The 144,179-nt window shown below is 43.6% G+C and overlaps 2 protein-coding genes across 2 annotated transcripts in view; both read right to left on the bottom strand.

Moving 5' to 3' along the window:
* Window positions 1-15,526, bottom strand: part of syt9a (synaptotagmin IXa) — a gene marked incomplete at its 3' end in the record, with an annotated part of 18,981 nt that extends 3,455 nt beyond the window's left edge. Inside the window, exons 1-3 of the mRNA XM_079997025.1 lie at window positions 15,370-15,526; window positions 7,399-7,897; window positions 6,584-7,139 (exon numbers count right to left, since the gene is read on the bottom strand). Of these exons, the coding sequence (XP_079853151.1) occupies window positions 6,584-7,139; window positions 7,399-7,897; window positions 15,370-15,517 (1,203 nt within the window). The 5' untranslated portion in view covers window positions 15,518-15,526. The remainder of the gene's footprint in view (window positions 1-6,583; window positions 7,140-7,398; window positions 7,898-15,369) is intronic.
* A 30,641-nt stretch (window positions 15,527-46,167) lies between these two features.
* Window positions 46,168-125,777, bottom strand: spon1a (spondin 1a; the record flags this gene model as incomplete). Its single annotated transcript, XM_079997836.1, has 16 exons — window positions 46,168-46,331; window positions 47,870-48,136; window positions 50,729-50,893; window positions 51,467-51,634; window positions 52,388-52,558; window positions 54,053-54,235; window positions 54,380-54,455; window positions 56,012-56,152; window positions 58,591-58,792; window positions 62,844-62,908; window positions 105,608-105,756; window positions 108,100-108,222; window positions 108,736-108,809; window positions 116,829-116,962; window positions 124,734-124,840; window positions 125,546-125,777. The coding sequence occupies 16 exons, from the start codon at window positions 125,775-125,777 to the stop codon at window positions 46,168-46,170; spliced, it is 2,421 nt and encodes an 806-aa protein (XP_079853962.1).
* Window positions 125,778-144,179: the final 18,402 nt, after the last annotated feature.

The raw sequence follows: 144,179 nt of genomic DNA, 5'->3' as shown, positions 1-144,179 counted from the left end.
GCTAAAGGCACCACTGAGACAAACTTAATGGGAAGGCCTGCATGGCGGGGTCACACTCGTTCACATGATTTACACCTGCAGGCTCTTAAGGGGTCTCCAATTAGTCGTACAAACGGCGCTCTTCACGGCCCCACGCCGAACGGCATCAGGCTTTGTAATCATCTCTCCTATCTTAAAGGGTTAGAGACAATTATTTTGTGTCCGAGGAGATGGATGCCCTGCTTTAAAGCAAGGCAGTGGAGTAGATAGAGAGAGAAGGTTCGGTGAAGGGCGATGAATGGATAATGTGAAGGAAGACGAACAAAATCCACATTAGAGAATGGTAAAGCTGCAGGTAAAAAGCACCGGACTAAACTTGTTCAGTGGAAAACTAATTAGAGAAAAGAAAATATATAAAATTAGAAATAATACAAATACATTTGAAAAGGAAGAATAAAAATAAACAAAAATGTGGGGGTCTCTGCCCACAGGTTAGGGTTTAGGGAGGGAGACGGAGTCTTTCTGGCCGTGGCGCGCCAACATGGCGAGAGTTTTTATTGCCACCTTCAACAATAAGGAACGCTGGCCACAAGTATAAATAACAGAATGATGATTATTATAATAGCGAGGTTGCTAATGATCATCATGGGCGCAGGAGGAATGGCACTCCACTGCCGGATTGCTGACGACTCCGTGCACCGATCCCCTCTGCAAGACAGACAAAACACTGACTGGGCAGATTCAAGGCAGCTTGGCTGCTGCGGGAAAGGGCAGCGTGCTTTCGTCCGCAGTCGGTGCTTGACCACGCCCCTTTGTCTGCCACGAAAAAATTAAATATTAATGAATGATTTAATTATATTAACAATAATAATAATAATTATTATTATATATATAATTAAATCATTAATTGTTGTTATAAACGATAAAAAAGTATATATATATATATATATATATATATATATATATATATATATACACTTTTTTCATTTTACAATTCCTTCCAGTGTATAAAAAACAAATTCATGCAGTTTGCACCTATTACATCCAGGGGAATATAACAGCAAATTTATTGAGCCATTGTGTCAAAGTTGTTGGACTGTGAGATATACTCACTGAACACTTTATTAGGAACACTATTCATGCTGCGCTTCTATCACATCCCGAAGGTGCTCTATTGGATTCTGGGAAGGCACTGAGGAACATTAAACTCATTGTCATGTTCGTGAAACCAGTCTCAGACGACTTTTGCTTTGTGACACAGTGGATTATGATGCTGGAAGTAGCCATGAGAAGATGGGTAGATTGTGGCCATGAAGGGATGCACATTGTCAGCAACAATACTCAACTAGGCTGTGGCATTCAAGCGAAGATTGATTGGTATTAGCGGGCCCAAAGTGTGCCAAGAAAAAAATCCCCACACCATTACACCAGCGCCACCAGCTTGATGACAGAAGGCAGGTTGGGTCCATGCTGGTGGCGCCAAATTCTGACCCTACCATCTGTGTGCCTCAGCAGAAATCGAGGTTCATCAGACTCGGCTACGTTTTTGTCCAGGCTTCAACTGTCCAGGTTTGGTGAGCCTGCGCCCATTGCAGCTTCAACCTTCTGTTCTTGGAACAGAAGTGGAACCGGACGTGGTCTTCTGCTGTTGTAGCCTATCCGCCTCAAGCTCCGATCTGTTGTGCATTCTGAGATGTTTTTCCGCTCCCCACATTGGTACAGAGTGGTTAGCTGAGTTACCGTAGCCTTTCTGTCAGCTCCATCCAGTCTGGCCATTCTCCGTTGACCTCTCTCTTCAACAAGGCATTTCCGCCCGCAGAACTGCCGCCCACTGGATGATTTTGGTTTTTCGCACGATTCTAGAGCAAACTCTGGAGGCTGCTGAGCGTGACAATCCCGGGAGATCAGCCGTTAGAGGAAAAAACTCAAACCAGCCCGTCTGGCACCAACAATCACGCCACAGTCGAAAACACTGAGATCACACTTTTCCCCCATTCTCATGGTCGATGTGAACATTAACCAGAGCTGCTGACCACTGTCTGCATGATGTTATGTATTGCACTGGTGCCACATGTTTGACTGATTAGATAATTGCATGAATAAATAGGTGTACAGCTGTTACAAATAAAGTGCTCAGTGAGTATATACAGTAGTATATCTGTCTGTCTGTCTGTGTGTGTGTGTGTGTGTGTGTGTGTGTGTGTGTGTGTGTGTGTGTGCGCGTGTGTGTGCGCGTGTGTGTGTGCGTGTGTGTGTGTGTGTGTGTGTGTGTGTGTGTGTGTGTGTGTGCGCATCTGGACTTTCATTCACTTCCATTGAGACATTCCCTTGCAGAGAACCCGTCTTCTTCGCCTCCAGTGAATGGAAGCCTCAAGGGCACACAGTAATACTGAATGGATCAAATGGATGAGCAATTTAATCCCATTTTCTGAGCTACTTCTTGAAACAGCTTTTGTCTCATATTGGGAGAGCACAACGATGCAGGAAGAGAGGACTGGAGGAGGGAAAGGTTCTGGTTGTTTTCATTTTACATTTCTGTTTCTCAAGCTCAGTTGCCTGCACTGGCTCTCCTCCGCATTTGACCAAAATGCTGTGCGCTGGTTATTTTAGGTCACGCGCCAAAATTGCATTGCTGAACTACATGGCCAGCAAATTTATGTCTATTTATATTTGCTGGACATCTTTTGTGACTTTTGAATTTCTTTCTTTCTTTTCTTTCTTTCGACGTTCTTTCTTCATGAATGTCACTACAAATACGCGGGTGTGACAGATGTATGCCATTGGTAGCAACTGCATTCCCAGAAACATCCACAAGCAAATTGTCAAACCAAAATAGACCAAACATCTGATGGAGTAAACTACGCAAACTTTACAATGGTGTGATTCATCATGTGGCATCCTTGTAGTTTTACTTTTAAATACAATATCAAAGAGGTATCAATTAAAGAAGCAGGTTGTGTGTGTGTGTGTGTGTGTGTGTGTATGAGTGCGTGCGTGCATGCCTGCGTGTGTTTGTGCGTCTGATTTGTGTGTTACAAAGACAGTAAAATATAAAATGACAGGCGCATAAAGATGAGAGGGAGAGCCGTGGTTTCACAGGAAGTGAGAACTAAAACACTGCAGGTTGTTAAAGAAGCTCTGATGGAAACCCAGGTCTTACTGAGACGGTTTTTGTTGTTTTGCCAGTTCAGCTGTCACATTTCTTATTCCATTTTATTGCTTTTTTTGATTCATCATACGCCCTGCATGTCATGTTAATCAGATGCCTTCCCCGCCGTGGTCTTTTGGAGCAAAATATTCATTAATTTATGGCATTTTTTTTCAGTATAACCTGTGTAAAATCCCATCCAGAATCCAATCCAAGGTCCTCAGATTGTCGTAAATCGTAAATATTGTTGTAAATTCTAAAAACCTGTGTGTGTTTGTGTGTTTGTGTGTGTGTGTGTGTGTGTGTGTGTGTGTGTGTGTGTGTGTGTGTGTGTGTGTGCGTGCGTGTGTGTGTGTGTGTGTGTTCCCCAGAGTGGCTGGGACAAGCTCATAACAGTCTGTGTGTTGTTGTTGTTGTTGTATTATTATTATTATTATTACCGAGACAGAGAGAGAGAGCGTCGTCCCCCCCCCCCCCCCCCCCCTATCGTCTTGATGAATAATCTTTTAAATGCATGATGAATAATTGAGAATCACAAAGAGTAATGCCTGGTAATTAAGCAGCAGTAAAATTAGGAGGAAAACAACATGGCCGGGTGGAGCACTGTGCTCTGGTGAACTTACTTTCTTACTTATCCTGCTTATTCCTGCAACCAGGTCTGCAAAGCACAGGTAAACAGCATATAGAATTATCTTTCAAGATGTTGGCATGTCTTAATGCTGTGGGATGAATCCAGCACAGAGTCGGCTCTTTCAGTTAAATGTAGGATTTACTCTTGGCCAAAATAGCTTTTAATGTAGCTCTGGTGGTTAAATAAAAAAAAATAATTATATTGTTCCTTGCAGCACTTGAGACAAAATAAACTTTTAATTTGTTAAGCTTGTTTGACGTGATGGAACAAGATTAATACTGAAAAAAAAAAAAAAAAAAAAGACAAAACAGGAATATCGAACGAGGTAGTACAATAAAGGGTGACTGAATAAACAGATAAACACCAGGAGGAGACGATGAATGGAGAATGTGTGGCAGCTGAAATAGGAGCGATATGGAGGGGTATATGTTATCACAAAGATTCGATTATTTCCTGTTAAACAGCATTTTGCAATAATCCTTTGATCAGTGAATAATAATATTAACATGGACGCGAATGGTTAAAAGGAAACACTTTCCGGTGCAGAGGAGAACAAGCCGGTGGATTTAAACAGAATAATCCTTAAATGTCAGGTGGATTATTGAGCGTGAAAAAACCCAGGTCACGTGAGGTCAACTGGAAACCCGAAATACAGGGTGCATGTAATGTAAAGCTGTTAAACTGCGCTAAATAGTCCTTATTGTTGATCATCATTATTATACAGTTGGTACGTTATATATATCGACTACTTCATTGATCTCGCGTCCATAATTTCCCAGGACTGGAATGAACCAGCAGTTTCTGATCAATAATGATGGGAAAGTAATTTTTGACCATGTCAATGGTGATCAGTCGCGGCGAAATATCGTCCGCAAAGACGCACTGAAACAAACGATCGAATGCTCTCAACTGCATTCATAATAGCTTATCCCATATCCATTAGTCTATTTCCTTTATTTCTACTTCTACTTTTGAGTTATTTTATTTTATTTTATTCTATATTATTCTATTTACTTACTGCATTACGTTTTAGGAATCGATTGGTTTCAGTTAGTCAGTCAGGTAGAAATTAGGTAGCTTTTGTGTTCAGTCTAGAACATATTGTGCATAATCACCGGGTGCATTGCATTGACATTTCACTGCATATATGTATGGAAGTATGTATATGTACGTGACAAATAAACCTCTTGAATCTTGGATCTTGAATCTTGCAATGTTCTGACATTTGGCAAAAGAAAGAAAAAGACGTGGGCTCGGGGAGAGACAAAAAGTTGATGTGGACAATTTTACCAAGTGGCAGCCTTTAAACTAGGCATACACTTATCAAATCAAATCAACATTCCGTCTCAATGTCTTATTTTGTTTCGGAAGAAGATGTGTATTACTTTTCTATTTTTTTTTACTGTATTCTTGGCCTCATTACCGTAGATTGAACCTCGTCGTTTAATGGTTGGTCCCTGGAGAAAGTTGAGTAAATAGCTTATTTTCTGAGTCTCCAAAAGCTGGCATCAACCAGCAAATTTCACCGATTCTATCTTCTGCTCTCCCCCCCTAAACCACAGATAATCGTCCTGGGTCCTTATGAAGGCCATCAAAAAAAGAAGTGCCACCGAAGATGATTTATCATTTGATTGCACGGCGGTCTGTGCTGTAAAGTAGAAGTCATCGTCTGCCTGTTCCTCATCACTGTGACCCTCAAGAAAAACAACTACAGCAATGTCACATGATGAGCCTCATCCAGCCACGCAGATGTGTCTTGTATTTCTCTACCGGGCGGGCGGGTCGGTTGTAGTTTTCATCAGGGTTCCGCCGGCTTTATTGCAGACCAGAGGAGAAATCATGAAAAATCCCAACTTCTGAGTATTTTCCGAATAATATATATTAAAAAAACCGCTATGACGTATAAAAGCAGCAAAAATTGCCATAGTCTGTCAGAGATGTCGGAGAAGAGAATTTTCCCGTCTTCATCGGGAAAAACGTGATTATTTCTCAGGAGCGTCGGTAGCAATGTACGCCACAGGCCTGTCTAGATGGCAGCGGTGGGAAAAGAGCGAACTCTGTGAGCGCCGTCTGAGCAGATGGAAATACATATAAATGAACTTCCAAATGGTGGCTTCATGTTTCGTTGTACAAACAAGTCGTGCGCTCCCCCTGGCCGGCAAGCCACCGCGTTCATCAGGAGGCAATCTGGAACGGAGCTAGGCGGCTGTTTGTCTCCGCAAACAGATTGACAGCGGGAGATTTTTTTTTTTTCTCCGACAAGAGGGACGGCCCAAGGAATCATCCAATAATCGGCCAAACCCAACTCTTCTCAAAATAAGAAAAGCCATCGATACATGCTACAAACCTCTTCAAGGCGGGTTCGACGAAGTACGAATAAATCTCGGTTTATCGCGCTTCTTGCTATAAGTGCAATGTAATGAGTTTAGTTTGAGTTTGCCTGCAGAATATTTCTAGACTACGCAAGCCTAACTGCAGGGTAGCTGGAGTCCCCAGGCAGAATTATTGATCAGGGAGTACGCCAGGGCATCGATCAATGGTTCTTTGCTCCCGGCTAAAGGACCTTGGCGCTTGGCTGAGACGGAGCAAAGTCATCAGAAGTAAATCCCCCTTACAAAGTAAGAGCTGTCCAGCAAACGCACCAATTAATTCCTCCCTCATTCCCCAAGACGGCTCAACTCACTGAGCAGTCCGGCAATAAACTCTTTCTTCTCCTACCATAAAGAATTTAAGAAAACTCCTAGGTGCGTCAACTAAACCTTTAGAACCTAAACCACCGTTTTCAGTTACTCCGGCTTCGGAAATTCTGTTTGTGATTAACTCACCGTGGAAACGTACTGGATTTCCAGGCAGAGTTTTGTTTCCCTCGGGAAGTCCACCAGATCCAGGAAGTTGTCCACCACCACTTGGCCGATGATGTCGTGCCGGGAAAATCGGTCAAAGTCATAGACGCTGAAGTGCAGTTTACGTGTAGGCAATTCAGAATAGGCAACAGGAAACAGGAAGACCTCGTCGAACACGGGGTTCAGCGTCTTACGGTGCACCTTGGTCTGATGCTTTGTCATGCGATCGGGCAACAGGTAGATCTTCACGTAAGGGTCGGAGGTCCCGGAGAAGTCCTTGGCTGGGAGGTCCTCGGCCTTGTGGATCTTGACGATGAGCTGTTCAAGGTCACAGTCAAATCTGAGGATAAAATGGAGGCGGCCGCAGCCCCCTCCTCTCCGGCCGCCGTCGTCGCCCTCCAGTGAGCGCTGCTTGTAGAGCTCGGGTTTGAGGCGTCCAAGACCCAGCCCCATTCCAGTCAAAGAATCCTGCCTCTGGAACTGGGCCATGTTGAAATCTGGGTTGGAGAGGTTCATGTGTCTGCGGATGGAACCTTGCCTGTGTTGGCCAGAAGGAAAAAATATAAATATAAAAAACGTCAACATACAACATTAATGTGCTCTGTGAAACAAGACATGAATCTGCAGGAGATAATAGACCGGCGTGCAGTTTGTAAGTAATCACAATTGCAAAGAAAATGTTTGACAGAACACAGCAAGGCTGCAAATAACTGAGGATGAATGATAGCTGGGGGAAAAAAGCTGTTACCACAGCTGCAGAGAAATATAAATTTCTGTAACAACAATATGTTACTAACCCAATTTCAGACATTGAGCGCCCGGAGGGTGGCGGTTCGGTTGTCTGCCTCTGCATACGGGGATTACTTTGAACGCCATTCTCGCGGCTTTTGCTCTGGGCATCGAGGGGAATGTCTGGAGAAGTGTGACTGATCTTCATAGCTGCCTCCGGCGTTGGCATGACCACCGGCGGCGGCGAGACAGGTGTCACCGGCACTTCCACGGACACCACTGATGCCACGGGGGTGGGCTCTCTGGCAATGGGGCAGTGGGTTGGCTCAGGGTGGTTGTGTGCAGGGGGGTCCACGGCAGTGTAGACTGGCTGTCGCGGTGGATTCTGGGAGGGTAATGGCGGGGCCATGACGGGATTGATGTGCCCTTGGGGCTCCTTGGTGCCGGGAGAAAGTCCACGCTCCCGCCATGGTATCCAGCAGAGCTTCCAGGAGACAAACAGGGACACCCCAAACAATGCCAAGCCACAGGCTGTCACCACCAGCGACAAGAGGCTCACTGATACATCTGTTGGGGAGATAAAGAAGACAGGAAAACAGGATATAGTGGGATTAGTTTGCCTGTTTTCACGCTGTTGCAGTGCCAACCTACAGTGGGCTGTGCATCCTGCAGCCAACATTGGCTTTTGGCAAAAGCTGCAGCCTCCTTGTCATTGACAGCCAAGGAAAGTGATTTTTTTGTGTCATATTCTCGGCTGACAAAAATACCCTCTAAGATGCTACCCTGTGCCTTCCAAAGCGTCCATTAAATTGATGCTAGAGTGACATTCAGAACTGAGTATGTGGATTTGGATGTATTCCTGGAACCTCTTTCAGCCTAACCTGGGACACCTAAAGTAAGTGGCTCGTGCTAATATCTTTGTGCAGATATAAGTTTAGATCACTTCAAGTTCTGTTTTGATTCAAGATCAAGATTCAAGAGGTTTATTCGTCACATACATATCCATACGTTCATACATATATGCAGTGAAATGTCTTTACAACGCACCCGGAGATTATGCACAATTAAACATAATAGCTAACCCGATTCCTACCTAGCTAAGTAACTGAAACTAAGTGATTCCTAAAACGTCATGCAGTTAGTGAATAGAATAATATAAATAAAATTAAATAAAAATTAAAGACTCAAAAGCCTAATACAAAGTCGGGGTACAAAATAGAAGGAGATAGAGTTATGTATGTGGGATAGGCATCAACCATCAATCTAACGCATGATAAAGATAGAAATCTAAAAGAAGACAAATGCTTGGAGTTAATGATATTTAAATGTGCTTTCCTTACACCAGCACAGATGTCACTTTTTTACCGCCGTGGAAAGAGGTGTGAGATGGAAACCAGTCAAAAAAAGAGTTCTCTGAATCATCTCTCTCACTTTCGCACACAGTCACATAAGTGATTCCACGGAACAAGTGTTGGATTAATGATTCCAGCCAGAGAGTCGTCTTTAAAAAAGGGGGGCATTATAATTTATAGATTAGAATGCAACAACACAGCTATGCGTTATCCAAACTATTCACAATGGAAGTTCTATGGAAAATGAGAAACACAACTAATCCTTTGGTTGACATCAACTTCATACAATGAGCATATCCTATCATATTACTTTTGATGAAATTGCTATTTTTCCATCATTGGATGTTGGGAAAAATAATTAACAATCTTAAAAACTTGAATTGCTGAGCACTTCCACTAATTCCCAGAGTACACATTAGCATATACAGCAGTTCAGTGTGCGTGCTTGAATATATACTGTATGAATAAACTAGAAATTGCTTTGTAGCGGCAGATCTCCGCCAAGACAGTTCCCTTCCCTGATCCGTGCAATGGACAGATCAGTTGTGCTGACGCCCGTCATGTCGCCAATGAAGTCAATAAAAAGTTCAAACAGGTGAATTTCCAAAAGACCAACTTGACACATTTGTCCCACAGATCTTGCGGTGCCGTACTGTTGTTTACTATACTGTATATCTCCCTACTCACTTTTTCCACATGCACTTTACTGCACACATCTGTATATACAAATTGCCTATTCCATATACATAACTCTATTCCCTTCTATTTTGTACCTCCACATTGTATTATCTTTTTGAGTTTCATTTTATTTTATTTTATTTTATTTATATTATTATATTCACTAGCTGCATTACGTTTTAGGAATCACTTAGTTTCAGTTAGTTAGCGAGGTAGGAATTAGGTTAGCTATTGTGTTCCGTTTAGTAACTATTGTGCATAATCTCCCGCTGCATTGCAAAGACATTTCACTGCATATATGTATGAACTTATGTATATGTATGTGACAAATAAACCTCTTGGATCTTGAATCTTGAATCAGATCTTGATCATATTCCATATCTTGGTCAAAAAGGTACCTACATATAGACCTTGATGAGACATATTTCCCTGCTGTTGTCATTTAGACAAATCACCTCGAATAATTTTCCTGCCTAAATTAAGATTTAGGCAATGTTGGCAGCGTGTTCGTGAACTGGCATGAACACACCCCGCTAATCTACATTTCCTTTTTGCTCCTTCCAAATTTGTAAAGTGGAGCCTGCACGTTCCCAAAGCAAAGCGTAAATGCTTGTGCCCTGTAATGACATCACACGCAGAAAAACGAGCTTCACAAAGCTCTGGGCGACTTTTGGCCTCAATTACGTCAAATGATACACTTTAAAGAGCAGTTTCTACGCTTGTACTGATTTCCAGGTATCTTTGTTAAAGACAGTTCTGTTTTCTTTGGAGTATCTATGGGGAAAGACATGGTGTTGAGATGCAGTACCGGAGCTGGCCACCATACCAGGTGAAAAGCGGCCCACCTCCAGCTGGGGGCTGGCGTTTACCCGAAAGTCTGCCATCTTACAACATTTTTTATATAAAGGAAATAGCCCCTGTAAACAATGGTAGAGGGAGGCAAAAGCAGGACTGGGCTCGACTAACACAGAGAACAGATGCCGCAATAACAACCAACCTGCCAAGAGCTTCGCTATTTACACAGTGCAGGTAACTACGCCCCAAAACGGACTTGGCGCCTGTGATGTCATCCGTTGGTGTCTGAATTGGGTGACTAGGAGGGTCAGAGCACTGTCTGAAACCGAGCCAGAACTTTTTTTCAAACTTGGACGGCGGGGCGGAGCCTTGCTGTGCGCAGGTGGGGAGGGAAACCACCAGACAGTCACAAGAAGGAAAGGGGCACGCCCACCTTGCGCGACGGCAATTGTATGGCCTGTCGCTGAAGACAACCAAACCCTCAAATACGCCCCTCTATAAGCTTTCATGTCTTATTTATGGAACGATCATTTAACAATGCAGACACCCATGAGAAAAAGTAAACCTAAATATTGAGACCCTAACGTCTTGCAGGAAAAATAGTGATTTTATATTGATAGGGAGAAGTTTCTTATTTTCCATTGATTTCCATTCAGTTTGAGGCTTCCTGGACCCAAAATCTGCACTCTGGAGGCCGAAAAAAATAGAAAATACTCAGATCCCATCTCGCCATGATAAGCAGAGAGCCACAGTAAATGATATTGCCATATTCAGATGCCATATTTCCATATTCTCTTTTCCGTTCTCGCACAAGAAAGCGCTTCCTCGCTTCTTCTCCCCATCAATACCCGAGCGCGATGTATGGTGGGTAGGTATTCATTCATTCTGACGGCCCTCTATATTTGACAGCCCAACCAAATGCGCTAAGCTCGCGGAGTCGTCACAGAATTAGAATCAGAATTTATTTTCCACAAATGACTCTGTGATAATGCAAGAGGCTTGCTTGAGTCATGTTCGCGTCACATTAAGACTTTGAATGGAATTAGGTTTAATGGAACTCGGGATTACTGGATAGGGCACAATTTAGGAAGATATTCGGTTGCCCCAAAGAGTATGGAGGACTTCTCCCTATAAATATAAAATCACAATTTTTACGCATATCTTATTATATTATCCATTGCATAGTTCAGCGCTCGGTAAGTGCTATTTAAATTGTGTATGATGATCCATGGAAGGAGGATTTTTGCACGCTTGATAAAAGCTGTGTTATGATGGGAGAAACACATTCAGATAATACAGACCACTAACCCATTTTCCAAAGTTAGAACATGAATCTCAGTAGCTTCTGAAGTTGGGTAAGCTTCCTGCTCTCTGTTCGATGAAAGCAAATACCCAGAATTCAAAGGGTGATATCATTTGAAAAGTGTGTCGTGGTCGCTCAACGCCGTTGTTTTTTTCTCCATCCAACATGCGTACCACACATACGTGTCATACACACACAGCGTGGGGTGTCAGGCGAGGAGAAACAGCGTAATCCTTTGATTTAGCGAGGCAACGTTAAAAGTTCCTCTGAAAGCGCTACCTCCTTCTCCAGCCGGAGACGCTCTGCTCTTTCAAGTGCCGCTTTGATGATGCCATCGCCGTATGACTAACCCGATAAACACACGTTTCTTTAAAAAAAGATAAAGCAGAGGGAGTGCGCTTTCAGTGCTGTCATTGAAAATGTGAAACACGCCTTTCAACCCATCAAAACGAAGCCCTGTTGGTGGAATCTGAAATTATGTGCCGTGAATCTGGGAAGCGCCTGTGGACGCAATATGGATGGATCGCACATTAGGTCAAATATTTGGAGATGTCACAATCTATCCATCCACCACACATCCATGTATGTATGTATGTATGTATGTATGTATGTATGTATTTATGTATGTATTTATCTATCTATGTATCTATGTATGTATGTATGTATCTATCTATCTATTTATCTATCTATCTATCTATCTATCTATCTATCTATCTATCTATCTATCTATCTATCTATCTATCTATCTATCTATCTATCTATCTATCTATCTATCTATCTATCTATCTATTTATCTATCTATCTATCTATCTATCTATCTATCTATCTATCTATCTATCTATCTACCCATCCATCCACCTACCTTCCCATCCACCCTATCCACCCATCCATCTATATATCTATCAAAGGAATGTAGAAACTGTCCAATATACAATAAAAGATACATGAAAAATAACAATAAACCTGTGCATTTAGACATAGGGGGGCCGTGTATTATTACACTGTTCTGGGCTCTGACAGTGGCATAAAATCAACAAAAATGCCATGATTTGTGAGAAATAACCAGTACTTCCACACAAAAGAGGCGCTGGAGAAGTGAAAAAAACGGCGCGTTGTGGTCGGACCACGCCGGCTCTGGCGCTGGGACGCTGGAGGATTTCTCGCTGTGATTTTTGGAGAGTGATCTATCTGGACGGGCTGGGGGAGGAGGCCCCGGAGACGCAAGAACATCGATCGTGCTCCAGCACGTAGTTGGCCTGGCAGGTTGCCTCGCGCTGCCAGGAGGGGGAGAAAAAAAAGAAAATCTATAGACACCTGGTGGGACTGACAGAGACTGAAGCAGACTAAGTTTAGAGCCAGAGACCACAGAAGGTTCTGGAGAGTAGGAGGCGCCCCAAGCGCCGAGAGAAGAAATATTTAGGATCTGATGTTTCCATTTGCCAACGTCCTTCAGAGAAAAAAAAAAAAAAAAAACCCCACTGTGGGAACAAGACAGGAGCGGTTTTGAGACCGTGGACGCCTGTGGGGGGTCATATTACATGATGTAGGAGCGTGAGAAGATGGAGCGTTTATGGTAGTTTCTTAAATATTTATTGTGAGCAAATGCAAATATTTTATGAAAGAACCGGTAGCCTTCCCCCAAAATGTCATCCAAGTATGAGTTATGTAAGTATTCATCAACAAATATTGTGATTTTTGATTATGTCAATATCGCCCAGCCTCTGATTTCTCATTAACACCGATGGACATCATGTAATGTAATCGACACAAGAGTGAGCGGCATGAATATGAATCTCATGAAGGACGCTGCTGATGCCTGACCCACAGTGCAGGATTTTTCAAATATTAACAGATTTAAACACATTCATTCATTTTTAACGCCATTTAACAGTTTTGCTCCTATAGCGTGTGGAGAGCCCAAACAGCACACCACACACTAACAGAGTCCTTTCACCAACAACCAGAGTCCTAATCTTGCGAAGCCACGCGGGATTTGACACCAAGGTGTGGCAACGCGAGACAACTGGAGTCCCGGGACAACCAGAAATCTTGTGCAATCAAATGTGAACAACGATGGTAAACAAATACGGTAATAAAGAAAACAATTTTTTGACAGAGAATCCAAAAGGCAAAATGAAAAAAGCAATGGATGAAGTGATGGCGATGGCATGAACATGGACTGTGACCTCGGCACGATAATAATATAATTTATTAAAATATAATAATTTGCTCAGGATTGTTTGAAGGGGGAAACCGAGCCCAAAATCGGCTTTGATTATCTCGTCGTGCGTTCCCCCGCCTGAGTTCCAAGTCTTTCCGAAGAGTTTGAATTCCTTACCTGGTGCAGTGCCAGCACATGTGAGAAATGCACTTTATTATCTTATAACAACACGGACATCCAGGGTTTATTCCCACATTCTGTGATTAAAATGCAAGTAGAGTTCAGAGGCCTGCGGCACCAACTGACCCAGCAGCGTGAGGCTCCTGTTTGTACATACTGTAATGACACTCACTGCATTGCAACAAGTGGAAGAAATGAAAGAATAATGAAGCCGACGCAGAAGAAATAACGTTGCACGTGATTGATCTGAAGTCTGTGACTAATTATCCACCCCCCACACACACACACACACACACACACACACACACACAGACACACACAGACATGCACACACACTTCCACCTGCACAGTCCTGATCCTGTTTCCCTGGGTCACATCTGTGCCAGTGACCTACTGTTTGGAGTTGGACCCAGTCATATCTCTTCTAGAGTTCTTTTCTTTCTTTCTTTCTTTCTTTCTTTCTTTCTTTCTTTCTTTCTTTCATCTACTTTTTATTTTGTCAGCGCTGCAGGGTGACACTTCTTAGCTGCTCACATTTCCCTGATTGCTGATGGATAGATGGATGGATAGATAGACAATAGACAGATAGACAGTCAGACAGACTGGCAGACTGACAGACTGACAGAATGATAGAATGACAGACTGACAGACGGATAGACAGATAGACAGATAGATAGATAGATAGATGGATAGAAAGAGAAAGAGGTAAAAGAGATACCTGCATGATTTTAAGCTTCCTTATCTCTCTCTCTCTCTCTCTCTCTCTCTCTCTCTCTCTCTCTCTAGCCCCCCCCCCCCCCATCTCTCTCTCTCCCCACCCTCCCTCTCTCTGGGGTGTTGGTATTTAAAAATGTTCTCTTAGCGATGTAGACCACGTGGTGTTGGTGATAAGGAAATGGAAACTTCAAGGAAGACTGGTGCAGAGACACAAAGCTTGCATAAAAATGTAGTTTAAAGAGTATCATATATGCATCTTTGCACATGCATATGTGTTCTAAAAGGTAGGGGCCATTCCAAATATGAATTTGAAAGGTTGCACCATATTCCGTAATATATATATATTATTTTCATATGTATTTATTTGGATGTATTTTCACAATAATTTTTTTTAATTTTTTCATATTTGATCTCATTTTATTCTTTTTTTTGGGGGGTGGCGGGGGGGGGGGGGTTCACCATACCTACTGTATTTGAATTCCTTTTACACTATATTCTTTGGTTTTATTTTCCACAAAATCTCACCATATTCATTCAATATATGTATTTGGATTTATTTTCCGTTCGGATTTGTAATTCAGTTCCACCATATTCTTTTTCTTTTTTTTTTTCACCACTATTCACCACTTTTAACATGGGTAATTCGAATTTTTATTCGAATTTCCCACGTTTATCCGGATTTATTTTCACCGTCATTTTCTCACAGTACAGGCATCCAATGACGCCTATGAAGCGCTTCCATATCCAGTTATTCGAATTGCTGTCCCAAATTAGGAATATAATGAAGATAAGGTCCAACAGCCTCATAGTATGCTGAATGCATGTGTGTTGGAAAACGGTGCTCGTTCCTCACCTGAGTCGCTGGGTCTGGGTCTGGCCAGGTCCCTGAAGTAGTAGATGAAGTCCACGCAGTGCGTGTTCTGCACGTCACCCTTGGAGCACAGGTCCGACAGCAGCTCCAGAGCTGTCTTACAAATCTCATCATCTGCGTCTCCAGGCATCTCCCACCACCAGCATCCTCCTCACGGATGGAGGGGATGGGGGGGATTCCACCGCACCACACCACTCCCCAGTCCCAGTAAACCCACCGGTCCACTGGTCCACGGTGCGTGGAAAAAAAAACAAACAAAAAAAAAAAACCCCCCACTGACGCGCGGACCAAACGAGTCTAGTTCAGATGAAATCCAGATCGGGGCCGCGAGCTGCGATCACCCTTCGTGTTCCGGTTCCCCGGCCGGGCGAGCTCCTCGCACCCCGTCACCTCGGATCTGCCACCGGTTGAATCCTCCGCGCGTCGCCACCGCCACTGCAGCGCGCGGTGCCGTGCCCACGGTGCGCGGGCGCCGCTCCAGCCTCAGCGCCGCGCCGCACGGGCTCGCGTGCGTTTTGAATGAAGACCTCAACAATTCAACACGCTCCGCGCCGCCACCCGCGGGAAATGGCCATCAGAGGGGGTAAAAAAAAAATGAAAATAAAAAATACTACTGTACCACGAAGCATTTTTTGTAATAAATCCACAACATTCCGCATTTGCCACCAGTGTTATGTTACAGTATATAATGAGGTTTAGTCAGGATCGTTCTTCCCACCAGCTGCTGTCCAGAGTTACACTGGTGCTGCTTTCTCCTTTACACTGACTGGGTCTTGGTCTGCAGAGCATAGTAGGCACGATTTGTCTGAGAGAGAGAGAGAGAGAGAGAGAGAGAGAGAGAGGGAGAGGGAGAGAGGGAGAGAGAGAGAGGGAGAGAGAGAGAGGGAGAGAGGGAGAGAGAGAGAGGGAGAGAGGGGGGTGGAGGGAGAGAGAGAGAGAGGGAGAGAGGGGGGTGGAGGGAGAGAGAGAAGGTGGAGGGAGGGAAAGGGGAGAGAGAGAGAGAGAGAGAGAGAGGGAGAGGGAGAGGGAGAGAGGGAGAGACAGAGGGAGAGAGAGAGAGGGAGAGAGGGAGAGACAGAGGGAGAGAGAGAGAGAGAGAGGGAGAGAGGGGGGTGGAGGGAGAGAGAGAAGGTGGAGGGAGGGAAAGGGGAGAGAGAGAGAAAGAGAGAGAGAGAGAGGGAGAGGGAGAGAGGGAGAGACAGAGGGAGAGAGGGAGAGACAGAGGGAGAGAGAGAGAGGGAGAGAGAGAGAGAGAGATAGAGAGAGAGGGGGAGAGAGGGGGGTGGAGGGAGAGAGAGAAGGTGGAGGGAGGGAAAGGGGAGAGAGAGAGAAAGAGAGAGAGAGAGAAAGAGAGAGAAAGAGAGAGAGAGAGAGAGAGAGAGAGAGACAAGGCAATCACAGTATGTCCGCTTTCCTTTTCTTTTACAATGATCATTGCCTTTTCTAATTTGAGTAAAAAAGTGTAATTTACAATTCGTTTAATTTGTTTTATATGTATCTATTTATTCTTTTTTTAAATATTTTTATTAATTGATTAATTATTTATTGTATTTATAATGTTATATATTATATAATTATGCCACTCGTCAATATGCAGAATAAGTCTATTATAGGGCTTTCTCATGCATTATGTTTTGGATTTGCTCAACTGATAATTAAGCAACCTTTCTGGAAGTCTGTTCCTCTGATTGACAGTCTAATTATTGTGTTTACTGTCTGTGCGTATACGTGCGTGTACGCGCCTACGTGTTTGTGTGCGTGCGTGCGTGTGCGTGTGTGTCATTATAGTTGGATAAATGCGTAATAGTCCTTGACTGTTGGGGTTCACGCCTACCAATCAGGGAACCAGTGGTGAGGAATGCATAAACACATCTTTGATTCCGCTCATGTCATTTCTAGAACGTTTTCTTTTTATAGATGCAAACAAAAACGAAAAGAGAATCAAAGAAAATCAATTCGAGAATATGTCTGTAGAATGCCGGGAAGTCCAAACAAGGGTGTTAACAGTCGGTTTTTTGAATACTTTCAGACATTACATCATAAAAATAGAAAACAAATCTCAATATTGTGGGGTTTTGTTGTGTCCCTTCCACCAAGAACAAAGGCATCACTTAGCCATCAAAAATTATGGAGCGCATACATTCACTTTTTTAGTCCCCCCAGAAATTGATTGTGTTTGTGTGTTGTGTTCTGAAACACTTGTACTGTAAGTCAGTGTCCTTGGTCTCCATGGCAACCATGAAATGGTTGACGGGGCCCTCCCAACTGCCTTACAGCTCCTTCCATTGCCCCCTGCTCTTTAATTTCACAAAGTGGCATTTCCTTTCCCTCGATTTCATAATAATCTCTAGACAGCTGACCATTCCCCCGAGAATTCCTATCTCTCTTCACCTCTATCGGTCTCCTCTCTTTGGTATATTTACTTTATGTATTGTATATATACAGTATATAGTGTCTCATGGACATAGCAATGTGTGTATTATCAAAATCTATAAAGTACATTCCAACACATACACTGGGAGATGCAATAACTGTGCAATATACTGTGTAGTGCAATAACAGTGCAATGTCTTGTAACAATATTGTAATAATTTAGAGTTTATACATTATAATCATTCAGTAAAATCAGAAAAATGTAGACATACTCTTATCCATGCTGATATTTATATAATTTTATACATATTAATTCATCCTTTATATAACTATCCCATCTATATTCATATTTATACCCACAATACTTTTTTTTCGGTTAAGCTACAATACATCAATCCTTACCAAGACAAATTTCCTTTACATGAACAAGTACATGACCGAATAAACTTCATATGTTTATTAAGATAAAGTGCTATATTGTGTAAACAGTGTAATGTTGTAATAATAAGCTGTAGTTTCTTGTTATCGCAGGTTTTTATTTTTCCAGTACTTGCGAATTGAGACGGAAATAGTTGTTTGATTGATTTGGAGGCTGAATGTCAGTCACAACTCCTATAGTCTGAGCCGCCACTCCTCCCCTGCATCCACTCCTCCGCTGGATTCTTCTCATCCACCGTGGGCACAGACAGGACCAAACCAGCCACAGGGAAAGGTTTGTTAGCTCCCCTACAGCCTCCTGTACAGAGAGAGAGAGAGAGAGAGAGAGAGAGAGAGAGAGAGAGAGATGGAGAGAGAGAGATGGAGAGAGAGAGAGAGAGATGGAGAGAGAGAGAGAGAGATGGAGAGAGAGAGAGAGGGAGAGAGAGAGAATTCCAGCACTTTCATTATACTTTGTAGAAGAATGAAAAATGAGGAATCTGTGTGTGTGTGTGTGTGTGTGTGTGTGTGTGTGTGTGTGTGTGTGTGTGTGTGTGTGTGTGTGTGTGTGTGTCTGTGTGTGTGGGTGACTACAGCAAAAATACATCACAGAGTGGATGTAAAGAAAACAGTGCATCTAATTAAATGTAATGAAGTGTATGAGTTGAATTGTAATTAATGAATTAAGTGTGAGTGTCATTTATTCAAATGTCTAATTAAGATTTTGTGCACAAACAAGGAAACAAAGTGATGTTTTAACTCCTATCTTTGGCACTGAGGAATATAAAGTCTACGTGTGCAGTGTCACCACAACCTATTTGTTGCTTAATTAAGCTCTAAAATCTAATTATTAAATCCCAAACAAACATTTACTTCCAATCAAATATATCAAATATAACACAAAAGCTCCAGTCTTCATCATTTTCAGTCTGTTTCAATTGCAAATGGACTCAACGCCCATTGATATATTATGAATGTATGTACTCATTTATGTGTTACTGTACTAAGTGGTTTTTTTTTTCTCATTATTCAGTGATAATTATACAGTAAATAATTGATCTGCTTCATGCTTTACGCTTTATGGACTATTTGAGTTGCAGGGATTTAGTGTCTTATACAGTAAAGTAAACAGGAAGAGGAGGCTTCATCTAATCTGTTAGAATATTCATATAGTACTGTCTGGTGCTTACTCTTCTAAAGCCACATTTCCAAATGTAAAGTATATAATGGTGGACGGACATTTATTCACATTCACCATTAAATATTACACCATAAGAAATGTATGTGTGAAAAAATGTATGTCACTCAGTGGACCATGAAGAGGGAAATAGTTGTATTTGTTTAGTTAATTAGTTATTCATTGCTAGACTATTATTTACAATAATTATTACTATATATTTAAGAGCTTATATATTTTCCAGTGACTCTGAGCTCATTATGTTCCGGAGGTGACTGCCGCACAGATTAGGATAATTAAATAATCCCATTCTGCAAAGTGCTGCCAATGGACATATCAAAGGATTTATTTCCCTTATTGGATGTCATTTTCCTCAGCAAATAATTATTTGGCAAGAACGTCGGATAGAAACAGAAACTGAAACTTATTGAAACAACCTTACTACATCAACTTCAGCAACTTTCAGCTTTCACCGCCAGAAGATCCATTTTTCTTCTTTGCAGTTGATAGTTGGCTTTGGTCAAAATTAACAATAAGTGGAATTCAACGTAACCTGCTGGAACTCTTCACCCTGGAAGCCATGCATTGGTCATTGGCACCTTGTCCCCAAAGGAAAAAGGAAGAAACTCGCCACCTTTTTCCAAAAAGGGCCTCAATCTGGGCGGTGGCAATTGGCAAAAGTATTCCACCCATTTTTAGGCAAATGCTCTTTATGAACAATTTGTACTTTTTAGTTTACCCCCACCACCACCCCCACCCCACCCCCGGTCGTTCTCCGACGGAAAATAAGTGGTTGAACATTTTGCAAACGCTGTGGCAACCGGCGATGCACAAAGCTGATTCCCACCGACGCTGGGCTCCTAGTTAGCGTCACGTAGTAACCCCTCTGGAAGGTTTTGAGGCGGAGGATTTCTAAATGCGGAGCGGACTGGTTGGGTAAACGTGTCGTCGAAAGGGCTGCGGCGACATGGTTCCATTTCACGAAGGGGGGGGGGTTGCGAGCCTGGATAAGCCTGGATTGACGGGATCCTCCGGGTATCCACATCCCCAAAACAGATGGATTCACTGACGCTCCTTCACTTAACAGTACAGAGTAACGCCAGCCATTGTTCATCTGATATCGTACCCAGACGCCCCGTGGTGCTGCGCCTGGTGATGGTAACTCCTCCATATAAACCTCATTGTTGATTCAACGTCTTCTGGATCAGCAGATCTAATTGTTCTGCGGCACATTAGCGGGGGGCCCTGCATCCGCCAAGGTGAGACAACGCACAGTAATCTGCTCTCATTAATCCCGGGGCTGACCCTTTACCTCCAGTTTTTTTGAGCAGCTCTGAACTAGAATAGCACAATGCTCCATTTACACCGAATTGCATTACTCCAAACTAGGACATTTCAAAGGGGGGAAATTAGGCACTCATTATCTGATCCACGCAAGAAAGTGCTCGGAGGTTGAGAAGGGCTCCACGGGGGGGGGGGGGGGGGGGGGGGCGGAAATGCGCCCGATCCACTCATTAAAAAGTAAGCATACACCACGAGAAGGCAAATTGCTAAATGAGTGTGTGCCTTCACAGATGGTTCCCTCCGCAGACGTGAGCGCAGAGCACCATGTGAATGGAGCTAAAAATAGGAGGTGAGAGCGGCCGTCCAGTCCCCGCGAAACAAGCAAAGAAAATTAGATCAGATAGAATTAGATGGAACTTCACACTATCTCTCCCTCCAGCCCGCTCCTAAAATCCATTACAGACACGCATTATTCCCCCGTCAAGGTGAGTGCCGGTTCAACGATATCACGTTAGATGCGCTGGGCGGGAGCTGAATCAGCTGAAGCGTCGGATCTCCATTATACTTTCAATGCTTGAACCCGAGCGGCAATTCCAAAGGTTTCAAACACAATCTACAAATGAGTGAAAGGGTGCGGCTGTTTTTCTTTGTTTTTGTTTTTGTTTTGGACGAGCCACTCGGTAAAACAAAGAGTTGAGTTTGCGTTGGATTTTGGGACTCTTTTGTCGTTTCATGCGATTGGCGACTCACGCGCGGGTGAGCGAGGGAGGACTTCCGTTAGGCGATGAACGAGAGTCAGACGATGGTTTGGTTTAGAATGGACAACATTTTTTGGAATGGAATTCTCACAAAAAGAATTTGCCGAAATCACACCTTGGTCCTTTTTTTCCCCCGCGTGAATTTAGTCCTCAGTGATTATGTTCAGTTCACAACTCAAAGATTTGCCCGCTCCCTCACTGGATCAAAACTGGAGGAGCTTGTTGGGCACGACGCTGGGCGCTCTGAGGAGCATTTTGGGAATCGCAGCTATTTCCGTTCACAGAATTTGAGATTGGCCCCCGGGTGAAGGCCTGCGTTGCCTGGCTGCAGAGTCAACAGCCAAACAAAACCAAACCAGCGCCTCATTTTCCGGAGCTGCTCCTGAATTGCGATTCCTTCAAACGATTTCTTTGCACTGACGGCCCCTTTGACCCTGATTGTACACGGCGCCATTTTTTTTTTTTTTTTACCATTCCTTCCTCTATTATTTGTTTTAGAGCGTGAATGGGCATTAAAACTTCTTTGGGAACAGCTGTATACACAGTAAATATCGACTAAAAACGCGCCTGCATGCTGTCCCTGACAAAACCGCGAGGTTTCAGAGATCGCTAAATTGTCTCACACACACACACACACACACACACACACACAGACAGAGAGAGAGAACTGATTTTATTTAATTCTTTTTTTTTTTTCAAAATCGGAATTTCAATGGCCAATTTTCGGGTGAAATACAATAATATGAGCCAAAATAATAGCCCAATTTAAGAGGTTTGAGTGGGGGGAAAAAAAAGAACTCCTTTCCCCGACATTGTTTTTTATTATCAAAAAAAGTGTTTTAACGAGTCGCATGTTCCAGAATAAATTACTTTATTTAGCGTCGAGGAAGAAAGGAGAGGAGAAAGCCCTGATGAGCCAATCGCATGTTTATCTTCTCATCTCGCCGTCCTTGTGAGTCCAAACAAGTCTTAATTGGTGGAATTGGCTTTAGGAAGTCACTGTAGGGAAAAATAAACTGATGGAAAAAATAGGCCGGTAAACTATAAATACATTTATAAGCGCTTCAATAATAGGCCAAATAATGTATCTTTTTTAACTACGTACACCGTATATGGCCATGGATATTGCTAAAGCCAACTGTATGTCACAGTCAACCAAACCTCCCCGAGGAACAAGGAGCACTAGTAGAGAAGAGCTACAGTTTGTATTTATATTTCTTTTAACAGGAAAGTATTTTAGAAAGGAAAGGGGAAAGAGATCCAGGTGGAGTTTGAAGGGAGGGCTCTTCACACACAATAAATATTTGACAAGCAATCATTAGTAATTAAAAAATTATGGATATTTTGAATATTTAATTTGAAAATGTTGATATTAAACAGCTACATTATTCATTAGAACAGTCTATGAGGTTCATGAAATGACATGTCTTTACTCCAACGCAGACTTAAAGAGAACAATTAAATATATCACAATATAATGATAAAATCCCAGACACTATATACATATATATTGCCAATATACAGTATTGCCAATCAAGCAATAATATAAACCATAAACTATTCAAAGTATTCAATACAATCAAAACAGCTATTTTGATATAAATGGTGAACATAAATATTTGAGGTCATGTATGTCCCGTTTGGATGAGGCAGAAAACAAGTTTTGGGCTTTTGGGCTGTAAAAAGATGTAACTGAACTTTGCTTCGCTGTGGCCGATGGACGTACAGTAGACATGAGAGACAGTGAGAGAGGGACAGTGAGAGACAGACAGCGACATCGAGAGAGCGACAGAGCCCTCTGACAACTCTGACAAGATTTTGGAGGCACGACTGTAAAGAATTCCTCCAAAAAAAGTTCCTTTCTGGTCCATTCTCAGACAGCCGGGCTCCTTCCTCTCACCCGTGTCTCTGTCTATGTCCCTCACCCACAGGAAAGCGAAGCGGAACAACAAAAAGAAGTCTTTTAAAAGAGTGTTTTAAAAAAATGTCCAAATCTGGTTGAAATGTTCCCATCTTGCTGGGTGCGGCAGCTCAAGAGGTAGAGCGGCACGTCTAGTGGTCGGAAGATTGACGGTTCTGTCCCTGGCTCCTCCTGGTAGTCTGCTGAAGTGTCCTTTAGCAAGACACTTCACCCCCTAACCGGCCTCGTTGAGCTGGTGTGCAGCTTGCACGGCTGCCTGCTTTCAGGCACAATATGTCTATAGTCTATTGATCATGTAACCCAAATGTGCCATACACAATCTCAAATTATTTATTTTCAGTATTTGTATTCAAACTCGCTTATGTTTGTGATGTTTTGGTTTTAAACCGTTAGAATTAAACACTGTATATTCATAACATTAGTCATATTCTACTTTCGCTTTTATGTGAGTGACAGACTGTTATGAAAACACAGCTGCATGACAACTCACTGAAGGAAAAATGCAGATATATTTTATTCTTAACAATGTGAAGCTCTTGGGTACGTACATACATATGTATGTACCAAGAGCTTCTGACACATTGTTAAGAATGAAATATATCTGCATTTTTCAGAAATGCAGATATGCCTGATACATACCTACATACATATGTATGTAGGTATGTATCAGGCAAATACAGAAGACAGTCCTGTGTTTAATAAAAAAGATAAAAAATATAAAGAATCTCTTGACATAAAACAAAAAAGCTAGAACCACCTGAGCACCTGCCCCTCTTAAAGTCTTAAGAGTGTGGGCGTGTGTGTGTGTGTGTGTGTGTGTGTGTGTGTGTGTGTGTGTGTGTGTGTGTGTGTGTGTGTGTGTGTGTGTGTGTGTGTGTGTGTGTGCATGCGTGTGCGTACGTGTGCGTGCGTGTGTGTGCGTGTGGGTGCGTGTGCGTGCGTGTGTGCGCGTGTGTGTGTGTGTGTGTGTGTGTGTGAAACAGGAGAATGGACACAGCCCCTGGAAGGTCTGCTATGTGGTCGCTGACCTATACAGCACCAACACAGACCGCAGTAAATAATTGAGTGAAGAGGCCGGAGGACATGACAGGAAGTCAAATCTCCAAGAGGGAATGAATCAGATGCTGGATGGGCTCTAATTGGGTTTTTTCATTTGGGTTTAAAAGCCCTATAGTTGTGCTGGGTCCAATTAGAACAGGAATCAAGAATCATACTGGTGTCAAATAGTCTTCTGCCCTCACCACGTGGGGACGTACATGGCTATACAGCAAGCTAAACACTCTCCCAAAAAGTACCCATAGGCAGGAGATAATTTTTGGTATCTTCGGTATCTTTGAGTCGTGATCTGCTAGTCTGCGTGTGTTTCTGCTGGCTATCTTGTCTGCCAGTGTCCCGATGTCACACTGACATCACAATGCTATGATGTCACGGTACCCACCGGGGAATATCAAACCACCGGGAACCTGGAGTTGCTGGGCAGAAGAAGGACCGGCTTTGTTGCGCCGGTCCTGCTTATCTTAACACCGATCTTCCTCACCTTTCCGGCGTTACTAGGAAAGGTCTTTGTGACGAGGCCAAGGGGCCAGTCGCTCCTCTTGGCTCGGTTGTCTCGCATTAGAACAACGTCCCCTTCCTGCTTATTTGGCCTTTCGTTTCTCCATGCACTGCGTCCTTGCAGGTCGCCGATATATTCCTGTTTTAAGAAGGTGTCTGCACGGCCCCGGACTTGTCGCCATTGGCTTTTGAAGAGGTCCCTCTAATTGAACTGGCCCGGGGGTAATGGGGGTGCGCCAACCTTCTGGGCTAACAGAGTAGCTAGAGTGAGAACGATTGGGTGCTCTGCCTAAAGCTTAGCTCTTGTCTCCAGGTACTTTTTTGGAGAGCGTTTGGCTCACTGCAAAGCCACGCACGTCTCCACATGGTGAGGGCAGAAGAGTGAAAAGATTAACTACACCTTAAAGGCATCACGTGGCCTAACCATTACGTTCATCCCATTTGAAAAGGCAGTCGCGTTACTTTAGATTAAGAAAAAAACAACAGCATTCATATTAATACTTTTTATTTTTTATTATTTTATCTATTTGTAACACCTATAACATTGTTTATGTATACATTTTAATCTGTTCAGTCACACTTTAAAAAATATACTAGACTGTTATTTCAGGAAGTACTTATAGAAAGAAATAGAGGGAAAATAGAGACATGTTAAACTCACAAAGTAAGGTCCTTTATATCGATGTTTTAAAGCACCAACACATGCAGCGTAGATGCAGCAGCTCCAGCAGCAGCAGCAGGGGGGAGAAAGACAGAAAGAAGGACCCCCTCCTGTAGTCTTTCTCTCCCTCTGTTTGAATGGCAGGGTGCAATCTGCTCGGGGAACCAGAGATGTTGCTCCGCTAGACGCTGTTTTGCCAAAAGGCGACAGCGTCACAGAGTGGGGTCAGCACCTCCCTCCCCCGCCCACCGAGCCCACCAAGGGGTAATGGGAAAGAGCTTTGGGATAGAGCAGGAACCAAGTAGGAAGGTGAACAGAGGGAGTGGAAGGGTGTGTGTGTGTGTGTGTGTGTGTGTGTGTGTGTGTGTGTGTGTGTGTGTGTGTGTGTGTGTGTGTGTGTGTGTGTGTGTGTGTGTGTGTGTGTGTGTGTGTGTGTGTGTGTGTGTGTGTGTGTGCCTGGGTGTGTGTGTGCCTGGGTGTGTCTCGTTTGCTCATCTACGTGCCACCGTGAGACTAACGAGTCGTGGAAAGTTCATCATCTTAGTTAAACTATGAACACAAAGAGCTGGCTCTCCATTTATCATTTATTTAGGTTCTTTAATTAACTCGATTCCTCTCCAGTGTTGTGCAATAACTAGAAAGGATGTGACAGTCACAGAAAGTAGAAATAAATCCACATTTAATCTGTAGATCCCTTGGCCTGGAGTTTCGGGCCATGCGGTTTAAAATGTCTAGCATAACAACGCGTGAAGATCCCTCCCTCCCTCCCTCTCTCTCCCTCTCTCTCACTCTCTCACCCTCTCTCTCCTCGTTGACCTGCGAAAGTGAGTGATGGTTTTTTATCAGCTGCAGAGAAGCATTTCCTCTGTGTGTGACCTTTTCACCAAATGATAAATTCCCCTCGCTCTTCCCTTTTTTATTTGTATTCTTTTTAACATCTAACCTCCTTTGAATGCATGAATTCCTGTGATTCATGAGGAGTCATCATCATTCTATATTACATTTTTTAGTTGATGCAAGGAACTTGTGTGAACTTATGCTCCCAGTTTCTCTCTCTGTGTTTCATTTGGTCGCACACAGCATGAGGGATCATTGTTGTAGTTTTGTTGGAATTGGACCATTGAGACCATTGAGGAATTGTTCATGGAGATATAAGTGGGAAGCAGAGTGAGTCCCACATGTTATAATGGCGGTGGCACATCAAAGCGCTGTGCACAGGACGCGGCCAGACCCAGCCTGGCTCCGTGGAGACTGTGGGGAGGAATCAGGAGCTGGACGAGAAAGCACATTTTCCATAATAACTTTGCCTCTTGTGCTGTATTAAAAATTCATAAATCAGCTGAAACATTCAGAGAATGTACCACAAATTTATTGATAATTCACTAGGGCTGCAAATACACAGTCTGAATGCCTGTATGTACATATAAAGACCTGATATTTTCACACTGTTCTATAGGAGATGGGAGGAGTGTGCATCATTGATAGGAGACTTAAACACGATAGATGGATGGATGGATAGATAATAATAATAATAATAATAATAATAATAATAATAATAATGATAACAATAATAATAATAATGAATATGCCAAATATAGGTGCCAGCAGATATACACGGGGTCCAGTTTATTCACTTTTGGTTCCTGTTAGTTTTTTGGTTTCTGTGAAATGCATCACAATTTACTCAACTTACAAACATCCAACATCGTGGAGTGACGTCGTGGAGTTACGTCCATAGTGCTTTTTTTGGGGGGGTATTTTAGTACAATATTCTTTTCGTTTAAATCTGCTACGTATAGCTGTAGGAAACTGTTTATACATGATGTTCAAGATTCAAGATTAAAGAGGTTTATTTGTCACATACATACTTTCATACATATATGCAGTGAAATACCTTTGCAACTCAGCTGGAGATTATGCACAATGGTTACTAAACCGAACATAATAGCTAACCTAATTCCAACCTAGGTAACTAACTGAAACTAACTGATTCCTAAAACGTAATGCAGTTAGTGAATAAAATAATACAAATAAAATAAAATAAAAATAAAATAAGACTCAAAAAGATAAGACAATGTGGGGGTACAAAATAGAAGGGAATAGAGTTATGTATATGGGATATGCTATTTGTATATACACAATATGCCCATTAAAGTGCATGTGAATAAAGTGAGTATGGAGATATACAGTACAGTACAACAGTGCGACACAGCAATACAGTAACACCGAACAGAACAGCAATACAGAAAAGTATGCAGTTAACCAGAACAGTGATACAGTATGCTACATACAGAACAGTAAGGCAGTGGGGCCTGTGTGATGGACCCCTGGTGAGTTCAGCATTGACAGTCCTTATGGCTTGCGGGGAGAAACTAATCTCAGTCTCTCTGTCCTCGCTGTGTGACTGCGGAGGCGCTTGCCCGACCGCAGGAGCTGGAACAGTCCGTTGTTGGGGTGGTGAGGATCCTTCATGATCCTGCGGGCTCTGCTACTACACCTGCTGGTGTATAAGTCCTGCAGGGAGTGGAGGGTAGTTCCAGTGGTACGTTGGGCTGAACGCACCACCCTCTGCAGGGCCCGCTTGTCCTGAGCAGTACAGTTCCCAAACCAGGCAGTGATGTTGCCTGTCAGGATGCCATCCAGGTGCGTTAGCGTGGTGTGCAGTACCTAGGAGACCACATCGTCCGTGGATATGTTCGGCCGGTACGCAAACTGCAGCAGGTCCAAGGTGCAGGGAGGGTGACGCAGATGTAATCCTTAATCAGCCTCTCGAAGCACTTCATGACCACCGAGGTGAGGGCCACCGGACGGTAGTCATTCAGGCGGGCTGGAGAGGCGATCATCAGAACAGGAATGACGGTGGACGTCTCGAAGCAGGGAGGCATTGAATATCCTAGTGAACACCAGGGCTAGCTGGTGAGCCCCCAGATATGCCATCTGGGCAGCAGCTTTCCGGGTGTTCACCCGCATCAGAGCCCTCCTGACGTCATGCCTAGACACTGAGAGTGCACGCTCATCCCCAGCGGTGTAACTCCAATTAGCGGGCGAGCTAGCTGTGTTGTTGCCAGACTCAAACCGCGCAAAAAAGGAGTTCCGTTTGTTGGCTAGGGAGGCGTCCACACTCGTGGCTGGGGAGGAGCTGCTTTTGTAGTTCGTAATAGTCTGCAGCCCCTGCCACAAGTGTCTGGTGTTCTGTTGCTTCAGCTGTTGCTCCACTCTGTCCCTTGGCGTCCTTCACCGCCCTCCGCAGATTGTCTGACGCCGCTTTGTAATTGTCCATATTTCCCGATACAAGACCGTCATTGTAAGCGGCCGCGGATGGATTTATTGACCCACGGTTTCTGGTTTCGGAAATGTCCAAACTTTCGACGTGGGAATGATGCTATCCGCTAAAGTAGCTAACATGAGGCACGTAGCTACTTCCGTAAACCCGCTGACGTCACTGGAACTTGATTGGAATATGTCCCAGTCTACATCAGTAAGAGCGTCCTGGTCCGACCACCGCTTTACGTCCCTCGTCACTACTGTTCCACACACGATGCATGACTTGTAGACAGAAATTAAAGCAATGGCGGCGTGGTCCGATTTCCCGAAAGCAGGGAGCGAGACGGTCTTGTATCCATTCGTGTACGGTGTGTAACAGTGGTCCAAAGTTCTATCTCCCCTGGTGGCACACGTGATGTGTTGATATCTATTTTAAGGTTTGCCCTGTTAAAGTCTCCAGCCACCACCACAGCCGCGTCGGGATGTTTGTTTTAAAGTCCGCACAACACATCATATAAGTCCGATAGTGCTGTGTCGGTGTCCGCATGCGGTGGAATATAAACTGTAATGATGACCATGCTGAATTCCCGGGGGAGGTAGAATGGACGGCATAAGATGGTCAGCTGTTCCAGGCTCGGTGAGCAGGAGCAGGAGAGAGTCTTGATGTTGTTGGAGTTACACCAGCGGCTGTTTATCATGAGGCAGACGCCTCCACCCTTGGATTTCCCCGACTCTTCCGACCTGTCAGCGCCGAACACGGAGCAGGACTGGGCTGGACGGATATCTTCATCCGGCACCAGTGGGTTCAGCCATGTCTCCGTCAGGCAGAGGACGCAACAGTTTCTCGTATCCCATTGGAATGTAATCCTCGCTCGAAGGGCATCCATCTTGTTCTCCAGGGACTGGACATTAGCAAAAATGATGCTTAGCAGAGGTGGGCGGTGAGGTTGCGTCCTCATTCTGACCCGAATGCCGCCTCCTTGGTGCCGTGGAACAGCGGCTCCATTGTTGTTGTTGCTGTTATTAATGTTGTTGTTGAGAGCGTTGGTGCGTAAAATCTCCGGGGGCCGCTCTGGATCCGCAGATAAAAAGTCCCAAAGTTGATCTTCCAGGGAAATTTTTATATCCGCGAGTGCATCGCGGCCGTAGGAGATCACTGGCGATGAGTTTTTGGTGGACATAGTGATATAAAACGGATAAAAATACTAAAATGTGCATAATCAACGAGGAGCGCCTGTGCAGGCTGCCACTAACGGGCTGCGCCACGTCACAAATGATGTAATGTAATGATGATGATGTAATGTGTGATGGTGATGATGTAACAGATGTTGATAAAATACGTTTTTTTTACCAAATCTTGTCATTGTTCTAACTTATCTTGTTGTATGTAAGTACTTCTGGAGTCTCAATGATGGTAGGTGACGTTGGGTCTCGTGTGAGTCAATGCCGACTAATTTGTGTAGCTTTGCGTATTTACGGAGAGGATAGGATATTTGGAAAGGAGGAACTTACATAAATATATTGGTGACTTTTGACTTCTGAATCTTGAACGCATCAGTTTGTCGCACATTTCAGTGAATTTGACTCAAACTGGTGAAGAGTTTTTGTGGACTACTTTTTTTGTATTTCTCATTAATCCGGCAAAGTAATGGGGACCACGGTGATTATATATCAATCAGACAGATCTACTGATATGTACCAGATAAGAAAGTACATAAATATGCATGTAAACCCATAGTTAATAAAGAATAAAAACAAGAAAAAAAAACAGTCCATACAGCTCAGATTAATAGAAAGATAGATAGATAGATAGATAGATAGATAGATAGATAGATAGATAGATAGATAGATAGATAGATAGATAGATAGATAGATAGATAGATAGATAGATTAAAAAAAGAAAATCGCAATGTACAGTAAATTTCAAAGTTAACTAGAGGATGGAAACATTGGAAAATATACAATAAACCTTAAACAGTCAACAGTACACAATAAACAAAACAAAAAATAAAAACCTATTGACATTTTGGGTTCACAGCAGCTTTGAAATGGAGGCTGATGTCATAATCCCATTGATGGTTAGTGATGTGTGTTGTGCATTATCTACCCTTCTCTGCATTCTCTCCCTCTTTCCCTTTGACATATTCTCAAACCATCAGCGGGTTCACTGCATTTCACTGGAGGAGCGTTGTAAGTGGACCCCTGGGACCAGAGCAAAGAGGCAATCAGCCTGTGTGTGCGCATGTGTTTGCGTGTGTGCATGTGTGTGTGCGTGTATATGTGCGTATGTGTGTGCGTGTGTGAGAGAGAGAGAATTCATGGCTTTGACTTGGTGTGTCTCCTATATACATTAACCGTGCATCTGAGCTCATTATAGATTATACAGTTAACCTGTCCACTGATGGCTGTGCTGTGTGTATTTTACTGTACACATGAAAGACATTTCGGTTTAAAATCCTCACACAATGTATCTCCTGCAAGACAATTCACTATACATTACATTATTTACTGCCTATTGGTTAAAATATACAAAAAGAAAATCAACCAGATGCAGGAAGATGGCTCTTTGTGTGTTATTATTATTATCATTATTATTATTATTATTATTATTATTATTATTATTATTATTATTATTATTATTATTATTGTTATTATTATTATTATTGTTATTATTATTATTATTATTATTATTATTATTATTATTATTACTGTTATTATTATTATTGCTATTATTATTATTATTATCATTATTATTATTAGTATTGTTATTATTAGTAGTAGTATTATTGTTATTATTATTATAATTATTATAATAATAATAATTATTATTATTATTGCTATTATTAATACATTATTATTTACTTCATTATTATTTAATAATTTTTGACAGAATAACTCTCAGAGGTCTAGATCATTGAACTAAAACTACCAACAGTCAATTTGATCATATCACCAAATTAAAAAAAAACCTCTGCATCTTCACATGGACCCCCCACCTCAATACATAGAGATACATGGGGACACACGCATAGACACACATGCCTGTTGCCGTGGTAACAGCGCGCCAGCAGCACCTCCAGCTCTGGGCCTCTCTGGTTATGGCTGTCTGGTATTATTCTCAGACCCAGCGATTGATCACTGCGGCAGAAATCCTGGGAGCGAATACCTGAGAGGAAGAGGAGAGGATGCGACCACGCCAGCCCGGCAAACCAGGAAAGAAAACCTTTTCCCTCTTTGGATTAAACACTGTGTAGTTATTTAATCCAGCTCAGTGCCCTGCCCCACTCAGTCTGGGTTGGCAGCGGCAAATCAGAGAGGTTTTGACGTGCATGAATTTAAGGACAGCAAATGAAAAGCCAAATTGAAATGACTGGTGGCTAGGCAGCAGTGCATTATAAGAGAGAACAACAAAGGCTGCTATAGGCTCCTGCATCATCCAATATAGTCCATAGAAATGATGCAGCATAATTGCCCAACCACTCACAATTCACAGCGTTGGTCATAGAGTTATAGATACAGCAGCAAACTAAGTGAATACAAAGACATTATCCACAGCTAGAAGTCAAGATGCTGCTGTCGGTGCACCATGACACCCACAAAAAACATTGTTGTTGTTGGCGACCAAAAAAAACCCATGCAAACTTGACCATAAGGCAATGAGTTGTCTGGTTTCGAGGTCTTAACAGACCTCCACACGGTTCAGTCCACATTTTATTATCGCCTCGGACACATACCAGGTTGGTTCTGTAATATCTAGGGAAAATGGTTGGATCTGATCAGATCTTTGGGACAAATTTTGAACAGGAAATTAGAGAGTATTTCAACTGGGGTCCCCCAGGACTCAATCTTGGGCCCCGTTATTTCCTCTCTATTTCTGCTTGCACTATACCGCACAAGTATAAATGTCAATGTGGTATAAGCTCATCTGTTTTTTTTAATCCATCTATCTATTTGTAGCCGGTCAACACGGACGGTTGGTAGGAGTAGATGCCCCGTCCATTCCCGGCAAGCGGTAATATCATTTTAGCATATAAGGAGTGCTCTCCCCTTCTGGGCTACTGTGCGCCGTCCACTTCCGGGTTGACAATGATGTTTGTTTATTATATAAACTCCCGGCCTTCTACAGAGCGTTCAGCTGGGTACGTGCCGCTAACGGGGGGTTGAGTGGCGAGATGGAATGATGCGCAATTTAAGGACGACTTAAGATTTTACCACTGCTGCTTTGCATACGTGGATTTTGATTCCTTTTCTTGTGTCTTTTGGGTATCGACGCCCAGGCTGAGCTATTTCATATCATGTATGTTAAAACATGCTTTGTTATCCTTGTTGCCGGTTTTACGCGCTGTTCAGCATTCACCGATTACACAAGTTGCCCACCGCCCCCACCGCCCTTTCGCTTTTTTTTTTTTTTTTTTTTTTTTTTCATAGAAATGAAACCCATTTCGTTCATTTTTGCGCGTCAGCGCCGATGTCCATCAGATAAAATAAAATCTAATTTGTAAAATACGAAGCGTGTTATCAATTGTATTCATATTCAAATAAATTGCACAAAAGTGAAAGTGTCTGCTTGTGCGCCCACACCAGAGTCGCAGCACAGTCTGCTTATCACGGGGGGGGGAGCAGAGGAGGCTGCAGGAGACCTTAGATCAGGTATAGATCGGGACCTGTCTCCCTCCATCACTAATTAGCACCTGCGCATGAGGGGGACACTCCACACACTCGGCCCCCTCCCTCCCTCCACTCCCTTGTCATGAGTTTATTAACCGGTGGTAACGATTCCTCACCGTGGCATCCCTGTACTGCTGTGATTCTTCCAGGGTGTTATGAGAGAACCTGAGCGGGGCACCTGCTCGCTGCCGGAGGGGGGGGGGGGGGGGGGGGGTTCACGATAGGTCTCGCTCACCGTACTCCACTTCCCAAAAAGAGGTTTGTTATCTTTGGGAATGCGTGCGCCTCTTTCCACGGTACCGCCCCTTTATTTCTCCTTATGCTGTGCGTGTGTGTGTGTGTGTGTGTTTCTAGGCTCGGGTGTGCGTAAGGGTGAGTAGCCTACTCCTCAATTTAGCCCCCTCTGTAAATGGTGGTCGCCCGCTGGCCAGATCCTTGGTGCATGTGTGTTGTGGCTGTCATGAATTCTGCTTTTAGTACAAGTATTGAAACGCATCTGTGATTTTAATAAGAAACTTAATAAATATTGTCTTAGTCGACAAGACCTGCAGTGTAACAGGTTATAATATTAATGCTCTGAATACCTTCGTCTCCATCTCATTGTCTTAGCTGTGTATCTGGGGTAACCCCGTTCATGGGAACATTACAGGCCACTCTACTTTCCTTGACATAACATCTTCAAGGTGGCGTTGTCAGACATTACTATCATAAAAGTAAACTCCTTGCCACGCCCCGGTCTCATATCTATCAGGCGGGCCTGGTCTGGCCATCGGAGCACTGGGGGTTCGGGAGTGGCCTGGCCTGCCGAATGGCCCGCAGGCCGCCAAGTAAGGCGCGCTGGGCATGTCCCACAGTTCGACTGGCAGCTGTGTCGTATGCGCCGTCCGTTCGACATCCATGTGGAAAGGCACGGGGCTACACTCCTGTTCTGCGTAAATGCGCGTTATGCATGGAGACGACGCGTCCTTTCTTATGTATGTGCTTTGTGGACTGAACAAGTGCATCCGCTTCACTTTACGTCATCACATCAACTCAAAACTTTGAGCGCTCGCTGACAGGATGGCAGCATTTTAGCGTCCTCTGTGATGGGAGTCACTGGGCTTGGAAATCTTCACCAAGCGAAGGGGCGGAAGTTTTTCCACCGAGTGGAACTTTAAGAAGGACCGGCTGCTGTGGGTGACCGATAATAACCACAACGATGCAGTGTGCGTACACCGTGCATCGTTGTGGTTATTATCGGGACACGGGACACCAGACTAGAGGTCTTCACAGGTCCCAAAATTCAGACAACAACCTGTTTGGACCCGGGGCATTTGTCTTGAGATCCAATTGGAACCAGGCATGACGACGGATCATTTGGGACCCAGGAAGACCTTTAGTCTGGTGTCCATGTACCGATAATAACCACAACAATGCAATCCTTCGTCCGTCCGTCCATCTGCCTATCTGTCTGTCTATCTATCCGTCTATCTATCTATCTATCTATCTATCTATCTATCTATCTATCTATCTATCTATCTATCTATCTATCTATCTATCTATCTATCTATCTATCTATCTATCTATCTATCTATCTATCTATCTATCTATCTGTCTGTCTATTTGTCTGTCTGTCTGTCTATTTGTCTGTCTGTCTGTCTGTCTGTCTGTCTGACTGTCTGTCTACCTACCTACCTGTGTATTGACCGACTGACCGACCGACTCACCAACCTATCTATCTACAGACAGACGGATGGATGGACGGACGGATAAATAGACAGTTTTTGTTTGTCTGTTTTTTTACTTGGACTGGTCAGCTGCTTAATTTCCTTCTTCCCTGTTGAAGGTGGAATTCAGACCTGCGTCATGGAATCTGGAATCATGGAATCTGAGCGCAGAAATAGAGTGCTGCTTAAAGCTGCTATGCCACTAATGTTCAGCCTCGATGATGCCTGGTCTCCAATTAGAGGCAGGGGGTCGCAGGACTCAGGACTAATGACATGTACTTTTAGTTCTATGTGAGGTTCATAACGGTACATTGTACTAATCAGTTGTTGGCTCATTAGTGTGTGATTCACATGCACTAAAATTCACCAGAATGCAGGAAATTAAGCCTTTGTAACTACTTTGTAACTGATCCTGGTAGGGGTCTGGGGTCCCCTATTTTTTTGCTGATTGATCAGATGAAACGAGTATCCGTTGTGGATATTGTGTTTTGTCCGATTACCACTGCGTCCTATCATTTTGAGTTTAAATCCGTGATCGGAGCATCGTTGTAGCCATAAGTCCGATACGAAGAGAGGTCACGTGGTAACCAATAGCAGCAACGACATCCGAGTGTGGAACTACAGTATTTTAAGACCCAGTGCAGAGACCACACAGCAGAATGAAATCTATCTATCTATCTATCTATCTATCTATCTATCTATCTATCTATCTATCTATCTATCTATCTATCTATCTATCTATCTATCTATCTATCTATCTACCTTTCTATCTCATAAAAGGGATTTTTCATCGGGGTTAGTGGCAACATTTCGTTTTTTGGGGAGTAAAGACAGAGGTCTGAATGCGTGTTTGAGGTGTAGCAGAGCTGAAAGGTGTAGGAAGTCCCAGTGCATTTCCAATAAAGCAGATTAGGCCGCTCCATACCACTCTCCTCGTCTGGTTGCCTTTAACCAAATAATCACCCATGTTATGTTGCAAGAGAGAGAGAGAGAGAGAGAGAGAGAGAGAGAGAGAGAGAGAGAGAGAGAGAGAGGTGTCGGCTTTCTCTCTTCTTAAATTCAGCGTGACCACATCACACTTCCAATGTCAGCGGGAATCACAGTACAGTGTGTGTGTGTGTGTGTGTGTGTGTGTGTGTGTGTGTGTGTGTGTGTGTGTGTGTGTGTGTGTGTGTGTGTGTGTGTGTGTGTCTGTGTCGGTGTGTGTGTGTATGTGTGTGTGTGCGCACAGGAAGGTTTCAAATGTTTGCTCAATTATTATATTGTAATTCTCATATAAAACCAGTATAAAGCTCATTGCATGAAAAAAAAAATAAAGAAATTACATTTTCTTTGAAAGAATTATGTCTCCAAGGTCTGATCAAAACCTTATGGAATAGTGTAAATATACAATATCATCAGGTTCGGCCCCCTTCAAAGTGAAAAAAAAAATTGAATTTGTCCCAACTTTACGCTTTACATTATTATAGATGTATTACATTATTATTCAAATAATTATTATAATCTATAATTATTATTATTATTATTATGGTTGTTGTAATTATTATTATTGTTATTTTTTAGGGGCCCAGCCCTATTGATATTGTTCTGTATTTTGAAATCGAAAACTATTTCAAACAGAAGGACGGCAGAAGCTACGTACACGGTTACGTCTTGGCTAAACCTGTATGTTACAAACATCTCGTGTTTGAAGTTTCGTCCATATCGATCCACAAACAGAGCAGATATTCTGGAAAATCCATCCAAATATGACCAAAATCAAGGACGCGGTCCAATGAATTCAAAGGCAAAATATGTCCAACCTGGCTTAAAGTGCCGGGGACACAACAATGACATAAGCTCCCAACGTGGTTTGGGTGTCGTTTGACGCCGTATGTTACCTTGGTTTATATTCATCCGAATTGATCCATATTTGGAGGAGAAATTTGTGAAAAACTGAACAAATTTGACCCCAAGTATTCAGGTGCTCGTCCTTGACTGACACATCACTGTTCTTAAACAAAATGAACAGGATGAGATTTACAGTAAGAGGCTTTATGACGTCATCATACTATTTACTAAAAATGTACAGATTCACATTGAGTATGTACATTAGGACCCTGTCCAGTGTACGGTATAGACTCCATCGCTCTGTAGTGGTTCTAGAGTACAAACTATGCATTTACGTGTATATTTATGTACCTTCTTACCTGGTAGATGTCCGTGGATTTGTTCGATTGATACTTTATCTATTTGGTCCCCATTACTTTGCCGGATTAATGAGAAAAAAGAAAAATCATTAGTCCACAAAAACTTGTGATGCGTCTGAGTGACTGAGTGATGTGTTCAAGATCCAGCGAGGCGTCTGAGAAATAGAAGCCGTGTAATGGTAATTACTCACGGAAATACCACAACTTTTTTTTGTATTCCATGGAAACTAAACTTATAGAAAATGTCATCCAAGAAAAAAAGTCACCACTAAAATTACGTAAGTTCGACTGCTTTCGTAAATCACTGCAAATACGTAAACCTATGTAAATATTTCATACAGTAATTGATGCACAACCCAATGTCATCTACCGTCACTGAGACTGCACATGTACTTACGCACAACAATGTTAAAAGTTATAACAATATATATATATATATATAAAATATAAACGGTTGTTTTAAATAAACGTCATGTAAATACAGTTTCCTACAGCTAAACTTAGCAAACTCTAATGAAAGGCAGAAAGTGTTAAGTATTGACAAATTCTTCCTTAATAATTCTAATGCAAGGTTAATGTTAAAGTTTCATAAATGTTGTCTGCATTCAAATATAGACAAGTCATCTATTAAACTGAATTTTCCAATTGTAGATTAACAGAAAAAATACAATGAAGTACTAATTAAAACTAACATTTATTTATTATGTTTTTGAAATAACATGTATTTATTATTATTGTTCTGTCAATTAATAACAAAGTTTGCTTTGTTATTGAATTTATGACAATAGATTAAATAATGAATCTATGTGCATTGATAATATTGAAAATGCAGATTTGAGTTCAGAAGGTGAAAATAGTGATGAAACATTAACTGATAAACAACAGCATGGAATGTTCACGGACACTTGTTTCCAACCAGTTGATATTGTACAGGAAGTATAGTATTAGAGCAGCACCTTGATGACGTTGTGTCTGCACCACCAGCAGACGGGAACAACCCTGCACCGTTATTGGAGATGAAACCAATGAAGCAAAATGTTTCCCATCTTTTAGAATAGAAACGTTTGTCCAAGTTTGATTATTATTATTATTATTATTATTATTATTATTATTATTATTATTATTATTATTATTATTATTATTATTATTATTATATGTATTATTATTATTATTATTATTATTACTACTATACTTATTCTTTCTCTTATTCTTATTCTTATTCTCATTCTATTACTACTACTACTACTACTACTACTACTACTACTATGACTTCTACTATTACAACTACTACCAATAATAATAATAATAACAATAATAACAATTATACATAATAATTATACATTATAATACAATAATACATCATGTTTGCAAAGGGCTTTACACAGTTTTTTTGCGAATAGAAACAGAATGAGATGGGATGAGATTAGGCCTACAACAGGAACATTTATTCCACCCTAAATAATAAAATAATAATAATAAAATAATGAAAGTAAATCTTGCACAGAGAAACCATTGACCTTTTTCCAAATGATATAGATAGATATTTAGAAATAGAACGTACTGGTGATTGATGTTCAGCATTAGCATGGAGGTGCTACATACAGTAAGTGCATTGCTGTGTTAAAAGCCCTCCGTTTCCAAATCCAGCTTCTATCATTACCGGCGGTTTAAAGAAATGCCCATTAAACCAGACCTTAAAGATGGGCGAGACTTTGCTTCAAAGATCATTTGGCGACTTAAGTGTTGTGAGGACCCTGGCACTACAAGCTGCGTTGTCATGGTAACAATGGAGCACTAAAGCAGAATTTTAACACTCGCCCCTCTCTCTCTCTCTCTCTCTCTCGCTCTCATTCAGATAAACTGCTCCCAGCAGCTGAACAGAAAAGGGCCACGAAATAAATAAAATCTTCATGAATGTATTATGTAGTCGGTGCAATATGATAATATAACATCCATCTGTAGTGCTGATATGTTTAGTGAATGGAAACCATTGGAATCAAGGAATATATACTGTATATACAGATATACTGTATATCTATATATACATATACTGTATATTTATGTATATAAACATATGTTTTTTACATATAATATGTATATAGATATCAATCTCCACTGATCAGCCACAACATTAAAACAACCACTTATATTCTGTAGTTAGACGTTAGTACAGCAGCAGAACCTTTAAGTCCCGTAAATTGCGAGGTGGGGCCCCCATGGATCGGACTTGCTGTTCCAGCCCCAATCCAGGCCATCGGCATGATGTAGAGGAAAACGTGAATCATCGGACCAGGCCACCTTCTTCCATTGCTCCATGGTGCAGTTCTGACGCTCACGTGTCCGTTGTAGGCACTTTGAGTGGTTGACAGGGGTCAGCCTGGACACTCTGACCGGTCTGCGGCTACACAGCTCCATACACAGCAAACTGTGATGCACTGTGTGTTCTGACACCTTTCTATCATAGCAGCATCATGTTTTTCACCAATTTGTGCTGCAGTAGCTCTACTGTGGGATCTGACCAGACGAGCAAGACTTCACTCCCCACGCGCATCAACGAGCCCTTGTTGCCGGTTCACCGCTTGTCCTTCCTTGGCCCACTTTTGGTAGGTACCAACCACTGCCTACCGAGAACACCCCACAAGACCTGTCATATTGGGGATGCTCTGACCCAGTCGTCTAGCCATCACGACGTGGTCCCTGTCAAAGTCGCTCAGATCCTTGCGCTTGTCCATTTTTCCTGCTTCCAACACGTCAACTTCAAGAACTGACTGTTCACTTGCTGCCTACGTCAAAAGACCGATTTCTACTGTACCTCTCGTTTCAAAGGTTTAACCCTATCCTATCTGAATCCTCTTCCTCATCCGTAGCATCATCATTTGAGATTATAAATCCAATATTTGGGTTGATAATCTTGAGCTGGAAAGTCCATTTTTGCATCGTTTTTTAAGAAGAGGAGAAAACGTTTTGAATTATTTTGTTTTTATGCTCTCGCGAAAAAACCAAAACACCATGGCGTTCACATCGCCTGAGCCATTTTGATGAAGAGAAAACATATTTCTTTACTCTTTTGAAATCCAAATCACCGAAATTTGTCCATTTCAATTCTATTTTTTCAGTTATTTCTTTATTTTGCGACACTTCAAAAGAACATGTTGCAATGCATTTCCTTTGTTGGGATTTTCCAGTCCATTGTATAGTGTAGCATTTTTTTGGTGTCCATAATGACTTTTAGATATCTGTACTTACATGCATTATCATAAGTTTGCATTTTACATAGAGTTTACATGTATAAGGGTGTCATCTGCATATAAACGTAATCACCCCAAATCCACCCATTTCGCTGAGATTACAGCTTCTATTGTGAAACCATTTGAATGAATGTGAAAGAACAGAATCTTACTTTATTGCAGGTTGCTCTCTTTCTCTTTTTTTCCCCCCACCTTCACCCACTGGTGCTTTAATTAAACAGTGTCACTTGGGCTCCGCTCTGGAATGCCACAAGTCAATTTCAGATTAGCGCTCAGCGAATTCCCCCGGAAATGCGTTTCCACGGCAACGGAAGAGATAACGCCGCCTTCACTTTGCGCTATCGCCGGACGGGGGTTCTGCTCCTCATTCTTTCTTTCGGGGCAGAAGAAGAAGCGTCTGTCAACGGAGGAAGAAGAAAGGGGAGGAATGGAAGGAGGAAAACGACAATAAACACAAGAGTCATTTGAGATTAGAAAACAAAACGCGCCGAGAAACGGATTTTAAAGCGTGAGCCTGACCTGGAAACAGGGGCGGGCTCAGCGATTGGGGGGCCCCAGGCGGGACCAATGTGAGGCCCCTCTCCACCATGCTCAATGCGAGCATGGCGAGCAAGCAAGGACTATTCAGTGAGCCAAGCTACATGAGAGCTCCCAGTGGCTGCCCCTGCTACTGCCAGGTGTCAAACCCAGGGACCCGCCTGACTTGTTCTGGGGGCATGATTACGACAATGTACACTTGTGTTCCCGGATTTCAAAAGCTCCATTGGCGTCCAACCCTCAAGTCCTCCAGCACCGTAGCTCTCATCCAATGACTCATCTCTTTGAGCCACTGAGTCTAACGAAGAAAATCAGGACTTGAACCTGTGACTGTATGTATGTATGTATGTATGTATGTATGTATGTATGTATGTATGTATGTATGTATGTATGTATGTATGTATGTATGTATGTATGTATGTATGTATGTATGTATGTATGTGTGTGTGTGTGTGTATTTATTTATCATATGTTTCAGTAATTAATTATTTTGATATGTAATTTATTATTATATACTTCCCTCTCCTTGACTTAGACCATATAAAGTGTAGTCTGTATGACTGTTCAACTCACTGTCTAACTATATGTATAACTAAGTGATATCATCTCTAAATGATCACATGAAATAAATGTTATTAAATGATACGCTGCATCATCTTCACTACGTCTTCACACCGTGTTAACTCATGAATCTGTGCTGCCATGCTGCTGAGCTCCAGCTTTTCCTTCTGTTTTTTTTCGGTCTAGCCGTCACATCGATTTTTCACTTTAAGGATTATTACTTTATGAAATCCAATATTTCCTCTGACTCTTCCTCGGTTGACTGCCCCGCACGCCAATAAAAAAGTTAGCGAGCTGAGTTGGACACCCTGAAAGTAAAAGGAAAATCCTTTTAAAAGCCTCTGACAAACCTTTTTACTGCGCATTTTGTCAATGAACAGACTGAACCTGCGTCACATGGTCACATGGGCCAATGGTCACAGGGTCACATGGGCCAATGGTCACAGGGTCACAGGGTCACATGGTCCAATGGTCACAGGGTCACAGGGTCACAGGGTCACAGGGTCATTTGGTCTCTTGGTCACAGGGTCAAAGTGTCACAGGGTCACATTGGCTTCAGGACGCTGATGGAGGATGCTTCTTTGTTTTTCCTCCAAAATAAAGCGACAAAACAGCAGAAAGAGCGACATGGACCGGACTGATGGTGTTAGAGGTGGAGCCACCGTTTGATCAACCGTCCATCCTTTATCCAACTATTGTGCATTATTTCCAGGTGCGTTGCAAAGACATTTCACGACATATACTGTATGTATGAACGTACGTACTGTATATGTACAGTATGTGACAAATAAACTTCTTGAATCTTGAATCCGTCCATCCACCCATTCATCCATCCATCTATCTACCTATCCATCATTCATCCATCCATTCCTCCATTCATCCATCCACCTATCCACCTACCATTCATCTTTCTATCTATCCATCATCCACCCTTCCATCCATCCATCATCTATCTATCATCCATCCTTCCATTAATCCCTCCTTCCATTAATCCCTCCATCCATCCATCCATCCATCCATCCTTCCATTAATCCATCCTTCCATCCATCTATCTATCTATCTATCTATCTATCTATCTATCTATCTATCTATCTATCTATCTATCTATCTATCTATCTATCTATCTATCTATCTATCTATCTATCTATCTATCTGTCTATCTATCTATCTATCTATCTATCTATCTATCTATCCATCCACCCTTCCATCCATCTATCATCCATCCTTCCATCCATCCATCCGTCCGTCCGTCCGTCCGTCCGTCCATCCATCCATCTATCTATCTATCTATCTATCTATCTATCTATCCATCCACCCTTTTTCCACTGTTTGTTGCTCCGGTGTTGGAACCCACCTCTCACTTCCTGGAAAGAGACCATGAACCAACTGGAAGCAAAGTAACAGTACCAGTACCAGTATTGGTATCAGTATCAGTACCAGTCCCAAATTCAGCACCATTATCAGTATCAGAACCAGTACTATCAGAATCAGTACTAGTACCAGTATCAGTATCAGTACCAGTACGGGTACCAACATCAGTGCAATTATCAGAACCAGTACCAGTTCTCTCAGTATCAGTACTAGTACCAGTACCAGTATCAGTATCAGCACTTATACCAGTATCAGTACAAGTTTCCATACCAAGACCATTTTCAGCACCAGTACAAGTACTTTCATATAATTACCAGTACCAGTACTAGTACCAACATCAGCACAATTCTGAGTACAAGAACCCGTACCAGTACCAGTACCAGTACTAATACCGGTATCAGTATAAGTTCCCATATCAGTACCATTATTAGTACCATTACCAGGACTATCAGTGTCAGTTCCAGTGCCATTATCAGTACTAGTACTAGTACCAAAATCAGCACCATTATCAGTACAAGTACTGTACCTGTACCCTAACCAGTACCAGTACCAGTTCTTTATCAGTTCTAGTAATAATACCAGTATCAGTACCAGAACCTGTACCTGCACCATTATCAGTACTGGTATCACAACCAGTACATAATCAGTACCAGTATCAGTATCAGTACCAGTACATTATCAGTACCAGTACTAATACCAGTATCAGTACCAGTTCTAGTACCAGTACCAGGAAATAATTGTATTTTTTCTCACATTTTATCTTCCCTCTCCCCCCATTAAAACACGGTTTATTTTGTCAACAGGTTTTTATATTATATTAATAAACATTTATATTTATATTTGACTGGAATCATCATTCCACAGTTTAGCAGCTTCCTGGTGTGAGACGTGTGTGTGTGTGTGTGTGTGCGTGTAAGAAGTCCTTCATTCACCAGCCTTGAAAAGGACGAGTTTGTCTTTGAAGTCGCTCCATGTTCCCAATTTCTTTCCACCGACGTAAAAAAAAATAATAATAATTTTGTAGATCTACCAAGTGTCGAGCGGAGTTTTCTCGGAGCTGCAGGTAAAACAATAAAAAATAAAATCCTCCTCATTCACATAGCGCTCGCGGTGCTCCGTTCCCGGTGTTCCCGGCGTTAGGCAGGGGAGTGTGTGGTTGGCATGGAAACAGGAATGGTGTCGGTGATGCGCGGGAATTTAAAATGCGCTTTGACCCCCCCGTCCCAGGGGCCCGGTCCAACATCGACCTCCGGGGGCCACGCTGCACCTCCGCGGTGCCGCCGCTCCGGTCTTTACGACTCCACCTCAGTGAAAACAAACACGGTTGAGGTGCTCGGATTTTCTTTGGAGCGGAAAATCTGTCCCATTCAAATTTGTTTGTTTTTTGTTGTTGTTTTTTAGGAAAATATCACATTTGCCTTCAACTCTCCCAGACGGGACGGTGTGTTACATCAACACATAATCTACTGCATGATTCATTTCGGTCGGAGCATTTAGCAGATTGCACAAAATAATTCCCTGACTACTTGAATTTTCACCTTCGAATTTGCAGATTGAATCCGGCGCCTTGATCAAGGATTAGTAGTAGTATCTGCTGCCCCCCTGTGGTCATTATGTGGACGTGCAGGCCCCTTCTACTCATTCAGAAACCTAAATATAAAGGACATTCTATTATTATTTATTATATCATTTACCTATTCAATCATATTGATACCTAAAAGACCAAGGAAGAACATCCATATACATATATGCACACATTATTGCTGTTTTCAGATAGAGAACGCAGTTTTAAGCGTGTATATATTCAATGTAAGGGTGTCCGTCGCCACCTGGTGGCCGAAAACCTGCACTGCACCGACGCCTCACAAAACAAAGACACATCCCAGTGACAAGATGTCACGTTTACTTTTATTGTAAAGGTGATATTCCAAAATATTAATATGTTAGAGGAGCAGAGCAAAGAGAAAAAAGGGGTGGTGGGGGGGGGGGACATCTAAAAAACACCTACACACGACTTTGGTAAGAATCTTGGATGACAATTGTTATCAAAAAAAATCCACACAAGAGAGGAAAAAAAAAAAAGAAACAGAAAAAGGAAAAAGGAAATCTCTAATAATACATAAAGTCATGTATTATTATAGCTCCCATTGGTGGAACACCATCTACACCGACAGTAAAACAGCTAGATAAAAAGTCACGGGGGCATCGTTCGTCCTAGAAACAGCGTTATTCGAAGGCTTATAAAATACGGGAATGGCCGGGGCATCTGTGCTTTAAAGTTCTGGGATATAACGCACTACTGACGGATTAACCACAGGGTTTAACAGTTCTATATGTTATTAAATGATTTTAGATTTAATAACCATCTTTTTTTTTTATATATATATATCATACCACAACAATTTTACAGCGAGAAAAAAAGAAAAAGAAAAAAAAGAACCTTATACGTAAGAGAGCTTACTTTAAAAAGCACAAGGAAGAATCAGTACGATGTGAATGGAGTCGTCCAGGCCGCGCCCGCTGCCTTGCCCTCTTCCCGACTTTAATTCAAAACTCAAAACTGGACTTTACAGAAGTGCTCTGGCACCGCAACTGAGGGCCAGGATGGATCTTAGAAACTGGAAGGAATTTAGAGTTCCTTGCACACACTTAAGGGGTACTCCAGTTATTGGGTTGGGGGGGGGGGGTAATTCACTTTTTATAGTCGTTATAGTTTATGGAAGTTCCGAATGTGGCCGCATTTAAAACTACGATTGCGTTTTTATGTTTTATTCAAACGTGTCATAAAGACGCGAGATACATCGCTTCAATAACTCCGCTTTTTAGTTGTTTTTTTTCTAAGAAGATGGAAGGAGTATTTCCCAAGTTTCGCAGGAGCTAGGCTAGCCGATCCCCTCTGCGGCCATGCGTAGCGCTAGCGCGGTTAGCACGCAGCACCGCAGCCTCGTCTCTACTTTCGATTCAACCGCCGCCGATTCCGCTCTGCGCTGTTTCAGCCCGGACACAGAGCGCGCCGCGCCGCCGCCGCGACACTTCCGCTCCCCCGCCCCCGGTCCTTTTTGTCACCCCACGCCGCCCCCCACCCCCCCACCTAGCAGGGGTGCACGTTGCACGCCCGGATCTCCTTGCGATCCTTGCAGCTCGGCAGCTGGGCGCTCTTGAACCTCCGCTTGGCCGTCATGAGCCGCTCCTGGATCCCCCCGCCGCACGGCTTGGTGCAGTCCGTCCAGCTCGACCACGGCCTCATCCTGCAGCCTGCGGACACAGACACAGGGTGGCGGTCACTATGCCGTGCTCTGGGGAATGCCCGATTCCGATCGGTCAGCGGCGGCGGTCGGCCGTGGCTTATTTCTGAGTAGTGTCGTCACGGCCCTGAAATTCCGCCTCTCGCACTCCGCCTTCATGCTCCTGTAACGATCACACTAACTAGTGGCGCCATCTTGCGACGAAACAAAGAAACTACAATGGAAGACGTGAAGAGATGAACGCGGATTTGTCCAATTTCACATTAATAACAGTAAATAGGTTTGTCCTATGGATGACTCAGATAATACACAAAATCAGTTATTCACACCGTAGCCGTCTCATAACGAGGCTCACCCCGTATGGGAGATACTACGTCTAACTATATATACAAATCATGAGGCTATACCCCTTTAAATGCATCACCTCGTAAAGTTACCAAACATGTATGGTAACTTTGGTAGAGATGAGCCGATTGCAACTTCTGATTTTTTATTCTGAGTCTGACCTGCAGATTCCGGTTTCCGATCTGCTTTACGTCGATGACTAATACATCCCATGATCTGATCACGCTCACGTTATAAGACAGTTGCACATAAAGACTACGGCTGAAATGTTCAGTTACCACAATAGTGAGATTGATGATTTTGACACTGTGTTTAGTTTCATTATTCACTATGGTTCAATAATAGAACATGGAACGGTCACTGAGTCCCAATTAAATAGAATATGAGACTGTCACCAAGTTTTAGAATAATCAACCTGTAACTCTCACTGGGTTTTAGTAGAACACAACATATAACTAACATGGAAATGTCCAGTTCAAACTTCAAGTAAAAGTCCCAAAAGTCTTGAAGTACCTCCAAACAGCGACGTTTTCTTTCTTTCGCTCTCTTTCTTGAGCGTCAGCTAAGCAGCTACGTTACGTTACGCTGGTATCGGGTTGAGTATCGGCTCATTTTCACCAGTACAAGTACATGAGCACAGTATCGGGCTGTAACTTTGAATTGAAAAGTTAGTTCCGACTTTTTTCAAGGCAGGGGCATTCAACGGGGATCACGGGGAGGTTCCGACGTTTAATGTCGGAAAATCAAACAAATGAAATAAATACATGTACAATAAAACCACTATTATTATTGCTTTTTAATTTTGTTGGTTATTTTGTATTACCGCTGAGTGTACGTGGGCTGGTCGGCACCCCGAGCGATGCCCCTCGACCGCGTGGACTACGGTCGAGGGGCCGGCGAGGGACCGTGGATTTACGTCACTGAAGGTTCCTCTTGTGCCGGTTAGTCCCTGCACTGGAGCAGGAGCTGAAAGCCTTCCTCAAAGCTACGTTCTCACAACTACGATCATTTCTAGTTCCTGCAGTGCGGGCACGAAAAAGGAGAGGGCTCCTCCGAAAAGTTCCTAGAGCTACGTATGAGAAGGTTCCTGCGGTGCGAAAACGCTCATTATCCCAAAACTACCCCCTTCCGACCCGGGGTGTGTTATCCCCCTCGCTCCTACTGCTGCTACAGTGTCGTGTTGTAGTTCTGGGATGTCCAGACCTGGGTGCTCGGCACCGCCCTCCTCCCTGCCCTGTTTGCTCCTCCTCTTCTCCCGCTGCTCCTTGCGTCGCTTCTTCTCCTCCGTGTTGATCTGGCTGCGGTTGCACTTCCGGATCTTGCACTTCCGCCTCTGGATGGTCTCCGGGCAGGGGTCCCCCCCGAACTGGGGCTCCAGCTTCACCGTCCGGGTGCGGATCATGTGGCCCTTGCCGCACGACTTGTTGCACTCGGACCACTCGGTCCACTCGGTCACCAGGCAGTCCGTTGCTGTGGAAACAAGACGGTAGGAGGTGGGAAAAACATCCGACTTTGCCTCACGTCGTTTTTCAAAATATGAGTGACGAGGGGAAATGCTTAATCCATTTTGTTAATAAACCAGCACGAGATCAATACTGTTTTTTTTAATAATGGTCTTTAAAGTGGTAATCCGTAAGATACTTTTGTTCGCAATACATTAAGAGTTTTGGTGGAACAAACTGGGTCTGGCTCACTTAGGCTGACCTAAAAACCTATTGGTGAATTGACCTATAAAAAGACTCATCATTAAAGTGGTAATCCATGAGATTATTTTACTAACCTTTACTAAAATATTCAATACTTTCTATTTGATACTACTATTTAGCTGTAAGTTCATAAAAAAAAATAATTTAATATATTTGTGTTGTGCATTTCCTGCTCCACTGTATACGTGACCCGACACTTCCCAACCCGGTGGAATCCGCCGCGCTGTACTTCTGGCTGTGCGTGGAAAACATCGGAAATTCCCTTTCTGGTCCAAAATGAGATCACAACAGATTTATGTTCCTGATGTTGTTTTCTATCCCTCAATGTATTATCAAAACTGAGTTGGATTTCTAAATATTATATAAATATTACAAAGTTGGAGCTTCATGCTCCATCAGCATCAGTCGAGTTCCTCGCCAACAAGTTGTTGAACGAAAGGAGTTAAAGAAGCATTTTCACGCCTCAGTGAAAATGTCCGTGTTGTTATGGGTTATGAGAAGCGGGGGGCAGATGCTCTCCATTATGTTGCCGAAATCGGCCAATATCGCCGCTCCCGGGACAACGGCAATTGCATTCTGGGGATTGCTGTCCCCTGATTGGGCTTCATGCGCCCGATCTGAAACGTGCCACTTTCTTAAAACTGTTAATTGTTATAAAACAATAAATGCAGGAAATGGGCCGTTTATAAGTTACAGAATAATAGAGCAGTCATGCTAGCTAAGTGAGCATGAGCTTATAATAAAAAAATAAAAAATAAATCACTTAAATTTAAAATGAAGGGATTAACTCCGAATTATGCATTTTACAATATTTTTATGAATTAATCTTTCAAACATTGTTTCAGAAAAACAGATTAAACATTATCTCATCGAAGGAGTACAGCACTACCCAGATGTAACCATTTATAGCGCTGGTGGCGTTTCTAAATGTGTATTTTGTGCTGCCAAAGTCTGGAAATGCTACTAAAACTCAAAAGCCTGATTTCTCAGAACTTCCGTTTCCCAAACCTCAATCTTGAACGAATCATAGCGTCCAAAAAAATCTAATTTCGAAAAGTGACCCTAAAGTATGCGCTGGGTCACATATGCTGTTTCCATTGTTGGTGGCGGGGTCCGCCTTTCCCACCTCAAGTGACCAAGAAGAAAATCAAGCAATCAGAGGGAACTTTGTTGAGAAGAAAGTCACTGTTGTAGAGGGAAGACACGGAAAACCTGGACGGTGGGAAATAAAAAAAACTGCTGTTTTTTTAATGTAATTCTGGGATTTGAAGTCTAATCCACCCAACAGACAATGTTATGGATTACCACTTTAATGCTTCTTCTAATCAGGGCTCCTATTTTCCGGATATTAAAACAGGAATTTGAACGTTCCCTATAATGTCCATGCAGTCAAAGAAGATATATATATATATGTATATATATTTTTTTGAATTCAGAGAATGAAGTGAGGGAGAGGAATAAGAGGAATAAGTCTGTAAACATCTATTCGGTTTAGATTTGTTATCGCTCGAGACACCAGGTTCTGTTGTAGTGCTCGACCAAAGTACTCACTAAGTATTCCATCTGCTTCACTTCTGATTCCACAGATATCTGACATTTCTCATATATTCAAGAAATGGAGACTTGTGGGGGGGGGGGGGGGATTGTGATTCAGCACCGTATCCCTTTCCCCAAATATTGGGATCGCTTCAGTTATTTATTTGAAGTCACGCTGTGTTGGCAACAGAGTCCAAGGGGTGCCAACACTATTCATTTCAGACTGTTTTTGGACAAATTATAATCCTGTCGTTGAATTTTCGAGGTGTGGCGACGATCGGGGACGCCGCTGGGAGACGTTTCGCACTTGAACCCTTGAATTTGAGACGTGATGTCATCTCTCTTACATCCTGAGTACCTTCTACTTCCCTTCATCGGTATTAAGTCCTTTGAATTACATTTTTTTCATCCCAACCCCAAACCACATGCTCTGTTTTCCACATGTCTTCCGTGCAATTCCGGACGTCCTATTTATTAAATGTACACATTCAAAAAGGCGAACCTCACTATCGGATTGGATTTTGAGGTTTGCGTGCCGCGTATGCATGGCACAGTGAGCGATGATGTCATTATTACAAATATCGCAGCTCTTTGCGATGTGTATATTGCTTCCATATTGCAATGCTGATTAAAAAAAGATGTACAGTATACGTAGCTGTATGAAGCGGTCCATCACATACCTGCATCAATGAGGGGCACATGGATATTCAGCTCATCGTCTGTGTGTGTGTGTGTGTGTGTGTGTGTGTGTGTGTGTGCGTGTGCGTGTGCGTGTGTGCGCCTGTGCGTGTGTGCGTGTGCGCTGGTGCGTCTGACTCACGACATTCAGGGAGCATGCACTTCTCCACCTGCTCCAGCTCCTCCGTGCACTCCCCCAGCTCCACGGGGGATTTGAGCATGCGCTGGCGTGTGCGCAGGCCCTTCCCACACGTCACGCTGCAGTCACTCCAGTCCGACCAGGGGGTCAGCATGCAGGGGATGGTGTCTGGACAACAGGATCGGTAAGAGGCTTCAAATTCAGCGTCCAATGTAAGAAGGTGAGATGGGGGATATGGGAACGCGAGGATGACCCATTGCATTATTTATAAACCTGCATCGTGATTTTCGATCATTGAGAGTCATTGGGTTGACTCCCAACGATCGAGATTTAGTCCTCACAAGATTTCCTTACAAGATAGTCCTCATGAGACAGTCCTCAAGAAAAACTCCTGGTTAGACAGTCCTCATGAAAAAGTCCTCGCTAGATAGTCCTCATGAGGCAGTCCTCACAAGATAGTAGTCGTGAGACAGTCCTGAAGACACAGTCCTTGTGAGACACCCCTCACAAGATAGTCCCTCAAGAGACGGTCGTCCCAAGATAGTGCTCATGAAACAGTCCTCACAAGACAGTCCACACGAGACCATCCTCACCTTACCGCAGCCTGCCTTAATGCTGTGCCTTTCAACCAGAGTCATCATCTCATCATCTAGTTCCCCCTGCGCTCTCACTTGAACAGTTGACAAATCCCAGTTTTCCTTGAAACTGTCATTTTAGGAGGGGAGGCCTGGAAGTACTCACGGCATTCGGGCATCATGCATTTCTCCACCTCCAGGACCTCTGCTCCGCAGATGGAGCCGTCGGCGGGAGGCATCTTCACCATGCGCTCCCTCCTCTTCATCCCCAGGCCACACGTAGCACTGCAGGCGTCCCACTCGCCCCATTCCGTAACCAGGCAACTGCTGGGGGCTGGGAGCACAAAGAGATAAAACACGGGAATACCTGCGGTAACACCAGCCGTCCAGTAACCCAGGGTTTCACACACTTTCTTCTGCCATGGCGCACTTTTAACAATGAAATAATCTCCCGGCACACCACTGAAAACACCACAAACATGCATAACTGTGATTATTATTACGGCGACTTATAGTTAACGATGGGAATCCGGAGTTACTCCAGCAGCGTCGAAGGCATTCCACGTAATTCAATTTGAATGTGACTCAGTCGCACTTTGCATTCCTCCAAAATAGAATTTTTTTCGATATTAAATGAGCCGAACCCAGTCTTGTGACTCTCCTTCATCGTTCGGGAACGTGTCCCCTCTCGCTCATTTACACCGATCGGTTAATAATCAAGCGAACCACGAGTCCTCGAACCTTCCGTCACCACTTTTCGTATTCCCTTTCAATGTGAAGCTCGACGTTCTGATGTACGCAGAGCCGCTATTCTATCTTAAACCGAGGAATATGACGCTTCAGTGCGGCCTTGCAATTTTGATCTTGCAACACAAGAGCTAGCTTCCATTGTTTGTTTCTTTTTTAAGAGGAATTAAAAAAAAAAAATGTTCCACGGGCACGCACTGCGTCAACCTGATTGGCACCATCAGTAAACCATGTGAAGTTACTGTTATTGACTGACAAATAGTTGTCAAATGCACGGATCATTTCTGGGATGGAAGGAGGTCTGTGAGGAGGAGGAGGAGGAGGAGGAGGAGGAACTCACTGCACTCCTGGTTGACCACGCAGGCGTCGCTCTCCTGCGTGGGCAGCGTGCAGACCGAGCCGTCATCGGGGAACTGCTTGACGTAGCGCTCCCTGGAGCGAGCTCCCGTCCCACAGGTGGCGCTGCAGGGCGACCAGGAGATCCACTCCGACATCATGCAGGTGGAGGCGTCTGCGGGGCGGGGGTCAGAGGGCGGAGAGGGGAGTGTCTGAGCGATCCCAGTCCCAAAAGTGTAAACGAAGGAGCTTGGCCGCGTGGAGAAATGGATTTAGTCTCGTTTTATCAATGACAGTGTTAAATATAAAGTTGAAGACATGACTTTATAACTGCCACATCACTTGCGCTCACGATCATGACCTTTTAGTTGACCACTAATTTTCACACAGATAATTTATCCATTTAAATTGAGGGATTAATGATTATGTTATTTATTTTGTTTTAATTTCGATTTATTTATTTCATTGTTTACTCATTTTGAATCCATTCTTCATTTCATTACCCGCCATTCCATTTCATTCGTTATTTCGTCTTTTTTTAACGATGCCACTATTGAATTGTGTTTTCTCTTCATCTCGTGCCATTATCACAGTATAAGCCCATAGTGATAAAAGTATTATCACACACCCTTATGAAGAAGAGCCGTTTCTTGGTATTGAACATGGGAACATAACATTTTGGTTATTTGTTGCAACATCCCTCACATTGGCGTAGAATTCCCATGAAATGTCAACGGAACCCCATGATTATGACAGCTCTAATGTTGAGACATTGCATTTTAACGTCATCCTTTTTAGGCTTTTTAAATGTCCATTTAGTTCCCATGTTACCTTAAAACCACAGACACACACACACACACACACACACACACACACACACACACACACGGGAGTCATTCTCGTGTGCAGAACTTTCTTGTGTAAAGTGTCAATCATAACTTCCTCCTTCTCCACAAATTGCTGTCATTCTTAAAAAGCTCCTGACTCCATTTACCGGTCGCTGTAAAAATGAGCAGCGGGAGCCTTCAGCAGCGCAGAGGAAGAGGATAAAAAACAGCTCTGACCTTTGAGACAGTCAGCACTTCCATCAGAGCAATAGAGCTCACATACTAACAAACGGTGATAAAGGCCATGATGGCGTTCTGTGGTGAAAAAGAAACAGACGGTGGATCTCAGGACCGGAATGGAATACCACTATAAAATGATAAATGTTAAGAAATAGAACTTGTAATAATTTGGGTAGAAATTGAATTTTCGTCAACTCAACTGGTGGAAACTCACCGAATGCACATTTTATTTATAGCAACATTTCCGATATTGGTTTAAAATTGGCCTTAGATGAAAACATCTAATTGTGGAATCTGACCATTAATAACATGATTATCTAATTACAGATCCAACATTTGTTATTTTTTTCATCATTATTATTATCTTATTATTTTATACTATATATATTTTTTTTTTATATATAAATGTGTATTTATTTATAATAATTAGTATTTTATAATAATATATAATATAATATATAATATAATTATTTTTATAATAATAATAATAATAATAATAATAATAATTATAATTATTATTATTATTATTTTTTAAATAAATTATTACATTTAAACAGTTTTCATCTATACTGTTGCGCGTCTCGTTAACCCTTTCCTCTCACCCTCGTCGCTGCAGCCGGGCCCCATGCAGGGCTCAAAGTCCTGCGTGTGCGGGCAGGGCACACTGAGGTCCAACTGCGCCTTCAGCATGCGCTGCCTCATGCGCTTCCCCTTGTCGCACGTGGCCGAGCTGCACGCCGACCACGGGGACCAGTTGGAGTATATGCACGTCTCCGGGGTGTCGTCTGCAGGACCAGAGGTATAGTTCTTGTACGGTTTTAGACAAAGAGAAGGGGAGAGGGAGAGAGAGAGAGAGAGAGAGAGAGAGAGAGATGGGGACAGTGGGGAGATGGGGAGAGTGTAACAAATGAAGAGGGAGAAATTCATACCTTCCTCTTTCTCCTCCTGGGCGATATCTGCTACGATGTCATCCACGTTGTCTGGGACGATGTTGCACTGCTCGCCCTGCAGATACACACACACACACACACACGCCGCGCCGCCACACACACACGCACGCACACAAACCGTCTGATGCTGCAGCACTACAATCCCATGTTTCCATCCACATTTAACAGGAATTTTCAGCCAATTTGAGAAATAGATAGAATGCAACAGATAGAATGCAGCGTTTCATTTCATCAGTTGAGTTGAGGAAAACTGTCCAACTCAGTCTTTAGTTCCGAAGTTCAACTGATATATGTTATAATATATTATTACACGGCTCTGTGGGGCACAAAAGAAGAAGAAGAATAGATTTGTTGTACGTACTGCAGGAAAAGGTTTTTTTTTTTTTTTAGGATAGTCCGCTACGTTTTTGCAGTGTTAACTTTGCTGCTGTGGACTATTTTTCTTAGCTGAAGCTCTTAAACATAGGCATACGACTCAAAACAATTCCATATCAGTGTTGCGAGTTAGTGTTTAGATTTATTTTGCAAGCAGCCCTGTTATAAGCCAGAAAACACACGATTAGGACAAGATCACCGTAGCTGCGCTTATTTCGCGATAATGAGCCCCTGGCTGCGTAAAATGTCACGCCGGTGACATTAGATAGACGCGGCCCAGCCGCTTATGTGCGTTCGGCGAGGAGAAGGAGGTGGCGCGGGGGGTGAAGCGTCTTATTGTCTAGGCGTCGCTCCCTCGGACAGCGGGGCGGGGGAGGGGCCATTTCCAGAGGACGGCGGGACACGGTCCCTCAGCGTCGCACGACCCGCTTGATCCCCGTCCCCCTGTGTAAACACTGCTGTTCAGCCCGGGGGCCCGGCGGAGGGGAGGGGGGGCCCTCCCCAAACACTAATCTATCGCCGTATTGATCAGGCAGCACCGCTTCGATCACAGCAGCCGGGGCACGCGCGGTGGGGGGGGGGGGGGCTTTTAACGGCTCCTGTCCCCCGCCCCCCCGCCGTCCTGAAATATCGAACACACACTTCCCTTCTGATGTGAACCACAATTTGATGATATAGCGTTTAATCGATAGGTGCTCAGGGGGGGCGGTGATGAGGGGGAGGAGGAGAAGAGAGACAATGTGGCACATGGGAATATAAAGGAAGTTAGATATAAAAATAGAATATCATATAAAAACACGTTTTACACTGGTTTCCACTGTAATAATTTAGTATGTGCATCGTAATAATGTTTACCTTATACATATCTATCCTGTGCATCGAATCACACTTTGTATATTCAGTATATTAAATACAGACCAGAGATAGCCAAATATATAGGCTATCTCTGCTCTGTATTTTTGGTTATTTTCTTTCCTTTTTTGTCAGACTGTTAAGCTTTATTTTTTGCTAATCATCGGTGCAAGCAGCGCACCGATCATAATGTGAAAATGCACCCGGTGGAATAAGCAGATTCCAAAACTGCATTTTTTTCCCACGTTGTATTTTTGTCCAATTGCACGCACGGGAAAAGTGTGCAATTTAATCCCATTGTAGACTGTGAAGCCTTGAGTCATTAAGGATCCCGCAGCGCGTGTGTTCCCACGTAGACGCGTACGAGAACGGAACGGTGCAGACCTTGCGGGCGATGCGCTCCACCACCACCCGGGCCACGGGGGTGATAGCGCCCCCTTCAGGGTCGTAGAAAGGACTCTGCGGGTGGTCCAGGCTAGTCAGGGGGCGGATCTTCTCCTGCGGCAGCACGGGCTTGTTGGGCGACTGGGAGAACACACGCACACGCACGCACACACGCGCACACGCGCACACGCGCACACACGCACACACGCACACACACACGCGGGTATAAAACACTGAAATAACACTAATAAGTCTGTTACATAGGAACATATAAAAGTTGTTTTGAAATTCCAACTACTCCAAATAGTAAATGTTTTAGGATATATATATATATATATATATATATCCTAAAACATTTACTATTTGAAGTACAGAGGTTCAGACTCAAGAGATTCTGCCATAAGTCCACAGCAAAGGTCATGCAGTGGGGCCCCCCACGAAGGCCATGGGGATCCTGACAGCCAGGGATCACCGTGAGTGTGTGTGTGTGTGTGTGTGTGTGTGTGTGTGTGTGTGTGCATTTCATTTGCGTTTTTTTGCTGAGTTTATTTTTTCCATTGTTTATTTCTAATCTAGGGTCACTGCATATTTCTACCTATCTATCTATCTATCTATCTATCTATCTATCTATCTATCTATCTATCTATCTATCTATCTATCTATCTATCTATCTATCTATCTATCTATCTATCTATCTATCTGTCTGTCTATCTATCTATCTATCTATCTATCTATCTATCTATCTATCTATCTATCTATCTATCTATTTTTTTATCTATCTATCTATCTATCGATCTATCTATCTATCTATCTATCTGTCTATCAGTCTATCTATCTATCTATCTATCTATCTATCTATCCATCCATCCGTCTTTCTATCTATTTACAGAATCTATCCATCCATCCATCTATTATTAAAGAACATAACTACAGTATTTTCCGTGTGCATGCCTCTAAATGTTAAAATGAATGACATCCCTAATGACTTGTAAAGACTTGTTATAAAACGTTGTGTTCGAATCAGAATAAATAACTAAATTACACGACACTACACACTACAATTATATCACATCATTAATATCAACAACCTCGTCTCCTTGTCTTTCTCCATTTCACCGAAGTGAACTGAGAAATGTCTGAAGAAGCAAGAGCAGACACGAGAGAGAGAGAGGGGGTGACGGGGGAGAGCAAGAGAGAGAGAGAGCAAGTGAAAGAGAGAGAGAGAGAGAGAGAGAGAAAGAGAGACAGAGAGATAGAGAGCGAGAGAGAGAGCAAGAGAGAGAGAGTGAGAGAGAGCGACAAAGAGAGTGAGAGAAAGAGAGACAGGGAAAGAGAGAGAGAGAGAGAGGGGCCGAGAGAGAGAGAAAGAAAAAAAAAAAGAAAGAGAGAGAGAAAGAGAGAGAGAGAGAGAGAGATGGAGAGAGAGAGAGAGAGAGAGAGCCAGAACCATTTTTCAGAACCAGCTAAAACAAGCAAGAGGCAGCGGTTCATCAGGTTCATGTTCGGGATCAGCCAAAGGTTTCAAGTCGGCATACCGCACATGTTGAAACACACACACACGCACACACGCACACACACACACACACACACACACACACACACACACACACACACACACACACACACACACACACACACATTTATTATCTGCTGTGTGGAGGTTTGAAGCTGTTATCGTGCAAACAGGAGGTGGCGGTGGAGTGGGGGGGGTGGGCGGTGGGGTGAGGAGGAGGTAAATGTGAAGCAGGTGATGAGGTGAGGAGGTGAAGAGGAAGGTGTGTGTGATGACGAGGAGCGAGGGATCGGAGGGTCGTGAGCAAAGAGAGTGGAAGGTTAACACCAGACGACGCCACACGTATCACACTGTGTCTGTGTGTGTGGAGTGTAAAACTGGGAATGACACACGAGGCACATTTTTATTTCATCTGAGGAGAAGATTAATTCAGTTTGTTTCATTTAATATGTGATACTTTTTTTTCTAGGATTTTCGGTCGTTCATTTTAAAGTGCAATCTTGTGTTGACTCTATTACAGGCATTGGACCCAGAACAGCTTCTAACTAACGCTGTTGTTGTTTGGCTGCTTCAATATTCTACTTTTGTGTTGATCTTAATGCGATGTGTATTTTTCTGTTATTGTGTGCGACTATATAGATTGGCAATTTTCATTTTATTTTTACTTACTTACTATTTTATTTTATTATTATTTTATTTGTACTTTTTTCTCAGTCTGATACTGTCAATTATTTTCAATATTATGTTCATAATTATTATATATAATAATTATATATTATATTATAAAATAATAATAATAATATAACAGTATTAATGTCCTTATATAATAATAATGATGTTAACAACTATATTATGATCATTATAATTATGTTTAGTTAGCATAATTATTATTGTAAGTTTTAGTTGATAATGTGTATTTTTATACTGTGAGGTGTGTTGAGACACTAATTATGTAAAGTGTATATACAACCACCAAACGCCGACGATTCAATGAACAATCATCCAAAAAACACCACTTTTAACCACAGTTACAGTACACAGGAAACATGCGCCTTCCCCTGCCGACCTCGTAGGTGACCCCGCTGTCGGTGCCGGCGTCCCAGGGGATCAAGTCCTGCACCACCCGCTGGGACCAGCCGCACTCCTTGGTGCACAGGTCCTCGGCCGACAGCCCCACGTTCCAGTCCGGGCTGGGACCCAGCATGGTGAGGAAGGACATGAGGTGCCGGCTCCGGTCCACAGAGAACTCTGCCGACGGTGCCGCCCGCCTGGGACACACACACACAGACACACACACACACACACACAAAAACACACACACACACACACACACACACACACATCCTGCATGATGATTCAATATATCTTATTTCTTATCTCATTTTAATTTGTATCTCTTTATTGGCTGCACAGTCTTTGCTGCTGCAACACCTGAATTTCCCCCCGGGGATTAATAAAGTGTTATCTCACGTTATTATTCAAAATAATTTGTTAAACAGTTTTAATTAAATAACTACATTTAAAAAAAATCATATTCAAAGTTATTATTAAGCCCTTAGCGCAAAACCGGCTGTGACACAGCTTCTGATGAGGACAGAATTCACCTCCTACAGCTTCCGTTTACCCTGTGTCTCTGGGTGTTTTGTACCCATATTACATTCATTTTTTTAATAACATATTATTCGGACCTGACATTTCATAGTGTCACTGGTACACCGCCTTTAGAGGGACTGAAGTGATTTAAAAAAAATTATAAAAAAAAGCATTTTTAGTTCTCCTTCACCCTTTCTGAACAAGAGATCAGAGACCCCCCCCCACAACATTAAATGATGAATGTGTGACGGACATGGGCGGGACAGACAGAGTGCAGCAGAGAAGTCCAATAAAAACAGGAAGCTCCAAAAAAGACAAGGATGAAGATAAATGATCACATATTCACATGAAAAACATTAAGAAATAGAACAAAATAGGAAGCAAAATAAAGCATTTAATTTCTGGCTGTAAACGCCGGCGGGTCCACCACTTGTCCTCTTTCACCTCCAGGTTTGATTCCTGCCCACTCTTCCCACCCCCCCCCCACCGTCACTTACAAGTTTCCATTGTGCGGGTCCAAGGTGTCGGCAGGAGATAAACCCCCGACACCCAGCTGCACTCACTGAACGGGGCGGAGACAGGGGGGAGACAGGGGGGAGCCGAGGGGGAGCGGGAGTCAAGTTGTGTGTGTGTTCAGCAGAGAATTAGGGGCTGTTTCAAATCTTCACAGGCGGCCATTATTATTAGAAGAGCTCGGGAGGACGGAGAACCGAGGTGCATGAATTCACGTAGGGAGGACTCAGTTTCCGACTCCACACCGTCCTGTTAAACGATTTAGGTGATTTATTCAAAATGTCAAATTGCTGGATGGATGCCAACAGAATAAATACCAAATAAATTATTATTTTTTTTGACATTACAGCTTGGTGCGCCCTACAAACCAGTGCCAGCATTACCTTCCATAACTTAAAGTGGAGATCCCTGAGATTATTTTGTGAAAAAAAAACCATCTTTGACACTTTATTTAGCTGGCACTTCATCAGAAACAGCCATTCCATGTATTATGCATGGGCTTCCTCTATATGCTGTTTCCAGTTGTTGGTGGCGTGGTCTGCCTTTCCTGCCAAGAATGCATACACAAAAAATGTAAAAATGTAAAATGGGAAATTTGAAAATGGTCAATTTGAGGAACCACAGGTTTTATGAATTTCAAAGTTAAATTCACAACGATGAGCCCTCTGCATAACAACAATGTTATTAGTAAACATTCATGGATGCTTTGCATCCTTTAACCTTTAAATTCATGGAACTAAAGTCACAGTGAGCAGAGTTGTGGCATTATCCAGCCACTATTTTCATTTATTTTCAAACTAAAATAAAACCACCATATCAATCCACGACGTTGCATTTTTTATCTCTCCTGCTGCATCGAAAGCACACTGAACCCTAACCCGAAAAACCCAGATACGAGGTCCATAGTGTGATTTGTGTGCTTTATTATTCACCTATTGGCAGCCCCAGCAGTTACCATTTCCATGTATAGTGAAATTATACTGGTGCACCATGCAACAAAATACCACACAGACACACACACACACACACACACACACACACACACACACACACACACACACACACGCAGATCAAGTTTCCTCCACGGCAACACAAATGAACACAGCAATGGAACTGGAAATGCATAAACGCACACACACCCCCAGCGAGGAACAAACATGAAGCAGCAGGCTCATTAAAAGCCTCACACTCGTCATCAAAATGTCTTATTTCTCGCTGCTGACAACCACCTCATTTCCCCATTCCCTCCTGGCTGCCTGGCTGGGTGGTGTGTGTGTGTGTGTGTGTGTGTGTGTGTGTGTATGTGTGTATGTGTGTGTGTGTGTGTGTGTGTGTGTGTGTGTGTGTGTATGTGTGTATGTGTGTGTGTGTGTGTGTGTGTGTGTGTGTGTGGACCTAGCAAGTGAAACTGGCGGATAATCCAGTGACGCGGTGGAAAAAGGTTGTTCAATTCAGCCACTCCTTTTTTACCTCTTATGTACCAACTATTACGGATATGTTCCATGTCGTGTTTCACATTTAAAATGTTAAAATGTTAAATATCCAATTAAGATGGTAGTTGATAAGTGTTAAAACTGGAAATTGCAGCGCACAGCGATAGAAAGCAATTTAAATTAGAATTTAACATTTACCACAAATTCAATTTAAGCACAATTTGTTTTCCCAAATAAATGAATGACGAAGACCTGAGGTAGTTTGGTTTTCATCAGTCATTCGTCCTTGCCCAGTCTGCGTTGCTGCTGTTTATTTTTCTTTCATCTTTTTCAAAGCAAAGGCAATTGTAAAAACGAACTGAAAAGCGTGTGCACACAGATATTGACACAAAAGCATAACACACACACACACACACACACACACACACACAGACACACAGACACACAGACACACACACACACACACACACACGCACGCACAGAAACATACACATCATCACTGGCGCTTCACCAAATAAAAGTCATGCACACAAATATTACAGACGCTGAAACTCATAATTGTCACGCGGGCTCACATAGATAAATCAATTCCTCGGGTCTTTTTCTTCAAAGAAACCTTTGTATTTGTCAATCTGTTGAACATTTAACCCTTTGCGCTTCCTTCTGAGAGGCCCCCGACTCTCCTGTGGATAAATCTGAACGCGACTCTCCAAGAATCTCCTGCTTCAAGTATCGCCGCCTCTTTAAAATATTCCTCTTTGATTTTTTTAAATATCCCAAAGGAAACGCACAAACCCAGGCAGCACAGTGCAGCTCTTAGTTCCATGGCTCTGGCGGGGCCGAGCGGATCCTTGTTTTCCTCATAAATAACACATTAAATGGATGTTCATGAAAGGGACGATGAGGGACTAAAAGAGCTCGGGCCCTCGTTTGACTGGGAGCGTTGGCAGTTTCAGGGCAACTTTGAGCTGGATCATCACAGATTAAATTTTCAATTGGGGGAAAAAAGAAAAATCACAATTTGGGGGCCATTTCTGGTTTTAACAGCGGGCCACGCGTGTGGCCCTTGTGTTGCCCTGTGGCTCACAGAGAAATGAGTAGCGCAAAGAATTCTGAAATGGTATAAGACCATCATATTACATTGACCTTTCTGATCAGTAAGATGAAAGAAAATAATAAATAAAGGCGTAATTTACGCCTTTATTGTGTAATGAAATGTGGATACAATTATATTAATTTAATTAAAAAATAGAAATAAAATATTGATATAATATATATAAATGTATGATATAATAACATATAATAAAATATAATATAAGAAAATATATATATCATATCATATAATAAATACACAATAAATTCTTATTTTTTTATATTTTATATATTTTCAATCAATTCAATACATTTTGAGTACATCTTCATTTCTTCAACATCCATGGGCGGGATGCACCACGGGGGAATCTACATCCTGCAGGTTGGCCACCTCTGCTTTGCACTGTTAAGCTTAACTCACATTTTCATTCCTAAGCATGAATAAAATAAAATGACAAAGCCACATTTGTGTAAATCCATATGTTGACAACAGCAGGCAGGCTCGGCTCTAGGGACCACACGAGTGTGAATGTGAGCGAATGTCTGCTCTGCGATACGGGCTACAATGTGTGTGTTGGAAGCCTGAGGGCGATGGAAGGAAAGGGGGGGGGGGGGATTGAGCCGATGAGAATGGAAGATGGCCGCCCTGCAGGAGCCTCGGAGAAGCAGAGAAAACTGTAATACTTACACATTCAATGGCTGCCAAGCTGGCCACTGAGCCTTCATTTTGATGACAGTGAGGACATCATCTCCCTGAGAGAGAGAGAGAGAGAGAGAGAGAGAGAGAGAGAGAGAGTGAGGGAAAGAGAGACAGGGAAAGAGAGAGAGGGGCCGAGAGAGAGAGAGAGAGAAAGAGAGCGAGAGAGAGAGAGAGAGAGAGAGAGAACTGTCACCTGACCCATCCCACTCAAATCAAATGCATCTCATAGAAGAAAAAACAACAAAGCGATGATAGTCTTTCACTACCATCACCGTGACTGTTTTCCCTCTTTCATACACACAGGATATATATAATATATCATATATGTCTGTGCTGTATTTGTTGGATATTTGTGTATACTGTGCAATTATTTTTTTTTATTATTATTTCCAGTTCAGCATGTTCAAAGAAAATACTCCATATCTGTGGAGAAAGGCACCGATTCTGACCATGACAAATGCATTGTATATGAAAATGTAATTGGCCGAATGAACTCATTCTTTTGCTGATTCTGATAAATGGTTGGTGCACAGCCAAGACGTTTCCCGTACTTTTAACAGAATCAGCGCACACTGCAAAACAAAACACAAAGCTCTATTTCATTATGTCATTGTGTTAGTTACACACTCCGTACACACATTTAACACACAGACAGACATACAGGGCCTGGGAAAAAAGTATTCAGCCCCCAACTTTTCTTTCTTCGCATGAACGATTGTTCCGCACTTGGTTGAACCACCTCTCGAAGCCATAACAGTCAGCCATCCTTTTTTTTTGATAGTGATGGAGCAAGAGTTGCCCATTCCTAAAAGAGGAAAATGGCCCAAGCTGTGCCAGGTTAATTTGGGAGCGGCGTTGGAGAGCAGTCCTGAGGTCTTGCCACAGATGTTGATGATGTTGATGGCTTTTGGTTGTGATCCTGCAGGAAGACAAACGTCCTCCTCAGTTTAAGCTTTCTGGCAGAGGAGGGGGGGGACGAACCTGTCGCCCTCTCCGACGGCACAGGCGATGTGTGCGCCAGCAATGGGATGCCCGCGATTGCCGCGCCGGAACAGTGTGTTTTTTTTTTATTTAACGCCTCCTTATGGAACGAAACATGTGGGTATGGAAGCAAACCGTGCGTAACGGGGACACTTTCTCTGCGGCTTGCTCCCCGACCGCCCCCTCTCCATGCGTTACGCGCAGAAAAATAACCTAACAGTAAGTCCACGAGTCGTGCCCCTTCCTTGTGTTTTTCCGGCACGGCGATCGGGATGCAGGGAGAGCTGTGGTTCACACATATTTATGATATATATTTATAATTTATGATATTTCTGATTTCGCTCATTTATAAGAAATGCTGTCCCTGTGCATTTTATATGCTTGTATCTGTTTTATCCTGTTATTGTAACGCACACCGACTGACTGAAAAAAAAAGAAAACGACTGCTCGACTTGAAGAATCGGGTTTCCGACTGTTGATTAGACTCGTCGACTTTCAGGGGGCAGCCCTACTTATGGATAGAGTGAGGAGCCTTAGAGACAGGGTGAGGAGCCTTAGAGACACAGTGAGGAGCCTTAGAGACACAGTGAGGAGCCTTAGAGACACAATGAGGAGCCTTAGAGACAGGGTGAGGAGCCTTAGAGACAGTGAGGAGCCTTAGAGACACAATGAGGAGCCTTAGAGACAGGGTGAGGAGCCTTAGAGACACAGTGAGGAGCCTTAGAGACACAGTGAGGAGCCTTAGAGACACAATGAGGAGCCTTAGAGACAGGGTGAGGAGCCTTAGAGACAGTGAGGAGCCTTAGAGACAGTGAGGAGCCTTAGAGACAGGGTGAGGAGCCTTAGAGACACAATGAGGAGCCTTAGAGACAGGGTGAGGAGCCTTAGAGACAGTGAGGAGCCTTAGAGACAGGGTGAGGAGCCTTAGAGACAGGGTGAGGAGCCTTAGAGACACAGTGAGGAGCCTTAGAGACAGGGTGAGGAGCCTTAGAGACACAGTGAGGAGCCTTAGAGACACAATGAGGAGCCTTAGAGACAGGGTGAGGAGCCTTAGAGACACAGTGAGGAGCCTTAGAGACACAGTGAGGAGCCTTAGAGACACAATGAGGAGCCTTAGAGACAGGGTGAGGAGCCTTAAAGACACAGTGAGGAGCCTTAGAGACACAGTGAGGAGCCTTAGAGACAGGGTGAGGAGCCTTAGAGACAGGGTGAGGAGCCTTAGAGACAGGGTGAGGACCCTAAGAGGCAAGGTGAGGGGCCTCAGGCTACGTTCACACTGCAAGTTGTAGTGCTCAACTTGGATTTATTGCTCAGATCCAATTTCTTTATTTGGCTGTTGACATTGTTTTTTGAATTTGGCCAATATCAGGTTTCAGTGCGAACGCGTCACGGTCCTGAACTGACCCGCATGCACGGAGGTAACAAAGACGTCACAAGCAGCACGCTGTCGTACATAAGTGAACAGGGCAGGCAAGCGCACGGTGGGTGTCGGGCGGCTCGGGACCGTGAACCTGGGCTCAAGCTCGCGGATGAATTTTTAAATCCAGACTCACGGCGCTTTTCTTTTGTTTCGTTCAATAAGAAAATGTAGTCAAATAAAATACTTCTAAAATAAAAACGCAATGTGCGTAAATTGCGCCCCGATCGCTCCCTCAGAGGACACACACACACACACACACACACACACACACACCCACACACACACACACACATAAACACACACAGTATTTTACATCCAGTGCTATTCAAAAAATGCACAGAGCGTGGGTGCCCCCTCGCCAGGTCAGTCTATTTATCTATCTATTATTTATTTTCCCTCCCCGCGCTGGTTAACAGTGGCGGGCAGCCGCGGTGCTGGTGGGCGTGCCACGGTATGGGGCGGTCGTGGTGCACCTCGCTGTGCTTGCCGGTCCTGGAGTCGGGCGCAGAATTATGAGTTTTTTCTCGAAACACAGGGGTCCTTTTTTTTCTTGCAGCCCCGGTCCATGAACATTTTGTGCTCTGCGGTCCGATCCGTGATCATAAAGAGGTTGGGAATCCCTGCTCTAGAGTGTTCAGACTGAGGTCACATTGCAAAAAAAATCAGAGCTGTATTTGATTAAGGACCACATAATTAAAGTGGCCCAATTCAATTGGGCCCGATTCCATGTGATTTGTGCTGTTACCACTGTCATGAAAAAAAACCAGATCTGAGTCACTATAAGCAAAAAAATCGGATTTGGGCCACTAATTGTGAACGTAGCCCTAGAGACGGAGCCACCCGTTACGCGCTGAGGGCGAGCGAGCGAATTGGGGGCAAAATCACTTACAAAACTATCATGATAGTTAGCGTTGGTTTTACCGTGACAACCATTCGCCACTCACACGACAGACAATCAGAATTGCCTGTGAATACAGTGGAAAAGGAGCGTGCGGGGGTGAGAGGCAAATAGAGACGCAGCGAGCAATTTCCGTGGGCGCCATCCAGGAGAACCTCGGAGAAGAACCGCTGCTCCTCCGCATTGAGAGGAACCAGTTGAGGTGGTTCGATGCCCTGGTGGCCTACAGTTGGAGGTGTACGGGGCGCGGCCAACTGGGAGGAGACCCTGGGGGAGACCCGGGAGGGAGGGAGGGATTATATCTCCTCCCCGTCATGGGAACACCTCGGAAGGCTGGAGGATGGTTCCGGATTAAAAGGACGTGCGGGCTGCTCCGCTAAGCTGCTGCCTCTGCGACCCGGACCCGAATAAGCAGCAAGACAATGGATGGATGGATGGATGGATGGATGAATGGATGAATGGATGGATGGATGTCTGGATGGATGGATGTCTGGATGGATGGATGGATGTCTGGATGTCTGGATGGATGGATGGATTGATGGGGGGATGGATGGGGGGATGGATGGATGGATGGGGGGATGGATGGATGGATGAATGAATGGCTGGAGCAGCACAGATTTTCCAAACTCCAGACATATTTATTCCATTTATTCCATATCATCATTGCGGGTGTTATCTACACACAGCAGTCCGTCCATAAAAACCAAGACCAATTTTTTTCTGCGATTGAAGGCGAGAGTGGCGCACCATGAAGCAGGTCAGAACTTAGCCATGGCAGGTCCACAGCGCCAGTGCGTGCAAAGACACTTTCATTTCAGATAGAATTTATGATGCTGTATTCAGCTCGCAATGACGGTGACGATGGTGGACGGCAAACATAAATCCACCTAAATTGAATGAATAGAAAATGATCTTCTCGAGCAGAAAATGCTCGTGGATTACACCGCTTTGAGCAAATATTTATCATATCGCGCTGCGTGTGAAATGAGATAGAACTAAAAATGAAAGTTTTATTGAGCGGTAGAGAAAAATGGCAACGGCAGAATTAATAGGAAATTGTCTCTGATAAGAAGTGGTATAGTCGGTGACACAAAGATGGCCTGCAGGAGCCATTTATTCTGACTGACTTGAAGCAATAACATACAAGCACAGAGAACGTCACTTTTTCTACAAATGACATCTTGAAAAATACATTATAATACTTAATAGTACATAATAATATCAATAGTACTTCCACTTATTTGTTTAGGTTTGAATGACTGCAATTGAAATGATGATATTTAGAAAAAAAAAAAAAAAATTCTCACAGCAAGATAGCAAAGGCATTTAAATTAAATGACAATTAAAGAAATAATCAGATTGTCTCAGGCTCTCAGACTGTTCTTTTTTTTTTGGTTTTGTTTTCCCAAGTTCTTACTTGCTTCAAAGAACAAGAAGGAGAAGCATACGACTATGACAAGCTCTGTCTATTTTGGTGGTTCGAAAGTATTCACATCCAAACGCATGTTTAAATGGAGCTGGAAAAAAAAAGATAGCAAGTACACAAATATATGAAATCCTTAAATAATGGATGAATGGATGGATAGACAGACAGACAGACAGACAGACAGACAGACAGACAGATAGATAGATAGATAGATAGATAGATAGATAGATAGATAGATAGATAGATAGATAGATAGACAGATAGATAGATAGATAGATAGACAGACAGATAGATAGATAGATAGATAGATAGATAGATAGATAGATAGATAGATAGATAGATAGATAGATAGATAGATAGATAGATAGATAGATAGATGGATGGATGGATGCATGGATGCACGAATGAATTAATGAATGAAATCCCAGAAAAATAAGAACCGCTGACTCAGTGAGACCAGTGAGGGAGACCGGGCGGGGGGCGCTGAGGAAGGAACTTGAGCCCCGAGATGTTTGGGTGAACCGTGACCATGACTAACACCAATAGCAGCGCGGACACACACTGAAGCACCATTCAACGTCGTTATTATTGAAGCCTCCTCAGAAGCAAAGGAATGTGCACATAAGGAGAAAATCCCACCCTTGAACAGATTTCTGAATGGATTTCGCTGTAATTTGCGTGACGTGCGGTCGGCGCGTTTCGGCCGCGCAAGCGCTCCCTCGTCTGAGAGCGACGGAGGATCCCAGAGCACTGTGTCACAACGGTAAGGAAAATGTTAAGAAAGGGACGCTATTGTCTGAAAAAGGTACTTCTCACTGAAATAACGTCTAAATCATTTCACTAAGCCTGTTTTGCAAGATCAGTAGGGGGTCAATCCCCTCCTCCAATAAATAAATAAATAATTCCTCTGGCAGCCACCCACATCTTTCTCTGAAACGCTGCTGGAACAAATCTCACAGGATCCTAACGAGCGTGGAGGAATAATCCAGCTTCAGATGGCCAGAGCTTTGTAAGAGCTAATGACTGAGGGAGACGATTCCAAAATGCTGTAAAACACAGAAACAGTTTCATTTTCCAATGCCAAATGGAACCAATAACACTATCCCAGTGCGATAAAATGTGGTAAAGAATTGTAAAAAAATGTATAAATGTTTAATATAGACAATATATAGCACAGAGAATGTTGTAACGCTGTTTTATTTCATTTTAGTCATTTGTCGAGTGTTTTTCCACAAGAACGAAAATGCATATATGAATATATATATATATATATACTGTATATAGTTCTATTAAAATAAAGTGCTTCAGATAACAAGTTAGCCAAAAAATAGTTTTCTTTCTTTACAAAGTTTGATCGTTTTTTAAATTACCAGCAGTCAAACACTGAGATGGAATTGTAGATGTTGTGTTGCCTGCTTCGCTTCAACACTTCAATCACGGGACAAAGGCACAATAAAAAGATTGTTTTCTGCAGAACGTGTACAAAAGAAAAAAGAAAACTGAGAGAAAAATGATCGACGGACAGACAGACAGACAGACAGACAGACAGACAGACAGACAGACAGACAGATAGATAGATAGATAGATAGATAGATAGATAGATCTCGGCAATAACAGGCAATCAATAAGAATAAAATAAAAACAGAAAAATAAATAGCAATACAATAGGCAATGAACCGAAAAACTTTCCACCGTACATTTCCAACCCATCATTATTGGGTGAATTAGTTTGTAATTTCAGAAGATACAATTAGGAGTGTGGTGGAGCCACACCTGTCTTGGGTCTAGTTCATTGGGCCCGGGATCAGGGGTGGCTGCGCACCTGTTCGTCGAGCACGGGTTAAATCACCCATCCCCACACGCACATGGGAAGGACAATGTTCCATCTTCCCCCGGCTTCTTACAGCCTGCCACTACTCATCAATAAAATTGTTGGTCTTCAACATGGTCGCCTGTGTCTCTGGGTTGGCGAGCCCCTGGAAAAGCCACTTGGGCGGCGTATGGCAGCAGGACTGCCACAAGGAGACTTAGCAGGTCTTAAAATGTAAATACAACAACGTAATGTGATGAGCTCATCATCCAGATTACGAGTGACAATTTTCGTCCGTTGGTTGGGTTAGTTTATGTCTGACAGTCCAATCATTTTCCCTACCACGACCATAAGTTCAAAATTAAATTTGAATTCAATTGAAAAAAAAAAAATATTGTCCCACTGACTGTGCTTCCACAGAATGCTACCTTATTGTATCATGGAAAGACGGGCTTTAAAGAGAATAATCTGCAGCTCCCTGACAGTCTACAAAATGTGATTTAGTATCATAACATTTACATCCAGAAGCTTTTCAGCACCAACGTTGCACACGGTGTTTTGGTTTGGTGTTTTTGGAAAATTCCTTCTTTTATTTCATTTAACCTTTTTTTCCCCATTGTTGCGTAAATTTTAAATAGAAAGTCCATATTACTAAAATGAGCAGCCATTATCTGGCCAGTGTCAAATTACTGTTTTGCCACCATATTCCCTTTAGGTTGTCAATTGTCAATGAGAAAAGTATTTTTTGCCCTCAAAAAAATCTTATTTGATTTTGTTGTTTCCTCGCTAGGCAGTGACGTCGGTGGACTGATAGAAGTACTTATACTGCCGTCCATTATGTATAATGTACAAATTCAATAAGATAAAGCGACATATATTATGATTAATATTATGACCTCATCTACTGCAAAGAAAAAAAATGGATCCACGCTGCTCTGAAATTGTCTCTATTCAATAAAAAAATATATACCAAACTCTATAATATCAAACTTGGTCCATCTATTGGAGACAGATGGCCTTGTGCGCTGCCATAAATAAACCTCAACACCATTTTTTTATGTCTTTCACAACTTTTTCATTAGGCTTAATGAGCAGCGACACAGAGATTTATTGGCTTAATGACAGAACACGCCACAGATCATTACCTTGGAAACCACCCCACCCTCCTCGTCATCCTCCTCTTCTTCCTCTCATTTCTCAATTAACGCCGATGAAGAACAGCCCCACATCCGTCTCATCCAAACACCCGCTACGACTTTGAGTTAATGAACCGATTCAGGTCAGAAAATTAAAGGCTGACTTGTATTAACGGCGTTCCTGAAAAATGTTCAGTGAAATTAATGTACTCCCCCTTTTGCTTTTCAAAAATATTGAACATTTTGTTCAGTTCACAGAAACCACATTTTATAACAAAATATACAAAACATATATAAATCACTCCACAAGGGACGAAGAAACCAATTTTCAATTTGTATTTTTCCCCCTGTTCTACTAGTCTGTGACAATAATGGATTTAATCCCATCACCTGAATCACACAATCTACTCTGTCATTTACTATTTGGGGAATTGTGTGTGTGTATGTGTGTGTGTGTGTGTGTGTGTGTGTGTGTGTGTGTGTGTGTATGTGTGTGTGTGTGTGTGTGTGTGTGTGTGTGTGTCTTCCATTTTGCCAGTGGTGAATCAGCGCTGAGTGAGTTGGGCTCCGGTCCAAGCTCCTCTGGCACGTTCCTTCCGCCCGTGGTGATGGAGGTTCACGGATCCAGGCGGGAATTTAGAATTTAGGAAGACAAAATGCCGGTTCAGACTGGAGTCAGCAGCGACACTTTGATGACGCTCCCTAAACTAAAATGGATGGAAAGAATCAACGAAATGCTCTACGCAGCGATCCACTGTTCCAACAAAAAAAACAAAAAACGGAGGGTTTATTATGAACAACATCTCTGCACTAAACTCAACAATATTTAGACCTGCCTTGTTTTCACTTTTATATTAATTTGAATATAATAGAGAGAGAGAGAGAGAGAGAGAGAGAGAGAGAGAGAGAGAGAGAGCATGGAGACATAGCTGTGGCACCTTTGTAGAGGTTTACACCTTTGATTTAACTTTTTACTCAAGTAAAATGAGAAAAGTACCTGATAGTTATTGTACTCAAGCATCAAAAATAAAAATACTTCATCATCATCATCTATCATCCATCTATCCTCTAAAACCGCCTATCCAGCCGCGGTTGCTGTTTGGTTGCAGCCAGTTGGAATTAGTTATATTGCACAAAACAAAAGTCAAATTGTTAAATTGTGCAAGTTAAAATTAAAATAGCTAAATTGCACAAGTTAAAAGTTGATAGTTGAATTGCACAAGTTCATATTTTATGCCTTTACAACTGAGGGACATAACTGCATCAAAAAGAATTAAAGATGCTGTGTTTGCAGGAGTGCAAAAGTGTCTTAAAACACCCCAAGCAATTAAACACGACACGGTCCCACAGTTCCTCGACCAAATATATGCTCCAATTAGCTGTTGAGAGAGCTTTCACTGATCCCGTGCCACTAACCAGTCGGAAACAATGGAAAACCTATAATCCTGTGTTCCCCTAATCCTGCGCGATCCCCCGGAGAGGCAGCTGAGGGGCGCACCGTCAGGAAGCCAACTGCAATGGGCTTCAGAAGTGTCAATTTGTGTGCTTTAGTAAAGGACGCCCTAAGTTACCACCACAAACTGCCAAATTACACACAGCCCCTATGACCCAAACTTAGGTGTCTGTTTTACCATCATTTTTCATAATGCCCCACAAGTCCTTGTTGTCTGACTGCCGAAGGGCAGTAGCAGGGTGGTGGTCAGTCTGCTGGTCAGTCAGCTGGTTTCACAGCTATTTAGGAAGGTGAAGTACTGTGTTTAGGATTTGTTATTTAGTATTTATACAAAAAAACAAACAGTTTTTACTAAATAAGGTCTCATCCGTCTCCGCTGTGGAGCGGACAGGCAGGTAGTTATGTTCACGTAGGAAACTGGGAAATAAATCCTCAAGATTTTTAGGTGGGTGTGGATAATTGCATTGCAAAAATGAGTCCAGCAGTAATTCTAAGTAAAAGAAAAACAGCAAATTTATTAAATGGAAAAGCGACATCATTTCCCTCTATTAATTCACTGGGTATACGGTACCAACATGCAGGTTGCCCTTTAAAATTCATGATCTACAATAATATTGCAGATAATTGCAATAATGTGTCAGACTGGTTCAACAAAGAAAACTTACTTGAACTTTGCAATGAACTTGACTGCTCAGGGAAAAGTCTTCATTTGAATCTTTCTGGCATTTGGCAGTGTTGAGTTAAATTTATTTCAGGTTCTCAGGGGTGGAAGTCAACAGAATTATTTCACTAAAGTGCTGTACATGAACATAAAATACGTTATTTGCACTTTACTTGAACTACTTATTTTACTGTAATAATTCCATTTCCAATATCCTACTTATTTATTTTATACTAAAAGGGTTTTTACAGTTACATATGTGTAGCCACTAGAGGTTATTGCATTAGGATGGAATGTGCGTTTGATCCAAATATGGGGTCATGATGTTGGACAACAAAACTGTGACCCTGTGCCGGGTGGGCAGGTCTAGAAGATGGATGGATGATGTTGAACAAGTACTTTTATTCTTGATGTTTAAGTACAATCAATATCAAGTACTTTGCTCATTCCAATTGAGTAGAACGTTGAACTACACATCTACTTCCTAGTCTAGCTTGTGCATCCGGATGATATTCTTGTTTTTTTCCGTGCTCCGCCAGAAGCATGTTGCACCACGTCTGTTGGGTTCTCCAGTGGTTGCTGGAGAACCAACAATTGGTACAAAAGGGGGAGAAGCGTCTCCTTCCTGGAACACATCATGGTGGAAGAACAGGTCCAAACAGTCCCGCCACGGTTAAGGAAGTGGCGGGCTGAGGCCAGTCAGCCACCTAACCACCGTGGTCGGAGGGAGCAGAGCAACCTTTTTCACTCTAGACTGACCACAACAACTCAGTGTACATCCAAAGCCAGATGACTGAACTCTCCTGAAACTCTTTCCAACCAGTTTGACCACAATGACACCAATCATGAGCATCATACCGGCTTCCCGCATCGACACTGCCCTCACCGAGACCCAAGGAACTCATGGAGTACAAGGAAGCCAAACACTGGCGGTTGGTTTTAGGTGCCTTCCTGTGGCAGCGTTTCTGGTGGCCCACCATGGAGAAGGACACCCGCTAGCTAAAAACAGTTGTATTTGAACCAGTATGTGTTAAATTGAGACATTGTACTATAGTGCGATGTCTGCATCTTTCAGAAGCAGAACATCCAGCTACAGTATATGAACCGGTGTTCTGTCGAACAGGTGTGTCTGAATGAATCTGACTACGGAGGCAGGAAAAGGATCTTACAGCAAAGACGTTTTCGTTTCAAAGCTTGACATTTATCTGAATCAATGAATTAAAGCCTTAAAAGTATTGTGATTTAAGCCCCCACTGCTTTCTAAACTGCTCTTTATTGTATTTTCTTCACAAGATAAAAAAATGTGTTGACCTTTCATTTAATTTACAGTTCTGCTAAGTCATAAACTGATGTACTTCCTGTGGTCGCCACTGAACCCACAAGGACGTTCATGAATATTTATGCCGGCATTAATGCATGATTAGACTTCTCCCTAATGTGTGTTTGAGTTTGATCTTGACCCGTTAAACAGCGACGCTACGTGCTGGAAGCCAGCCCGACGTCCTCCGGGCCCCGGGGGCCGAGTCCATCCTGCTAGGGAGGAATTGGCCCGTCACAGCCTCTCACACCGAGGAGATCAGCCATGAAATTGGTTCAAGACCAGCTTAGGGTGTAGTCGGCTTTAAATACTGCCTCTCGGGTGGACAGGGTCAGAAAGAGAACAATGGGGCTGCCTTGTGTTCCTGGTAATGGAGGAAACGGAGAGGACGAGGGAGGGTGTCGAGGGTTTTTTAGGGGCCTTGAGGGAAATCATCCTGTGTGCGACGTTAGAGAGCTAATGTGTCAATGTTTGATTTATTATGAGGCTATTATGAGCCTCTGCTTAATTACGTCGCGCTGTTTTATTTATAAAATAAATAATAAACAAGTCAGCGGGTGGAAGGAAGCAGTCTTCCTTCCGCCCGCTGACTTGTTTATTGTTTCTGTTTTTATTTCCTGTCTTCTACCTCTGCTCGCCGAGTTGGAGAGAGACTGGGATCTTCTTGAGCTAATAGTGGAGCTCAAAGTGAGCTCTCTATCGCATACTGGATCTGTTTGCCTCATCACCAGTCAGCATAGCCGAGACAGGGGAGGCTTTCACTGAAACACTGAGACGTTGCTGAGCCCAGAGTGCAGGGTGCCCCAAAAGATTGGGGAGAAGTCTTTTCGATGTACAAAAAAAACCCCCGCGATGGCAGAATGTCTATGGATGTATATGCATCAATTGTTGCAAGACGATGTGGTTCAGGCTGTGTGACTTTGCCCGTTCATGCATTTATTGTCTTTCAAATGGGAAGCAAGTCAGGGTTTGTGTGACAGCATTGTGTGTGTGTGTGTGTGTGTGTGTGTGTGTGTGTGTGTGTGTGTGTGTGTGTGTGTGTGTGTGTGTGTGTTTGTGTGTGTTTGTGTGTGTGTGTGTGTGTGTGAGAGACAGCGAGAGAGAGCTGAAGAGAGAGAGAGAGAGAGAGAGAGAGCGAGAGATGTCTCTCTGGCATCAATTTGTTCGCATCAAGCTCTCAACAATTGCACAAACTGATCAGAAGGGCGACAGGCCATGGACCGTGTGCTAACAGTGCACTGCGCTCCGTGCGCGGGGTCTATATTTACACCTGAGGAGACGAGGCTGACGGCGGCTGTCAATGAACCATATGCTCGTGTGGTGCGTGTGCAATAGGCCAGTTTGCATCCCTCACAGATATCCAGCCCTGATACCCGATAGTTTAGTGTTAGTTATGTGAGATCTACAGTTATTGGGAAATTAATAGTGCGGAGAGGGTTATGAGACAGGCTGTTAATGGCGCTGACCTTTCCTTCAAGCATCACTAACAAGCGCCCGAGTTCATGTCTTCCGGACCGTTGCAAAGCAGGGCGGAGGTAAGGAGGAAGCATTATCCATCTATCCATCCATCCATCCATCCATCCATCCATCCATTCATCCATGCATCCATGCATCCCTTTTCTCCACCCATTTCTCCTTTTCTTGTAGTCCCTTCCCCGCAGGGGAGGTGTGAGGCGAGACGCTCATGCATCACAGGGTCACACGAATTCGCTCCCACACCATTCACACCTCAGGTAAATTTAGTGTCTCCAATTAAAGTCACCAGGCTGGGACCCGTCTATAACCACCGTACTATACTGAGATTGTTAGTTTCGATAGGGGTGCATAAAGTGCAGGAACTACATCTATAAGGATACATTAATCATATTTTATTAAAAGATATATATACACACACACACACACATATATATATATGTATATATATATATTTCTTTATTTATTTGACTGAGATATATTTGCTCTTCCCAGTTGTTTAATATAAAGCAGGTTGTATTCCACGTACCTGTGATTTCCCATCACAGGTACGTGGTTGTTCAAATCCCATAATGTATCACTCTTATAATTATTATAGTTTTTTATATGTAATTATGTTTGCCACAGTGTGCAGCACTAATTCTACTCAAATCAAATCAAATTGCATCTTGGTAAATATCTGTGTGGACTTTGCATTTGCAATTTTCAGGGTTTCATTCCAGTATAATCCTTTTTATATAATTTTTTTCAGTTCTTATACAAAAAGAGCTGTGAGAGTGCAAGCCAAAGCAACTAACTATATAATCTTGTTCATAAAAATAAGAAATAAAGGATATTTCCAATACATTGTGGAACCATGTTTGCAGAAATGACTCAAGTCCCTTTTAACCAGTGAGTTCGGCCAAGGTTTTTTTTTTTTTCTTCATTATCCAAGCAAAAATCCAATCGAGATTCATCCTTCACGCTATGAACTTTAAAAAGTAAAAATTTGAGCACTTAAGGAATAATCCATTCCGATGCCTGCGATTATTGAAAATTGATGCATGCCCGGGGGCCACAATTTACTGTGGAAAAGTCCATTACTTTTTTTTAATGTGCACATGTTAGAGGGAATTAATCCAGCTGTGCTGTGGGTATTGAAATTCAACCATTCGGTCTTAAACTTCAAATGTTATTCTGCTGCTTTTACCATTTATACATGGCCATCTACTATACAGCATGACTGGCCAAATAAACAATCTTCAGAGGATTTTGCACTGAAATGACTAAATACCTCTGTGAGGCTGTCTATTACCTGGTTACAATAAGTCAAAAACCAGTTAACATGACACTTTTATGCAATGGAAACATTACTTTACTACTCCATAGATAGATAGATAGATAGATAGATAGATAGATAGATAGATAGATAGATAGATAGATAGATAGATAGACTGATTGATTGATTGATTGATTGATTGATTGATTGATTGATTGATTTGGGGGTGATTGTCATTGCTACCCAGGCGTAACAGCGGGTGTGGCCCCTCCCCTGAGACTGCTATCGAATTAATCTACTCAGGCTAAAATGGTTAATCCAATTAAATCCTTTATAGGCGTTATGCATGCTCATGTGGCTTCATCCTGTTACATAAAATCCCTTTTCAAATAATGACAGAATGTATCACAAATCTAATCAAATCTCCGTATTCCCAGTCGAGACTTTCTGTTCTCCCGAACCCCTATAATTAGTCCTCAGGAGTTTCTATCAGGGCTGTAGCAAATGTAGTTTCCTCGAGGTGGTGGGTTTGATGGTGAGGGTGTTCATGTGCACGCAGGAGAGAGTAGGTGTAGTAAGGAGGCACCTGTCAAAGAAATTACAGCCTGAGGCTGGCAGTTTACTTCCATGCTATTTTTATGATGGGAATCATTACTACAAGATGGATTTTGACCTGGTTTAAATTATAGAAGTTATCTACTGTCACTGTTTACGCTATGAATGACTACTGTTGAAACCCTCTATATAAGGGAATTCTATATCCATCCAAACAGCCCCCATTCTGGGGTGTGAGGTTCCTCTATGCAAATGAGGCACGTCACACCGCCATCACCCTTCCTGCCATATGTCTCTCTGTTCTGGTAAACAGCCCACACATTTCACCAAGTAGATGGATGTCAACTAGACACGTCTCACATTGTTTCACCAGCAGTTGTGTTTTCAAAGTTTGTTGAGAAAACTTGTAAACACTCGTTTGACATACATGACATGAACACAGAATGAGTGACAGTATCACGAGTGAAAGGGCAATTAATAAAACATTAAACATAAAACAACACGCACTACAAAATGGGGAATTTACAAGTGAGGATGCGATATGGTTTATTTGATTGAATAATGTTTCTTTGGGACTTTGAATTTTAAAACTCAACCCTGTTGCTACAACAGGATGTTAATCATTTAATGTTACAGCAAACCTAGATTACCTTAGCAGACACACAGCCACACTTCAGGATGGTCTGAGGGTCCTGATTGATGCCACAATAAGATCATTCGTGAGCAAAGGAAACCCAGAGGAGAGGCTGGCGGTGGCACCAAGAATGGAGCGAAAAGCGCTCCAAAACCTGGGGGTGAACTGGGCTCCACAGTCCAACACAGTGCGCGTAAGGAGACCATGGAGATGTAAACCACGCTGAATGATAAGTGTGCAGTTTCATGAGCATGGGTGAAGGAGGCTGTTGACGATAAGTCCTTCTCTGGGCACCAGCAGAGTTGCTCTTCCAGCCTGACTAGGCCGAGGAGTACGAACACATGGGGTGACTCGAGAACAGACCGTGCTGAGACCAAAGAACCAATTACAGATGTCTCTGGATTCAGACGATGAGATTTGCACGGCTTCAGCACTGCCGAGCGGCACCACTGAGAGAGCTTTTTCTTTTGCCCAAAAAAAACAAAAAACACTAGCTGTAGTGTGTACCAACCACCACCAGGTGGCACATGTGAGCAGTCCAGACAAACAGCTGTGGCTGTACTGATGGCTGACGTTACTTCAGCGACACATCACTTAAACGTATTAGGCCCTATTATTGTTCTATTAATGTACACATTTAGTTTACATAATGACATAATTTGCACTGAAATGTGGCACAGAGAAGATCGTTTCCGCTGTGTCGGCGTCCCCTCATTAGGTACCACTCGTCGGGCGAATTTTCCGGGGCCGTCCCAGTCTGTAAATCCCGGCCTGTAAATCCCCGCTCCTCGCTCCCCGTTGAAAAGCCGGAGGCCATCGAGGATTCCTTTACAGTGGCCATCCGCCGCGACCTCGCTGCTTCCCAGGGCCGTGGACTCGCTCTCGCCTTCCCCACAGTAGCAGAGCCAGGCAAATATCAATGGAGTGGCCAGGATGGGACTAGTCGTCATTTTGGGTGGCAAAGAAAGCACGATTACATGAGATAAAAATGAATCTAACTAGAAAACAAGGGGCTATTTTAGGCACCAACAACACATAACTGTACATTCTTTGGAAATGGCAGTGGTGGAATAGATCAAATAATATTCAGTGTATCCAATATTTTTTTCTTATTCCTGCAGGTAAAGTAACACACAAGCTTACACTATAGGCACAGTTCTGAGAGCACATGTTCAGCTCAGCCTATGGTGCTCAGCAGCCCTATCAGCTCATTCTCTATGCACTTCTCTGTGCACTTACGTCTGAACCAATCACCGTGCACTTACGTGACTGAAGGTTCCCCTTGTGCCGGTAAGCCCCTGCACTGGAGTATGAGCGAAAAAAAGTTCCTCAAAATATAGTTCTAAGAACAATGATCCTTCCTAGTTCCTGCAGTGCAGAGACAAAAAAGGGAGGGTTCCTCCAAAAGGTTTTTAGAACTATGAAAAAATTCCTGCGGTGCAAAAACGTCTATTGTGTGTGTTGGTGTGGCCGTGGCTCCTGTCACCACTCTCCCAGCTCCACACCTGCAGGCAATCTCCACCTCATCATCGCTTCAGGATAAGTACACCGTTTTTTCACCCACTCATCACCAGATTGTTGTTTCACCCCCATGGTACTACACTCTAACCAAACCTAGATTCAAGATTCCTCTAAATCCTTGTGTCCTGTCTGTGCTCCGCTAAGCTGCATCTCCCTGCCCCCATGATCGCCCCTCCTGTCGACTGTCCTTTCTGTCGCAACTTTGCCACCACGCTACCTACCAGCTCCTTACCGCTGTCCCCCGTCTTTCCGTCTGCTAAACACGGATCCCTTTTCCCTTACTCTGCCTCGATGGCAGGATCCCATCCTGAAAATAAACTTTTCCCTTTTACGTACTCTGAGTCTGTGTCCTGCATTTGGATCCCATCCATGTTCATAACAAGACAATCTGGCCAGCATGGACCCAGTGGACACAGACCTTCTCCATCAGGTGCTTGCCAAGCAAGGCGTCCTGGTGGGTCAGCATGACCAGGTTCTCCGCGAGGTGGTGGAATCACTATGGAGCCTCCCGGTAGCGTTGCACAAATCAGAGTCCAATTCGACGCTGCCTCCGCTCAACCCGCTTCCTGGTTCCAGGTGCCCCACATTCCCTCACCGGAGCGTTACGCTTGGGTTTTAGGGACATGAGGGGCTTTCCTCATGCAGTGCGCCCTGGTTTTTGACTAGCAGCCCCTCACCTACAGGACAGATAAGTCGAAGATTGCTTACAAAATAGGGTTACTTAGAGGGAGAGTGTCCGCAGTAAGGAGCCAGGCCAGTCTCCCCAGTCTCTATGGTTCCTTCCAGCTCCAGAGTTCCCACTGCCTTGGGACAGGAACCCATGCAACTGGGTCGGGCTCGCCTTTCCCCAACCGAAGGTAGCCGGAGAATAGAGGCGGGGGAGTGCTTCTACTGCAGTCAAACCAGCCACTTCCTCGCCTCCTGTCCCCGTCCGCCAATGGACTGACTACAAGAACTTGACATACATCCAATCAGCTTAACGCCTCAACTCCCATCAGGCTTGCTCTGCCTTGTTCTTTGGGCACTTTGCCTTTACCCTCACTTATCGCCCTCGCTCCAGGAACCTCAAGCCCCACGCCCTATCTGGTCAGTTCACTGCAGAAGTGACTCCCTCCGTCCCAAACACCACCCTCCCATTGTCCTGTGTGGTGACCGCAGTGACCTGGGAGATTGAGTTGATGGTCAAGAAGGCCCAGCAGACCCAGCCGGGTCTCTTTGTATCCGACTCCGCCCGCTCTCAGGTCCTCCACTGGGCATATTCCTCCCGATTTGCCTGCCATCCGATTGTCAGTCGCATCTTGTCCCTCCTGAAGCGGCACTTCTGGTAGCCGGCCATAGGTACCGACAGCCGTGTCTATGTAACTGCCTGCTCTGTGTTGTGGTAAGGTCTCCCATTGGCCTCCCACTGGTCTACTCCGCCCCTTGCCGGTCCCAAGTCGGCCATGGCCACACAGGCCTCGACGTTGCCTGCGCTCTTTAACCCTCATGAGGTAACCCTATTGTTCTGACCATAGTGGACAGGTTTCCCCAATCTGTACGCTTTGTTGCTATTCCTAAGCTCCCCAGAGAGTCGGAATTAGCCGATCTACTCATGAACCACGTCTTCCGCCTCCATGGAATCCCCACAGACATTGTGTCCGACCAGCGTCCCCAGTTCATATCCCAAGTCTGGAGAGCCTTCTGTCAAGCCCTTGGAGCCACGGTGAGCCTCTCCTCTGGGTATCACCCACAGACCAACGGTCAAATGGAGTGGCCACCCAGGACCTGGGAGCGGCACTCTGTTGCTTGGCTGTCCAAAACCCCTCCTACTGGACCACTTATCTGTCGTGGGTTGAGTATGCCCACAACTCACTGTCTAGCACAGCCACAGTTATGTCACCTTTCAAGTGTGCTATTGATTTTCAACCAACCCTGTTCCCAGCTCAGGAGGAGGAGGTCTCAGTTTCCACGTTTGCTGCTGCTACAAGGTGTGAAAATATGCTCACTCCACTCTACTCTGCTCCGCTCACCACAACCGATGCCTTGTTGACCATTGTAGGACAATTCCCCCCAACTACCATCCAGGTCAGAAGATGTGGTTGTCCTCTCAGTCCCCTAAGTTCCCCTACAGTCTGTCTCCAACAAACTTGTTTACCTTAACATTGGTCCCTACATTATTGATTCCATCATTAACCCCTCTGCCGTTAGACTCAAGTTGCCCCCACACATGAGGATTTACCCCACATTTCACGTCTCCCAGTTAAAACCATCCAGCCCATTGTGCCCACCAGCCATTCCCCCTCCACCCACCTGGCTCATCGATGAGCCGTGTTCACGTGTCTTGACACGTGAACACGGCTCTCTGTGTGCCCTGATCGCGAAGAATAGTCGAATTTTGACATTGAACAGGCAAATCTGCTTCAACTGACAAAATTCTGAGTCGGGTACAGCCCCACTCCTTATTTTAATCTCGTTCAGGTTTGACGACTATAAGTGCAGCAGTGGGAATACTATAAGTACAGATGTAGACCTGGTTTTAAGTGATCTGCATGTACAAGAAAAAGTTTAATTCAGAGAACAACGCACCATGAAAAGAGACGCTGTGAATCGGCTGCTCAACCCAGCCTAAAGTCATTGTCACAGTCCATTTCAGATGGCGTTTGTTCATTACCCGATGGTGATGCAAATTTTTCATGTAAATGAACCTCTCTGGTCGCTCGGATCACAATGGGGGCTGATCTAATCCGACAGGCAAAACATTAACCGTGTGAACAGCCAGAAGTAGAAAAATAGAAGTCTCTTTATACGATTTTCCTCGATTGAAATTGGAAACCGCAATGGGGTTTTTTTTTCTGAAAATAAACAAATTATATTTTCACAAGTTAGCAAAACCTTTTGTGTGATTTCTTTATAAACAAATGAGGGCCAAATAGTATTGTTTGAAGTGCAAATACCGCAGATTTTAAAGAGAAACAAATAATTTGCAGTAATTTCATTCGTTATCGTCTCATATATCATCTCATCTCATCTCACATCCGTTTCCTTTTTAATTACTGTAAACTATACCAAGTGAACCAAGTTGATTTAGATAAAATGTAAACTTAATAAAAAAATAAACACATTTTTAATTTTTTTTAACAGGATATAACTTCCGTGACATAACATCAACCCCCTAGATGTTTGTGTATTGTGTAGGTGTTCTGCTCCTAAAAACACCTATATAGATACACATAGAAAAAACATAAATACACAGGGTTTTTGGGGGTTTTTTTCCTGATTTTTCTGTTTCTGTTTTTTTTTCACCTGGAAGCGGGTGAAGAAAAGGGCCAGGCAGGCTTGGCAGGAGATAAGTCAATTGGTCTCATGGATGTATGCCAGGATTTTATGGCCAGTTTAAATCAGTGGTTCTGAACTTGTGGGTTCCAAGACTGGTACCAGAGCAGAAGTGAAATATCGCTTGAGTGTGAGACAGATCTTCTCCGTCTTGGTAGACCAGGATTAGTGGGGGTAGGACCCCTTAATAAGAGCAATGAGCTGGGGCAGCCAAGGAGCTGTAGTTCCTGATAAAACGCTGATAGAAGTTGGCCAAGGGCCAGAAACATTGAAGCAGCTTATCAGATGTGGGTCGGAGCCAATTAAGGACTCCTTCAACTTTCTAAGGATCCATCTGAATAGAGCCCCTGGACACAGTGTAGCCAATGAAGGAGACTGTAGTGACCGGAGATCACACTTTTCAACCTTGACAGAGTTTGTGACTTGGTCTTTGTAGGACCTGCCAGACATGGTGCACATGCTCAGGGAGTATTTTGAGAAGATGAACATGCAAAGACACATGTGTCTTGGCCAAGAAACAACACATAACAGTCATAGCAGCAGGGAGGTGGTACTGTATATCTTGCAAACAATTTTGAAGATGTTGATATAAAGCCGTAAGAAATATCCCTTGAAACAAAGAACAGTTGACGCTTTACGAATTCAAGTTATCAGAGGTTATTGGATTACCCACACAGAGCTAAAGATTTATGACAAACTCAGAGTGCAATTAGGTGTCTATCTCTCAATACAAATGGTGCTCGTTTTGCTGACCGTATGCTCGAATCAAATGAAGAGACACACAGGGTTGTACACTGAAGTGCCCAATGTCAATGGTCTAGTTCCAAACTCCAGCTTAGCCCCTCCTCGAACTTTGCAGGTCCCTTAGTCCAATTACGACTTCTCATACCCAACAATATATATATACTGGATATACTGGATATACTGGAACACACCACTACTGTCAGAAGAGTGACATACTATTTGTTTAACTACTAGGGACAAACGTAGCTATTGATAATCTCTTGAAAACTGCTGAATGGATAAATATAGTGTAAATGTAGTGTTCATAAAAATGTAGTTGTTATTACTTATAAAATGTGCACAAGCTTGTGCAAAACATGCACAGGCTTAAGACATTCAAGATGGTATCAAGAGGTTTAATACCTCGGTCATTTGTTAAGGCCACATGACTGTTCCAAAGAGGCTGCACAGTCAACATGGCTTAGTCCCTTGAAAAATAACCTGATCTGCATATACTGTACAATGAATAACTTCAATAAAGAGCATCGATTCGTTTCTTGACTCACTGTAAAAACGGTTGTTCTGCTTTCAATTAGATATTTATTTAATTTCTTGACTTCATCACTACAGCAAAATTGTTTCTTTTCAAAGGTTCCCTGCAGAATAGTTTCAAGCGCCAAGACATTGAGTGTTGATGACACACACACACACGCATACACACTAACCGCGGAAGGAACAGATTCATACTCGATGAATAATTCCCTTCTAGTCTTGACAAGCGCATTGAACCTTAATTTGTGATGCTTGATTTAGCATTTCAAATTCCTGTTAGGCAAGAGACGACATTTAAATCAGCATCATTACAAATAAGAAGTGGTTAGGAATGAAGTCACTGTGTTAATATATTTTAATATTGCCTGCTTGCTCCACTGACTTCTGTAATGATTTATTATGGATATGAGTGGGAGGAAGTTGGAGTCTGTGTGCTTTCAAGGATGCGGTGAGGGCTGATGGATGGAGAATGGAGGCCAAGTCCGCCAAGATCAGCAGTCGATCGTGAATCAGCAGTAGTTATTTGGTAGTATCACAGTATAATCACATGCCCGTGTCAGTAAAATGGTTAAAAAAAAGTTTCGAATTTGGTTTGGCAGTATCCTTATAAAGGTCAGTGCACAAGTGTGCCGGTTAAGCAAATTGGTGACTCGGTGTGAATGTGTGTGACCCTGCGATGCAATGCCATTCCAGTCAGGGTGTCTTAGGCAGGGGCCTTAGGTCCATTGACATCTGGGACGGGCTCCAATAACCCCGACCAGGAAAAGTGGGTAAAAATAAAGGCATGGATGCGTGGAAAAAAGTTGTGATCTGGAGTCATGGTTTTCAACAAAAATGAATGCTTCAATTATATTTCATTGGTAAATATGTAGAGTAGATCCAACGTATATTCCAAGGGCCATATTAAGAGCAGACCACCATCCTATGATTTTACTAATAACTTACACGAGATCAGGATGTAACTGTCATATCAGAGAACAGTCCGAATAACCAATAGGCATGAAATGGAAAATGTCAAAGCTCTTCTCTGGCTGCGTACAATAGCTTGGTGGCAGATGTTCAGACTCAGAGATTTGACGCTCTCTCTGACACTCAACATCTATTTGAAAGAATGAAATGATAACCATGACAACAATTTCAATTTTGAAGAACGACTCGGCAATGAACCTGCTATTAGTGATCCATCTATTTCAACATAGATTCCTCTGGCTTAAGATTATTGAAAATGATGAAGAACGCCAGTTTCCCAAGACACTTCATCAGTTTCTCTTCTTTCAATGAAGGCGGTTTGACAGGGGCGTGATATTCAACAGGATCTTTTTTAAATAACTACAGCTCGGAGAGAAGGAAAATGTCTCGTCACAGCTCAACGCTGGCGTGGAAATGACTTGAGGGAGGAAACTCTCCCCCACAACAACAGGAGACATCTGTAGTTATTTCAGCATTCTGCTACTTCCAGCTGCAGCTGAGAGACTAACCACCACTAGATGCTAAAAAAGACCATTAGGGCCAATTAACATGGAAATACATTCAATATTTATTCAACCCATCAAGATTGAGGGAATTTATTTCGGAATTATGGAGAAGTGTGCAGAGTGTCCTGACACTGGATGTGACCTCGTTTCATTTTTATTTGATTTGCACCGCAAGGCTTGATTCGCCTGATGCCCAACGTTTTAACTTTTGTCACTAATGTTTACATTAGACCTGTATGTGAATGTGTATGTGGGGTGTGTGTTTACATGCTCATTCACCTCATATGGCACACGTCCAACAAGTTTACCTTCATTCATTCCCGTTGATGACGATCAGAATTGTGATGGAAATTCATATCTTGTATGAGGGAGGTACTGTATTCACCCTTTAGAGTCTCATCAAGTCCATCAAAAATGTGGCAGTTTGGAGGTGAAAAGGCATATATGAATACAAACATATAAACAAACATATACTGTACATATGGTAAAGCAATGCCAATTAATGTTTCATGGCCTGATTCGCTTTTGGGAAGCCTTCACTGCACTATTTGCATTCTGAACAGCCTGTAGAGATGATATAATAAGTCATTCTGCCTTACAGATTACAGTCAAAGTATTCCCCTGGATGGTAAAATCATTAAGAATAAAGAGGCCTTTTTCCCAGGCAGACGTTTTCTGCCTGGGAGGCAGAGACGCATCTAGAGGCTTTTTCCTTGTTGTAATGCTCTAATCAAAGCATTGCTTGTCGTCACATTTCAATGGGACTCAAGGAAGTGGTTGTCAGTGAGTAAAGAATCCTGTGTTCAAATTTTATCCTTTTCCCTGACATGAAGAATTTTAAGGTAAGGGTCCCACCGACGGAACAAGTGTGGCAGAAATCACCAATAAAAAAAGCAAAGCGATCTGAACATGAATCATACATTTAAATGCATGTTTAAAAGCGTTTTAAAGTTCCAAGTGCCAAAATCAAAACATATTAAAATATATTTTATCACATATAAATTATGCTATGTTTATGAGTAAAATGGTTTACATAACACAATGGAAGGAGGGAGATATTTGTTTCTCGGTTTTTGGCATTTAAAAATCTCAATGCAGATTTGTGGATTGTTGCATTTATTTCTGGATTTATATATATATATATATGCTTTCTTTGATTTTGCATTCAAAAACATTAATACAGATTAGTGTATTTCATTATATATTGGATTATTATTATTGTACCTTATTTTATTATCTTATTTTATATACTTTGTATATATATATGCATAAATATAAATGTATTAATAATAATCATAATAAATATAGCTGGAGGCAGCAATACACACGGTTCAGTTCAGTCATGTAAGGTACGTATTACAGGTTTCAGAGGTTCCGAGGTCCCGAATCTGCGCTCTGTGATTATATGTGGGGACGTTTGGAGCGAATCAAGGGATTCTTCCTTTAATCGCTCTCATTTTGTGGGGATGGGGGCCAGGCCGGCTCGGGTTGGGTGGAGAGTGAGTTTCAGTTCAAATTGGCATTTTAGAAAGACCCGCCGCGTCAGCTCTTGGGGGCCTCATCCCTGCTGCGCACTGCTGGCCCGAGAGTGCTGTGGAGAGCAAAGGAACAGTTGTTTCTCTGCTCTGTACCATTGGCTGCCACATGTTTGAAGTGATGTATTTACTGAGGTTTACAAAGGTAATCGAACTTACATCATTTTAGGGGTGCTTCTTTACTTGGACAAAATTTTCAATAGGTTGCATTTCCATGAAATACGAAAAACGTTGTGGAATTTCTGTGAGTAATAACCATATCGCAGCTTCTATTTTTCCGACGCCTCGCTAGATCTTGAATGCATCACTCACTCGCACAGTCAAGTGGACTTGACTCGATGTGGTCACAAGTTTTTGAAGAAAACATTATTCAAAGAGATCCACAGACATCTACTAGGTAAGAAGGTACATAAATATACACATACTGTACACCTAGTTTGTAATCTCTAACCACTACAAAGTCTACACTGTGCACTGGACATGGTGCAAATGGACATTCTGAACCTGAACCTGCACATTTATAGTCTGGGGTCTTGGTAGACCAGGATTAATGGGGGTAGGACCCCTTAATAAGAGCAAAGAGCTGGGGCAGCCAAGGAGCTGTAGTTCCTGATAAAACGCTGATAGAAGTTGGCCAAGGCCCAGAAACATTGAAGCAGCTTGCCAGATGTGGGTCGGAGCCAATTAAAGACTCCTTCAACTTCCTCAGGATCCATCTGAATAGAGCCGCTGGACACAGTTAAGCCAATAAAGGAGACTGTAGTGACCGGAGCTCACACTTTTCAACCTTGACAGAGTTTGTGCCTTAGAAGTCTTTGTAGGACCTGCCAAACATGGTGCACATGCTCAGGGAGATTTTGAGAATTCAGTCTTCTTAAGGCTATATACAAATTACATTCAAACAAGAAGCTCAGTTACATTACACCTGTAGGTCTTTAGCAAACCACCCCCAAGCCTATCCCCCGCCGCCGGGGGATCACATTTTTAATCAACATTACTACTGTGTGACAATTATTTAAGGTTTTATATTTATCGAAGCTAATTTGTAAAACAGATGTAACGGAAAATACTGAACTAACCCTATGCCCGCTTGTAACCCCATGTCTGCTTTACTAAGAAGAGCAACATTTTGTACTGCTGACCTTGCCATGTTGTAGGGCTGGTCACATTTGAAACAGTTGAAACTGTTGAAACCGCCTTGTGACCAAAGGAGAAGTTGCCTTTCACTTGTCTATCGCACCCCACCATACCATCTGGACCGGAAGCCAGGCTACACCCTCTGGTTTCTGTCTCTGTGATCTATATGCTATGATCTATGCAATGTTCCCTCTTCGAAATCACGGTCCATGTGACGTAGTTGATATAAGCCCCCCAACAAGTTGGTTCGGGGGAATTGATCTTTGTTACTCTGTGTGATATGTAAAGTGCTTCCCGCTGATCGATCTTCTATACAATTAACTTAGACTAAGTGACAGTTGTTGTGTTTTCTGTTTAACCTGAACTATCTCACCCAACTCTTCGACCACCACCTGAGTGGCTGTAATTTCCACGACAATTCTTTGGTGTCATAAACAGGATCTCTAACTCCAGATATCTGACCCAATCTCCTTTACAGGTTGAACCATACAGCCTTGGTCTGGGATCAGGGAAGCCTAAACTCGCCTGTGACGTAATCAAAATGGGAGGAGAAGCAGGTGGCTGAGTCAAGCCGATCGGACAGACTCTAGGTTACGAGATCCATGAACAAACTACGTGTGGAAAGGTGAGAGTACAACAATTGAATATACATCTGGGACTTAGTGAAGGTTTCTGTGTCTGGGACACGAAATGGCTAAAAGGTTTGGCTAAATGGATGGATAAAAAATTATGGAGATAAACATAGTGGGACAGTGGTATTACAATTGGGCTTCTGGGAAAAATTGACCAGTTGCGAACGAAGCTAGAGGAATATTATAAGGTTAAAGGGCGCAAGAAGCAACGCCCTAATTGGAGTATTTTTGGTATGTGGGAGAAAGAAGCGATAACAGAGAAGAAATGTGTGAATAAATCTGCAGAGTAAAATATCCCTGGCTCAGGCCAGTTATCCAAAGTTGACCTAAGTATAGATGCCCCCGCTGGGAGTATTGCCGACATGCTGCCCACTATACCCAACGCTCCGGTGCTGTATCCGCCATTGATGACAACACCGCCGTCCCCGGCCCCGTCCTACACCTGCGTCCACGAACCCGACCTGACTAGAAGCCATACAGGCCGGAGATACTAGATGACTGATGGATGGATGACCCAGGCGCCCGAATCACTGTCCAAATGCCCATGGTTGAGTTGCCGAGCTGCCCGTAATCACACTCTTGGTAATGGGAACAAAATTTAAAGTATGTGGTTGATTCCAGGGCAGGGCATTCTGTCATACGGCTGTCTGAACTGACGCCCGTCTTGGCCCTGAACAGGAAAACTACTTGCATCATCAGGGCCGGAGGGACCAAGACAGTGGAGCCTTTCACCGTCCCCGTTACCATGGAGGACAGGGAGGGAGAGGGTGAGGGCCGGCGAGTGAAACACTCGTCCATACAGTCTGTGGTTTGCCCCATAAATCCGTGTGGTTGAGACTTAATGTGTGCATTAGCTATTTTGGTTGTATGTAACGGGGCAGGGTTACATGTGCTGAGGGCCTCTTATCAGATGGCCAAATGTGGCTCGGGGCCTCCCTTATTGTATTCTTCCTGGGATTTAGAAATGGATGGTCCAATGTCTGGTCGACAGAGTTCGACATGCCCATAGGGTATGTCGTAATAAGATGCCGCAGAAGATTTACATGTGACAGCATTTTTAGCTTCCAAAGCAGACCCCAAGATGAAGCGTAAATGGTTTGAGGAAGGAAAAGAGACAACCCTGGATTGGGCTAAATATCTCTATTGGGATGCGACACGGGTAACGGCAAGTGTAGGATTGGATAAGGAAGAGTTAAAGTTTTTCGATGTACCAGGAAGCATGCGCACGTGTCGTTACGAAAAAGACCCTGATCAGAATTGGGAGAATCTGGGGAGGTGAACGGATTGGCTGGACAGAACGGGGAATTAGGAGGCCACGGCCCCGGGAGGACCCTCGTAGTCAACCAGGAGCCGGGCCTCCCGAGTACCTATAAACTGGGTGTTTCTCGCCCGCTGAACCATGCACCTTGTGCCAAGTAAACAGGATAATGCCTCCGCCACGGGGCCCCTACAGTGCGTGTTGACAGAGGTTCACGAGATGCTCCTGGCCTCGGTGCCAGAGCAGCTGTGGGCTCAGGACAAACACGATGCAGGCCTATTGGTTGGAGCTTCCTCACTACAGATACATCCAAAATCTTCATACAGGCCATGCAAACCACAATACCCATTGAAAAGGGAGGCGAGATTGGCATCGCACCCCTTTTTGACTCACTGTTAGAAGGAGGAATTGTGATAACATGCCCCACTTCTTCATGTAAGACCTAAAAGGGCTAAATGAGGCTGTTCATTGCCGCACGCTGGTGGTCCCGAATCTCTGTGATTGATTTGGCAAACGCGTTCTTTAGTATACCGGTGGAAGAGATGTCTCAGCAGTGGTTTGCGTTCTCATTTCAATGTAAACGTTACACCTGGGGTACGCAGAGTCCCCTGCAGTATTCAGTGTGGCATTAGGCCAAAACCTCGATGGTCTCACGTTCAAGCAAACAGCACACTAATCCAATATGTCAATGATTTATTAATATGCTCCACTAACCAAAAAGCCTGCAAGGCAGACACTGTATTATTGCTAAATTATCTTCCAAAAAATGGCAACAAAGTAAGCAAGTCAAAATTTCAAATAGCTGAACAGAGGTGACGGCCTCGGCCTCTCAGAGAACGCGAAGAAAATAGGCCCCGAGAGGGTATAGGCGATACTAAAAATACCTCACCCCCGCACTAAGAAACAGTTGGTGTAATTTTTAGGGTGCACAGGCTACTGCAGGAGCTGGAAAACTGACTATGCACGACTGACACAGCTCCTTCCGTACATGGCCCACAGTCATGACCTGAGGAGCCAGGACGAAGTAAAATGGACTGATAACGCGGGCGTGGCATTTGAGGACCTGAAAAAGGGTTTACCAAACCCAGGGCAACCATACACTATGACTGTGGATGTGAAGGGAGGGTTTATGTCAGCGGTCCATATGTAACCCCATGGAGGCAAATTAAGGCCGGTGGCCTATTACTCTCAACGATTGGATGCACTCACTCGGCAACCATGCACTCAGGCTCTACCTGAGTGCATGGTTGCCGCTACAGCAGCGTCAGTCACAGCATCTGCTAGCCTTGTGGCTTACAGCCCTCTGCGGCTATTAGTTCCGCATGCGGTAGCAACCATACTACTTCAGCAAAAAACAGCCCATCTGCATCCGGCCAGACAGCTTCACTATTCTTACATACAGTACTTTCACTTCTTTATATCACCCTAGAACCCTGAACTGAGTTAAATCCAGCCACTCTCCTGCCTACAGAGGAGGACGGAGAACCACATGACTGTGCGGCAGTGATATCAGAACAGACAACGCCCCGGACGGACTTACTGGAAACACCCCTCCTCAACAGAGATCACATCTGGTATGTGGATGGCTCGGCCTCCTGAAATCCAGACACGGGGAAGGCGGAAGCAGGCTATGCGATAGTCCATGATAACAGCCTGGTAGAATCAAACACACTCCCATCTCACTTCTCTGCCCAACAGGCAGAACTGTATGAGCTGACTCCAGCCTGCACCATGTCGGCAAGACACTCTCTTACTGTCTACACCATGGGTGCCCAATACATCGATCGCGATCGACTGGTAGATCGCAGAGGTAGTGCAGGTAGATGGCACGGCATTCAATTTATTTTCTTTTTTTTAACCCATCTGACCACCAAGTTGAATGGGCTAAATTTAGAGCTACAAGGAAAAGACAAAACCGTGGTCAACATGATCAGTTTAGTTAATGCTTTTAAACGAAAAAAATGCAACTTCTGTCCTCAAAGCTGCAGCGCCATGATTTGCGGAACTTTCAAAACCTTGCCTCAGAGCTCAAGGGAAGGCGTGTGTGCAACTTGACAGTGCGCACTACACAGAGCAGATTGAAAATTGTCTTTCAGACTTTGACAAAACAGTTTCAAGATTTTGCTATTCTCGAGCTAATCGCTACATGTATGTGCTACCCATTTAGGGAAGATATTGAGGTTGATTCACTCGCATCAAAAATTGCAACACTGTTTCACCTGGATTTGTCTGCAGTGGAGAATGAGATGTTGACACTACAAGCTGACATTCAGCTAAAGTCCAGGGCTCATGGACAGTTTTGGTACTTACTCCCAGAGGAAAAGTACCCAAACATGAGAAAATGTGCGACTTCCTTGACTGCATTATTCGGCTCTACTTATTTATGCGAGTCAGCCTTTTCCCACATGAAGATTATTAAGTCAAAAACCATTCCACCATGGCTGACGATCATTTGAAAGCCTGCTTGAGGCTGGCTACCAGCAGCTACTGTCCGGGTTATGCAACCCTGGCTTTCTCCATTCAGTGCAAGTCATCAGAGTAAGGCAATGACCATGAATGAATTTAATTGTATTGTGCCGTAAGGGTTCATACAGTGATGCAAGGTACGGCAACATATATTGTATTTATAAGTATACACAGTATATATATATAAATAAATATATTTAGCATTTTTTAAAGCAGGTAGATCATTTTGAGCTGGTCATTTTAAAAGTTACAACAAGCCAAAAAAGTGTGGGCACCCCTGATCTACACCGACAGCCAATACGCCTTCTGGGTCATTCACGACTTTGTTGCCCTGGGGAAGTTACGGGGCTTTTTGAAATCAGATGGTAACCCAATAGTAATCAAATAACAGGTCAAGCTCTCCTTGAAGCCATCGCTTTGCCGAACAATTGGCCATATGCAAATGCATGGTGCACACCAGGACAACTGATCCAATTGCCCAAAGGAATGACCAGGCCGACAGAGTGGCAAAAAATGCAGCACGTAAAAAACAACCACACACAGTGCAAGCGCAGGTTGTAGAAACTATCCCCTCGTGGTAAAACCAAGAATGAAAAGAATTCAAATAAAACGCAGGGACACAAGAGCAAGCCACATGGAAGAAAAATGGCACCCGGGTCAACGGGATATGGGAGGGGCAAAATGGTAAGCCCTTCCTCCCAAAATGTTTGTACCCTTATTATGCAAAATTGACACATGGGAAAGACCTCGTGTCAAACGGGGGGGAATGGTGAGTGAAATTCAGAAGCATTGGGCCATAACAGGAGGGGTACTTACAAATGACTAAAAATTTTTGTAAAAAATGTTTAATTTGTACCATTAAAAAAATTGCTCGCAATCAACGAACGGCGCCATCCACGACAACAGTCCCGGATGCACCATCCAACTGCCTAATGATGCCCTCAACCTATGCCGAGGTAAGCAACATTGCCTCGTAGTGATTGACTTATTTTCAAAATGGATGAAGTTTTCCTGACGGTAAGTAAGGCCGATGTGGCAGAAGTAGCTAAAGCACTGATTACAGAAATCATTCCCAGGTGGGGGATTCCCAGGAAAATCTCCTTAGATAATGGCCCACATTTCATGAATGGGGCCCTCAAACAATTAGCGGCCTACCTACATGTTAATCTCAAAACACACTGCGTCTACCACCCTGAGCAGAGGAATGGTAGAACGCGCTAATTGTACTTTAAAAAAGAAACTGGCTAAGGCAATGGAGGACACGGGCATGGACTGGGTGACGTGTCTACCATTACTGCTAACCGATATACGCAGCCGCACTAACCCCTCCACAGGATTGTCACCATATGAGATAGGGGAGATATCCAATAGGAACTCTGTCCCTGAACGCCCTTAGCGTACCAGCCTTATACAATACAGCCGTGGAGTCCACTACACTGAGCAGGAGGCATGCGGCCAGTGCTAACAGTCCTGACGATCGTGGCAGCCAAGGCCCTCAACAAGCTGGAAGCCCTGGCCATTGAGATGACGGGCAATGCAGGACACGGGCAGTTTGAAGGGACTGGGTGGTTGGAGAATCTGTTTGGTAGTTACGAAGCGATGATTCTCATAGTTTTCCAGTTAAAGTTTTTCTGTTTTATTTCTGTGTTGTGTAACCTCATCAGCTGGAATTTGGCAAATCCAATTGTCTGCCAAAATCAATCTATGCCATAGCACTTGAGTGGGTCCCTCTCTACGTAGACCACGACTGGGACGATGACGGGCCCATGCTGATATGAGTAGTGGCAGTTGTGTAAATGTTATTTTTCATTTATTTGTGTTAATTAAAAGATTAATCAAAGTGGGGAAATGTAATTAATAATTTACAGTAATTAATTATTTAAAGTAAATTAATTTGATGTATACATACTGTAGAGTATACAGTATGTGGGATATGTGAATTGTGTCACAGAATGCCTTCAGTTGTAGATCACAGTGCATTCTACACAGTGACAAAGGAATCACTTGTGCTTAAGGCTGATGAGTTTAGTAACAGCTCTCTTACTTCTCTGGCAGGGAGAGACGTCAATCGATTTGCTGACTGTGAATTGTCCGCAGTGGAAATATCTAAAAGCTTGTAGCGCAGCGTGGATGCTGCAGCAGCGTCTGGCACACTCATTTATCACGCCACCCCACTGGCCGCCGTGGTACAAGCCGCTCCGGCAGACCGGAGCCCGGGGTGCAGGATATTATTAGAGATGAATTGAGGTAACTGCCTTTGATGACCCAGTTCAAACTATCTAACCCACTCCAGGCCGCTTCATTTCCCCCTCTCTCTCATTCCAACTTCTGGATCCTTTGTTTCTTTAAGGAGGTCAGTGTTCATTAAGTCTGGATATACTGTGCTGGGGGCGTGTGCGGTGGTCTGGAGACTGCCCGCTGCAGGTATCCAAGGAACCATTTTTCCACTGAACTCGGGGATGAGCCCATAGTCTAATTAAAGCCAGACATGGAAGCTTACAGATTTCCGCTTATATTCTCATACATGTAATTTCAAAGAGAGACAGTAGATTGGATCCTTGCCAAAACATTGAATAAGGACATAGAGTGAGGTAACCCCTAACAAGAGCCTACAGAGGAGAAACTTCACTCAGGCTGATTTGATGAAGTGGAATATTCTGTACAAAGTATCGCCCAGTCTGTTTTTCCAATGGTCGTCCTTTGAAGAATTTTTTTGGCCTTCGTCTTGTTGTGGTGGGTAGACTTGCTGATGGGCCGGATTAGGGAATCACACGCTGCATCCTAGGACAAGGTTAAAATATGGAAAACACACGACTTCAAAGGCAATACCACAACGCCACATTTACAATAAAAGAGAAGCTCTTTTATTATCACAACAAAAAATGGAAAAATAAAGAACAGGAAAAAATAAGTTGTGCTGCTATTAGCTGCTGCCTGCTTTTAGCTGACACATTGAATATTTTACAAAAGAAATAGGAAAATCATCAATATAGGTCATACTCAAGAAAACAGTGATTGTACCACAAAAATTTAAACCTGTGTGTGGTGTGATTTGAGCAGCCGCACCTGATCTGGATCTATGTAATTGGTGGATGCAGGATCAGGGTAGCTCCATACCTGTTGCTAGTTGGTTGGTCTAACGAGCATCAGGTAAAACCCCCATCCCCACACTCACTCAAGAGAGGAGCCCGCGTCATGGCAAATCTCTATCTGCTCCTGGACTAATTCCTACTAGTCCTCTCTCTACAATAAACTGGTGTCTACAACCCCATCTTCTGAGGTCCCTGAAAACGCCACTTGGGTGGCGGGTGGTAGGCGAAACTACCACACAGTGTATGGTACCATTATAAGAACACAGTGAACACAATGGAGCTCTGAAATAAAGCTATTTCTATCTTCACTTTTCGTTTTTTGTTATCCGTTACTGCAGATGGGGGAAAAAACAAATAGGTCCACAGAGAAGTGATCATCATTAGTTGTTGGCATGGCATTGCACCCAAAAGTAATGAGCCTTTTAACACATTTCACAATAAGAAATGCAAGCATGTTGCAGCAAAAAACAATATGGAAACCGAAATGATTAGGACTAGAAAAGCCTGTTTCAGTACCAAAGTAAAATGTCAACGAGATAGATATCTGCAATAACTGTGTGTTCCCATCCGTCCTAGACTGATAGAAATGACACAAATAGTGATAACATGTGTTGGTTTAATCCGTTATACCACCCATCATGCAATACATCACATTCATACAAAACTTTACAGTTGGTCAGAGTATCATGAGTAACTATGTATGAATGTGTGTGTGTGTGTGTGTGTGTGTGTGTGTGTGTGTGTGTGTGTGTGTGTGTGTGTGTGTGTGTGTGTGGGGGATTTTAGTTAATTCCTTATTATGGTTTAATATGTTAATGGATTCCTACCGACTCTTTCTGTGCGAGCCGAGCCTTTCAGCCAAAATGATATGGAGATTGCAGTGAATGGGACCGAGGTCTCATTTACATACAGTAGGGAAAACATACCAGGCACGGCCGTCTCCGCCGACCGTTTCGATTTAGCAAGGTGACCTCATGAATAAAACATCACATTACTTCATCATTCAGGTGTATTGTATTTAGCGGGCCTTGATCTTATGAAATTTTACCAGAAAAAAAAAGGCAAAAGAAAAAGAGAACTGAATCCGGGCCCTGAATTTTAATCCCAGAGTGCGATGCTGATCTGCTGCTTGTTCAGTGCTCGCTCACCTCATAGGGTCTTAGCAGGAAATCTGTCAGTAAAGGTATTGCATAAGAGATAAGAGTTTATGTGTACACCTTTGGAAAAGTGCGCTTTTGGGAAGATATTAAGCTCATCTCTCGACTATAAGCACCAACCACTCATGACATCATAAATTATTTATAAATTGATATACAAGTACTAAAAAAATATGAATCCAAGCCAGTATTGGTTTGAATCCAAACAAAAAGAACAGGGGGTAGGATCGAGTAAATCATAACATATCTCTTTCACAAAGCCAATTCAAAGACTGTTGGTCCCTGTGGGCGAACGGAGCAAGAGCCCAGTAAATCGTGGTTAAAAGACACATATGGTATATGGTGCAACATAGAAGTCTCTGGATTAAAAACCTGCTCTTTGAGGCTCAGTTCCTTTGTTCGTAGTTTAAAGTCGGCACTCGCTGATCAACACAACATTCACAATTAGTTACGAGAGCCAATCAAATGTTTAGACGGAAAATGCCCCGAAGTAACCCTGTGAATTGAACAAGGGAAGAAAGATTCAGAGCTAGAATTACATTGTATATCTACAAGACAGGGTGAGCCGGGCCCCTCTGGTTCTGCTTTCTGCCCGCTACTGCTCCTGCATTCCACTTTAGCATCTTTGGACAGGGGAGTTGCTTTATTAAGGCTTTCTTTAGCCAAGATGTCTAAGATTCCAGAATAATCCACTTTTTTTTTAGTCCTATGTCTGCGTCTGTGGTTATTATTCTTGAGCCAACAAACTGCACCACAGATCCCCTACATGCTGGTCACACACACATGTAGAACAACCGCCCCCAAAACACACATCGGACTCGCACACACAAGGAAAACAGATTGACCGATTAGCACGTGCAAACATACTTTACAGGCATTGCAAACAAGAAGAGATTACAAAGCTATGTAGTATATTTTCAAAGAAAACTCTTTGAAACACCATATTTTGTACTTCTTAAAAAAACATCAATGCAAAAATCCAAGTCCAGAATCATAAAAATACAAAGCCTTCCGTAATTCTTTGGCGTTTTCATCATAGTCAGGAAAGAACTGGTGCATATGCTTACTACAAACATTGTTCATGTGCACATAACAATAGATACACACTTGGACACGTACAAAAAACTCAAAAACCAAAAACACACCAAAAGGAAATCGGCCCACAAAACTCCCTTGCATTTCCAAATGTGTTTGCTTAAAGCACCACTGGCCAATCATAATAATAATAATAATCCACGGCTCTGAGGGAGGCAGTGAGTTTTCTGAGTGCTATGTTTCCTACCGGGCATGTCTACCGGGCATTTGAACAGAAAACCCATAAAACTGCCAAGTGAGATTGAACAACTATCTCACCCATTATCTTCTCTTAAACAACCACTTTTCATGCAGATAGTTGCTCTGAAAAACAAAAGCCCCAGCGAGTTGAGAGCGCTACGGCAAAGAGAAGGTGACACAGGGCTGGCACGGACCTAGGAAATAGATTCTCTGTCCGCTAATCTGCGGTTTGGCACGGGGCATGGTTGTTTGGCCAGGTTGGGTGACGGGGCTGGGGTCAGAACCCCACCATCCGGGAAGCCCCTTCACAGTTAATTGCTATCCCACTGTGGCCAAGCTGACCCCAACCGTCCAACAAAAGGTCTACGCCAGGTGTCTGCAGTGTACGACCTGCGGGGCAGAGTGCATCCGGCCCCCAAGCCTCCATAATACCATTATATGTACCAAATATATATACCATATATATATACCAAACAAATATCAACAAACAAACAACAAAATATGTGGCATATTAACAATAAAGTACCACCCCAGCCGCTTTTAAAGCATCCAAGCTCTAAGCATCACAGTGGTGATTATCCAGTGCAGTCTAAATGTATTGATTGTGAAGCTATGAATCAAAAAGTCTGTGTGTAGAGTTATCAACATTTTGTACCACAAAAATGTGTGTTGATTTTTGTTTTTGTTATATATCCTAGCAATGCATGACCAGTGATTGCTTTTATGAAAGTTGTATTTGTTTGGACGGAAGGAGAATGCCAATCTGTGGTTTTAGATCAGAATCCCTCTATAGCTTCTACAGCCCTGCTGTAGAGGCTCCAGGCCACAGGAGAAAATTAGAGGAGGTCTAAGTATTTATTTGCTCATAAAACATGAGATACTATATAATACATTATACACTATAAAATAGAATAAAAAATTATTATTGATTGTGTTTTCCAGAACATTATTGATGATTGATGTGAGATGGCTAGAAGAACACAGCTTTGGTTCCTAAACCTCTTCTTGGGAAATTACATGTATTTGTTAAATTCCACCTAGCACACACAATTTAACTTCATGAGGTATTGATTAGTCAAACAGTCAGACAACTGCTTTCATGTTTATTTGTATTTATCCTAGTATTGTATTGCTGCACAGATAAATTGCTTCAAGGATCACTTATTAGTGACAGGGGTGGACAGAATGATGGAAATGGAAACACTTACTACACAATATATTCATATCAATGACCAAGAACAGGGCCAAAACAACTGCAATCCTTCTTGGAATGCTGTCAGAGAAGGCCTGAACTGTGTGTAGTGGGGTACTGCACCATTGCACCACTTCCAATTTCCTGCCTCCTGGTGTTCATGAAACTACTTGTGAATTTGTTTGGTATCGGAATCATCCCAGGATATGGGAACACCATGAGGGAACACTGTTATATGATCCACCTGGAGCAATTATCAGAACCAATGACTTCCAAAAGATGGCTGCCCATACCATTATGGATATCCAGACAATGGGGTTCAAGGTGTCAATTGGTTTTCTCCAAACATTAAACCCATCTGGATGTAGGAAATAAGGTGAAAGGTGACTATTCAGATGATTTCCATTTCAATTGTTCTCAGGGGTCCAACTTTAGTACCCCTTATACCAGGTAATGCTTCTTTGTGCGTTCCCCATGGAAACAAGCGCTTGCTGGATAGCAGTTCTGTCATAAACTCCAGCTTTGTGAAGCATAGGATTTGGCCCCTTTGAAACTCTGATAATTGTCTCACGTTGTGTGGAAAACTCACATATCAAAGTATGTAAAAATACAAACTACTGATCAATCCAGTTTCCATCTATAGCATGCATGAATACTGAAAACCATCCGGGCAAATAATCAGCACATGGCCTCATTTAGTGTCAGAAGGTAGAGAGCGGTATACCCTCTGTGTGCTTCATTATCTTCTATTGCAAGGAGGGGGTTTAGCTCTCGGGCACTCAAGAGGAAATCTACAAACCACTAGGCCTCCAAACCCTATTTAAACTACAACCTCCGTATAACCTGACCCAATTTCATGAGCCACTCCTCTCTAAATTCACTCGACTATATATTTCACTACACCTACTTAAACTTTGTTTTTCTCACTTCATAAATTCAAGGACACAACCTTATGAATCACTATTTTGAACACAGAATTGAACAGAATATCTTGTCAGCCGAACGGCAGTGGCATTAGCCTATATGGGGTTCATATTTTGGGGAGCCTTCTCCGATGGTGGAAAGACCAACCAGGGGAATGGAATGAAAACATATGAACCATTTGGTTGTATCTCTATTTTGTATGGGCCAACAGGTAACCGTAAGCAGGGGCATAGTGTTCAAAAACACATTGTGACTCTGAGATACTACATGAATAATGGACTCTGTGACTCTGTGTTGTGCAACAATGATCTACTTTCATTTCATTTTGCAATGCACTGTGTGGTTCCTGTCACTGCTCTACAGCTCCGCTGTGGGGCGAACCATAATAGTGTATTCTAGAAGCGTCAAATCCTGCGCAGTAATGAAAAACACCCCATGCTGTGAGAGGAAATATGGGATTTCATAATCTGTCTGAGGCTTTGGCCTTGGTCTCTGGTCCATGGAGAGAGTCTCATTAAACTTCTCATTAGGGACACACTGAGCTTCTGTAATGGTTGACTGCATATACAAATCACCTTAGACGGGGAGGGGGTACCGCAATGGACCCAGGCTGCTTCCCTACGCGGACAAATCCCAAGATAAGTACATTTCTATTTACAAATGAAACAGAGACACCGGTTTCCCACTACCTCAACATTCACCTTACTAAGCTGCCCTGACCACAAACACCTGTTGCGCATCACATGTAGGGCAGGGGATCATGGACGCCTGCAGCGATGACTTTCCTAGTACTAATGCGTTGGGAAATCTGATCAATTTCTAATCTCATCGACAACATTTTCACTGCTCAGTGGCATTGTGGCAGTAGTCACTTGTCATTCTCAGTCAGTGCCTTTAAATTTGACAAGCGCTAGAACATCATGACTGTTTTTCATGAGGAGCGAAGGCGCCGATTTCACTCTTGGATGTAATCATAGTTTTATTTCCTCCAGGACAGCACCGCAATGAGCGGGCCATGCAGAGGCCTGCCTCTGCTTCAGTCGCAGCATACTTCAGTAGGATTAAAGGAAAACACTGACTCTCTTTTAATACTAAACTTCATTTTTTGATCATTCAGAATCAACCCGGGTGCTGGGCATCAGAATCTTTTAAACTGATCCAGTATTGAGAGAACAGCTCCAGCCTAGGGCTGTGAAGGTATGATGTTTTTTCTTACAGCGGTGAAAAGCAACATACAACCACGGCACTGCGGTCTACTGATGGGGGGTGGTGAACCGCAGTCAGTGTGCATTACAATAACAGGATAAAACAGATAGAAGCTTACAGAAATGTGCGGGGATAACATTTCAATGAGGAATTATAAATAAGGGGGATCATAGAGATATATTTTTGTGTGTGAATCGACGCGGACACAGCTCTCCGTGCGCTCCGATCGTCGAGAAATGTGCCCCGCTCTTATTCGCATTGAACAGCGAATCCGATTTGACTGACAAAATTCTGCGTCCGGTACAGCCCTAGAAATAATAACAATCGGACACACACAAAATAAATTCCCCATATGTTTTATGGACTGTTCCTCCCCTTCACGCGCGGCGCGTTAAAGCTCAAGTGACGAGCAGGAGCGGTTTCTCCAGGAGTCCTTGAACAAAGAATGGAAGACAGTCAATGATGATAACAATGGTTATTGTTTTTATATTTCATATCCTCCTGTTAGTTTCCCCAGAAAAAAAAATGAAATACAAAAAAAATATATGTATATATTATTTGTGGTGATGACAGTAATGAGCTCATTACCACTGTGGTAATGCAGTTATTGTCACAGCCCTACTTCAGCCGAATCATGCTCGGCGGAGAAGACAGCCGCAACCGGCCCATTGTATAACATATTTGCAGCTCGGTGAAAAGAAAGCAGAAAAGGTGTGTGAAAATAATGTTAAAGGTAAAAATTAAATGAAGCTAGTAAAATAAATATCTGCATGTTCAATTAGCAATCACTCAACAAGATAATCGACCGAAATGAGCGTTCGATTCCGAACTTTGAAATCACTATCAGGTTTGAGATTCTGCTCATATTTTTGTGTGTAATATTGTCCAACATGGTGGACGGATCTGCGATATACAGTACTCCGCAGCAGCAGGAAACTGAGTAAATTAAATACATCTACAGTTTGTATTTGCTTTGTTTGGAGAAAAGATCGGTCTGATCGGCGCTGCATGTAGTAATTTGCCTTTTAGTACCAGCGTTCCCCTCTGGCTAAAATAGCATCCGTTTTTCTGTGATAATTTGGGGAGTAACTTAGAAGTAGTGAAATAAGTAACTTATTGTTTATTATTCTAAAGTCTAGTTTTTCTAAAGCTCTTAACTGTTTAGGTGTGCTGTTTAAATATTCCCATAATTTTGGAATTATTTATCATTTTTAATATTCAAATAAAAGTTACTTATTTGGAAACAAGTTTTTTTTTGAAAAAAAAAAAAAAAAAAAAAAAATCAAGACTCGATAGTCTAACAATGGCATCGCCGTTGAAATCTGAAAGTTGAAAGTTGAAATCTAAAATCGAATCGTGACATGGACATAGAAAGTCAAATTGAATCGTGGATTTGGAGATTTGTGACGCCCCTAAATATTACAACGTTTTTGTTTCCTACAAACAAGCCACAGTAAGCAGTTTTCACTCGGACATTAGTGGCATAATTAGTGGCAAAGTCAGTAAGACAGATGGCACGCTCTTTCCCCGCGCTGAGGGCGGGGGGCAAATTCCGATAGGAAATGAAGCCATCACGCTCTGCAACGGCGTCGCAGGGTGCGGACGCTGTGTGAGTGGGCTTGCATGTGCGCACGGCCCACATGCCTGTGTCCTGCGCGCCTGCTTTGCTCAGCAAATCAAACTTTATATGAACACTGAGATCAGTGCGCGGCTTGGCTGGAGAGGAGCCCGGCTATGAATATCAATTTTGCATTCATCGCCAGTCGTTCCCCCCCACTGATGCTGCACCTGACACAAAAGCAAATCAGTTTTCTGTTTGTGTCAGCATTTACCACAAAGTGCTCCGCTGCTCAAAAGAGAGAGGCTCCTTCACAGATGGGCTCACTTACCTCCAAGGACGGGGCAAGAGTGTGTGTTGTGCTCGGTGTGATGGGTGTAAAAGAGAATACAATGGATGGCTGTCAGCCCGGGCGAGACAGAATCCATGTTTGTGATTCACAGCTCCTATAAAGGCCAGCCACAGGGTGCCCATCGGTCTTGAAGAGATCACAACGTTGGTTATAGCTAAACACACACAGAAACGTACTTGCACAAATACAAACATACACTTAGTACGTTCCTGTGGTATTTATCGAAAGAGCAGCTCGTCCAAGACGGACCACTTAGGGTTTGTATTCATCAGCTGTATGATTATTATTTTCCTGGGCCACTGTGTCAGCCTATCTTTACAATTTAACCAAGCGGTCTTTATCTCCACTGCATTCGACACATTTGTCTATTTTGGGCCGCGTTTCAGGCGCCGCACTTTCGAGGTTAAGAGTCCGACATGGCCGACGGCTCAGATTTACGGGACCTCTCTCCAGAATCACAAAGGATCAACACCGGCGTCACCCAGGGCTCTCATGGTCCTTCTCCCCGCAGTCCAACAACACACGACGGTAGCTCACCTCAACCCATCCAGGCTATACCATCCCATCCCTACTCAAGTACTTGTACCGCGGCAGTGCACGGAACCTGCCCCTCTGTATCTAAGAACAACGGTCCATCACTCAGTAGTTCGACCTTTTCTATGCCGTCTAGCAGCAAAGCCATGATGAAGAGTCAATGGTTATTTTTCCGATTCGTTTCCTCTCATCCCGAGCACTCCAGCTGGTGGAATGAGCTTCCCACTACAGTCAGGATGACTCGACCTCCATACCAGATTCACTATCCATCTGTTTTAAGTTGAAAGGTCCATCTCTTCAGGATACACTTAGGCTATATTCACACTGCCACCGAAGTGGCAGTTTTTTTTGTTTTTTTTTTGCTCATATATGACTCAGATCTGTTTATTTTCATGACAGTGTGAACAGCACAAATCCCATGGAATCTGATCTTTTCGATTTGGAATTGGGCCACTCTCATTTATGGTCCTAAATGGGATTCAGGTCCAATTTTTTTGCAACGCGACCTCAGTCTGAACTGCCAAATCGGAATTCATGCAACTTTTACGTCACTCTCGAGTACGGACCGGGCCGCAGTGCACAAAATCTTCATGGGCCGGGTACGCAAAAAAAGATAAGTACCCCTGTGTTTCCAGAATAAACCGGCTGCCCGCACCGTGGCACCCCCATGGCGGCACCCGCAACGCAGTCGCCCGCAGAGCAGGGAGGGAAAATAAATAATAGATAGATAAAAGCATAAGTATACCAACAATATAACAATTGTATATGTGTGTGTGTGTGTGTGTGTGTGTCTGTGTGTGCGTGTGTGTGTGTGTGTGTGTGTGTGTGTGTGTGTGTGTGTGTGTGTGTGTGTGTGTGTGTGTGTGTGTGTGTGTGTGTCCTCTGAGGGAGCTATCGGCCGCAATTTGCCCAGATGCTGAGGTACACAATTCACAAATGTCGATACGTGTTTTTATTTCTTCCATGCTGTCTTCCTTGTCTCCGCCTTCCTTGTTTATTCTGCGAAGGCTTTACCGGTTATCGCATTCCAGTAAGCTCTGGATATGGCTACAGCCGATGCTTTTGCGATTGTAAATGTGTGTGTAGAGGCAGGAAAGGAAACCATGTAAATGCTTCGAAGCACTGATAAATTCAGACACTGTCACTTTATATCAAAGCCATTCCCTCTGCTGTCTACACCATGGAGGAACATCTTTCATGGTGCTAAATGCTTGGCAGCTTCCTCGGACCCATGCGGTGTGATGCAGCCCGATTCCTCCCCTATTCTCACTACTGCAGAGAAGGCAGACCTGGGGGATCTGGACACATTTTCAGGTATACCAGTATGGTTTTCACCGTACAGTCATTGTTTTAACACCTTGGTCTTGATATGTCATTGTTTCCTCACTACATTTTAAGAATTGTCTACCGCAGCAGGGTCAAAATATTACCCAGTGCCACCTCTTGAGTGGTGCTAAACATGCTATTTAGTAAGTCAAATTAGTGTTGAGTATGTTCAAAACCAACCAAGTACCAGGACATAGTACATCCGATGAAATATTGTAGTATTCAAACACTGCACACTACCCTGGGAAGCCTATGGGCAGGACTACACCATGCAATACGCTATATGACGATATGATATGAGGTAGTACGCCCGAAAAAACGTTCTTTTTACTCACATGCTCATACGTACACTCGCCGAACGTACGCACATGTAGCGCGTAGTCTGCTGTTCCGGACGAGGCCCATATCATTCAGGAAGGTTTTCATTCAAAAGATTGTCGAGAATATATCTAGAATGCTCCATATCCATTCTTTCAATTTTCTCCCGGTACGTGCACCCTACCTTCTGCCGGATCTCCTCCTCCATCTTGACGGGGGAGCCCAACTCGGCCACCTGTTTGACCCCTTCACTGGCGTAGCCGCCGTACTCCCACAGCACGTAGTTTTTAGAATGGGACGATCCGATGATAGCGGACCAGTGGTTTGCACGACCTGTGGGGGGTTAGACAACACAACATAGTATCTAGCAAACCCACCCTCCTTATTTTGGGTTTGCAGTTGCCTAAATCAAACAAGGATTAATAAGGACATGCAATGAGCTTCAGACTAAGTCTCAATTGTAGAACTGCCCGGCGGTTGATGCGATACAATGGGGCGTGAGAGATTAGATGGTGGATTTCAGCCACTTTCTATCAAAAAAATCAAGAAAATGCATCCGTTGCATTGGCTCCATGTTCCATTTATTGCTGCGTTCGCTCATCAATATCAATTGCTATTTTGAAAATATCGATTTAAACCACGTGGATCGCTGCGCTGCTCCCTCAGCAGGTCTACGGTGCGACAGTCAGGAAATATCAGAATGAGTTTTTACTACCGACAGGACCCTTTTCCAGGAAGCGCTGTCTCGTTTCATTAACTTCCCAAGGTCAAGGAGGTCTATAAGGATACATTGCTTTTTTATTGGAACATTATATTGCAATCCCCATTCCTCCCCTAGGCTCCGTTACGTCGCCACAGATTATATGAGACTCTTTGTTCAATGACAAGAGGCTGTTTTTGAGCAGTTGAGGTGAAAAAGAGCCAAAAAATTTTTTTTTGGTGTGAAGGGTACTGTGGAAAACTGTCCCTCTCTCTCTCTCTTTTACTCTGTTGTTTTCCTCTCCTCCCCTTTGTCTCTCTCGCTCAATCTGTATTCATGACTAGATAGTGTTGCAAAGTACACCAATCTCTACCTCTATTTTTTTCTGCCTTTTTACCAGGAAATGGGAAGACTGAAGATCTATCCTCTGATGACAGACTTATAATGTGGAAAATAAGGGATTAGGGAAGAAAATAAAAACGGTCAAGGTCTTCGTGTCATGAGTAAAACCACGTCTGTTTTTATCATGAACCCCTGGTCAATGAATGTGTGCCACAACAGCCTGCATGTTCTGTCCCTGGGCTGGAAGGACATGCTGTAAAAATAGAAGGTGTGGCACGTGACTCTGGGATATTTCCAGCCACTAAGAACTGAAAACTTTCAGTTGTTACACAGGAGCATTATACATTCTGTGCATACGGCCAAATGTTAAAGTTCCTCAGCAACACTTTCGTCCGGGTATAATCACTGCGGAAATAAAACTAACCAAAGATCAGCAAAGGCTACATACAGTATACTGATCGGTATTATACAAATAACATCAACTGCGGTCTATTCAAGTGTGAATCCATCAGATTGTCTGTGTTGGGTTTGACGACCCTACAAGGCTACCCGACAGAATTTGGAACTGCAACGGCACTCTGTTCTTTGCACTGGTCCTGGCTCTCAAATGGTCAAATTCTTTCCTCCAACGTTTGCTTTCTTCTGATTAATTGATTTGTTTAGTCTTTCTGGGTCCATTGAGGCGGTGGGATTTTTTTTTTTTTTCATCCGAGGCTGCTTTTTTGTTCTTTTTTTGGGGTGGCGGGGTATTCATCCATATGGCCAGTTTACTGACCACAACTCTCGATGCTGGTTTGTTAAGGAAAAGCTAAAAAGGCTGCCTTTCACTTTCTTCTGACCCCGCCACCAACAATGGAAACAGCATATAGAGGAGCACATGCAGAATGCAAATACATTGAATGGCTGTTCCTTAGAAAGTGGCAACTAAAAATATGAAAAAAATGATAAAAATGATGATAATAATAAAAATATGACTAAATATGATTTTTTTTTTTTAAGCAAAACAACTAGAATTGGTTAAATTACTGACTGGAAATATTGTACACGAGGAGAATCCCTATCCCTATAGCCTATTAAACCTGTGTGTGTGTGTGTGTGTGTGTGTGTGTGTGTGTGTGTGTGTGTGTGTGTGTGTGTGTGTGTGTGTGTGTGTGTGTGTGTGTGTGTGTGTGTGTGTGTGTGTGTGTGTGTGTGTGTGTGTGTACGTGAATGTGATTGTAAGTGAGACACATACCAACTACTCCATTTCAATAAGCCAGTAATTTAGGGCTCTTCTCAATCTGTGGGGTTATCTCACTTGGCTCTAATGAGTATATTGATCTTGCCAGTGCGGGCGAGGGGAGCCAGGGTACAACCCTCAAGGTTGTACATACATCACACACACACACACACACACACACACACTCACAATGACACGCGAGCAGGCACGCACGCACGCACGCACACACGCACGCATACACACACACACACACACACACACTCACACATACACACACACACACACAGGCAGGTAGGTCCCATACTCGGTTTGAACACATATCCCAAATGCTTTATTTTGTGGCCTGAGCAATACAATCAAGATTGAAAGGGCGCTACAGCTAAACAGTGTGGTGAAAGAGGGAGCTTTCGCTTACGGGGGTAATCTTTGGGATGAATCTTCTCCGACCAGTTTCCAAAGAAGGTGACTCTGTACTTGGCCGTTCCACAGGCGCAACAGTCGAGCAGAGGCTTATCTGTGCTGTCCCCGTACAGGGACTCTGTATGGAAGAAGAGATACGATGAGAGAGAGAGAGAGAGAGGAGAGAGAGAGAGAGAGAGAGAGAGGGGAGGAAGAGAGAGAGAGAGAGAGAGAGGGGAGGAAGAGAGTCAATCGGTCATTAGTCTCCGGAGTGCGTATCGAAGCCGCACTAAGTGACGCTGAGGAGCGTCGTTAAAAATGAAAGGAAGCCGGATATGAGAGTAAGGGGATGGGAGATGAAACACACGGGATGTTCAGAACTGTTTGTTTGATCAGTCACTCAGCGAGGTCTCCAACAGCGCGCGCGCACACACACACACACACACACACACACACACACACACACACACACATTGCTGGGGGGGGGGGGGGGGGGGCACTCACTTAAGATCATTCACATGACAGAGTGAAACACCGCAGATGATGTTCCCACATCAGAATCAAAGGACAGACGCTGAGAGTAAACCACGGATGACAAGAATGAAGTAATGTGTGTGTGTTAATGTGGCTGTAGGAATAGTATTGATCCCACCTTTCTCACACATGCGTTTGGTGAGTGAGCCCTCATCCTGGAAGTAGATGATTCTCTTCTGCACGATGCTTGCCCTGCGAAGCGAATAAGGGGGAAAAAAAAACTGAAGTGGCAGAAGACAAACGATTCGGGTGAAGGATATTATGATTGTTGGAACGTAAAGTGCAAGGGAATCAAGCAAGGACATTGAGAATTTTGATGAGAAACTCTGGCAAAAGGCGTGGGATTGCAAGGAACGGCAAACAATGAGACTGAAGCGGCGTTGGATTATTTGTTCAACAGACTGTGGAAAGTGGATGGTGAGGAGCTATTCACGACTTTAGTCATAACCATCTTTTCTGGGCCTCAAAACACTCCAAAAAGCAGTTAATAAAAATGTATTGTTTACTTTGTGTACTTCTGCGCTAAAAAACTAATTTGCCTATGCACGCTCTATAATATTTTTAGGTATAATGTATACCAGAGGAACTTGAATGATGTCAACGAGAGTCGGGAGCTGACCAAGAAGTAGTTTCCGAGCCAAGGGAGTAATTCCATTAGACCGGGGCACTTATAGCACAGCCCATAGTGTGAGGGGCACTGTGTGACAGATAAGACTGATTGACAAGCCACCGATTCCCAAAATGAGAGGCCAAGCAGGAGTCCGCTTTAGATTAAGACGCCGGAGGCTCAATCTGCTGAATGGTGGCCCACACAGGTCTGAGAGGTCCCTGACATGTAAATCAGCTACTAACAAACCCCCCGAGCCAAAATAGTTCCGAACACAAGACTCCAGGCACCCTTGTTCCCTGTTCACGTTTTTACAAAGATACCATCGGCGCAGAAAGGTTCCTATGGTGATTAAATAGAAACCTCTGAGGTATCTGATGAGAGCACTGGTCTGAAGTCCGCCAAGTTCGCCTTGAGATTGATGATTTGTGACAATTTATTCTGATTTATTTATTTATTCTGGGATGTACTGTTGTACTTTGAACTTTCAGTTTTACAGAGTAGCAACATCCCTCCTTTTACCAGCATTCCCCCTGTTGCACACTACCACTAGACAAGAAAAGCAGAATATTCTAAACAAACCGAAACATTCGTGCATTTTGCTGAAGATAAAAGAATTCAAGGCAATAATAATAATTATGGTGTTTACCATCCTAGGTGATATTAGGCATTGTGAAGGAGTGAAATAATGGAGACGTATAACAAAGAGGAAAAAGGCCTTTCGGACAGGTCAGATAGCACACCTCAAATTGTTCGCGGTTTAATTCAATTGCAAACACCCCCACTCACTAGCTGCCTCGCTGCCTTCCCACTTTCCTGGACTGGTCAGACAATCAGGCAGAGTAATGCTTATTTAACATCCAATTTAAATTCTATCAATGAGATGCTATTAAAGGCCAACCCACTTTGCTGGCTCCACACCACCGATCCCAATCATGCCAAAGACAGTCTGATGTGCATGTGTGGGTGTATGTCTGTGTCTGTATGAGCGTGTGTGTGCGTGTGTGTATGTGTGTGTGTGTGTGTGTGTGTGTGTGTATGTGTGTGTGTGTGTGTGTGTGTGTGTGTGTGCGTGCGTGCGTGCGGGCGTGCGTGTTTTTTCCAGGGCCATCGAAACAGAGGACGGAGAGAGAGAGAGAGGCATTATGGGAGAACAAAGAGCAAGAGAAATTTTGCATCTTTCCCTGGATGTTTCCGTTTGCATGGTCAATGGTTTTGTAAGAGGACATATGGATTTTGCATTTGGGAGTGCGCCTTCAGTCAAGCCATAAATTACAGGGAAAACAGGGCAAATGTACAAATTGTTTCTCATTCCCTTTCTGTAGCATTGCTTGGTACTGGCGTACCCTGCCTAGTGTGAGCTGACCTATCAGTGCGTTTCAAGGAGACAAACAGATTCTGACAGCTGCTTGTGGGTGTGCCTCAATCAGGCCGTCCATCAGAAACACATTGTAAAACCTTCTTTATCACACTGATGAGGGACATCTGATCGGCTCCCAGTCACTGAAAAGAATTGCAACCAAGGATGGCATCTCACAGAGACTGACGAAGATTGACGAGATATGCGCGGAACGTCTCAAGTTGTCCAGGATTCATCTCCATGGCAGACCCACACAGCTGCTTCAAAAGGCTTTGGGGCAGAATATACTCCCCTCAAGGTGATAATGTATTAATGCTGCTGATTATGTTTTACATAGCTTGCCATGTGCACTTCCTTTGCCCTAGGGAAGCTACGGAGAGCAGGGTGCTCTGGGTAGACCGAAGCAGGGCAGTGGCATGACTCCTCTCCATTCTTGAGCACTGGGGATGGGCCCTCCGATAAATTCACAGCAATGTCACAGTTTACTGCCTTGCTGCCAACCTCTGGGGTGCTATGAAACCCGAACAGCTCTTTCAAGGAAACCTCAAGGGAGCAACTGGAGGGTTCGTTGAATCGATTTGACTGTGCTTGTGAGGAGGAATCAGTCATGTAAACTGTCATTCTCCTTCTGCGTCCTGTAAGCCTTCAGGATTATGTGCCATTTTCTGACCAGCTGTGGCTCTCGATTACAAAACTCCATTGGAAAAGGTGGCAATGATGTTTTGTTTGGTTGCAGCCTTATTCTGGCTGCCTGGGGGTTACAAACAGGCCCGGCTCCTCTCGCAACCACTAACTCACAGCTTAGCAACTGCATAAACCAGATTCATAGCAACAATGTAGGAGGCTTGACCATTCCATAGCGAGCGACTAGAGATTGATCTGAAAGACCACTGCCAGTTGAGCATTGATACTGTTCGTACACCAATCCTAATCTGTCAGTTGTAGTGTAAATGAAGACAGCCACTCCAAATGAGAACATTAGTGTATTTAAACTGAAGAAATCACTGCCATTTCTTATAGTGATAGTTAATTTATGATAAAAGTGTTTTCCAAAGGCAACTACACAGGCTCTACCATTCAGAGATCAGAGAACCAGCATATAAAGCTCTAAGAAGTATGTATGGGAAATATGTCCTTCTGGTACTTAGATAGTTCACCTCAATGTAAAGTGTGGGTTTATTAATGGACAGTCAAGGAGGTATGGTTCGGGGCTCACTGGAAAGCTGCAGTCATTGAAGGTCTTGTACAGTGAACACTTCCTCACATCAAGGGGAGGTCCTGACAACAGGGAATGGTGCTTACATCCAGACATATCACACTAGATGTGGAGTCTATTCTGGGAGGCCTTATTTATTTGTTGGCCATCAAACACAGTACACATTGCCCCAGAGCAGCAACACTCTCATTAATCAACGTGACATATTGACACCTACTGTATAAAAAAATACATACACGTCAAATAATGGATGAAAATGTATATTAGATTCTATACTTATATAAAAGAACTAAAGAATCAAACCATATTGTATATTTCTAAAATATGTGGATTCACCTTTCAAAGGGAAACCAAAATCAAACATGTATTGCACAACAGGCAAAGCTGTATTTTTAGCAACATTTCAATGGCATTTTGCTGTGGGAGGGTCTGTTGCTATTCAAAACCAGGGACGCTTTGAGGGGTGCATTGTAGCCAAGTCACTTATTTCCTAATTTTCTTCCTTCCACTCTGGCTATAGTCAGGATTGCTGCCTTCGAGGCATGGCAAGAGGGGCAATTGAGATTCTATTCTTTTCCTTTTTTAGGGCCGATCAGGGTAGGCTCCCGGTGCTTGGTTCGCTCCAACATCATCATTAGTTCTGCCTTTAAGTCAATAGAGTCTTAACATTAGCTCCATCCTGTAACTTATGCTGTGTCTTTATAACTAATGCTAATTTGGCCACAAGCAGAGTGTTTTAAGCACTGTAGGAGTGTAAGAATTTAACTAATTGTCGCAGACGAGAGGACGTGGTTAAGCCACGTCTGCAAGGGACAGGGCTGGCTTGGCTCCGTGGCGGCGCAGCTTTACCGGGTCTGCCCAATCAGCCTCTTTAGCGCTGATTGGTCGGACCCAGCTGGGAGAGTTTTAATATATGTTGTTCTGTCTTTCAGTGAGGAAGCTGAGGAGCATGACGTGGAAATGCCTGCGATCCGCAGCCTCGACCACGAGAAACAAACTCTGTTAATCCCTTTTATATAATCTTCCTGTTGTATCAGCGGGCCTTTGTATTACCGCTATGAATAAAATCCTCGCCATGTTGGTGCTCCACTGCCCTCCCTAAACCCATACATGTCAGTAGAGACTCCTACAAGCGCTGGAGGAAAGGTGCCCAGGAGCTGATCCGCTGGCTGCAGGAACGCCTCGCGGACCTGGAGAACTAGTGGGACTTCCTCCGCTGCCAGCTGCAGCGTGTTCTCGCCAGCGTGCATCCCCAAAGGGACGACACCAACACCTACACCAACTGCACCGTTGAGGCACTCCCTTTGGGCTGCTTTTCGGCAGGAGAGCCGGGGCAAATTATACCTAATGAAAGAAAACTGGGAGGTGTGTCCCAGTCCCTAGCACCAGTAAGAACGAGATACAGTACGTTATGGACCTGAGAGCAAAGCTACATGCGCTGGAACAGCATTGACGGGAGAATTTGCTCCAGGCCCAGGAATGGCAGCGCCACTTACAGTATATGACAGAGAGGCCAAACTCAGACAATTTGCACTGGGAGACAAGGTGTTAGTGTTGCTCCCTACGTCCAGCTCACTCATCAAGTGGCATGGGCCCTTCGTGGCCACAAGGTGGCTTGGGGAGGTCGATTATAAGGTTGCACGGTCAGACGGGGGCGGCGTGGTGCAGATCTATCACCTGAACCTCCTAAGGCAGTGGAAGGAGACAGCGTCTCCGCACGTCCCTCATGCACCATGCAGGACTGGTCGGGCCCCAGATGAATAAAACCGAGGCAGTCGCGAACAGTCTGAGACCCAAGACCAAGAAGGAGGTAAAGCGGTTCTTACAGCTGGCAGGTTACTACAGAAGGTTTGTAGCTGACTTTTCGGCACTGACCAGCCCTTTGTCTGATTTAACTCAAAAGGGTGTGCCAGATCGGGCCAATGGAGGTGTGTCAGCAGGCGTTTGAGAAGGTAAAATTAGTGGGAAGCCGTGCTGGGTATGCCTAACTTTTCTCTCCCTTTCTGCTTGTAGACTGACGCGTAAGACAGAGGGCTGGGGGCTGTCCCCGCAGGTGGGGGGCGTTGACCGACCGGTGCGGGCAGCCGGACGGCTCCCCGGCCTAAGTCGGGCGGTGGGGGTATGTAGCAGTATGTAGCAGGGGGCGTGGTTAAGCCACATCTGCAAGGGACAGGGCTGGCTTGGCTCCGTGGCGCCCAGCTTAACCGGGTCTGCCTAATTAGCCTCTTTAGTGCTGATTGGTCGGACCTGGCTGGGAGAGTTTTCATATACGTTGCTTTGTCTTTCAGTGGAGAAGCGCATGATGTGGAAACGCCTGCGGTCCGGAGCGCAACCACGAGACACAAACTCTGTTAATCCCTTTTAGTTTAGCTTCTTGTTGTGCCAGCAAGCATTTGTGTTACTGTTGTGAGTGAAATCCTCGCCGTGTCGGCGCTCCACCGCCCGAACGACTCTGTCTCCTTCCCAAAACCCGTACATGTGGGTAGAGACTCCCACAATAATGTTCATATGTATAATGACATATACTGCACAGTGTAGGCACATTAGAACAAGTACCCTGCTGCTCCAAGTGTATCACATGGCTAGAATTTAAGATTTATAGCATATGGACATGGTGAAGAGGTAATTGCTGTTGGCCCAAACATTACAATTGGCAAGAGGTGTGATGTTAGTGGATTTGACCATGATGCCATTGTTGGTGCCAGGCATGTTGGTTCTGGTTGGGTTGGATTTTCCCCAATTATAGTTTCTAGAGTTTAGAGAGAATAGTGTAATAAACAGTGAGCAACAGTTATGTGGGGGGAAATACCTTGAGGTCAGAGGACAATGGCCAGATGCATTAAGAACACAGAGTCCATGAAGGCTCAAATAACATCGGTTTACAACAGTTGTGTGCAGAAGGGTATCTCTGAAAGCATAACAGAGCGGGCCTGGCGTAGCAGTAGAAGACCACACAGTTCCATTTCTGCCAACTAACAGAAAGATGACATTATAGTGGATACATGATCAGCAAAACTAAACAATTTAATATTTCAAAAAGCAATGGTCTGGTCTGACGGATCTCTGACAGATCTCCATTTCTGCTGTGACATACACATGGCAGCTTCACACTCAACAAACCAACATGAATATATGGATCCATCCTGCATCCAGTGCCAATAGTGCAGACAAGAGGGAGAATTTAATTTTTAATTCAGTGAATGGGCAGCAGATGATGCCGGAATGTAATCTAGATCAAGTTTTTGTGTTTTCAAGATCACTCCCAATTCCCTATGAATGGCTAATAGGTCCACAACTGATGTATTAAGGTAAAGTTGTGTCCCTCTAGCTGGTTTCAGTTGTCACAACACACGAGTATGGACACCAACTGCTCTGGTCAGAAGCCAACTGTTACAGCACAGGTTGCAGAAAAATAAAATACCAATACTTATACCAACCCTACTTTGCCCCTACTATAATGATCTATATCAGCCCAGTGTGTGCTTTAGGCACATTGAATCAACATCAGAGGTGAGCAGATTTATATGTTCCTGTTGAATATTTACATTTTAAGAAATCGAATGAAAGTTCTTAGCTAAATCAAAATCATTTCATCTGCAGTAGAAGTCCAAATTATAAGCCACCAATTTTTAAGTATTACAGGGGCAAAAGCCACATTACTCAGATGTAAAGGAACATTCATTTGTGTAGATGTAATGGTAAGAACCTCCAACCAAACTCCAGAGCTCTGAGTTCAAACCTCAGAGTTTTCTTCCTAGCCTGACCCCATGATCAGCAGCCAACCTTAGCCAAAAGCAAACCACCAAACACAGCCTTTCCATCCAAAAGGAGATAGTGACTGCTCCTCAATTATACTGCTGCGAAACCACGTGGGAGGAGCGGACTCACCAGGACAACTTGTGAGTCAGATAAACATATACACAGGCAGACAAGAGGACATACACACACACACACACACGCGCGCCCACACACACACACACAGACACACACACACACACACACGCACGCGCCCACACACGCACACACACACAAGCACGCACCCACACACACACACACACACACACACACAGAGTCATGCGCGCCCACAAACACACACACGCGCACACACACACACACACAAACACACACACGCCCACACACCGTTTCACGAAGTTTGTGACCAGTGGTTGGCCTTTTCGCTGGGCATGGTGTCCCTTAGGGTCAGCGAAACGGTGACAGTGCTCGTCCAGGATATTAAATGGAATTAAAAGCAAACATGGCCCTGGTAGTAATACCATTTTCTCATGATGTTGTCAATCATTCCGTTTTGTGTGTCCGCCTGTCTATGTCTATCTCTCTATGTATGTCTGTATTTGTTGTAGTTTGTGCTTGTATGGCCCTTGTGGCAAAAAGTGCAGCAGAATCATAACGCGCGAACCAAACTCCTTGTGTTTGTTCGAGCCACGGCCTCCCTCTACTAATGGAACCGTAAAAAGACTCTCAATATGCTGCAACACAGAGACGGACAAGTTATCATACGTTAAGTAAGGGAGAGAAACAACAACTATTCCCCGCAGGCATTCCAGTGTTTCTATGCTAATGATTGTATATGTTCCAAACAAAAAACACAGTTGAATATTGGCATAACTTGGCGCAGAAGGCTGCAAAACAAACCTCCAGGGGTGCATTTATTTTTACCGTCAGCTCATCCTTCGTTGGTCAACTGACGGCTTTGATCCAGATTCAGCTTTTCCTACGGCATGCTGTATACGGAACATTCCTAGAAGTGTTCCCTTGAAATCTATATTTAAAAACATTACTCTTGTGTTTATTTTGACACAATGGCAGAACCCCACCACTTTACTTGTGATTTGAAACTTTCCGGACAGATTTGCGTTGGAAGTTGTGAAGTCATTTACCAAAGCCCTGATGGGAAAGCTTCAAGGCAGTTTTCCAACCGGTGTCCGATTTACAAGCATTTTACAAGCAAATACATGTAGTTCCATAAAGACACTGGCTCTGCTGTACGAGAAAACGTTGTATACATACTTGAGGATGACACAGCCGGAGCCACTAGGGGGCGCCGTCCAGAACACTTGGATGCTCGTGCGCCGACGGGGCGTGCTTTCCGTCACGGCAGGGGGGCAGTTGGTCATGAACTGCGTGTCGTCCTCGTCTATGATCTGCGTAGACACACAGATACACAGTTAAAACCGGGATCTTTTTTTCGACAGGCACCCACGTTTCAAATGCCTTCCTCAAGGCGCTTTTCCACCGAATGGAACCGGCTCAACTCAACCGGACTCAACTAGACTCCACTCAATGTGGAACCAGGTACTTGTTTTTTTCCGCTGCAGATAGTACCCATAGCGACGCCGCGTGACAGTGCCACACAGGAACAATGGAGGCTGTCGACGGGACGGTGTTCTTGAATCTCAATGTCTGGCTGGATAAGCTTTTTTGGTTCTCTGGGCATCCTTTTTTATGAAGACCCCGAGGACGATCACCCCCAGGACTTAATTTTAACCTTTCTAAAACCAAAAAATCTCCCCTCTCTCGATCTCTCTGCTCAGCGCTGTCTCTGAGCGATCCCGCACATCCCCTTTGCCCATTTCTCCAAACAAACCAAAATAAAGTCATAACAGTGTGTTTTTTTTTTCGTTTGTTGTTGTTTTTTTTTATCATAGTTGTATTTATTTTCCAAATGAGGTGAAAAGCCCCGTGTGGGGCGACGTTCTCAGCCCTGTTCTCAGTCACCCGTCCCGCACAGTGATGATGCAGACGCAGTGACCATTCTATCTGACTAATCAGTAGGCTGCAGTTTTTTCACGTGACATTTTAGAACCTTGAGCGAGGGGGTACCAAAATAACTACCCGGTACCAGGTCCTATCCACAACTTTTGCCCGATGGAGAACCAAAAAGGCGAGTAGAGTCCAGTCGAGCCAATTCCATGCGATGGAAAAGCGCCATAAATGTTTTCCCAGTGGCTTTAAGAATTTGTCTCATTAAATTCAAGCCATCCTTATGTGATACTCCCTGACTAAATATTAGATCGGTAGCAGATTAATACCGTTTTAATTTCCTTTATTCAAATACCCACACACATTATTATTATTACCTCCTACTGGTGTTAATTAAAAATGCTCAAAGAATTTTTAGGTAATAAAACAATTAAATATTCCAGAAATCACTCCAAAATGAATATTGGCTTCTGCAGTTATCTGCAGATGCACAATTTAACAACGGTAAAAACAGCCTTATCACTCCAACGGAAATTACAGTCATGCATTTACTTTGTTAGATTTGTTTAAAAACTGTTTTATGTGCCAAAAAAAGCTATTGGAAACAACAACGATTTCATACACACACAGGCATCTATCTGAAAAGCACACAACGTTTTACAGCCAACAGTGGCTAAATTAGATTGTGTGTGTGCGTGCTTGCGTGTGTGTGTGTGTGCGCGTGTGTGTGTGTGTGTGTGTGTGTGTGTGTGTGTGTGTGTGTGTGTGTGTGTGTGTGTGTGTGTTTTCGTGTGTGGCTGCAAGTTGAGACCCCCCGACCCCCCCCTACTGTGATTGCCAGAGAAAATCTGTCACTCCCATTGTATTTGAAACGTAGGCCACAGGCCGGGGAAGACGGGACAATGGACCCAGATTGGAGTTTGACCCCAAACAACCAAGTGATCAATCCAGTGGAGTGAATGGGTGGCACAGCGTTGTGCCTGTGCACGGCTCGTTTCGACTGAGTCCTAAACTGCATGTTTCCTGCTGTTACCACCTTCAAACCGAGCACCAAGCATCCAATTCATACTGTAGTTACTAGTTACTGTAGTCACAGCACTGTATAGTTTTGGGAGAAATACCGTTGGCTGACAACCAAAATCAAGGCACCTAGAAGTCAGCCATCTTCCTCTGGTGGTATTGGGACCACCCCTGAGCTGCAACAAAGGGGGCCGCACTAGAAAAGCATAGAGTAGAAGAGCCTTGAGTTCCCACGTGGTGGGGTCCAGCATTCACACTCTGTCCAGACACCGAGGATCCGTTGTGTATGACAGGAAGTCACATCAGGGCAATAAAACCCCAAGGAACGTTCTCACTCCATAAAGATGTCAACGGAGATTTTCCCTTTGTCATGCCGTGTTATGAATGGCTGAAGTCGGTGGTGGACGTGTGTGCGTGTGTGCGTGCGCGCGCGTGCGTGTGTGTGTGTGTGCGCGCGTGTGCGTGTGTGTGTGTGTGTGTGTGCGTCAAGCCGGGACCCAAGGAGAATGAGGGATTGGGGCTTGTTGACGTACACAGAGGAAGAGATGGATGGAGGAAGAATTTGTGTGAGAGAGGGGGGGGTGGAGGTGGAGGGCAGGCAGAAAGAGGGAGAGAGAGAGAGAGAGAGAGAGAGAGAGAGAGAGAGAAAGAGCACAAGTGTAAGAAAGTGTAACCAAAAAGATGCAGGGAGAAAGCGAAAGAGGAGAGATTTTGAGCGGAAGTAAAGAGAGAGGGAAGGAGAGCGAGATAGAGGGAAAAAACGCAATTAGGTCTTTTCCTAAATTTTTGACCGTGTGGTGTTGCTGATCGCAGCCTGAGAGATTATAACCCCCCCACCACCACCCCTCGACCCTCCACCCTCCGGGGTTCCCATGGTTTCTTACAGGCATCCCTGGACCGGCCCGTTCGGCCTGCGACACGTCTTAAGACAACAACGCTCCATGGGAAGGAGCTGAACGCCGTCAGTGGAAGGGAGCAAAGTTTGGTTTATCTTATCGTCCAAAATGTTTTGTTATTGATCCTGGTTGACATTTGGGATGTCACGATAAGAGAAATGTGGTAACATATACCCAGGCCAGTGAAATTCCACAACTCACAATTCTCAATTTCATATCCGGGTATCAGGGAAAAATAAAAAGAGGAAAAGGCTCTTCCAGCCACTTCTGGTTTGGCGTCGTTTTGAGATATTTAAGTTCCGACTCAAAGCAGACGGTAAATATTGATTGAGTAAAATATGTCGATGCACATCCCGACAAAGACGCACAAATCCACAAACATTATTATTTATTTAGAACCTAGTTGCCACATTTATTTTCTTTTTGATTTGATCAAAATTGTATTTAAGTGAAATGATAATTAAAGTATCTGCACTTGTTACTAATTGTTCACGAACGGAAATGATTCGATTTCCAGGAGTAACATTCATCATTTTTATTTTTTAAATACTATTAACTGACGGGAATTATTTTATTTTTAATATTCAATAAAAAACGACTATACGTATACATGTCTTGATGATTTCATTCTCTATAGAGCCTACTAAGCATTTGTTTTTAAGCTCAATAAACACAGATAATATTTGACCGGAATCCGGGGAGTTGAAATCGCCCAGGACACGTTGACCGGCACCAATCCGCCTCTGTTACAGTACACCTGGGATTTGGATAGGACAAGTACTTTTACATTTAATACTTAAAGTACATTTAAGAGAAAGTACTTGTCTACTTTCCTTGAGGTAGAAATGTCAATGTGCATTCAGCACTTCTTCCATTAAAGATTGAATAGAATGGAAGGTATGTGATGTGAGGGACTGAAACAACTTCTTCACAATATCCTATTTTGGACTCGGAAGCAGGTCCTGCACTGCGATCATTCCCTTGGCAGGCGTGATCTCACGGATGATTCCAGCCCTCGAGCCTGTTTTTTCGCCACAAAACGCGCGTCCCGCTTCTCGGGGTGGGGGTGGGTGGGGGTGGGGGGGCGGGGCGTCGTATTCGGTTGGTATTGTGTCGCTATGGGCTGGGACGGGCTCGCTGAACGCTGCGCCGATTACACGCAGAGCACGCCGATACACTCAGACGCATTCTGTCCTGCCGTCCCGCCCCAGCGAGAGGTGACGGCCGGTCAAACAGCGCCGAGCGCGGGCGCACACACACACGCACGCACGCAAGCACGCACACACACACACACACACACACACACACACACACACACACACACAAGCACACGCACTCACACACGCACACGCACAGAGGCAACTGACCTCCCCAGAGAGCTTAATAGAAGGGCTGTCCAGAGAGCGCTGAGATGGGGCACACCAGCAGATTTCAAATGAGCTGCATGTTAAATACAGCCTGACCGTTGAGTTGCTACTTCTTTTCTCTTTTTTCTTTTCCTCTCAGTGTCTGGAGGACAGCCCACCCAGAGCTCTTTCAGATAGGACGAAGGGATTTGTGCGTGTGTGTGTGTGTGTGTGTGTGTGTGTGTGTGTGTGTGTGTGTGTGTGTGTGAGAGAGAGCAAGAGAGAGAGGAGAAAGAAAGAGAGAGAGAGAGAGAGAGAGAGAGAGAGAGAGAGAGAGAGAGAGAGCATGTGAACATACGTGTTTTTGAGATTGTGATTATACGGTATACTCTATATATACATATGAGTGCACATTTTTCGAATTACGGGGGGAAGTCTGACCCCCTAATTAAGTATTGAACCCCCCCCCCCCAAAAAGAGGTAAAAACAACAGGTCAGGGGGTCAAACATTTCTTTATCCTTCTTACCTGTTCTTGTAAACAATGCAATATTTTTCCCATATTCATGCCTGGAAGAATCTTGTTATACGATTTCAGACACCTCTCAAGTGGACCGTACCAAGACGCTGAGCACCGTGCTCAGCGGTGGACCAAGGCAAGCTGGAGCACCTCCAGCGGGAGCAGCTCCACAGCGGAGGGCATGAACCACAGCTCAGATCTGAGTGATCTGAGCTGTGATCCCCCCACTCTGTGCGTGTGTGTGTGTGTGTGTGTGTGTGTGTGTGTGTGTGTGCGTGCGTACGTACGTGCGTACGTGCGTGCGTACGTGCGTACGTGCGTGCGTACGTGCGTGCGTGTGCACATGAAAAAGAAGCATAATTGATAGAGATAGAGGATTGCTTGAATAAACAGAGGAAGATACATTTTGGATACCTGTTTTTTTTTACAGAAAAGGTACAAAGTGAGCGTGCGTGCAGGTGAAAGTGAGGACATTTCTTTGGACAATGAGGTTTATTTATACCTGCTTGGCTGAAGCTCTCTGTGACGAGACGAGCCATCCTGCAGCAGCTGCACAAGCCCAAACCCATTAAGGTACTGTAACTCACATTTTAAAATTAAAGACTACAGAGGCTTCCTTGTACTTAGTCGAGAAAACGCTCAAACGAGTGTATCCTGTATCCTTGTCGCAGGAACATCGAGGTACAGTGCATCACTCACAGGGTGAGACACAAGCAGAGCCCTTGATTCTACCTCAGTGTGCGGACCAGTGAGATTGAATACGATTGCGATTATGGTGTCCCCCACTCTGACGCCACGATGTAATATCCATACCTCTATATCCCCCATATTGAGGAAGAAATAACTGCATGAAATCAGTCGCAAGGGCGAATTATATTGGACAAAAGCAAGAAAAAAACACACGTGTAGGAAATATTGTATGTGACTAATGTGAGGTTAGTGAGTTGCTCTCATAACCCAAGATGCTTATAACCCTGCTGTGAATAACCCAGGATGCTTATAACCCTGCTGTGAATAACCCAGGATGCTTATAACCCTGCTGTGAATAACCCAGGATGCTTATAACCCTGCTGTATACAACCCATGATTCTGATAAAGGATGCTTAGAACTCAAGATGCTTATAACCAAAGATGCTGACTACCCAAGGTGCATATAACCTTAGATGCTAAGATGCTTATAACTCAAGATGCTTATAACCTGAGATGCTTATAATCAAAGATTTGTATCACCCAAGATGCTAATAACCCATGATGCTAAGATGCCTATAACCCAAGATGTTTAAAACCAAAGATGCTTATTACCCAAGATGCTTATAACCCAAGATGCTAAGATGCCTCTGACCCAAGATGTTTAAAACCAAAGATGCTTATTACCCAAGATGCTTATAACCCAAGATGCTAAGATGTTTATAACCCAAGATGCTTATAACCCAAAATGCTTATAACCCAAGATGCTTATAACCCAAGATTCTTATAACCCAAAATGCTTATAACCCAAGATGCTTATAACCCAAGATTCTTATAACCCAAGATGATTATAACCCAAGATTCTTATAACCCAAAATGCTTATAACCCAAGATGCTTATAACCCAAGATTCTTATAACCCAAGATGCTTATAACCCAAGATTCTTACAACCCAAAATGCTTATAACCCAAGATGCTTATAACCCAAGATTCTTATAACCCAAGATGATTATAACCCAAGATTCTTATAACCCAAAATGCTTATAACCCAAGATGTTTATAACCCAAGATTCTTATAACCCAAGATGCTTTTAACCCAAGATTCTTACAACCCAAAATTCTTATAACCCAAGATGTCTATAACACTGCTGTGTATAACCCAACATGCTTTAAAATGAAGGTTTTTATGTGAAATTGTTATGTGAACAACAATTAAGATAGAGTTGGATCAGAAAAACTACAGTTCACTCGACATTAAAGTACCCTCTTTAAACACACACACACACACACACACACACACACACACACACTCACACACACATACGCACACAAACACACACACACACACACACACACACACACACACACACACACACAAACACACACACACTTCTATTTAACAAGGTTTTGCTAAATTAACCAATTTTAATAGGTTCAGCAACTCTGTATCGCAAGAGATTTGTCAAATTCATGTGTCTATGGGGATACTATGTATTCCCTAAATTTAAAGGAGAATCTATTTATCACTATTTCTGTCACTCTATCCCTGTATATGTCTGCCAAACACAAAACCAAAACTACTCTCCACTGACTAGGATGACATACAAAATACACAACAGCCCTGATGTTTTGAATCTCAAAATATCCTTCCAGAAACAATGAAATTGCCTCACATAAATTATACAGTCATAAAAATGTGTATGAATTGCACCTTCATTTTCCACCATTTCACTCTTTCGTTCACTCTTTCTTTCTGGTTCCTTACCCCGTTCCCCGGTTTCCCTTTATCCTCCCCATTTCGGCAGGAATCCAGACATTAAAAACAGCCCGGCTGCCATGCCAACCATGTGCTTTCTGCAAAACTACTTCCCTTAATTTTACACACCTGTACTTTCACGACCTGGCACGCGCGGCACGGCTGCATGGACCTCCAGAGCCCATTTCATATCTAATTCCTCTCATAAATGCAAGACAACATATAACCGCTGCACTTGGGTCTCCTAAAGATGGCTATTAGCGGAGGTGAGGTGAGAATTATGGCACTTTTTTTGGACTGGGCTGAAACAACAACAAAATGACGAACAAGAGCGTGTGGTGTGAAAGGAAGTCTGTCACAAGGTCTTTCTATCGTATCTGTGTGTGTGTGTGTGTGTGTGTGTGTGTGTGTGTGCGTGTGTGTGTGTGTGTGTGTGTGTGTGTATCTGTGCTTATCCCTCTCTTTTTAGACTAATTTCCATCTGTGTGTGTTGTCTCTGTCTAATTTTGTTGTGCTTCTTTACTCACACAGAATCCATACACACCTGCACAATCACACACAAACCCAAAGAAACACAGACTTACACACATAATAAATTAGGCTAGTGTGTGTGTGTGTGTGTGTGTGTGTGTGTGTGTGTGTGTGTGTGTGTGTGTGTGTGTGTGTCTATAAACAGCTTATGCTGTTAATATGAGTGTTGTGCAGGTGCAGTTTACTGAGTTGGCTCGGTCTGACACACTGATAGAAAGAGGATTTCAGCACACCTGGCCAAAACAAGAGTATTTGGCAAACTACGCCCTACAAACGACGGCTGTAGTCCAACACAAGGTTTTTCTCCTCAAATTGAAATTCATTAACGTCGGATGGATTAAGAACTTAATTTAATTTACCACAAAAAACATTCTGACCAAAGTGACGGTTCAGCTTGTTCATTTAAAACCCATGCATTGAAAGCGATGACACAATTCATCTCCGCTTTTGGGAGCTGACCTGAAACTTCCCAGCGTAGTCCTCATCCCTGTCCCCTTCCAGGCCCTGCTTCAGGGCGATGAGGGTGAAGCCACGGAAATAGGCCGGACTGGATGCAATCAGCATGACTGAAGACAAGCAAACAAGGGTCAGAGCTGACTAGAGGAAAATGGATGGCAAGAAAAAAAACACAGAAGAACAAAACCTAGAGGACAAAGACAAAGGAACCGTGGAGACTTTGTATTTAAGAGAATAAAATATATATACAAATAGCGCTGCTTCTAATTTGGTTTCAATTAAAAAGTGTATGTAGTTGTATGTCGTTTGTAGCTCCGATAAATTGACACTTTTATTGCATAATCGCAAATTAGTGCAAAGAAATTAAACGTGCAGAATTGTGCCAAGATACAATTTGACCACTAAGACAGTGGTTTGCTTTGTGGTAATGATGAGGGATTCAATGTTCAGAAGACTGTGAAGTTATTATTGTCTGACTTATCATCTTAAATTGGGATGGAAAATATCACTGTTGTGTTCGTTAACCTGACATCCATGCCAGTGGGCATGATAATGAACAATCACAATGCACTGAGAGAATATTGATTATTGGATCTGAGGCCATCTGATTATTTGGATAGTTAACAGCTGTAATGGCTTTTTACTTAGATCACCGTATATCCTTAATGGGTCACCTTCAGGCGTTAATAGCGCACTACAATAAAAACCAAGGTGCGTGTGCACACTTTCTTGAAACTTCCTACAAGTTTTAAGGTGATCGAATGCCACCCTTACCCCACAGCCTCCACACAACCTGAGCGCCCCGCGTCACCCACCTCTGTAGGTGCTTCCCGGGCGGTAGCTCTCCGGGTCCCCTTCCACCCGGAGCCGAAACTCGTTGTATCCCTCCTTGCGGGCGCCCTGCGCCCGCAGGATGCGGCTGCAGTGTCCGTCCCCCCTGCCCGCTCGGTCCGACGGCTCCTCGGTGAAGGCGAACGAGTTGCACGTCGCGGTGGAGACGAAGCAGAGCGGCAGCAAGATGCGCAGACAGAGCCCGGCGCCCCGCATGGTGCACGGCGGAGGAAGAGGAGGAGGAGGAGGAGGAGGAGGAGGAGGAGGAGGAGGAGTAAGAGGAGGAGGATCAAAAACGAACAAGTTGAGGGGAAATAGAATTAAAAGTGGTCTTCACCCCCCCCCCACCCCCACCCCCCCCCTCCCCTCCAAACTCCGCAGGTGACGCAAAGTTGTCAAGTTGTGCTGCTCGAGCTTACGACGACGGATCCATCCCGGTCGGAAGCGGCTGGACAGTGCACTGTGCTGCGCGCTCCGCTCCGCTGCGCTCCCTTCTGCGCCCGCGCTCCGCCTGGTCTGGTGCGAACCGGGGGTCCGGGGAGCGGCGCGCGTCGCTCGGCTGTCTCCAAGGTGACAACCCGGCGCTGGATCCCCTGAGCCAACACGCCGAGGACGAAAACAAACAGATCCCCGCGATGTGCGCGCCCCTCCCGCCGGGATCCTCCCTCCTCGTGTGGACTTTAGGAGCCGTCTGGTGGCCCCTCGGAAGAAGAATAAAAAGTCATTAATAATGCGTGACGGAGGGCTGGAAACTCTGAAGTGTCTCTCCCTCTCCCTCTCTCTCTCTCTCTCTCTCTCTCTCTCTCTCTCTCTCTCTCCCTCTCCCTCTCTCTCTCCCTCTCTCTCTCTCTCTCTCTGTCTCTCTCTGTCTCTCTCTCTCTCTCTCTCTCTCTCTGTCTCCCTCTCCCTCTCTCTCTCTCTCTCTCTCTCTCTGTCTCTCTCTCTCTCTCTCTCGCTCCCCCCCCCCCTCTCTCATTTGAGGGGAAAAAGTAAAAAAAAAAAAAAAAAAAAAAACATTTTTTTTTTCCACGATAATTTATTTATGTTTTTTTTTTTCAATTGAAATATTCACATTAGGTTTTCTACGTGTGCACTATTAGCATTGATACTGCTAAATCAATTGCAATTTTGTTGAGGTCCCTAAGATATTAGAGTCAATCTTGTTCCTAGAATGAAACACTTCGTAGTTATAGCAGAGCTGCTTGGGGGAGCGGGGTTAATATGCTTGATTCCAACTTTATAAGCTCGAAAGAACACCTAAGCGGGCCGGTGGTAACCTAAAATGAGTTTGACATGTCTGTCGGTTCACAATAGATATTTTAATAAATAGGTAACTAATCTACTAGGACAGGTTTATGTAACTGGATTATCTCTCGGGTTAACAGTTCAGCACCTAAAAGCAGCTCCAGGTAAAGAACCTATTGTATAATATTTAGTTTACTCCTATGACCCATATCACCATCATCTCCAGTCTTATCATCTCATCTACATGCTACAGCAGATATTTTAGTGAACCCATGAGATGCCTTACATAGAATTTCTTGGAATTATATCCTGTAAGTATCAGAATCCCTGTAATAGAATGCATACAGAATATTTTTGAAGGACTAACGGAAAAGTGAGCAGATTTAAGCTTTTGAAGTTGGACTGTTATTGTAGATATATTTGATATTGTTGATATATGCAGTTATATTTTATTCCTCTTATTCATCAATTTATCAAGCTGTAATGAAGGGGCCGGCATTATTTGACAGCTGAACACGAATAATAGATGATTATTTAAAGACGGTGATTTTGTATTTTTGTGTATTGTATATTTTTGTTATTCCCTGGAAGAAATCTTTTTCGGGAACATTGTGACAGAAATTCTAGCCCGGCCCCTTCACAGAGAGGTCAGGGCACAGCATCACATCCCCTTAAATGGATAAGGATAGATAGAGATAACTGTTCTTCATCCCTTATTTTATACCTGCTGCATTCTGTCAGTGGTGTCGTCACCCCTGCACAATTTATTACAGTCTCCAGCAGAGTGAAAACACATGGAACAAATGTGTCCCGTCCTGGTTGGACAGTGATGAACTGGGAGCCAACATGGCCCTTGGCGGGGGCCGCACTGGGATAATGGAACTATGGCGGAGGAGGATGGAAAGGGAAGCTAGGAAGCAGAACGCTGCACCAGCAGGTGTCATGAAAGCAATCTCTGTCATGGTTCTGCTGGGACGCGACATCCCTCCACCCTGCATCCACAGGCTTCTACCCCTCTAGAACATCTCTAGACAGAGAAAAGGCGTCACGATCATATCGGATACCATCTTCAAATTTCTTTACTTCACCTAACGTTATTTTATCTAATTATTATTTTTTTACACATAACGATTTGGTACCAGAGAATTTCAATTGCCAAGTTGGGAAGTCAGTGAGCAGCATCTGTACCAACTATCAGCTGTCAAGGAAGTTCACCAAAAGCCTTGTCATTATTAATAGCACAAGGTAAAGTTGAACCTCACAGTATATGCCCCAGTCAACGTTAATTTTGTTTGTAAACACACACACACACACACACATACACACACACACACACACACACACACACACACACACACACACACATATATACACACACATATTAATATATTTACGTGATATTAAATTGTTTTTAGAATGGAAATCATTTCTCATTGTGATAGGGCCGGAGTTGACACTACAATAACTCATACAATAACTGAAATGTCTGTATATGTGGGTACATACATATACATATACACACACACATAAACATACACACACACATATATACATATATATACACACATATATACATACAAACTGTGGTGTGGATATGGTGTGGTTTGAGTAGCCAGACCTGACTTGGATCTAGGTGATTGGGATCAGGGTGGCTCCATACCTGTTGCTTGTTGGTTGGTCCAACGAGCAACAGGTAAAACCCTCATCCCCACACACACTGAGGAGAGGAGCCCTGTCATGACACATCTCCATCTGCTCCTGGGCTTATTCCAACTCGCCCTCTCTCTAAAGATATACACACATATACATATACATATACATACATATATATACAGTATATATATATATATATATATATACATATAGACACATATACATAAATATATACACACACATATACATAAATATATACACACATATACATATATACATTTAAATGTAGGAGCAGATCTTTATGCACCTCAACTTCAAAGAAATGTAGCACAGTGCATACTTTACAGATTAAAACAATTGGATGTATGTTGCAGACTTATATTGCTTTTTAGTCAAGTCAGATTTTGTGATATTTAATTGTGTTTAGAATGGAAATCATTTCTGATTGTGGTCGGGCCGGAGATTTACACTACAAAATCTCAAATGTCTTTGTATAGAAAGGTATCACGGATAGAGAAAAAAAAGTTATAGACCCCTGAAATGTTCCCTATCCTGTCCTATTTTAGACAATAGCGAATAGAGATCAATAATCTATTAAAATAAAATTAGACCTTTATTTCATGCTGGCGGCATTTATGGTGAGCTGGAAGGGACAGAGCAGGTTCAGGAAAAGGCAATCAATCAGTTACCAGAGTTTTCTCACAGTGGGCACAAATTGCTTTTGGATACTATATTTTTGTCACTTACCTTGACCAAAGCAAAATAATGGGTATACCTCCACGTCGAGTAGTTATGTTTATCGCCCGTACGTATCCTCCTTCTCACAAGAATACAAGCATCGTAAACCCACTGTTACATCATAGTCTATAAAATGTATACATACATATATATATATATATATATATATATATATATATATATATGTATATACACACATATATATACATATATACATATATACACACATATACATAAATATATACATACACATATATATACACATACGCGCCTATATATACATACATATATATACACCCATATACACACATATATACTGTATACAGTATATACACACACATACACACATATATACATATACACACATACACACATTTACATGAAAAAGAAGAAGAAGAAGATTCTTTATTTATCACACACACCACAACACATGCACTCATGCGGTGATGGCGACCAACAAACACACACATACACACACGCTTCAAATGGTGGCCGGTGAAATGAGTTCTCTGCATTTAACCCATCCTGGCTTGTCCTTCCTCCGGGGGGCAGCCAGGAGCAGTGGGCAGCATACAGCGCCGCACCCAGGGACCAATTACAAATGTCCATCACTGGTCAGACGACGATGTTATTCATATTTTTTTGGTGGGGGTCCTTAGTGATGTTACATGGAGGAAACCCCATGTGAGCACAAGGAGAACATGCAAACCCAACAAAGAAAGGCTCCTAATCGGGAGATAACCGGCCGGAGGATGGGGCCAACAGCTCCTCAGGCTGGAATTAAACCGAAGACCTTTTTGCTGTGAGACAGCAGTGCACTGTGCCTCCGTACCCAGTTATGTACCCAGTTACCTACATGTATATATACATTTACATATATATACATATATACACACACACACACACACACACACACACACACACAAACATATATATATATATATACATGTATATATATATACATGTATATATATATATATATATATATATATATATATATATATATATATATAAAAAACATATACTTTATATGTGTGTGTTTGTATATGTACATGTATATAAATACACTACTCACAAAAAGTTAGGGATATTTGGCTTTCGGGTGAAATCTATGGAAAATATAAAAAGTTCACGCTACAGTGATATTATATCATGAAAGTAGGCATGCAATGGGGATTTCCTCATCTCAAACAATTTATTGAAACAAAAGCCAACAACACTGGTGGGTTTACCACAACAAAAAATGTCAATGTCTCAATAACTTGTCATGTGCCCTTGAGCATCAATTACAGCTTGACAACGACGTCTCATGCTGTTCACAAGTCGACTTATTGTCTGCTGAGGCCTGGCACCCCACTCTTCTTGAAGGGCGGCCCTCAGGTCATTGAGGTTCTGGGTTACAGAGTTACGAGCCTCTACACGGCGACTCAGCTGATCCCATAGGTTTTCTATGGGATTCAGGTCTGGAGAAAGTGCAGGCCACTCCATTTGAGGTACCCCAGTCTCCAGCAGCCGTTCCCTAATGATGCAACCTCGATGAGCTAGAGCATTGTCATCCATGAAGATGAAATTAAACCTGTGTTGTTCATGCAGGGGCACAATGACTGGATTAATGATGTTATTCAGGTAATATGGGCTTGTCACTGTACCATTCACAAAGTGTAGGGCAGTTCTGTATTGACTACACACACCTGCCCACACTGTAACACCACCACCACCAAAGGCTCGTCTGGTGACAACAGTGGCTGATGCAGTGCCCTCCTTGACGTCTCCAAAATCGTTGGCGGCCATCATTCTGCTCAACGGGAATCGACTTTCATCAGAGAACAGCACTGAGGCCCCCTGGTGCCTTGTCCGGGGTAAATGCTCCCTGGCCCGTGCAAGACAATGATGCCTGTGGCTGGTGGTGTGGTCAGGTACCCTTGCAGATCGTCTAGCATGCAGACCAGGCTGATGTAAACGGTTTTGAATGGTCTGACGTGACACTTGGGTGCCTCTCACCTCCCTTAAATGTGCCTGGAGTTGAGTGGCATCATCATCCGCCTCCGCAGGGCACTGTTCATAATGAAGCGGTCATCAGTGTGGGATGTGGCCAAAGGACGTCCACTTCCATTTCTGTGACTCTTCCAGTCTCTCTGTATCTCTGTTGCAACCTGCTGATGACACTCTGTGACACTCTAAGCTCAGTGGCCACTTACCTCTGAGAACATCCTGTTTGAAGCCTCGCTATGGCGAGGTACTGTTCATCAGTTTTTAGGTGTCATCTTGGTCTCATGATGTCAAAATGTGAACAGCATGATGAAGAGGACTGTTTAAATACCAATTCTAATTGAACCAGGAAATGTATTGGTCGATTCATGAATTTTGCCGTTCAGCTCCTTGTTAGAGAACAGCAAGTTGTGCAAAAAGTACTAAAACATTGAACAGTTCGACATGTGCTTTCAAAAATTTAGAGAAGGTCAAATTAAGTTCACTTGTAAAGGTTATAGTGCATTTTAGGTTCATCCTGAAATTTCACCCGAAAGCCGAATATTCCTTAACTTTTTGTGAGTAGTGTATATATATGATATATATATAGCCCTATATATATATATATATATAGCCCTATATATATACACACACATATATACTGTGTATATATATATACATACATATATATACACATATATAGACATATACATATACAAACACACATATGTTATACACATTTTATTCACACACACACACACACACACACACACACACACACACACACACACACACACACACACGCACACACACACACACAGAGGAAGGAGGCAAGAAGCAGGAAACCATTCCTTGTCTCATCATTCAGACAGAACATGTGCTCTCAGCATGAAAGCTTGCTGCTGTCAGTGGAGATGCCACCTGAGTGAGGTGTCCTCACTGCGCTGTCACACTCTGGGACATTTCCTGAGTCGTTCCCTGACACATTGACAAGATCAAGTAATGATGGGAATGGCTTCAAACATAAGCCTAACAAAGACGTCAACAATTACCAATTTTAATCCAAACCATTTTTTTATTTGTAGTTTTACACAATGCCTTCACATGTTTAAATCATCTACCTCAATTGTATGCTTCTGTGCGAGCATGCTTGCTGCTAGGGTGTAACAATGCACCCATTTGGATAATTGCATCAATCGAAAGGGAACAATAAGAGTTAGATGATGATGATTATGACAACATTCACAGCAACATAATACATACTGTTCACAGCATTTTTGTCACTTACCTTGACCAAAGCAAAATAATGGGTATACCTCCACGTCGAGTAGATATGTTTATCGCCCGTACGTATCCTCCTTCTCACAAGAATACAAGCATCGTAAACCCACTGTTACACAATAGTCTATGAAATGGATATCAGAGTAGGCTTATCAAACAAGGGAGTGGTGTTTTCCCCAAATAAGATGAATGGTAAAATAAAGAAATACCAAAAGTTAATAGTAATGCTCCTTTTTCCATAACTGGAATTTAGTTACTCAAATTCTAGAAATTGCGCATTACATGTACCAAATGACGAGAATGTGTTACTCCCAAAACTGCTCTTTAATAGACATGGTGTGTGTGTGTGTGTACGTGTGTTTATATATAAATAATATACTCTACGTACATATTATATATATATATATTTTGGAGGGCGCAGGTTCCTGACATGTGCTTCTAAAAAAAGTCATGAAAGCATCAGCATAACTCAGGAGCAGCTGGGGAACAGCGGACATGTCTTTATTTATGGCTTCACACACCCAGGCCTGCGCCTCCTGCTCTGGAGGTAAAAAGGGCGTGGCGGTGTCAGTCTAAAAACCCTGAGTGAAACGTGCTCTGCTGGGAGCTGGCGAGCGTACGGGGGCCATCAGGAGTCATTAGAGCCAGCCGGGGGTGATGGGCTGGCCAGGTGCCTCAGGCCTGCTGAGGCGTCACATGCCGGATCCTGTCTTCCCCTCCTGAGAGAAGCTGACCATATCCAAATGGCTTTGGGAAAATCACACACTCTGTTTGGCATCGCTCAGAAACAGACAGACTCAGCCAGAGTTGGCCGCCAATATATACCGGGAAGCAAAGAAATACTATCGCCAGCAGTAAAAAAAAAGTTGTTCGGTAACTCGGCTGTAAGAAGAATATAAATGGTATCTGATACAGCCATCCAGTATGTTCATACAGATCTAGCCATTACTAAAGAGACTTTCCTTAAACAGGACCTTCTCTGTCCTTCTCAAGACAAAGAATATCAATATAAAGAGTGATAATTCATGCTAAGTGTGGCTTTTTATGTTTCTTCGACCGAGGTTGCAACATTATCGATCATCCAAGATGATCGTGCACGTGCTCAACGCGAGGCTCAGCGTCTCTCAAGATTCTGCAAATTAGCAGTTATAAACCTACTTGTTTTAAGTTTGTTCAGTCAGAACAGCTTTGCAAAACTATTGTAAACCTGTCAAGAACTTCTGGATCATGAAGTGCTTCGAGAGGCTGGTCATGGCTCACTTCAAATCCTGCCTGTCTCCTACACTGGACCCTCTCCAATTTGTCTACTGCCAGAACAGGTGCACAGAGGATGCCATTTCCATGGCACTACACTCTGCCCTCTCCCACCTGGACATCAACAACACCTACATGAGAATGACGCTCATCGACTTCAGCTCAGCATTCAACACCATCATCCCCTCCAGACTGATCACCAAACTAGGTGGCCTCAACATCAACCGCTCCCTCTACAACTGGATACTGGCCTTCTTAACCAACAGACCCCAGCATGTCAGATTAAGCAACCTCACCTCCTCAATCTTTAGCCTGAAGACCGGCGTCCCACAGGGCTGTGTCCTGAGTCCTCTCCTCTACTCCCTCTTCACCCACTTCACTTCACTGAACTCCTGTACATGGCTCCAACACTATTATCAAGTTTGCAGACAACACTACAGTGGTTGGCCTCATAAACAACAACGATGAGACAGCCTACAGGGAGGAGGTCCAGCACCTGGCAGCGTGGTGCGTCATTAGCAACATGGCCCTTAACATCATTAAGACCAAGGAGCTCATAGTGGACTTCAGGAAGATGAAAAGTGGCACACACAACCCCATTCATATCAACAGGATGGTGGACGAGCGTGTCACCAGCTTCAGGTTTCAATCTTGAAAACAGCATGGAAAAGCAGATACCACACAAAGACCAGAACTTACAACTTCGCAGTCCACTGAAAATTTCACATTAACATTCATTATCGTCTGCAGAATACAGTAAGCGCTGGCCAATAGTAACCAATACTGCTATGGCGTCCATAATATCTTATGTTTTAAATGTTGGCCATACGAATGATGTGATCTCATAAAAAGAGTGGTATATTATATATGGGTATATATGGGAACCCTATTGTTTTTGCTATTATTCTTCTGCCATTATCACAGTGTCTGGTGCTCCAACACCATCAACCCACGGAATCAAATTTATAAGATTTGTATATAATGCAGTCCACACATTCTGTGGTCCAAGTTTGATCAACATTGGACTATACCTGTAGGAGTAGTTAGTAAAAAAACGTGTTCCTGTCACCTCCTGTGAGCGAGCTATTGCTTGGTCACAAAGAATCTTCACTGCGTCCTCATTGCAGGACACAGGACATCCTGCTTGGTGTTTATATCCCAACGCAGGCCAACCCGCAGTAAGTACAGCGGCTGCTGCTACTGCTGCTGCTCCTCGCGAATCACATACTGGATGCGGAGAAAAAGCACCCAGACTCTGTAGTAATCGTCATTAAGACACAAACTCCTGAAATACAAGCAGTTTATTAACTGTCCAAGCAGAGAGGAGAACACACTGGATAACCACTACACCACCATCTGCAACGCATAATCCCAGTCTGGATGAATACGCAGATGCTCCGTCTAAGAGACATTGATTCATGGCAAGAAAATCAAAAAAAGATTAGAACAATTTTTTGCATACAAACTTCCCATGAAGAATTTTACAATGGCGTAACATCTTTTCCAAAGCAGCCAACAACCAATCACCGGCGAAGCTGCAAAATCTTTGCAAGAGTTCACCTAAATTAACATATTATTTGCAGTTAATGAGGGGAGTTTCAGTTTATGTTGTGTAGTAGTACGACACTTGATTGTTGTTTCCTTTATTATCATACTAGGACAATGACCAATTATGGGGGAGATGTTATCAGTCCTTAGATATTAAACCAAATTCCAAATTAATGGTAGTCTATAATAAACATTATATTTCATAGTCAAGGCTAGATTTGTTGCCATTACAACATAAGAGTGTATTCCATTACATACAATTAATTTGTCTGTAATGGAATACATTAACATTAACCTAAATACATTTTTCAGTATCACGAATAGAGCTTCTACATTGTTTAGTCACCCACGTCACACTGACTAATCTGGACCCCATGCATTGCTGCCTGCAGCTAAATTTCATATATATATATATATTTATTTTATCTTACTGGGTGTGTTTCACTCGTCTATGATTACCATGACGCTGTTCCTAGGCCTTTCAAGGAGATTCTGACCTTTCATGGAGCACAGCCCTGCGCTCGCCGCTGACCTTTAACGTGGAAAGTGTATGTTTGCTGAAGACACACATGTTCTCCCTTCACAAATAACAAGTCTAGGGGCACAAGATACCCTGGATCTCTCATTAAGATACACCCCACTTTGATTCCACTCCAGGAGGAATTTAACTTTCAAGTACAGTACCTGAATCACAATTACAAATGCAGCTGCAATGTTGAGTCAGTTTAACTTGATTCCCAGTTAGCAGTATGGGTCTGCTATAGAATAGCACAGTGACATGTGAGTTTTCAAAGACAAATAACAGCGCCACAATGAGTCAAATACTCAGCACCCAAATTGTAGGTTCATCAATCAAAGAACCTGCAGAAATGTTTAATGTGTCAATAGAAACAGTCTCACAAACCATGACGCCATATGCCGAACATGGCGAAAACTGCATCAGAAAAGAGGCTCGGCGTCAAAACAACACTGAGCGGCTGTGAGGAAGCCTGACCAGAATGGCTTGGAAGGTGGTAAAAAATGTATCCAGGTATAACGAAGGTGTTTTATTTACAAAAAAAGTGGCACCATGCTACACAAAATATACAAAAATATGTAGAAAAAAAATATATGCTGTGAGATGACTCAGATCTGGGAACACTGGAGTCCGAGTTAAAGATGTAAAATACTGCTCCTGAAGCTCTTCTTCATCAACCACTGTGCATGCCCACAAGGTTATAGACTGCTCCGGTTGGTCTACACATTCTTTCAGAAGGTTTACATGGAAGACTTGATGCTTTTTCCAGCAGTCTGGCAAAAATAGTTCATATATGTCTGGGTCTTTTTTTTTTTTTCTTAATCTTGTATGGCCGTGCCACTTCGCAAGGAGACCACTGTCAGATATTGCCAGCAGTAAGAGAACTTTCTGGCCCTCCTAGAAAACTCTCCAACTAGAAGCCTCCTAATAATTATGCCTCTGTCGCTGCTGTGCTTGAGCCAGATAATTACATTACAATTACATTACATTTACATTTAGTCATTTAGCAGACGCTTTTATCCAAAGCGACTTACAATTGTTCAAACACCGACGGACGCAGCCATCAGGAGCAATTAGGGGTTAAGTGTCTTGCTCAAGGACACTACAGCATGCTAGCAGGAGGAGCCTGGGATCGAACCAGCAACCTTTATTACTAGATTACTAGACGACCAGCTCTACCTCCTGAGCTACCATCCCCGCTGATGACCATTGGCAAGCTTTTGAAACTGGTCCTTTTGTCTCTCATTTTCAGGACAAATGAGAGCTCACTGCACTGCTGTTGTGGCATAGGGTCCTCCCAGGATTCCTTCAAGACATTCATTGGATCCCTCACTGAATGCCCATTACTCAGCTGGAAGGGTGAAAACCCAGTGGATGCTTGTGGGACTTCTCTGTATACAAACAACAAGAATGGAAGCCATTGGTCCTAGTCTGACCCTGCGTCATTCACAAACTTCCTCAGCAGGTACTTGAGGGTCTTGTTAAAGTGCTCAACAAAGCCATCTGTTTATGAATGGTAAGGGCTTGTCTTCATACCTTGAATTCCCCGCATGCTGTTCACCTCTTTCAGCAGGCTTGACATGAAGTTGGCGCCTTGGTCGGTGATCATCCTCTTTGGGATTCCGACCCTGGAGTACAGCTCAATGAGGCAGTTGACAATCTGGCGGGCCTTGATATTTTTCAAGGGGAAGGCTACAGGATATCTTGTGGCATACTTGCAGACTACCAATATGTACTTGTGACCTGCGCTTCTTCTTTCTAGTGGGCCTACAATGTCCATGTAAATGCGGGAAAAGGGTGTATCAATGCTTGACATATTTAAAAAGGGAGCCCTATCTCCTTTCCTGCCTGGAGATGTTAACAGACACTGTGGACAAGACTGACAATTTTGCTGTGTCAGCCTACAGTACAGCTGGGGCTAGGAGTAACGGGGAACCTTTCTAGAAAATATTTTTGCCTGTGCAAAGTCCAAGGCATAGAATAGCTCAGGTTAAGGATTGTGGGCCTCAAACTCTGGGGAGTGACTAGCTGGTCCCCAATCTGGCTACATCGATACAGCATGTCTCCCTTGACCACAAATGCTTTATTTCCTCTACATGTCACTTGAGTTGACTCAGGTTCACCTTAAGAAAACAACGTTTTAAGTGTGGGGTCTTCTCTGTAGCTTAGCGATGTCACTAGAAATGGCAAAAGGGTCGGACTCTAAAGGCTCAGGTACAGCTCAGCTACTTTTGTTCCCCTTACTCTGTCCTGTCTCCTGCTTTTCCTTTCCCCTAAGCTGTCTGGTGTGCTCAACACTAGGCAATTCCTTGTTCACAAAAGGTAACTCCTCCCACCCCATCGTTGAGCCAGCCTGCTCCTGCTTGTGTTTGGACCTTGTGACAGCTAGCAAACTTCCACTGGTGCAGCTAGCTCTAGCCTCACTAAACTGCTTGGCTATTAATTCAGCAAGGATAGGGAGCTCACAGCCTAACACAACCTGATAGGGCAGTTGTTCTAATACCCCTACTGAAAGCAAGTAGTGTTGACTTTCGACAAGTCCTTGAGGCAGACCTGTGAGCTGCAGGTCTGCCTCTGTCTCTCTCTCAGGTCTTCATATTTAGGTGTCTCCTCTTCTCCCGGCACACTGGAACAGAACCTCACTCAATAGGCCTCTGCACTTGTTTCAAACTTCTGCAAAACAGCACACTTTATTTTTGGTTAGTCCACAGTGTTGTTAATGTCCATAGCTACATATGCAGAACGGGCTTTACCGGTTAGCAGTGGAGCTTGGTGAGAGAGCCCAATCATTCTGTGGCCACTGACAGGCATGAGCAATTATTTTGAAGGTGGATGATTAATGTTCAATATCCTCACCTTCGTTGTAGGGCTGCATTTTATGCTTTTACAGCTAGAAAACCTCACCAGACTGGAATGCTGTCCCCCATTAGCTGACTGAGATGGATCAGCCTGGGATGCGAGGTGGCTCAGCTCTACACTCTATGAAGGGGCCGGATGTGGCTGCTGAACCTTCCATCAGCAGCTGACAATCCTGGTGGTTGTACCTCTTGTTGCAAAACAGGTATAATATATAACAAAGGTGTTTTATTTACAAAAGAGTGGCTCCACATGTAACCAAAAATATGTCCAACCCCCCTAAAAAAAAACTGTTAACTTGGCCTAACTGAACAAATTCAACTTATTGTAATGGAACTTCAATTAACATAATATCATGTGCACACAGCTAGACACTGACATCCAATCCCTCCCTGACAGCCAAAAGCAAATGCTTGAATAGACCCTTCAATAAATCGCTAATGATGTTACCAAGTGAATAAATATACTAAGTGGTTGGGTGCCTCCTCCTTTTGTCTCTGGAACACATGGTGGGTATGGTAAGCAGCAAAGAAAGATATGATTAACTTATCGAATGCAGAACTGAACCAATAAACAGGAACTAAACCTAACAACACGTGTCCGTGTTTTTCTTTAACCAGAAATGTTGATGTTATGTGGATTGTAACCAAATATAATGCTAAACACAAACAGACCCGGGATGGTATGTATCTGCAAGTTGCAGATCAATGCTGAAAACAAACAATCAACCAGCATGGTTAACTTATTAAGCTATATGGCAATGATGGTGAAAATGGGGACAAATGGTGCGTTCTTACCCACTTTGTCACAGCGACTAAGATCAGAATTTAACCCTTGAATTTCATGTTACTAGTTGGAATTCACTCAACAAGCCAAATGAAACATTGAGCATTTTTGGATATTCAGGTTGTAATGCGTCAGATGAAGCCGCACTTGGCTTCATCTTGTTCAAGCCCGACTGTTGAAGCAAAGAGTTTTGCAGCAAAGAGAGAAAAAGGGTGGTTGAAAGCCAAATAATTGCATGTATCGAAGGGAAGTGTCTTTGAAATGGGCTGGCTGCTGACAAGGCCAGGCTCCCTGGGGGCACAGAACATTCCATTAATCGCACATATAGCTATAATACACTCATCCCATTATAGGCAGCATAGCAAAGAAGGGGAATGGGGGGGGGGGGTGATTGAGAGGAGTGGAGAAAGGAATTGACACAAGTGGAGATAATTGAATGACATAAAAGTAAAAATTGCAGATGGACAAACAGATGAAGGGAAACACTATCATCTGCCATGATGGTACACTTTCCTATTTCCCTCCTAGTAATGTATGTTAAGGCATATTTTATTTCTTTTTAAGTTACATATCGCTGTTTTTCTCATTTCATGGATTTTTGATGCTTTCATCAAGTCATAGGATCCATACATTAGTTACTCTCCATCCCTCCAGTTGCCATCACCACCCTGTCTCACCTTCACCTGTCATGTTTTCTTGAACAGCCTCAGAACTATGATGAATTGCTGGTTACTGCCCTCCGTGTCTAGGGAGGGGGTCATGGGTTAATATTTCAGGGCCAGATCCACTCAATGCAGCCAAGCTGTCTACAAGCCTGGTTCCCAGGGAGACCAAAGTATAATTAGCCAAGCAATTGCCCTGTTATTGGCCAGTTGTGACTGATCACCATTGTCCAGGCCAGCTGTAGGGAATGCACTCATTGCAGATTGATCTGCAATTCTAAGATGAAAGCCATGGCGATGTCCATATGTTTTATGCAGTGACCATGTGTCATGGTTTTGCCATATTTTGTTTAAAGTTTATTCTGGTCCTTGTTTTTCCCTGTTTATTTATACTTATTCTGTCCCGAGCTCCCTCGAGCTCCCTCTGTCTCTCTCTAGCTCCCTCTGTCTGTCACTCTGGTACTACATCTCTGCCACTGCACAGCTGACACCATTCTGCAATCTAGCCAGCTGTATTCACCTTACTCGTCACTCTACCAGTACTGTAGATTACCTGTCCCTCAGGCCTTGCCAGATTGTTGCATCAAAACTACAATCTCAGAACTACTCTCCATCTACCTGCCTGCCATGCCACTCCGACCTCCCCGTCTGCATGTTTGCTATCTCCTTCTCCCTTGTTTTACTTCAATAAACCCCAGTTATAACTTGCATCTACTCTTGGGTCTCTGCATGTCCTGCATTTGGGTTCACCCTGAAAGCATTGTGATAGAACAATCTTGCCTGCAATGCGGACCCAGAGTTTTAAACATTCAGGTGGTTAGTCTTTCGAGATCATCCCGTAGATTCATCTGCTAGCCACCAGCCTGCAAGCCACCTGTCTGCTAGCTTTGGGACTTCTAGCCACTTGCCTGCTAGTCACCAACCTGCTAGCCACCTGTACGCTAGCGGGGCCTGCTAGCCCCCAGCATGTTTCCCAGCCTGAACCTCTCCTAAGGACACCCCGTACAGCTCGCCCCCTGCCTGCACATCTGTCAGTTAGAGTAAGGTTTCCTAAGCCGGCTAGTCTGCTACTCATCTTTCCCGTGGCTTCCCCTGAAGATACCCAGCAGTACCCTTTCTGTGGTTCGCGCCTTGTCATTTTCCCAAGGGGTAAACATAAAAGGTCCTCCATCAGAAAGTGTGGTCTCAACTCGAGCCCCAAGGATCCTCAATGCTGTCTGCCTTCTCTGCCACCAGGTGCAGCAGTAGCCGCCCATCTTCCAGGCCAAGAGGCAGCCCTAGATGCAGCTGTTACCTGTTTCCCTGGCTACACCGACACTGGCGGACTATCACCACCACTAACCCCCCTCTTTGGAGAACTATTTATCATGTTTGGGTCGATAAACAACTGATCACTACTCCAAGAGGGGGAGATTCACCATGGGTGAGACAAATAAACATAAACCCAAACAACATTTACACTAAAACATAAACATTGGACGAGAACATGAATTGAAAAACAGTTCATTATGTCCAGGAAAACTGTAACTACAATTGATCACGTGGCCTCTTCCTGTTATAGTTATGACAGTAAATGAGGGAGGAAAGGAAAGGGATCCAACCAGGAGGGTGCTGGGGTGCATTCAAAGCGGGTGTGGTGGTGTGTGCGTGTGTGTGTGATGGGACCGCTTTTGTGTGTGTGTGTGTGTGTGTGTGTGTGTGTGTGTGTGTGTGTGTATAAAGTGTAAGGTGTCCACCGGTGAGTGTACATGACTTATCACCATTGGTTCTGGTGTATAAGGTCGGTATTGTGTTGTGGCACGTCCAAGGACCCCAAAGTCCGTCCTCCCCCGAGCTCCCCAGTCACGTAGTCACCCTATGGCTGCATGAAAGCCCCGAGCATCCTGCCCTGCAGCCACAGAAGACCCCAGGCCCCCAGAGAAGCCGGAGGGCCCTAACCCTAACCCCGCACCCCAGGGACGCACACATATAACCCACCCCCAAGTGCAGGCACAAGACGCAGCTGCAAGCACAGAACCCAGGCCGAGGGCACAAGGCATGGGCCGCAGGCCCGGATCCAGGCCCCGCACCGACAGGCCGACACCCCGCTCGAACTGCCCGCTCCGCAGGTGGGCCGGCGGGACCCCCATGCCCACCGACGACCCGCGCAAGGGCTGGGACCTGCCCCGCCTCAGCCAACCAGACGCCCCACCCGGCTGCGAGCGCCGAGTGCCCATCCACGTAACAGTGTGCTCAGTGCAGGGCACCTGGATGTTAGTCCCCTCCCCTGCCAATACCAGCAGGCTGCCAGATATATGGGCCCTGCACAAACACCGGCACCCGGGGCAACCGCCACAGAGAAGCCGCACAGCAGGAGAAAAGGCCAGCAGCCACCCCCCACACCCCAACCCACACCCACAACAGCAAGCTGCCCCCCAGGAGCCCCAGAAATCACAAGACCAGACTTCCACTTACCCATTCTCTTGTTCCCCACCTGCCTGCCTACCTTCCTTCCCTGCCAGCCCTGCTTGCCGGACCTTCCCTGCTTGCTGTGCTTGCCATCTCCTCCCCCCTTGTTTCCCTTCAATAAATCCAAGTTATTCGCATCTGCTCTTGAGTCTTGTGTGCCCAGCATTTGGCTTCACCCTGACAGCATTGTGACACTTTGTTCCATACAAATACCTCATTTTGCAGGCTACCCGGTTAAACCTCAACTGAGCGATATTTTCGCAGCCATATTGAATGCTGCCCACCATATTGGATTCATCATTGAAAATATTGAGACAAAAATATTTAATGCACATGGGGATGGATTAGTGTAATAAACCATTAGCAATAAAATCAAAATCTCCACTTGAAGGCTTTCATTCAGACATATTGGATCCAGAATGAAATGCAATCAGAACATGTTCTATCCATGGGGAAGGGACCCAATAATAAAGCTCGCTATATTGTACATTCTTCCATTTATGGCTGCATAGACGTAAAATTTGTGATATTTTGGAAGTGATATTTGATTTTGTTGGCCATATTGGATTTGAGGCAAAATATGAGATGGCCCCCTTACATAATTGTAAGAGGAGGCTCTCAGTTTACAGAATCCGAGAGAAAACCTGAGAAAATATTAACTGACAAAATGACTTGACATCTGACTGCACAAATCCAAAATGTGTTAGTGATGTCTGCCAAGATTGCTCACAGAATTGTCTGTCCAAATTTGCTGGCATTCCCTTTTTTGGGGGCCTATGCAAGTCCCTCTTGTGTGAAGGTGTGGTCCTGACAAGTCTCACAAAACTGACTTTTCATGGCCCTAAAAGGTTTCACTGACTGGGACAAAGTGGAGTGATTTACGAGCAATTTTTAAGACTCCTCGTGGAGGACAATGATGAACCCTCATGGCTCCTTCAGTCTCAGCATAGATAAGACTGTCGTTATTGGTCAGTCAAGTAAACCAATCCAGTATATTGTGGGCAAGAGATCACAGGGGCTTAGTACCATGCCGTCCACATATTGGCTACACTTTTCGTTGGACAGAACATATTCACCAAATCAGACACTTTCAACCTGTTCCCTTGTACATATGCAGGGCAATATCCACTTTGACTCGAGTTGATCCAGTTTGATTATGTGTGTGTGTGTGTGTGTGTGTGTGTGTGTGTGTGTGTGTGTGTGTGTGTGTGTGTGTGTGTGTGTGTGTGTGTGTGTGTGTGTGTGTGTGTGTGTGTGTGTGTGTGCATACCAGGGGAGGGGGAAAAAATGAAAACACCACATGAAGGAAAGGAAATTGAATTTTCTAATTAAATCTCAATTGTCAATGCAGCTAATATGTGGTGTCTATAAAATAGGTCTGAAAATTAGCAGGGTGATATGTGAGTTTTCAAAGCAAAATACTAACAAGGTGTATTCCAATTTGGACGATTTTCTTGGGTGTATTTTAGTGGAGGATTTTAGGAAGAGATGCATTAGCACATTGCTCTGATTTAAATTTGTTTTAAATAAATGCAGAGTGATTTTTGTTCATTTTAAAATGGGATGAAATGGGAAAGAGGAAGTAAGATTGTAAGAACATCTGGCCAGATTGAAGTGTTATAACCGTAAAGTCCATCTTCAACAGCAAATGTCCACCAGAAA

The sequence above is a fragment of the Zeus faber genome (assembly GCF_960531495.2).
Source record: "Zeus faber genome assembly, chromosome: 3".
NCBI classification, from domain to species: Eukaryota; Metazoa; Chordata; class Actinopteri; order Zeiformes; family Zeidae; genus Zeus; species Zeus faber.
This window is presented reverse-complemented; position numbering and strand designations above follow the sequence as displayed.